Source organism: Dipodomys merriami, unplaced genomic scaffold, assembly GCF_024711535.1.
Source record: "Dipodomys merriami isolate MVZ:Mamm:240054 unplaced genomic scaffold, mDipMer1.0.p SCAF_3, whole genome shotgun sequence".
Taxonomy (NCBI): Eukaryota; Metazoa; Chordata; class Mammalia; order Rodentia; family Heteromyidae; genus Dipodomys; species Dipodomys merriami.
Window position 1 is genome coordinate 106,226,573 of NW_027204492.1, and position 143,874 is coordinate 106,370,446.

General features: G+C 41.4%; 3 protein-coding genes across 5 annotated transcripts; 1 reads left to right on the plus strand and 2 right to left on the minus strand.

Moving 5' to 3' along the window:
- Positions 1 to 14,671: 14,671 nt before the first annotated feature.
- CUNHXorf58 (chromosome unknown CXorf58 homolog) lies at positions 14,672 to 39,586 on the minus strand. The gene is made up of 9 exons (XM_070039281.1): positions 39,354 to 39,586; positions 36,891 to 37,035; positions 34,482 to 34,572; positions 30,800 to 30,894; positions 29,169 to 29,280; positions 24,109 to 24,240; positions 19,711 to 19,940; positions 15,833 to 15,992; positions 14,672 to 15,057 (listed from the first exon to the last, which is right to left on the minus strand). Exons 2-9 carry the CDS (start codon positions 37,028 to 37,030, stop codon positions 14,878 to 14,880), a joined length of 1,140 nt encoding a protein of 379 aa, XP_069895382.1. The 5' UTR covers positions 37,031 to 37,035; positions 39,354 to 39,586; the 3' UTR covers positions 14,672 to 14,877.
- Positions 39,587 to 39,745: 159 nt separating this feature from the next.
- Apoo (apolipoprotein O) lies at positions 39,746 to 90,643 on the plus strand. 3 transcript variants are annotated; one of them, XM_070040707.1, is made up of 9 exons: positions 39,749 to 39,974; positions 61,292 to 61,408; positions 63,506 to 63,625; positions 66,520 to 66,574; positions 70,179 to 70,274; positions 75,215 to 75,306; positions 76,536 to 76,616; positions 87,040 to 87,103; positions 90,384 to 90,643. In XM_070040707.1, exons 1-8 carry the CDS (start codon positions 39,966 to 39,968, stop codon positions 87,073 to 87,075), a joined length of 606 nt encoding a protein of 201 aa, XP_069896808.1. In that variant the 5' UTR covers positions 39,749 to 39,965; the 3' UTR covers positions 87,076 to 87,103; positions 90,384 to 90,643. The 3 variants fall into 3 exon arrangements, with proteins under 3 accessions (XP_069896810.1, XP_069896808.1, XP_069896809.1); XM_070040708.1 differs by lacking the exon at positions 39,749 to 39,974 and adding an exon at positions 47,793 to 47,816; XM_070040709.1 differs by lacking the exon at positions 87,040 to 87,103 and having other exon boundaries at positions 39,746 to 39,974.
- A 38,770-nt stretch (positions 90,644 to 129,413) lies between these two features.
- On the minus strand, positions 129,414 to 132,555 carry Sat1 (spermidine/spermine N1-acetyltransferase 1). Its single transcript, XM_070040710.1, has 6 exons — positions 132,305 to 132,555; positions 131,990 to 132,041; positions 131,808 to 131,891; positions 130,213 to 130,314; positions 130,072 to 130,112; positions 129,414 to 129,947 (listed from the first exon to the last, which is right to left on the minus strand). The coding sequence occupies exons 1-6, from the start codon at positions 132,368 to 132,370 to the stop codon at positions 129,777 to 129,779; spliced, it is 516 nt and encodes a 171-aa protein (XP_069896811.1). The 5' UTR covers positions 132,371 to 132,555; the 3' UTR covers positions 129,414 to 129,776.
- Between the last annotated feature and the right edge of the window lie 11,319 nt (positions 132,556 to 143,874).

Genomic DNA, 143,874 nt, shown 5'->3' on the forward strand with positions numbered 1-143,874 from the left:
CTCAATATTACATTGAATAAGAGTTGTTATTGGATAATTTTGGGGCCAAGCATCAATCTTGCACTATTAAGTCTGATGTTAGCTATAGGGCTACAGACATGCACACACACGCATGCGCATACACATACACATAGGTTTTTTTTTTTTTCTCCTAATCAGGTTGAGGACATTCTATATTTCTAATTTTCTGAAAGTGTTTATCATTCATGGATATTCAATTCTGTCAAAGTATTTTTCTCTGTCAATTATATTATCATGTGATTATTCTGTTGATATGGCTGAAGCATTATATTGAGTTTTGAATATCAAACTATTATATCCTTGAATACCACCAATTCATCATGGTATATATCATTATTTTGATATATATTGATGACTTTGATTTGCTAAGAACTTTTAAATAGCTTTGCATCTAAGTTCATGCATAATCTGTTCTCTGCTTTTTTTTTCTTTCTGCTTTTGATATTAGAGGTTATATTGTCCTCATAAAATGACTTGGGAAATGTTACTTATGCTTCATTTTATGGAACAGTTTCTGTAGGATTGATGTTAAAACTAATACAAGTTATGTGTGTATGTACAGTTGTGGGGCTTGAACTCTGGGCCTGGGTGCTGTCCCTAAGATTTTGTGCTCAAGGCTAGTGCTCTACCACTCCATTTCTGGCTTTTTGTAGTTAACTGGAGGTAAGTGTCTCACAGACTTTCCTGCCTGGGCTGGCTTTGAGCCACGATCCTCAGATGTCAGCCTCCTGAGTAGCTAGGATTACAAATGTGAGTCTCTAAAGCCTGTCTAAACTAATATAATTTTAAAGCTGAAAGATAAATTGTTGCCCCTCTGTACAGTATGTTCTCAAATAAAATAAAATACAATTAAAAAAAAAAATAAAGCTGAAAGATACCCTTGAAATGATTGAGGACTGACTGGAATCTTGATTTGACTATGGAGACCTCAGTTTTTCCTCTCCAGGTAGCCCAAACCAATTGTCTATTTCTATATTTTATAGAAATAGGAAAGGAAAAGGAATTAAATAGCTCTTCTTGACAGAGTATAAAAAAGACAATACATCCAGAAGTACCTCAAAAACCAGTTCCTAACAAAGGTGACATTTGCTCTCTTCATTGCACTAGAAAACTAGGACATGACAATAAATTCAAGTAATAAAAGATGAAACCAAAACAGTAAGGGCTGGTGAGTCTTATTAGCTTGGTTTCCCCAGGAGCTCAACCTAAGGCAAGGATTTCAGCCCAACTAGATTATAGAGAGAGCATGAAAAGAAAACAAAGCAAAATACTTCAGCAGGAGAATGGGGAGATTACAGGGGAAATAAAACAAGGAAGGCAAGGCAGCCAATTAAAACATGGCTTATGAAATGAGTTCCCATTGTGGCTGCCTGACACAATTAATTGTGCTAGGGAAATTCTGGGAACTAGTGTAACACACACACACACACACACACACACACACACACACACACACACACACACACACACACACACCAGCTATTCACAAGGGTGGAAGACGTTGGGACACCTACAACTTGTCAACTTCTCTCAAGCATTGAGTGACATTGACTCCAGAGCTATTCTGTAATCTTTTTGGCCTGATTGCAACAGACAAGCTGGAAGAGAATGTCCTAAACAAAGAAGCCCAGAAGATTGCAAGTTGGAAATCAGGCAATTCAGGAAATCATAGCGTGCCTATAGCATCTGCTACAGCAGGGTAGGGAAATTACGTGTGTGTGTACTCACGTGCGTGCGCGCACGCGTGTGAGTGCACATGTGCCAGTGATGGGGATTGAATTCTGGGCCTGGTCATTTTCCTTTAGCTCCCTCTTCTCAAGAGTGGTGCTCTACCACTTGAACCACACTTCCACTTCTGACTTTTTGCTAGTAACAGGGGGTAAGAGTTTCTCAGGCCAGCCGTGGGTGGCTCATGCCTGTAATCTTAGCTACCAGGAGGATGAGATCTGAGAATCACGGTTCAAAGCCAGCCCAGGTAGGAAAATCCATGAGAGTCTTATTTCCAATTAGCCACTAGAAAACTGGAGGGACAGTGCCCAGGCCCTGAGTTCAAGCCCCATGACTGAAAAATAAAAGAGTCTCTCAGATTTGTCTGCCCAGGTTGGCCTCAAACCTCCATCCTTAGATATTAATCTCCTAAGTAGGAGAGAAATTGGTGCCAATTGGGAAACTGCTTTTTGAACACAGTGACAGAAACAATCTCCTAGAGATCTATAACCTTAGAAAAAAGTAGGAATATTATGATGTAATTTTTTTTGTCGGTCCTGGATCTTGGACTCTGGACCTGGGCGCTGTCCTTCAGCTCTTTAGCTCAAGGTGAGTGCTCTACCCCTTGAGCCACAGCACCACTTCTGGTTTTCTGGTGGTTTATTATAGATAAAGAGTCTCATGGACTTTCTTGTCTGGGCTGGCTTTGAACTGTGATCCTCAGATCTCAGCCTCCTGAGTAGCTAGGATTACAGGTGTGAGCCACCGGCACCCAGCTCTTATGATTTATTTCAAACTTAATTGAACTATAGAAATATATTCCACTGAAAAATGTTGTCAGAAATAATGTTGCCAGCTGGGTGCTGGTGGCTCATGCCTGTAATCCTAGCTAATCAGGAGGCTGATAGGGCCCAGGCACTGACTTCTAGCCCCAGGACTGGCAGAAAACAATGTACCTGCCAGACACAGCATCTGTAGTCCCAGCTATTCAGCAGGCAGAGAAAAGAGGAATATTAGAGCCTAGGAGTTCAAAGCCAGCCTGGCAACAAAGCAAGACCTTATGTATCAATCTATCTATCTATCTATCTATCTATCTATCATCTATCTATCTATCTATCTATCTATCTATCTATCTATCTATCTATCTATCTATCTATCTATCTATCTATCTATCTATCTCTGTATGTTTGCCTGCCTCCCTGCATGCCTACCTCACTGTCTATCTATATCTCTGTATATATGGATGAATATGTATATGAACATATATATATATATATACACATATATTCTTTTGATTCTGTGCTTTCAAAAGTAATTTGTGAAGGCAAAGAGAGACTGGCATGACATAGTCTTTACATTGAGCATTTTGATCACTTTAAATTAATGCAAATCTAAATATCATCATCCGATCCTATTCACTATAATACATTAAAAGAAATACATTGCTGGGTACTGATGGCTAATGCCTATAATCCTAGCTACTCAGGAGGCTGACATCTGAGGATTGTGGTTTGAAGCCAGCCCAGGCAGGAAAGTCCATGAGACCCTTATCTCAATTAACCACCAGAAAACCATAAGTGGCACCATGGCTCAAGCAGTAGAGCGCTCGCCTAGAGCTGACGAGCTCAGGCACAGTGCCCAGGCCCAGAGTTCAAGCCCCATGACCGCCAAAAAAAAATCCATGATGAAATGGTATGTTTTGTTATTTTTTTTCATTGTGATCCATAGATACCATATCTTGGTATTTTCACTTTCAGAAGCATCTCATATCTCTGCACATGTTGGAGAATATAATTTGACAGGTTAATTTGAATGCCAAAGATTGTCATAATTTAATATTACCAGGGAGAAATGAATATTCACTTTTCCAAAAATACAGAAGGAAATGATTTACTCTTGGAGAACTTAAGAAATGATACACATGAATATTTTAAACTTAATGTCATTTCTATGAATCATAGCTGAATATTGTAAATTTATAGACTAGTGTTGAAAATGTTTAGATTTGGGGAAATCTTTGATATTTTTCCCCTTCGATATTTTTCTTCCTGGACCATGAATCTGAGCTTTTCACCTTACTTCTGAGCAAAGGTTCAATAGGAGTAGGTAAACTAAGTTTGTGTACTACTAAAGCATCATTAATTTTATAAAGTTACTACATGTATTTTTATCAGTGCAATATTCAAAAAAGCCAGGAAAATGTTAAATTAAGTCCTACTTAAAATAATTTTGCTAAGTGTTGTTCATGAAAACAAGCCCTTGATATTTGATTTTAAGTAAATCAGTGTTTCTTCGAGTTGTCAATATTATTCTACAAATAATTAGCATTCTTTAGGGAAACTTTATTGCTGGTTCACCATAGAGAAAAGCTGTAGAATCTTATTATTCAGTGTCCTTTTTAAACATAAGGTTCTGATTATTTTGAAATCTGTAATGCCTTGAAATTTCTTCCTCTCCTCTTTTAAAATCTTTGACGACTGAGTTCCTGAAAATTATTCCTATGAAATTTGTACTCATTTTCAGTGGTAATTGCCTAATAGTCTTAACAACCAGTCTTGAAAAATAGACAGGAAAATAGCTTCTATACAAGTGGTTTTAGAGTGAATAGCTTTTTATGGAGCTGGGCGCCAGTGGCTCACGCCTGTAATCCTAGCTACACAGGAGCTTGGGATCTGAGGATCATGGTTCAAAGCTAGCCTGGGTAGGAAAGTCATGAAGCACTTATCTCTAATTAAAAACCAAAAAGCCAGAAGTGGAGCTGTGGTTCAACTGGTAGAGTGCTAGCCTTGAGCACAAAAGTTCAGGGACAGTGCTTAAGATCTAAGTTAAAGTCCAAGGACTGGTTCAAAGAAAAAAAAGAAGGAAAATATGGCCTTACTGCCTCTATCTATCCTGTTATTAGGAGTCTTATAGTTTTTTTGAGTTATCTCCTGAGTTGGAGACTCAGTGGTTTGAAGGTCCATATGTTAAACACTTGTTTCCTAGCCTGTGACACTACTGGGAGGCGGTAGAACCTCAAAGCAGTGGGGCCAGTGGAAGGAAGTTAGGTTATTAGTGTATGGCATTGAAGGGGCTATTGGAATTTTGACCCCGGTCTCCTTCTCTCTCTCTCTCTCTCTCTCTCTCTCTCTCTCTCTCTCTCTCTCTCTCTCTCTCTCTCTCTCTCTCTCTCTCTCTTTTGCTTCTTACCATGAACTGAACATTATTATTTTTTGGGGGGGGGTCTGGTCATGGGGCCTGAACTCTGGGCCTGGGTGCTGTCCCTCAGCTCTTCAGCTCAAGGCTAGCACTCTACCACTTGAGCCACAGCACCACTTCCGGCTTTTTTCTTTTTGCTTATGAGGAATCAAACCCAGGGCCTCATACATGCAAGGCAAGCGCTCTACCACTGAGCCACCTTCCTAGCCCCTGAACATTATTTTTTTGTCACTGAAGGCTCCAACAGATGGGGTCAAGTGACCTTTGAAACTGTGAGCTAAAATAAATTCTTCTTCCTTATAAGTTGATTACTTTACGTATTTTGTGATAAGGACAAAAATATGACTAACAGAGATCAGGCTCATGTTATAGCTTGAACTGTAGTATTTTGTTCTTCAAGAAGATTCTATCATGATGTCCAAGATGATGAAAGTTTCTTAAACTACTTCATATTCCATCCTTTTCATGTATGTAATAAATAGTCAATATAAATATGCTGAGTTAGCGTTTTAGTTGTTGCTTTTACAATTACTGATAACTAATGAATTTCTAGACCCAACTACCAACTTAGAGAAAATAAAGAACAGAGGAAGATGTTAGCTCACCCAAAACTGTGATGAATTTTGAGTCATTAACCTATGTGTTTAATATAGTTTACATAAAAGTTTTTCAGCTTAGTTTTTTTAAACAATGGCTTTACAAAATTGCTGAAAATTTAACAATGAGTTTGAGCAAGCTAGGTATGAACTGTTCAGCATATGTGTAATAATTCTGCTTTCTTGTGTTTTCAATTTTAGTTGTTTTTGTGTGTGTGTGTGTGTGTGTGTAAGTCCTGGGGCTTGAACTCATGGCCTGGGCACTGTCCCTGATCCTCTTTTACTCAAAGCTAGTCTCTACTACTTGAGGCACAGCTCCACTTCCAGGTTTTTTTTTTGGTAGTTTATTGTAGTTAAAAGTCTCACAGAGGGGCTGGGAAGGTGGCTCAGTGGTAGAGCGCTTGCCTTGCATGCATGAGGACCTGGGTTCAATTCCTCAGCACCATATAAGCAAAAAGAAAAAATCTGGAAGTGGCACTGTGGCTCAAGTGGTAGAGCGCTAGCCTTGAGCTGAAGAGCTGAGGGACAGTGCCCAGGCCCAGAGTTCAGGCCCCACGACCAGACACCCCTGCCCCCCCCCCCCAAAGTCTCACAGACTTTCCTGCCTGACATGGCTTCAAATTGTGATTTTCAGATCTTGGCCTCCTGAGTAGCTAGGATTGCTCCTGGCTAAGTTTTAGTTCTATAAAAATCAAATACACACATGCACAGATTTTTAAAAGTCCAATACTTTTATAATGATGATGGTTGTAAAAGTTACTACATCGTGCCTGATCCTTAGGGGTAATCATTTGAAATGTTTTAATTAATTCTTGTGGTATTCACCTCCAATATGTCTAAATTTAAACTTGAGTTTTAAGTTTTGACATCGCTGGAAATGTGCCTCTCCCATCATGTGTTGAAATTCTAACCCCCAATATGATGTTAAGTGAAAAAAAAAAGCTGGAAATGGCGCTGTGGCTCAAGTGGTAGAGCGCTAGCCTTGAGCACAGAGAGGCTCAGGGACAGCACCCAGACACAGAGCTCAAGCCCCAGGACTGGCAAAAGAAATGTGCTAAAATGGATTCTTGAGAGCTTATATTGTCCTCTTCTAGTATGTAACTACATGGCAAAAGGCTAGCCAACGTCGAGTCAGGAAGCAGGCTTTCCTCACCAGACACGGAATGTGCGTGGTGTCTTGATCTTGAACTTGGAATTTCCACAACTGTATGTAATCAACTTCAGTTTGTTTATAAGACACCTACTCTCTGATATTTTGGTGTGGTGACCCAAATCAACCAAGATAGGCATCATCTATGGCTTCTCATTATGAGAGAAAAGAATTAAACTTTTTCATTCCAAACTCAATTCCACAATGACACTCACACACATTTCCCATCTCCAGTCTTCCCGTGTGGCTATATGCTAATTTTGCCTCTATCCGTACATGGGAATGTTCTTTAATGCTCATATATATAATATGTTAGGATTACTTTTCCTTTCCTTTAAGATTGCTTGGGATTTCCTTAGATTAATAAGTATCCTAGCTAGGCATTTTGTGGTTCATACCTGCAATCCTAGCTACTCAAGGAGGCTGAGATCTGAGGATTTCAGTTTGAAGCCAACCCAGTCAGGAAAGTCTGTGAGACTCATCTCAAATTAACCACCAAAAGGCCAGAAGTGGAGCTGTAGCTCAAGAGGTAGAGCACTAGCCTTGAGCACAAAAGCTCAGGGAACAGCACCCAGGCCTTAAGTTCAAGCCCCAAGATGGGCACCCCCTCAAAAATTAAAGTGTCCTATTTTTCATGTTTGGTTTCTAAAGTACAAATCCTCTGACTTTTGGTTAAGGAGCTCTCCTTTCCTATTCAGACACATCAGGGTTTTTTTTGTTGTTGGTCATGGCGCTTGAACTTTGGGCCTGGGTGCTGTCCCTCAGCTCTTCAGCTCAAGGTGAGCACTCTACCACTTGAGCCACAGCACCACTTCCAGCTTTTTTTGCTTATGTGGTGCTGAGGAATCGAACCCAGGGCCTCATGCATGCAAGGCAAGCGCTCTACCACTGAGCCACCTTCCCAGCCTACACATTAAGATTTTTATTTCATCTTCCTAAGAAGTCTATTGTGAAGCCCCCTTTCTTGCCCCAGTCCAGATTTGTTTCTCCAGCCCTGCTCTGTAGTTGCTTGAAATTTCTTTCCCTTTTCTTGTGTTCAGATTCCATTTTTTGGCTCCTGTGTTCATCTTGATTTGTTCATATTCCCATGTTAGTGAAACAATACTCTCCAGTGTTTCCTGAGAAACGCTATGGGGGGTACAATTTCTCTAATTTGGCATGATTGAAAAATGTCCTAGTCTACCTATTTGGCTTATTTGGGGATTCTAGGTAGGGAATTTATATTCCTCTGAATTTTTTTTTTTTGGTCAGTTGTGGGGCTTGAACTCAGGGCTGGGTGCTGTCCCTAAGCCTCTTTGTGCTCAAGGCTAGTGCTCTACCACTTGAGCCACAGTGCCACTTCTGGTTTTTGAATAGTTAATTGGAGACAAGAGTCTCACAGAGACTTTCTGCCCGGGCTACCTCTGAACCACGATCTTTAGATCTCAGCTTCCTGAGTAGCTAGGATTACAGGCGTGAGCTGCCAACACTGGGCTTATTCCTCAGAATTTAGAAAGCATTGCTTTATTATCTTTTAGCTTCTTATGTTGCAGTTGAGAAGACTGATCTTGGTCCTTCAGGGAAAAGTGGTTTCTCTTCTCTGAAAATTTATGGGACTATTATTCATTTCTTTGTCCCTAGTACTCTAAAATATTGCAGTGAAATCTTGTAGTTTTGATTTTCTTCTGGGAGACAGTCTAAAATTCAAATTCATCTCTTTGTATTGAAGCTTTAAAACCCAAATTTCTCTAATTATGTATATACATATATACCCATATATATATTCATTCTATTATTTTGTAAATGTATTTCGTGTGGGGGGGGGTTGAACTCAGGGCCTTGGCACTGTCCTTTAGATTTTTCGCTAAAGGCTAGTGCTCTACCATTTAAGTCACAGCTCTATTTTTAATGGCTTTTTGGTGTTAATTAGAGATAAGAATCTCACAGACTTTCCTGCTCAGTCTGACTTTGAACAATCCTCAGATCTCAGCCTCCTGCTGAGAACTCTTATTAGTTGCATTTTTTGAGGCCTTTACACTTGGTCTATTTTCTTCTGTTTTTTTTTTTTTCCCTCTGCTTGTACCTGTGTCTTTCATGCTCACAACTTTCCTCAGATGTTCAGCGATGGCTTTCTTTTTTTTTCCTCTTTTTTTTTTTTTTGTCAGTCATGGGGCTTGAACTCAGGGTCTGGATGCTGTCCCTGAGCTTTTTCCACTCAAGGCTAGTGCTCTACCACTCTGAACCACTTTCTTTTCCAGGCTGGCTTTGAATTGTGATCCTAAGATCTCAGCCTTCTGAATAGCTAGGATTATAGGTGTGAGCCACCAGCACCAGAATGAGGCCCCAGGGAAGTGGCGCTGTGGCTCAAGCAGTAGAGCACTCTCCTTGAGCTGAAGAGCTGAGGGACAGCGCCCAGGCCCAGAGTTCAGGCCCCACAACTGACCAAAAAAAAAAAAAGAATGAGGCCCCAGAAAACCTGATCAGAGGCTTCATGCAGAGTGAAGCTAATTGCCTGCAGGATGTTCTGTCTGAGCCATTGGTTGTTGAACTACCTTGCCCTATACTAATTTTTTGAGGGTTTTTTTTGTCTTTTTTTCTTTTGTCAGAAGGGCAGAAGGCAAGAGGGTTCAACATTGAGCATGTAAACTTTTGCTTAAGTCCCATTTGGTATTGTACCCTGGTGTATCCTTAGGTGTATCTTTTGTTTTCTAGTCCATAGAAGTATTATTTTGCCCTCTCCATGCAGGGATGTCTAGCCTTATCCTTAAATGAAGGAAGGGCAGTTGATTGACTACAAGCAAGGTGCATTCGTTTCCCAGGGCTGCTGTAATTAAATATCCCAAACTAGAGGAGTGAAAACCACAGAAATGTGTATCAGCTCCACAGCTTGAGAGGCTAGAAATTCAAGGTCAAAGTCTGCAAGCTCATGCTCCCTCTGGTGGCTTGCTGGTAGTCTTTGACATCCTTCGTTTATTTAAAAGCCACTTCCATCAGAATCACATGGAATCCTTTACATGGCTGTCTTCTTCTAAGGACAACAGTCAGACTGGATTGGAGTTCATTACTCAAATAGGACTTCATTTGAACTAACTACAGTTGTAATTAGGACCTCAAGCATATTCTTTGGAGAGGAAGATACAGTTCATCTCCCTAATGATGAGGAAAGGATTTGCTATTCTAATTTTTCCTTCTCCTTTGTTGCTGGGGATGGAAGCCAAGGCCTTGTACTTGCTAGGCAAGTGCTGTGCCACTGGGCTGCAGTCTGTGTCCTCTGTTTCCCTTTCCCCTTAGTTTTTTCTTAAATAGTAACCTTTGTTTTTGGTGGTACTGGGGTTTGAATTCAAGGCCCCAGGCTTTCTAAGTAGCTGCTGTCCTGCTGAGCCCTGCCTTCAGCTCTTCTTTAACAGATTTCCTCCCTGCACCTTTTGTCTTACCTTCTTTCTAAATTCTTCAAATTAAATCTCACCTCACAATAAAATCTTTAAGGAGAAGAATCTTTCTAATCTCTCTGGAAGTGAAAAGTGGAGAGAGATGGAGGGAGGGGGAGAGGCAAGGGGAGAAGCCGAGTTGCTGATAAAGCCCGTACTGTATTACAGCTCTCTACCTCTGAAGTGGATGAATGATCATCAATTTAGTCCTCAGCGCTCACAGAGAGAATGGCTGAAAGCAATGTGCAATGCATACAGACAGCTATATAGAAAATGGTGGAGACATAAAATTGAACAGAATGAAGTGACAATGGATACTCTGGCTCATGAGAAAATAACAGACTGATCATTCTGAAAGGTTATCTTACTTCAAGACTCACAGAACCAGAAAGCAATAAGCAAAAATACAGTGGATTTTATTTTTTTTAGAGGGGAGTACCAATCCTAGGGTTTGAATTCAGGGCCTGGGCACTGTCCCTTGAGCTTTTATGCTCAAGGTTAGCACTCTACCACTTGAGCCATAGCTCCACTTTTGGATTTGTTTATCTTTTTTCTTTTTTTCCTGCTGGTTCTGGGACTTGAACTTAGAGCCAGGTACTATCCCTGAGTATTTGTGATCAAGGCTAGCACCCTATTACGTGTGCCATAGCTCCACTTCCAGCGTTTTGGTGGTTAATTGGTGCTAACAGTAAGATGGTGGACTTTCTTGCCCAAACTGGCTTACTGCAATCCTCTGATCTCAGCCTTCTGAGTAGCTAGGATTACAGGCATGAACCACCAGCACCCAGCTTATGTCTTTAAATTGTTATACCTATCTTAGTTAACAAAGCAAAAAAAAGTCTTTTAAAAGGCATAGTTTGTGGGGCTGGGAATGTGGCTTAGTGGTAGAGTGCTTGCCTAGCATGAAACCTGGGTTTGATTCCTTAGTACCACTACACAGAAAGAAATCTGGAAGTGGTGCTGTGGTTCAAGTGGTAGAGTGCTGGCCTTGAGCACAGAGAAGCTCGGGGATGGTTCCCAGGCCCTGAGTTCAAGCCCCAGGACTAGGAAAAAAAGGCACAGTTGGGCTTATAAGGAAAATCCTCAGACGTGAAAAAGAAGCTATAAATTAGCAAGGGTGGTATGCAGTGGATGCCCTGAACACATTTGCTAACACTCGCAACCTCAAGTTGGGGGTATTAATGGCCTCATATATGTGGAAGACAAGATATTGGGCTTAGGGAAAGTAGGGGGTTGGAATTGAGACATCTGAATAAGGTCAGACTTGCAAAGGCCAGTAAGGTAAAGAAATGGAAATCAAGAGCTCAAATGTAGCTCAGTGGTAGATGCTTTCCTAGCATGCATAGGGCCCTGGGTTCAGTCACCAATAACACACACAGACACAGACACATACACAGACACACAGACACACACATACACACTCACAAAGAAAGCTATCAGTAAATGAAAACTGTTGTCATAGTGTGGTGATGGGACTTATGTGTAATTCTGCTTTTAATGGGATTTCCTGTGAGGTGGTTATGCTGTTTAATGTGTGTTACAATGAGACAAAATGATAACTCAAGGGGAGGCATAGAAAGGGGGGGTAGACAAAGGGTGAACAAATGAAGCAATGGTACTCACTGGATACTAAGTTGAAAATGAACTATACAAGTGTGGTAGAGGTGGAAGAGAAAATTTGGGAGAGAGTGAGGGAAGGGGTGACATTGTACAAAAAGAAACACACTCTTAATCTGACTTATGTAAGCGTAACCCCTCTGTCCATCACCTTTATTATAACAATATGCCTCCATCAGAAAGAATGACATTGCCCCATTTGTTAGGAAATGGAAAGACTTGGAAAAAATTCTATTAAGTGAAGTAAGCCAGGCCCAAAGAAACATAGGTCCCATGGTTTCCCTTATTTGCAATAAGTAGTATATGTCTGAGACAAGCAGAAACGGTCAGATAAGTTGATGTTAGTTGAAATGAACCCCAAGAGAAGGACTCAGATGGTTTTTCTTTCTTGCTATTGTTTCTAACATATTTATAAGATATTTCTTGTTGCTTTGTATGTCCCTCCCCCACGGTATAACCCCTATTTTCACTGTATTTGATGTTGCTATAATTTGGGGAGGGAAAGGGAAAAAAACAAATTGTTTAAATAGGGATATAGGTGGACCCATTGCAACAATGAGATGTACAAGACGTTATGTTGAAAAACAAACTTTACAACTTTGGTGCGGGGAGGGGGGGCGCGGGATGAGAGACAGAGATGGGAAAGGATGGGAAGGGGAAACAAAGGAGGAGGCAACAATGTTTGGTAAGAAATGTACTCATTACCTTGCCCATGTAATTGTAACCCCTCTGTATGGTATTTTCCCAATTAAAAAATTAAAAAATGATAGCTAATGAGCTATGAGATATGGGTGCCCTGAAAAGTAGAATATGCCCATTTTCTTCAACTTTTTACTTATCTTGCTACCTGACATTTGCTTAGGTTTTTTTTTGTTGTTGTTGTTGTTGTTACATGTATAACGCACTACAGCTGACTGAGACTGACATTCAATTGATCAGATGAGGGACTATTTCGCAAATTAATGGAGGAGAATATGTGTGACTCCTGGGGCCACACAAGTGTTTTCCTATTCAACCATGGATCTAGGACACTTTGAAACAAGAGTTTTCTTCTTGATTGGATACCAAATGAGTCTATATTCATATTAAAGAGTACATGCCTATGTTAAATACTTCCTAGTGGGAATCATACACATTAGTTTCAATATTCTCCATCAGCTAATCAATGATTTTAGTAGAGGATAAAATTATTTTATAGGCAGCTGTGCCTGAGTTATATCAGAGTCAACCTCTGTGTCTACAATGTTAAGCAACTTTTTAAAATTATATTTTTAAAAGTTTGATAACTGGCCCAGCACTGGTAGCTCACGCCCGTTATCCTAGTTACTCAGGAGGTTGAGATATGAGGATCTCAGTTCAAAGCCAGCCCAGGCAGAAAAGTCCCTGTGAGACTCCCATCTCCAATTAACCACTCCAAACCCCCCCCCCAAAACAAACAAAAAACAACAACAAAACAAAACTGGGAAGTGGTGCTGTGGCTCAAGTGGTAGAGTGCTAGCCTTGAGCACAAAGCGGCTCAGGGACAGTGCCCAGGCCCAGAGTTCAAGCCACATAACTGACCAAAAAAAAGTTCAATAACTGTACTCTGTTTACTTGCCACAGTCTCTGGTAAGATTTGCTATACATTCAGTAGCCTGCATCACAGAAGAAACCAATAATTTGCACTGTACCCAAAATGTGAATTCACCAATTCAAAAGGAAATTGGTAGATATGACTGAAAGCCATGTATATGTTCAAAAAATATCCAAAATACAATATTAGAGCAGCTGCAGAGCTCTGGCTCCAGGTGCTTCTCATGTTCACTAATAATAAGTATGCTGCATCATGCCTGTTGTAGAAACAAACCCGAGGTCATTTTTAGTATAATTTAGAATAGGTCATTCACAAGCTGGGGCTATTCCAAGAAATGCCTTTCATGATGTGAATTCAGATATTTTTGCTAAGTATAGTCTGTTCAGATATTTGTTAAAATAAGAAAAAACTCATCATCTTCTTTTTTTTGGGGGGGGGTCCGGTCGTGGGGCCTGAACTCTGGGTCTGGGCGCTGTCCCTCAGCTCTTCAGCTCAAAGCTAGCGCTCTACCACTTGAGGCACAGCACCACTTCCGGCTTTTTTCTTTTTGCTTATGTGGTGCTGAGGAATGGAACCCAGGGCGTCAGGCATGCAAGGCAAGCGCTCTACCACTGAGCCACCTTCCCAGCCCCCCCCTTTTTTTTTGCCAGGACTGGGGCTTGAACTCTGGGCCTGGGCACTGTCCCTAAGCTTTTTTTTGCTCAAGGCAAGTGCTCTACCACTTGAGCCACAAATGCCACTTCCAGCCTTTTAGAGTAGTTTATTGGAGATAAGAATCTCATGGAGTTTCCTGCCCTGGCTGGCTTCGAACTGTGATCCTCAGATCTCTGCCTCCTAGTAGCTAGGATTACATGCATGAGCCACTGGCTCATGGTATCTAGTTTGTAGATACCTAATAGAAGTCACTGATCACAATAAAGTCTTGTCAGTAAACAAAAAAGTGACACCTAACTGCACATTGATGGCTTATATCTATAATTCTAGTTACTCAGTAGACTAAAATCTGGAAGACTGAGGTTTGAGACCAGCCTAGCAGGAAAAGTTGCTAGACTCCATCTCCAAAATAACCAGCAAAAAGCAGGGCATGGCACAATTGGTAGAGCAGCAGCTTAGCAAGCTTGAGATCCTGAGTTCAAATCCTAGTACTGCCCCCCAAATATTTGCACCTCTGGTAATACAAAAGAGCTTACAAATATGTCATGCATTTGGTTAAAAGGATATTTTTATCTGTCCTTTATACACAAGTAAGCATTTTGATAAACATTTTTGATTTTCTGTCAATTAGCTATATGCCATCATAATTGTTAGATTAAATTAGGTAGCCAAAGAAGAGAACACCATGCGGTAATGAGGTAGGATAGAGAACTTTATTCTGAACTGCTGCCCAGCTGTGCATGGTTGGAGACGCATGGCCAAAGAGGCGCAGAGCTGCTTAGCTCAGGGTTATCAAGGTAAGGGGTGGAGGAGAGGGTGTGGCTAGATGAGGGAAGGTGTGGCCACATTGGCAGGGAAGGGGGGTAACTGCCTCCAGGTGTGCCAGTTACCTAGGTAGTGCAGGTATTGAGCGCAGACTTAGGAGCAGGGAGGTGCCATGGCCCCGGGCGGACCTTACAATAATGAACTCCGATGAACACTCAAGTCTTGATACCACTTAAATAACTTATTTTCTTCTTGTTCTGATTCGTCTGAAGTGGATCTTTCAACTTTCACAATATCAAAAGATGGCGTGGAGAAGACTGTCGTTCCTATTACTATTGGTTTTTCACTTGGTTTGACTGTTTTTTGCTCCTAGGCAGAATGATAAATAAAAGCAGAAAGTGCTTTATATTTGGCTTATATTACTATATATATGTATGTATATATTTTAGCTAAGTATGGCCTGTTCAGATATTGGTTAAAATGTGAAAATTGAATAAAATTAATTAACTCATCTTTTTTTTTTTTTTTTTGCCAGTCCTGGGCTTGAACTCTGGGCAGGGGCACTGTCCCTGAGCTTCTTTTCCTCAAGGCTAGCGTTCTACCACTTGAGTCACAGCTTACTTCTGGCTATTTTGTAGTTAATTGGAGATAAGGGTCTCACTGATTTTCCTAACTGGGCTGGCTTCAAACCTTGATCCTCAGATCTTAGCCTCCTTCGTAGGTAGGATTAGAGTTGTGAGCCATTGGTACCTGACTTTTATGGTTATTTTTCAGATAGGGCCTTGTGTTTTTACCTAGCACTGGCCTTGGACCATGATCCTCCTACTTTGTGCCTCCTGTATATAGACAGGATTACAGGTATAAGTCACCATACCTGGCTTGTTTGTTAACAGTTTGTTCTGGCTGGCCTCAAACTGAAATTCTCACAAGTAGGTAGGTGAGAAATTATAGTCACGTGCTAACACACCTGGTCCTTTAAGAATTTTTTAACAATATGTGTTACAGTACTATCAAAGGTATACAGTATACCAAAGGTGTTTCAGCCTTGAACTTGTGCATTTGAAAAACCCTACTTATGAAAATAGAATTAGAGGCATTTAAACATATTGTCCAAAACAATGGCTTCAATGAAAGTGAAACTTACAGTCTTTGCATACATCTTTGCTTCCTTATCCTTTACATAACCTTTTTTCATTTTGTCAACTCTCATTTGAGCCAGTTTAGGATTACGAGTGGTTAGTTTCACATCAGCTGTCTGCTGATACGGACGATATAAACTACAGACTCTTGACAAGGATGAGCAGCTAGAAGACAGGGAGAAAGTACACACAACAAAGTGGACATGAAAGCAAGTTCCAAAGTGGATTAAATCAAATGCTCTCTAGCAAATATATCATACACCTCAATACATTGAACACCATTGCTTGTGAGCTTTTCGGTTAAAGTTCTCATTCCTGCTTGAGTTGGCATTGTTCTTTATCTGGCACTTGAGGAATATAGATGATAATGAAAGAGCTAAATCCTGGAATCAACTGAAAATAAGCTTTTCAGGAAAATACTGTGTGATGGCCATTATAATCTTATTTTTTAATATCATACACTAAGAACAAAAACCTTTTATGCAAGGTACCGGTGGCTCCTGCTTGTAACTCTAGCTACTCAAGAGGCTGAAATCTAAGGACTATGGTTCAAAGCCAACCTAGGTAGGAAAGTCTTTAGGACTCTTATCTCCAGTTAATCACCAAAAAGCTGGAAGACGAGCTGTGACTCAAGTGGTAGAGCACTAACTTTGAGTCAATAAGCATAATTTTGTTAATTGTTATTAGAAAGGTGGGGGCTGGGAAGGTGACTCAGTGGTAGAGCGCTTGCCTTGCATGCATGAGGCCCTGGTTTCGATTCCTCAGTACCACATAAGCAGAAAAAAAAAAAAAAAGAAAGGTGATATACAGAGGGGTTACAATGTTATAAGTCAGGTAAGGAGTACCTTTCTTCTTGGACTATGTCACCCCTTCTCTCGCTCTCTCCCAGTTTTCTTCTCCCATCCCTGCCCACAATTCATATAGTTCATTTTTAACATAATGTCTAGGGAGTAGCACTGCTGCATTGGTTCACCCCATGTCCCTCCATTTCTCTGCCCCCTTTTCCCCCAAAGACAGGTAACGAACTAACAAGACAAAAAAATCCCTTGTTTCCATTTCCTGGAGTTCATTTTGATAAATAATATTTTATATGATCAGAGGCACGCCTTTGTATTCTTCCCCTAAGAGTTTCCTCCTTTGGTCTCTCTGTGTGTGACTGTCTAGCTTATTTGGTTCTTACATGACTCATTCTGGGACAATCAGTAACATGAATCCAAATAGCTGAAAACCCAGGGCTATAAATGGTGGCAAAGAGAGTTATATCATTTATTTGACCTTGGTGGTAAAAGGGTTAAGTTCTATATTAAATGATTATATGTTTGAGTTAGAAAAAAATCTGTTTTACAATTACAGACTGAGCCCTAAACCAGGCCATCTGTCTGGCAAACGTATATCTTGCATCATAAAATAACTGAGTTAAATTATGTTATTGGGTCAGTACTTCTTATCTCTGTTCTTCAAGAACTCTAGCATATTTGCTTGACAGCGGGTCATCAGTATCTTCTTCATGGTCTAAAGGAGTATTTTTCATTTTAAATATGCATATGAGAATAATTACCAAGTACTTTTCTCTTTTATCATTGCTTGTTCTTAAGAAAGCCAGCTTCATTTGTAAATAAAATGGGCTATGAGAGTCGTACTAATGGAAAGGAACAGGAATGGAATTGGCAGTCACAGTCTGCCTGGGTTATTCCAGATCGAAACGTATCTATTTTGCTGCAACCTACACCTTCAAAACGTGCATCGGTTCACATGCTATAAAGAAGGGAATTGTCCCTTTAATTTATATGCAATTTATCCTAGGCCAGGGGAGCCAGAACAGCAAGAATGTAATTAGACTTCAGCAGAAAAGCAAAAAGCCCTTGGCTCTGTGCTGCATAGGCACAGATATAAATATAACATAAGTTATATTTATGAAAATAAATATTAACATCCGCACCCAGGGCTCTCTTACTAACCACACCCCATCCACCCTTACCACCTCCCCCACCCCGGTACCGGATGGCTCTTGCTTTTTGCAGGTTGCACTGCTTCTCACATCCACTTTAAAGTAGTTGAATAATAGGGAGGTAGGGAGAGGAAGGAAAGAGAGATCAATAGAGAGGGTCAATCTGACTAGGGTATAATATACATGTGTGTGATATGCCACAGTGAAATGCCTTTGTACAGTTAATATTCACTCAAAATTGAATAGCAGCAATATAACACAGGATCCATGAGAGGGTTGGGTACCACTGGGGGTGGGGAGGGGAAGGAAAGCCAATGTGGCTAAAGTGCTTTATACTCATGCACGAAATGGCACAATGACATGTGTTGAAATTGCTTTAAGAAGTGGGAAGGGAATTAAAAGGAGAGTGATAGAGGGGTAAGTTTGATCAGGGTGGGCATGTATGAAATAGCACAATGAAACTCCTTTGTACAGTTAACATATGTCATAAGGAACGCAAATGTGTTTTCTTTCTTGCTATTGTGGCTAACATATTTATAAGATGATTTCTGTGTTGCTTTGTATGTCCCTCCCCCACGGTATAACCCCTGCTTTCACTGTATATGATGTTGGTATAATTTGTGGAGGGGAAGGGAAAAAACAAATCGTTTAAATAGGGATACAGGTGGACCCATTGCAACAATGAGATGTACAAGTCGTTATGTCGAAAATGAACTTTACAACTTTGGTGTGTGGGGGGATGGAGGATTGGGTGGGGGGGTGGGGGGGGAGGATGGGAAGGGATGGGAAGGGGAAACAAAGGAGGAGGCTACAATGCTTGATAAGAAATGTGCTCATTACCTTGCCCAGGTAATTGTAACCCCTCTGTACGGTATTTTCACAATAAAAAAATTAACATATGCCAATCAAAGTGTAAACAAAAATGAGCCAATAACTGATTGAACTCATAACATTTATAAATCACAAATTTATAAAATCTATAAATTACAAATATGCAAAATTTGACAATGTGATTTCTTTCTCTTCCCTCTACAACTCCTTCCTTTTGTCCCTTCCTTTCTTTCTTTTGTGCCAGTACTGATTTCTTTCTCCTCTCTCCCTCCTTACCTCCCTGCCTTCTTTCATCCCTTCCTCTCTTTTATGCCCATACTCAGGACTTGGGCACTGTCCCTGAGCCTTTTAGCTCGAGGCAAGCCCTCTACCACTTGAGCCACAGCTCTACTTATAAATCTTTGCTGGTTAATTGGAAATAAGAGTCAGCCCAGGCTAACTTTGAACTGGGGTTCTTAGATCTCAGCCCTTCTGAATGGCTAAGGTTTCAGGCATAAGTTATGAAAATGTTGTGATTTCTAGATAGAAAACAACCCAAGGCTCTATGTCTGTGTGCACTCTGTCTACTATCTGTTCTACCTAAAGATTTTCCCTCAATCACTGAACAGTTTTTATATTTGCTGTCAGCCTCCAGCCATCCTGAATTGCTCATTTGGTAGCACAAGTTATCTCCCCGGGTACTGACTGACCTTTTTTTTAAGGGCTCTGTTTGTGAGATTGCATACTTTTTCTTTTTTTTTTTTTTTGGTCAGTTGTGGGGCTGAATTCTGGGCCTGGGTGCTGTCCCTGAGCTCTTCGGCTCAAGGCTAGCGCTCTACCACTTAAGCCACAGTGCCACTTCCAGTTTTCTGGTGATTAGTTGGAGATAAGAGTCTCACAGACTTTCCTGCCCAGGCTGGCTTTGAACCTCCATCCTCAGATCTCAGCCTTCTGAGTAGTTAGGATTACAGGCGTGAGCCACCAGCGCCCAGCTGAGATTGCATACATTTTAAGCAATCTGCCTCAGCTGTCTTTTCCCACATATGCCTTATTGCTATCACTAGTGAGTGCTTCGGAAGAATGTGAACATTTTGAGAATGTAACACCAAGGACAGTTTCTTTTACCTCATACCAGAAACCACCTGCATCTGCTGCTGACGCATCTCTTCTGACTGTGGTTTCTGTAACAGATACTTCATTTTTTTCTGTAAACGCTCCGAGATGGCACCAGTCTCCACATAATTAAGTATGTCATACATTATCATTGCCTTGGGAATGTTTTGAAGGGTTAATCTTCGCCAGTAGTTATTCCTGCCACCAGATGAGGCAGGGATTTCATCAAGAAGACTATTATACTGCATAGGAAAAAAAAACAATTTGGGGATTATTAGTTTGTGTACTTTATAATGGTTTCATACACATTTCCCAAGGTTCCATTTAAAGATATTCCTTTGTCTTTTCTCTGAACTCTATGGACAGTTCTATACTTCCTACCAACTAAATATCTCAGTTATGTCTATAACTTAGATCTCTGACAGGAATGCTCGATTCAGGGCACCTAGTTTATGCGTGTAGGAATATGTTCATTCAATGTATAAACATATTATAGCCCATAAACTGGGCACTGATGGTCCACGCCTGTAATTCTAGTTACTAGCAAAAAAAAAAAAAAGTACTTCACATGAAAGAAACTCTAATGCATTTTGCAACACTTAGGGATATGACAATTCATCAAGGAATAGAGGGGAAAATGCTTGTTCCCCACTATAACTTACAGAAGAAAAACAAGAACGCAAGCATTCTTCAAGTTTCTTTCCATATCTATAAGCGGATTTTTTTCCCACAGCCTTTTGTGTCTGGTTATGGGTTAAACTCAGGGCCTCCCTCATGCTGGGCAAGGCCTCTACCACTAAGCCTCAGTCCCAGTTCATCCCCTCCCCCGCACCAGCTTCACTGACATTCACATAACATTCAATTTCCCCAACATGGACGGCTTCTTAGTATATTTAGTGTGCTAAGTGTGTTGAGATGTCTTTCATTTGCTTATGTACTAATAACGCAGTAGAAGGTTTAATGTTTATTTTTAATTTAGTATAAATATATATTTTGAGGCAGGGTCTCACTATATAGCCAAGGCTGACTTGAAATTCCCTCCAAGTCCTGGTCTGGCCTTGAGCTCACAATCCTCTGACTTTGGCCTCTTGAGTGCTGGGGTTACAGGTATGTACTGCCAAATCCAGTTATCTTTATTTTGTTTTATTTTTTTGGGTCCGGTTGTGGGACCTGAACTCTGGGTCTGGGTGCTGTCCCTCAGCTCTTCAGATCAAGGCTAGCGCTCTACCACTTGAGCCACAGAGCCACTTCCGGCTTTTTTCTTTTTGCTTATGTGGTGCTGAGGAATTGAACCCAGGGCCTCATGCATACAAGGCAAGCACTCTACCACTGAGCCACCTTCCCAGCCCCCAAATCCAGTTACCTTTAATGAGTTGACAAAAATGTTTACAAGTCATGACACAATTACAATTTTCCCCCGCTGATTATGTGTGCTTTGATTGATTTCAGTTTGCATGGTCACTGTTATAGTCCCACAGTGCTGTACAAAGTGAGAATGCCAGCCGGGTACTGGTGGCATTCTCATACCTATAATCCTAGCTACTCAGGAGGCTGAGCTCTGAGGATCGAAGTTTAAAGCTAGCCTGGCCAGGAAAATCCATGAGACTCTTATCTCCAATTAACCACCAAAAAGCTGGAAGTGGAGCTGTGGCTCAAGTAGTAAAGCACTAGTCTTGAGCAAAAGAGCACAGGGGCAGTGCCTAAGCCCTGAGTTCAAGCCCCAGACCAGCACCAAACCAAACCAAACCAAAACTGAGAATGCTTGTGTAGTTTATTTCTCAGCAGTGCCATAGTAAAATGAGTCAACATCTCAGACCATCAACAACCTGCTTTACCATTTGTTCACTGTGGGATCATGGGCAAGATTTTGGACATTGTTAAGCTTCATTTTTTTCTCATTTGTATAAAGGTTCACATGATTTACAACCTCAAAGATTAATGGAGATAAACTGTGTGTTAAGAGTTAAAAGCAATTTCATCCATGGGCTCCAAAAATACCCATAATCATCTTATCTCTCTTTTCCAATATGTCTATTTGGAGACATCCATTCTTGACATATTCACAATCTGCAAGTATGTGACCCTTGTCCTTAGCAAATTGGCCTCCTTAGCACTATTTGTTTTCAGGTCTAATTTCCTAATCCCATAGGTTAAGTCTCTCTAAAAAAGAAAGAAAAGAAAAAGAAAACACACTTGAGTCTCTAAAGCACTGCATTAATTTTGTGGGTGTATAATGAAACAACTGAGTTAAAGCTAAGGACACATATGCCATCATGATAGGCCAGAATTTGGGGATCCCTTGTTTCTTTAGAACTTTCCAAATGAGAGTAATGACATCACCTGCCTCTTATGAGAATAAAAGATGTTAGTGTTACAGAAACATTTGTGATTACTACTACTGCTACCACCACCACCACCACCACCACCACCACCACCACCACACCGCTACTATTCCGTTTAAGTGTCCTGATTCAGCACTGTTATCCATCCAGTAATGCAAACCAACAACCTAGGAGCTACAAAAGTCATCTTCCTTTAGTTTCGTTCTTAGTCTGTCACTCAGGCTCATTGCTTTTACTTTATTTATCTTTTGTATCTTCAGACTCACAGCCATAGATCATGCAACCACCAATTCTCCTAAATTCCCAAGAGCCTCCAAACAGGGGGAAGACTTGTTGATTTCATCCATTCTCTATACTGAAGTGAAAGGGACTTCTTTATTCTTTAGATTTAACCTTCCAACCTTCCTTTCCTTCCTTCTTTTCTTCCTTTCTCTTCCTTTCTTTTCTTTCTTTTCTCTCTTTCTTTCTTTCTTTCTTTCTTTCTTTCTCTCTCTCTCTTTTCTTTCTCTTTTTCTCTTTCATTCTCTCTCTCCTTCTATTTCAATGCTGCTACTGGGTCTTGAACCAAGGATCTTGAGCTCCTACCTGTTTTTTCTCTCTCATAACTGGTACTTTACCACTTCAGCCACACCTTCAGGCCAGAATTTTTTGGCTGGGTAACTGGAGGTGGAGTCAAGGGAACAATTCTGTCTAGGCTGGCTTTGAACTACAATTCTCAGATCTCAGCCTCCTGTGTGGCTAGGATTCTAAGAGGGAGCCATCAGTGCCCAGCTTGATTATCTTATTTCTTCAAACACTTCACTACTCTTTGGCTCTCGTATATCTCTTCTAGTAAATGTTTCTCATTGAATGCAGAAAGAAGAAAATGTATCCTTGATTACAGCCCCAAAGCCCTTGGTGATCGCCTGTCAGCCCTGTGGCAATCCGGTGTACTCTCAAGCCACAATGACTTGCTGTCAGGCCCTGCTGCCATCTGCTCACCCTCAGACTGATGTGCATAATCAATCATGCCCGGCAACCATTTCCCACTTTTCCCTTGCTCCTAGAGTCTTGACTCTTTTTTTTTTTTCGGCAGGTATGGAATAACAATACACTCAGGGAAGGAGAGCTCCAGCACATAAATCATGAATGCACTAAATCAATCATGGAAGAGATGCCATTTCTCTTTATCAGTGATTGGTGTGGAGGCGCCTATGATTCAGTTCTAAATAATGTGACCTGAATAGAAATCTGTTGGAGGCTTCTGGGAACTTTTATCTTTCTTGAGCTAGACAGCAACATGCAGCTGGGCACCACTGGCTCACGCCAGTAGAATCCTAGCTACTCAGGAGACTGAGAACCTGAAGACGGTGGCTCAAAGCCAGCAGCCAATCAGGGCAGGAACGTTCATGAGATCCTCTTTCTTCCAATTAACCACCAAAAGCTAGAGGTGGAGTTATGGCTCAAATGATGGTGTCAGCCTTGAGTGAAAAAAGCTAAGGGAGAGTGCCCAGGCCCTGAGTTCAAGCCATAATACCTGCACAAAAACAGACCAGAAAAAAAGATGAAAAACAAAACGAACAAAAAATAAAGAGCAAGATGCTAGAAGTTCCTGTCTTCTTGTCTTTCATTGGAGTTGAAGATGTGCTGGTCATCTTGTAGTCATGTGAGAAAAACCAATAAACCTACATAGAAGCTGACTCAGAACACTGTTATCTTGAGCTAGCGAATTAGCTAGCCCAGAAACCACCTATTCAGGTAATTCTTTCCTGTTTGTTCAAGCCTACTGCAGTTGGACATATTCTGTTACACCAGAAAGCTTTGAAACAATAAGAAAACTTCCTTACTATGTCAAATCCTTATTATTTTTTTTTACTTTTATTTTTTATTTTTCCTAGGCTCTGTCACTGAGCTTCTTTACTCAAGGTTAGCACTCTACCACTTTGAGGACTGGCAAAAGAGAGACAGACAGAGACAGAAAGAAAGAGAGAGACAGAGAAAGAAATGTGTGATTTTTTTCTTGGAGGGAGGATCAAGTCAGGAAGATTTTTGTCCTTTGTTTCTAAGTATGCAACTTGAAATTACTTACTTGCACATAATCTTTCTGGGTGACAATATCCTTTTGATCAGTTACTTTAAACTTCTGGTAATAACGTTCATCTTCCATAATCTGCTGATAAAATTTCTTTTTCCCCATCATATTGTAAGCACTAGACATTCCCTATAAGGACAATAGGAACACATATTTTACAATGGTGGTATATTTCACTCTTTTGGAAGTATTGGGGTTTGAACTCAGGGCCTCATGTTTTCAAGGTAGGCATTCTATTACTTGAACCATGCTCTCAGCCCTATATTATTTTTTTTCAGGCACTGTCTTATCTTTTTTGCCCAGGCTGGTCTTGGACTGCAAGTCTTCTAGTTAAACTATCTGTGCAGCTTGTATGACAGAAGTGAATCACCACATCTGACTTTTTTGTGGAGCCTTGCTACTTTTTTCCCTAGCTGGCCTTAAACTATAATCCTCCTGATTCCTACCTCCCCAAGTAGCTGAGATTACAAATATAAGCCAGTGCACCCAGTCAAAGATAGTAGTATAATACTTTTTCTGATCAGATGTAAAGCACACACTGGATATATCCTTTTTACAAATATACTACTTTTCCCTTTCTCCTGACAGCATGATAGTAGAAAGGCTACATTTATAAAGAAGAGATTATATAGGAAAAAACTGGTGGCATTGGGGTTTGAACTCAAGGCCTTGCACTTGCTAAACAGGCAGTTTGAGCCATTCGTCCAGCCTTTTGTCCTTAAGTTAAATCTATCTATCTTGTATGTATGTATGTATGTATGTATGTATGTATCAATCAATCAATCTATCTATCTATCTATCTATCTATCTATCTATCTATCTATCTATCTATCTATCTATCTATCTATTTTTATTGTGCCAATTCTGGGGATTGAATTCAAGGCCTGGACACTATCCCTGAGCTTTTGTGCTCAAGACTAGCACTCTATCACTTGAACCACAGCTCTACTTCTGGCTTTTTGGTAGTTAATTAGAGATAAGAGTTTCATGGATTTTTCTTTTTCTTTCTTTTTTTTTGGGTCCAGTCGTGGGGCCTGAACTCTGGGCCTGGGCTCTGTCCCTCAGCTCTTCAGCTCAAGGCTAGCATTCTACCACTTGAGCCACAGCTCCACTTCTGGCTTTTTAGTGGTTAGAGTGTGTTGCAGGCTTTCCTGCCCTAACTGGCTTTGAACCATGATCCTCAGATCTCAGCCTCCTCAGAAGCTAGGATTACAGGTGTGCGCCACCAGCGTCCTGGCACAGGTGTTTTAAACCTACTTACCATTTGTTTCTATAGCTTTAGTTGCACAATTTTAAAATGCAGCTAGAGAATTAGAGTCCACAATCCTCAACAGATCAGTTTTGCTTTTAAAATCAATTTCTCTCCCTTTAAAATGTTCTTTCCCTTTAAAAGATGAAACAAAACCCTATAACCTCATTTGTACTGTCGATGCAAGGAAAACTGATCTGGTGAGTATGCAGGTTGCCCTAGGAGCTGCAGTAATACATAATACTAGGCCTGACTCTTTTCTGTGTTAGTACATTGTTCTCAAATGGAAACATGTACGTTTCAAGTTGCTTAGGCCTCCCTCCTCTTCAGACTTCATTCTCAACCAAAGAGAAGCAGATAAAAGATTTTTTTCTTTTCTTCTCAAATGTCAACAGTTTCTATTCAAGGAAAGCATCTGGGAGATCAGAGACCAAAGAATGACAGAAAATAAGGAGGCTCAAATGCTGTCTCGATCTATTAGCACCCAGTCTTAGTTTCCCTATCCTTGTGCTGAGAACTGAACATAGAGTGGGAGAGATTAAGTATTCCCCACATTTATAAGCACATGCTGACTCTTCTAACACATTTATGTTATCTGTTTGTGCTTCTGTCCACAAAGAGTCTGCTTATGTAGAAGGAGGCTGAAATTCAAGAAGAAAACACAAATATCTTTTGGTTCCAATTTCTCTTTCCCCTTGCATCTCAGAATGTGTTATTTGTGAAAGTATGGTGATTCTGATAGGGAGGAAGTAAAAGAGTGCTTCAAAGATCAAAACCCAGAATTTATGTTCCTTTTACTTAGCACACATCACAATAGTTAGCCTGCACATATTTTCTACTCCAATTTTCACTTTTGTTATCTGGAATCTTCCTGATTATTTATTTTTTTGTGGGGTGTGGGAGAGAGTGGTAAGTGCTGGAGTTTGAACCCAGGACATCTCATTTGCTAAACTTGCTTGGCTTGTATTCTACCACTTGAGTTTCATCCCTAGTGTGACTTTATGTTTTGTTTTGTTCTGGTCCTGGGGCTTAAACTCAAGGCCTGGACACTGTTCCTGAGCTTCATTTTGCTCAAGGCTACTGCTTTACTACTTCAGCTATAGCTCTACTTCTGTTTTTTTTTTCTTTTTATTACTTTGGTGGATATAAGAGTCTCACGGGCTTTTCTGCCAGGGTTGGCTTTGAACTGCAATCCTCAGATCTCAGGCTCTTGGATAGCTAGGATTACAGGTGTGAGCCATTGACACTTTAGTTTGACTTTTTGATAGTTAATTGGAGATGGTGTCTCCTATTCTCAGACTTTTCTGCCTGAGGTGGCTTTAGACCATGATCCTCTAGGTCTCAGCTTCCTGAATAGCTATGATTGTAGACATGACCACCAGCAGCTCTTCCTGATTTCAGTTTTTCTTTCTAAATTCCAAAGCTGAGAGAACATGTATGGAAAATAAAAAGAAGATATGCCAGTGCAATAATCCTAATGTGCTAAATTGAAGGGATAGAAACAGTTTACTGAAAATATGAGAGGGAACCTTCCTATACGTAGATCATTTTTGCCTTCCAATTCATTCATTTCTTTATATAATAAACATCATAAGGAAATATAATATTGGCAAATCTCTCCATTATGCTTTCTTACAATTGATTTCCTATGGGTTGCAATTAACCAGCCCTATAGTGACACTGAAGGTAAAACACAGTTCGTTGTACCCTGGACAGATAAGAAGACGTACTTTAAGACTTTCTTTAGGTGTAACTACATTTTATTTAGCTGAGATTACTTAGAAAAGATCATTATAGTGTGTTACTCCTACTGTCTTCCTCAGCAAACCAACACCCCATACCAAGACCCAGTTTTCTTGTTTGTATATCACCTTAACTGTGATGGTCCATTCCAGTCCCTTGGCTCAAGAAAACCATGCCCATTTTGAGAGGGTACTGGAAAAAAGTTTTCTGTCAATGCCAAGATGTCCTTGGTCAAAAATCTGCTGTGTATCCTGAGATTCAGGAAAATAGAAACCAATGAGCAAGAAAAGCTTGGCCTTGGGAGAATAGAATGGGTGAAATCTAAGTGCAAATTCCAGGATACTAGTCAACATGAGTAGGATTCAAGAAGTGGGTTCTGTTCTTAAGGGGATTATTGGCCTAGGCCTAAAGCAAGGAAGACTCTGTTTGGAAAAAAAGCAAGGCAAAAGGGGCCTGATGGTGTGGTTCAAGTGTACAGTGCCTGCTTAGCAAGTATAAGAGCTTGAGTTCAAACTCCAGTACCACAAAAATAAAAGAGAACAAAGAAAGTTTAAAAAATCTATGTGTGGAGATATATTTATGTTTGTCGGTCGTGGGGCTTGAACTCTGGGCTTGGGCGCTGTCCCTGCGCTCTTCAGCTCAAGGCGAGCACTCTACTGCTTGAGCCACAGTGCCACTTCCAGTTTTCTAGTGGTTTATTAGAGATAAGAGTCTCATGGACTTTCCTGCCCGGGCTGGCTTTGAACCGCAATCCTCAGATCTCAGCCTCTTGAGTAGCTAGGATTACAGGCGTGAGCCACTGGCGCCCAGTTTATGTGTGGATATTTTTATGGGAAAAATGAGGATATAGAACGAACTATTACTAATGATTAATCCAAAAGAGTGATAAATCATGACCTATTTTCTTTGTAAATCTCCGGGCTAGTTCCATCATTTTCCAACAGTTCTTTCAGAATTTAAAGAAAAAAAAGCCTGTTTCCTGGTCAGGGAACAAAAAAACCCCAACAAAATAAAAAATTTAATGAAGTTATAATACAATATTCTAATGAGTTCAAATGTCCACACAGTGATTTCCTGCCTCTAAGATTCTCAATTTCTCAAGCCTGGACACAGGAGAGGTTGGGCTGGAATTACCCAGGAGAATTTTAGTTCCTGGAAATGCTCCATTATACAACCTCAGGAAAGAAACAACTGATATTTTATAGGGTCAACTGTTAGTTTATTCCATAAATGAATGTGGCATGAATTTATCCTTCAAATGTAAGCTAAATTTATACTATCCCATCAATCCACATAATGAAGAAATATTAATGTTTTTGAAGCAGTACATTGCATTATGAAAACATGCAGCTCATTTGATACATGTCCAAACCAGAGTTGATTGATTGAGAACATGGAGCAAAGTAGCCTCTTTCCTTTTCTAATACTCTTCAGGGTCGAAATACTGCTATGTTGAATGGGACCAGATACTGCCAGGCCGTACAATCTTCAGTACTGAACACAGGTCACAACTCATGATTTCACATTGGCCAAACATTTTGTGTAAAATATATCCAGAAGAGGACTTTTTATTTTTTTGCATTACAAGGATTCAACCTATGACCATAAACATGCTAGGCAAGTGCTCTACCACTGAGCTACAACTCCAGACATGGAAAAAACTAACCTTTGCTGTATGGTTTAGTAAATAGGAGAATTTCTACCTTTTAAACTCAATTACAGTTAGGTTAAAGATTAAAGGAATTAAACTTCTGCTAGAACTCCTTGCTACTAAAAGTATGGTTTGGCTGGGTGCCAGTGTCTCATGCCTATAATCCTAGCTACTCAGGAGGCTGAGATCTGAGGATTATGGTTAGAAGCCAGCCCCATGAGAAAAAAGTATCCCTGTGAGATTCTCATCTCCATTGAACCACTCAAAAACCAGAAGTGGCGCTGTGGCTCAAGTGGCAGAGAAGTAGTCTTGAGCTGAAGAGCTGAGGGACAGTGCCCAGGCCCAGAGTTCAAGCCCCACAACCAACAGAAAAAGAAGTTGAATTAATATAAAATGTACATCATGGAACATCACCTCATTCGACGCCATTAATACGTTTTTCCCGCTGAAATACTTGCATTTACAGCTATCAGTCTGAAGAAAAATTTTAAACACTATGTAGGGTGGAAAATTTTCACCATTAAATCTGAAATAAAGACAAAAAATTAGTTATATGCCATCAGTTTGGGGGTTTCATTATTTCTTCCCCTTGGACTTAAGGTAGTTCATACCATTTCTCAAATATAGAGCCAAGGCTATATGCCAAGAGCATGTAAAAATACAGTGATGAGCTGGTTTCTGGTGGCTCACACTTGTAATCCTACCTACTCAGGAAGCTAAGAGCTGAGGATCCTGGTTCAAAGCCAGCCTGAGCAGACAAATCTGAGACACTCTTATCCCCAATTAACCAGCCAAAAGTCAAAAGTGGAGCTGTAACTCAAGTGGCGTAGTATCAGCATTCAGCAAAAAGGCTAAGAGAGAGTGAGAATCCCTAAGTTCAAGTTCCAACACTAGCACAAAAATCATAAGTAAAAATGCAGAGTGAGTCCAGGCCTGTGGTGGCTCACACCTGTAATCCTAACTACTCAGTAGGATGAGATCTGATGATTACAATTGAAAGTCAGCCTTGGCAGGAAAGTTCATGAGATTCTCATCTACAACTAACCACCCAAAAGCCAGAAGCAGAGCTTGTGGCTCAAGTGGTAGAGTACTAGCCTTAAACAAAAAAAGCTCAGGGGCATTGCTCAAGACTGAGTTCAAGCCTGGGACCAGAAAAAAAAGAAACCCCACAGGATGAAAAGGTCTACACGTTGGTGTGCTTACAACTATCCTCATACCTATGTCAGACCAGAAACAGAGTGGGAGATGAGACTTACTCTCATGGCAACTTTAGTTCTTTGTTACTTTTGACGTGGTACTGGGTTTTAAACTCAGTACCTCATACTTACTAGGCAGGCACTCTACCACTTAAGCCATGTTGTCAGTCCCACCTTCCTTTATTGCTTTAGCTTTAGCTTTTTGGATAGAGTATTATACTTTCTTTTGCCAGTCCTGGGTCTGAGGCTAGTCCTCAGGGCCTGGGCATTGTCCCTGAGCTTCTTTTGCTCAAAGCTAGCACTCTACCACTTGAGCCAAACTGCCACTTCCAGTTTTTTCTGTGTATGTGGTGTTGAGGAATGGAACCCAGGGCTTCATGCATGCTAGGCAAGCATTGTAACCCTAAGCCACCTTCCCAGCCAAGTCTCCTACTACTTTTTGCCTGGGGCAGGCCTCACTCTGTGTGTGTGTGTGTGTGTGTGTGTGTGTGTGTGTGTGTGTGTGTGTGTGTGTGTATCTATATCCTCCCTATATCGCTCTCCTTTATAGCTGGTATGACCAGTTCATTGAGATTATGTTTTGCTAACTCCCCACCTCCTCTGGGCTCGGGGGGCTGTCATGAAACTGCCAACCTCCCAACCTCCCCTTCTCAAGTAGCTGCCCTTTCTCTCATGGCAACTTTTGGCCAGTGTCATGCCTTAGATTCTTCACATAACAGATGTAAATAAAGACAACACATTTACTTTCCAATTATATCCTGAGAAGTTGTGAGGACTTAAAAATAATTTCTAAGACTTCTTATTCACTATGTACTCCTTGGAATAAATAAATCAGCATAGATATATTACCTGAATCTGACTTTATACTTCATGCTAGGATCTTTGACAAGTTGGGCCTCTAAAGGACTCACTTTCTTCAGTATTTCATACGATGCAAAATATTCCTGAAATAGATGATAGAGCTATAAATAGAAAATACTGTCCTAGCCGGGCGCTGGTGGCTCACGCCTGTAATCCTAGCTACTCAGGAGGCTGAGATCTGAGGATCGCGGTTCAAAGCCAGCCCGGGCAGGAGAGACCGTGAGACTCCTATCTCCAATAAACCACCAGAAAACCGGAAGTGGTGCTGTAGCTCAAGTGGTAGAGCGCTAGCCTTGAGCTGAAGAGCTGAGGGACCGCGCCCAGGCCCAGGGTTCAAGCCCCACGACCAACAAAAAAAAAAAAAGAAAAGAAAATACTGTCCTGACCAATTTGCTGACATAACAGAGGATGAGTGTCTAAGTGTTCAGAATACTGTCCTGGGCTTGGAATTCTGAAGAGGTAGTTTCCTATCTTGGCTCTTCCATTTATCATCAGTGCAGGCTTGAATCAGTCAATTAAGTTTTTGGGTCCTCAAATTTGAATATCTGTCCACGGGCATTTTTATCTCCCTAGGACAACACTTTACAATCTACTGTAATTACCTACAAACTTGCCTGTGTCTCTACTATAGACTTTAAGCATCATGAAAGCAGGGACAGTTTCTTTCTTCTTTCACTATAGTTCTAATGTCTAGTACAGTGCTTGAAATATACTAAATGCACAACAATCACGTGAGGTTGACTGAATCACTGTAACATGAGGATGGCTACTGTAAGCTACTTGATTTTTCTTTCTGTTTATGTGGTGCTAAGCAATCAAACCCAGGGCTTCACTCATGTAAGGCAAGTACTCTACCACTGAGCCACATTCCCAGCCCTACAAGATTTTTTTTGGGTGCTAGTCCAGGGGCTTAAATTTGGGGCCTGGGTACTATCCCTGAGAGTTTGTGCTCAACTTTAGCACTCCACCACTTGAGCTATTAGCTCCACTTCTGGCTTTTTGGTGGTCAATTGGCGATAAGAGTCTCATGGACTTTCCTACCTGTGATGGCTTTGAACCATGATCCTCAAATCTCAGCCTCCTAAGTAACTAGGATTACAGGTGTGAGCCACTGGTGCCCAGCGAATTACTAGATTTTTAGCACTCTTTAACATTCATAATCTTATTTAATTCTAACAACAGTAATAGTATTAGAATACTATTACCCATTTTACAAAGGAGAAGGTTAAAGCAGGGTGTTTTTTGTAATTTACACATCAGAATGAAGGTAGTAAAAGGGAAACTTAGATATTAGACTCTTGAATGCCCACTCAATGATAGTCAACCTTATGCTCCTGATAATCACATAAGATGTGTAATAAAAGGCTCTTTATGACTGGGAATGTAGCTTAGTGGTAGAGTGCTTGCCTAGCATACATGAAGCCCTGGGTTTGATTCCTAAGAAAAAAGTCAGAAGTGGTGCTGTGGCTCTAATGGTAGAGTGCTAGCCTTGGGTACAAGAAGCTCAAGGACAATGCCCAGGCCCTGAGTTCAAGGGCCAGGATGGGTAAGAAAAAGACTTTTTATAAGAGCTACCAGTGCCCAATAAAAATTATTTTAATGTGGCTATCATATTAATGTGGTTACTGGAATTCTGAATTATTTGACTAGGGGAATATATAGTACTATATAAGGAAAGCTTCATATTACGCTGGGATTGCTAGAGTTGTTTTTGAGGGAAGGTGTCATATACATTAAAAAAAAACTGTGAACATGAAATCCAGAAAGCTCCTTTCTTTTTAAAAATATTTCTTTTTGTTAAGTATCTGTACAAAGGGATTTCAATTCTACAGGTTAGGTTGAATACAATGCATCTTGATTAATGTCACCTTTTTCATAATTCTCCCTACCTTTCCCTATCCCATACCTACCTTCAAGTTGTTTAGTTCAAGTTTTACGTAATGTACATTGAATATAATGTCACATTTGCTCACCCTTCTTCCTTAAATTCATGTGGACACCCTTAATCTTTGAAGAACATGTTCCAGCTTCCTGGTATTCATGTGGTTAAATGTTAGTTGTTCAAAGGAATTACGCTGTTGGACTCCTTCCCTAAGTATAAATCCTTTACATGATTTGTTATTCACTCAACTGGGATTATATTCTTTATACTGTTCTGACATCTTTTTCACTAACAACCTATCTTGGTTATCTTTCTATTGCAGAGTCACGTTAATTCTGTGAGGTTTAACACTGCCAAACTTCCTTGCCGTAACACTAAAGTTAAAATGAAATTGCATATATTATAGAATACATTCACAGAAATGGGATTGTTGGCAGAAAGCAAGAGCATTTTTATTTTATTTTTTGTGATTTTTATTTATTTTTGCCAGTCCTGGGGCTTGAACTCAGGACCTGGGCACTATCCCTGAGCTTCTTTTGCTCAGGGCTAGCACTCTACACTTCCGGCCTTTTCTATTTATGTGATACTGAGGAATCAAACCCAGGGCTTCCTGCATGCTAGGCAAGCACTCTACCACTAAGCCACATTCCCAGCCCACTTATTTTAATATACTGTCCTTTTTTCATATTAGCATCAATTAGTTGTACAAGGCAGTTTTGTTTTGACATACCCATATATGCATAAAAGTACTTTTAATTCAGAGGGTTTTTGTTTATGTTTCTAGTGCAGAGGACTGAACCAAGAGCCTCATACATACTTAGCATACAATGCTACCACTTAGTTACTCCCCCAGCCCCTAATTTTAGAGATTTTTATTGTTGGAAGATCACCGTCTCACATCTTCAAGTAAGTAATCAAATTAAAAAACTGAGAAACTAGTCAGTACTATGGCTTGTGCCTGTAATCCTAGCTACTCAGGAGGCTGAGATCTGAGGATCATCAAAGCCAGTCCATGTAGAAAAGTCCCTGTGAGAGTCTTATTTCCAGTTCATTCCAAAAATAACAAACAAAGAAACAACACTGGAAGTGGAACTGTGCCTCAACATGGTATAGCATTAGCCTTGAGCAAAAGAGCTCATGGACAGCAACCAGGCCCTGAGTTCAAGTCCTCTGACCAACAAAACAATACACACACACACACACACACACAAACGCAGACACAGATACACAGACACACAGACACACCACACACACACACACACACACGCGCGCGTGCGCGCACGCACGAAAAGTAAGAAACTGTCAGGTGACAGTGGTTCACGTCTGTTACCCAAACTATTCAGGAGGCTGAGATCTGAGCCAGCCCAGGCAGGAATGTTCATGACACTTACCTCCAATTAACCATCCAAAAACTGGAAGCAGAGCTATGGCTCAAGTGGTAGAGTGCTAGCTTTGAGCAAAAAAAGCTCAGAGAGAGCGCTCAGGCCCTGAGTTCACACCATAGAACCAGCACAATAAAAATTAATATATACATTTCAGAAAAAGAAGCAACAATCATTCATATTAAAAATAAATTAAAAAATATGCATTTAGACTTAACAAAAGAAGCAGTTCCAGAACCTTACACATCATTATGTCTAAATAGCAGAGACAAAGATGGCTTGCTACTCTATCTTTAATGAACAGACCCTTCAGCTTGATAAGCAATTAAATCTGCCAGAGATTAAAGATAATAAAAATATAATTAAAAATAAGTCTGCCAGAGAAAATAAAAAGAAAAATACATACCGCTGCACAGATTGTATGTTTTAGAAGTCGAAATAATGATTTGTCCAAATAAGTGAGCCAATTTCTCTGTATTATTTGAGCTGAAAGTTTTCTAATAATTATGAGAAGAAAAAGTTAGTTAATATTACATACTTATCATTTTTCTAAAATCTTGGAGAACTTTCAATTTCTGCATCCTTCTCTTGTACTTCCCCATCTCCCATGCTCAGACTGACTTAATGAGGAACATTTGGATATGCTAGTTGGAATAGATCATTTGCAGAATCCAGTCAGAATGAGAATACAAAATACTTAGGACTATTTCCCTTGTATTAAAATTTTCTGGCTAAAACTTTATCAAAAAGCATATATATATAATGAATGTATCATCAATAGGCAAAATCATTTACGCCTTAAGATGATTTCACTGCAGTTAGTACTTAACACTATCCGGCCTGCTGTTGGTGCCTCATGCCTGTATTCCTAGCTACTCAGGGGTTTGAATCCAGCCCAGGCAGGAAAGTCTGTGAGATTTTTATCTACAAAACTACAAAAAAAAAAGTCAGAAGTAGCGCTGTGGCTCAAGTGGTAGAGCACTAGCCTTGGGCAAAAGAAGCTCAGGGTCAGTGCCCAATCCCTGAATCCTAGCTGAGGACAGGCACAAAACAAATAACCACAACAACAAACATCCCCCCAAAGTCAGTGTCTGTCTAGTTCAAATGTAATGAAATACTAGGTGCAATAGCCAAAGTTATAAGAGGCCTAGTTTTCTATTGCAAACTGATAAGCATGATGTAGAAGGTAAAACTTCCTTCCTTGGCTGGGTGCCGGTGGCTCACACCTGTAATTCTAGCTACTCAGGGGGCTGAGATCTGAGGACTGCCGTTTGAAGCCAGCCATCTAGGAAAGTCCATAAGCCTCTTATTTCCAGTTAACCAAAGAAAAGCTAGAAGTAGAGCTATGGCTCAAGTGCTAGTCTTGAGCACAAAAGCTCAAGAGACAGTGCCCAGGCCCAGAGTTCAAGCCCCAGGACTGGAAAAAGAAACATAAGGCTCATCTCGGTCAGGTCATAGAATTATTCCACTTTGGCTGGGTGCCAGTCTCTAATCCTAATATTCAGGAGGCTGAGAGCCACAGGCTCAAAGTGGCTCAAAGTGCTATCCTTGAGCAAAAAAAGCCACTCAAGAGTGCAAAGCCCTGAGCTGAAGCCCCAGTACCAGCATGCAAGGAATAGATAATAATAAAACTGTTCCACACATGGTAGCAGGATCAAATATGTGTGTTAGAGTGCTTTGTAAATTATAAAATAGTAAAATTCGAATAGTTATTCAACTTGAAGGGTTTTTTTTTTGGTGACATTGTGAATTGAACTAGGCTTTTGTGCTTTTAAGTAGGCAATCTGCCACTTGACCACATGCCTCCAGCCCCATTTTATCTCGTGTGTGTGTGTATGTGTGTGTGTGTGTGTGTGTGTGTGTGTGTGTGTGTGTGTGTGTGTGTGTGTGTGTGTGTGTGTTGGCATTATGACTTGAATGCTGAGCTCTTGCATGACTTGCTTGCTCTACCATGTGAGCTGAGCTGGCTTTTGTTTTTCTTTTTGGTTAGTTGGATATCGAGTCTCACTGACCTTCTGACCACATTAACTTCAAACTGCATGTACTCCTCCAAATCTCAGCTTCCTGAGTAGCTAGGATTACAGACATGAGCTACTGATATCCAGCTTTGTCTTCTTGGTTACTTTGAGGTGGGGGGAATTGCTTTCTGCCCAGGCTGGTCTAGGCTGTGATCCTCCTAATTGTGCTTTCCTGTGTTGTGTGCAGCTACACCCAACCACTGGTTGAAATGTGTGTGTGTGTGTGTGCAAGCACGTGCGTGTGTCCTAAGGCTTGAACTCAGGGCCTGGGTGCTGTCCTTGAGTTTTCTTTTGTGCAAAGCTAGTGTTCTACTACTTGAACTATAAGTCTACTTCCAACCTTTTTGGTAGTTACTTGTAGATAAAAGTCCCAAAACAAAGGAGGAGACTACAATACTTGATAAGAAATGTACTCATTATCTTGCCCATGTAATTGTAACCCCTCTGTACAGTATTTTCATAAAAAAAAGTCCCAAAGACTTTCCTGTTAAGGCTGGCTTTGAACTGCAATCCTCTGATCTGTCTCCTGAGTAGCTAGGATTACAGGTGTGAGCCACCAGTGCCTAGTTAAATCTCACTAACTTTTATGCCTGGGCTGGCATCAAATAGAGATCCTATTTTGTCTCTCAAGTAGCTAACAGGCTTAAACCATCACACTCAGCTGAAGGTCATTTTAAAGCACAAAGATCTTTCTAAACTTACCCAACAACTCATTTTTGAAATTATCTGGGTAGATTTGGGTAAGTTTGGAAATTGTCCAGTTGTAGAAATGACAAAAGGCTAAAATGGGTACTTACTCTTGTTTTGCCTTTGACTTTTCTAGTTTTGCTGTTTGTTGTTCCTGGCTTTCAGCTTCTGACTTCTGAACAGGAGTACGTGATTCTCTTGAGATTTTCACTTTCGGAGCAGGAGTATGTGATGCTCTTGAACTTTTCATTTTCCCTATAATACAGCGATTTGAAAATATTTAAAGTAATCCATTAAGGTCAGAATCTATATTCTTGCATCATTTGCACTAGACTCAAACAAATGCTATATGATTACACTGCTAATTTTAGAACCTTTTCAAAAGAAAGGCAGTATACGTCTACAGTTTTCATTTTTGTGCACTAAAAATATTCTGTGGTATGTGGGAAAAATCTGTGAGCCTTCCTAAGTTGCCCTCTCTCCCATCACATCCTCTTTTTACCCCTCCTCCATCCTACAGCTAGAATTAACTTTCAAGCAATAATTCAATCTTATTGCTCTCCTCTTATTACTTCAACCAACTTGCTGGAGACAGGAGGCAGCTGGCTAACTGTGAAATCCATAGGGCCTACTGGAGGATTTTTATATTCTTTTTTTTTTTGGGGGGGGGTCCGGTCGTGGGGCCTGAACTCTGGGCCTGGGCGCTGTCTCTCAGCTCTTCAGCTCAAGGCTAGCGCTCTACCACTTGAACCACAGCCCCACTTCCGGCTTTTTTCTTTTTGGTTATGTGGTGCTGAGGAATCGAACCCAGGGCCTTGAGCATGCAAGGCAAGCGCTCTACCACTGAGCCACCTTCCCAGCCCCGGATTTTTATATTCTTATTTGTAAACTTTTCATCCTAGTTTTGTCAAATAGCTCTGAGACTTGGGGCAAATCAATGAACCCCTTGGTGGTTCAATTCCCTTCTTGGAAAAGTAAGAGGCTGTGTGCTAAATTATGTGATTCTACCTCTAATTTTTTAAAGTTATGCTTTAAAGTATTCCTCTAATTTGGATACCGCCTCCCAAATTCTTAGTCATGATATCAAAATATTTCCAAAACAAAATTCTAGTAATATGTCTCCTTTATGCATTTAATAAGAACGCTAATACATCCTGTATTTTTGAAGTAGTCATGACCACAAATGGTATTTTGAACTACCTCTTATGACTAACACCGCATGAAAAACACCTCTGCTTTCAATTGGTGACAAAGTCACAGGTACTGCTAATGTTACTGTGGTTTGTTGCCTACACTATAAACAAAAGAAATGCTAATATTCAGTTAGAGGTTAGTGAAAATGAAATTGTCATTTTCCTCCCATCTGAGTTTACCCCTGTAAGTATAAAGTACTCCTGCTCAAATTTAGCACTGAGCTTCCCACATTTATATATCTGATGTGAGGCCTTCTAAGACTGCTGTTTCTCCTTGGGAATGGGGATGGAGATAGGGATAGGGATGGGGAAGGGGATGGCTTGGAAAATACAATTCTCCTAGGAACTAGAAAAACAGTCCTTAATTGACACCTGGGATTTGGCTTGGCACTTAGCTAGGTCTTAGTGTTTCCACTTCCTACTACCGCTCATACTTCTAACGTCACAGCAAAGTTCTGCTTCCTTGAATTCACTCCCATATACTATGACAAATATAATACTCTTGCTAAAATGCCCTAGTTTCCTTGAAATGTGCATGTTTTTTCCCAGTAAGAAACTCAACCTTTTCTTTTCACACACACACACAAAAAAAAAACCACAGGAAGAAGAAAAAAAAAAGAAACTCAACCTCTTCAGGGACAAATGTGTTCCTACTGGACGTTTTTTTGTTTGTTTGTTTGTTTGTTTGTTTTTGCCAGTCCTGGGGCTTGAACTTACGGCTTGGGCACTGTCCCTAAACTTCTTTTGCTCAGGGCTAGCACTCTACCACTTGAGCCCCAGCACCACTTCCAGCTTTTTCTGTGTACATTGTACTGAGGAATCAAACCCAGGGCTTCATGCATGCTAGGCAAGCACTCTATCACTAAACTGCATTCCAAGCCCCCTACTGGTCTGGTCTGGGTACCTGTCTAGATTGGGCTTCCATTTTCTATAAGATTATTATAGAAATAGACTGGAATATGAAATACACTGTTCTTATGAGACAACCCACGAATATTTTAGGCTACAGCACAGATTGCAAAGGGTTTGAATCCCGGCTTCTGACTTCATATAAGTAATTTTTTGTGTGTGTGTGCCTGTCTTGGGGCTTGAACTCAAGGCATGAGCACTGTCCCTGAGCTTTTTGCTCAAGGCTAGTGCTCTATCTCTTGAGCCACAGCTCCACTACTGTAACTTTTGGTTAATAAGTGTCTCTCGGAATTTTATTCCTGGGCTGGCTTTGTACCGTGATCCTTCGATCTCAGCCTCCTGAGTAGCTAGGATTTCAGGCGTGAACTAGCAGCTCGCAGTCATATTAGTGATTTTTATTCTAGTTAATATCTATTAATTGCCATTCTTATACCATATTAACCAATACGTGATTCCTAGTGAAGGACTTACAAGTGAAGAAAAAAATCTTGTCAAGAGCCTTTCGCGGCTAAAGGACGTGGCAAATTGAAATTCAAGAAATACTCAGTCTGCAGCCAAAATGAAACGACCTTTTGTGAGGTCAATCCTAACGCGCAAAGCGTGGATTCTAAGTGGCCTTCCAAAGCCTTCCGGGGTCACCCAAGCGCCCTTGCCGGGTCGATTTAGGCGCCCCGGAGTCCCAGCCCACGCCACTGGGCGTCCAATAGGACTGGCATCGAAGGCCAAGCCCCAGAGTCGCTGCGCTCCTCCCTCCCCTTGTCTCTGCGCGCCGCCCTCGAGAACGGACGCTTTGTGTTGCCTAGCAACAGCCAGCGAGCGAGGAGGCGAAGCTTCCTGGAGGGCGGGTCTTCCGAACGCCTAGCCACCTGGACGCGACAAATTGCTGCTGCGCCACGCTGCTTTCAGCCTACTTGGTTTGAAGAAATTCTTCATTGAATTCAACTGGCAGTACTGCCGTCACAAACACCTCAGCCCGCTTGCGGTCGAGGGAATTACGGCCCTACCGGGCCTCCGTAGTCGCTTTTCTATAGTAGGCGGGGCCGAGGCCGGGGTGACCCTGCCGGAGCCGCCGCTGCCAGCGACATGTTCAAGGTGAGAACGTGGAACGGGGTTACTGCTGTCATCGCCCCCTCCCGGCTGTCTGAAGTCCGTCCTACGCCCTCGTGGGGCTTCTCTGGGGACCAGGTCCGGCTCGCCGCAAGGCTGTTCCCGCCTCCGGGTCGGCGGCGTCCTGGCCCCGTGCTTCAGTCATGAGTCGGTTTGGGGCGAGAGGCTGCCCGGTGGAGGCGTGACCGCCCAGGGTGGATGGGATGGGTGTTTTGGGGGGCCGTGCTTTTGTGAATAAAACTCTTGGAAAAGTTCAAGTACTTCCCTCCACAGAACCCCCCCCCCCCCGCCCCTGGCTTGCCCTTAGGGATCATGGGTAGGGTTAGGTCAGCTTTCGTTGCTTGGCAGGGTCTGGTTTCTAACCTGGAATGGGGGGGGGGAGGGTCATCTTTGGAGGAGCTGCTGCAGGCTTTGAGGGGCGCTGGTCTGGAAATGGCTGGAGTCTTACTTTGCCAGTGAACTTTACTAATATGAACAAGTCGACTCCCTTAGGGCTTGAACTCAGGGCCTGGGTGCTGTCCCTGAGCTTTTTTTTTTTTTTTTCCATTCCAGGCTAGCACTCTACAACTTTGAGTCACAGCTCCACTTCCTCGTTTAGGTTTTTGTCTTTTTTTTTTTTTTTTTTAATTCGTCTCCTTTGAAAGAGATCAACTTTTACAGTGAGGATTATTTGAGTCTTTCAAAAAACCATGGTATCCCAGTGCTAATAAAGTCCCCAAATTGTACCTTTCTCATTTAAAATTCCCTCGAGCTTCAATATGGTTTGGGGCGCATTAGGAAATGCTACAGAATCGGATTGTGGCTGTCCATTTCTGGTATTGCCACTTTTTAGTCCTGTGGTCTTGTCTAAGTCATTTGCCCTCTGCCTGTTTTACTATTGGTGAAATTAGGGTAATAGCCTCCATGCCACAGTGTTTTTACAAGTAAGTTAGTGTATGTAAAGCCATCAGAAAAGGCCCTGGTATGCTGTCAGTTTTTACTTTAAGTCAGCTAACTCTTTAGTCATCAATACAGATACCATAAGCAACTTGCCATTCGTTTGATATTTGTGTTAAACACCAATTCATGCTAACAGTGCAGCTCGGTTTTAGGGTTACCCTGGGGAAGGCATATATTGTGGCCTGTTTCAGTTACATGGATACCAATAATGTAGTTTTATGGTAAAAAAGGAGATCCTCGATCCTTCAAAGGCTCTATTTAGAGCCCAGGAGGTTTCTAGGGGATTAAAAACTATTTTAGCCAATTACCAGCTGAAATTCAGCATTTCCTTCATTTAACAATGTGGGCAATGGTTTTGAGTTATCTACCAATAACTAAAATGAACCACTGAAAACCTTCAAACAGTTATGTCTCGTACAGTCTGTTAGTTGGCTGGGCAGTTATACTTGGAGTTATATTAGTGTTACCCCAGTGGCTCAATTAAACTGGCTGCTTGGCTGAACAGTGCTCTTACTCCTTCTAGGGAGCATTGTGTTCCACCATGTGTCTAGTTTGGTTTCACATGGTTACTGGATTCTAGGAAGGCAGAACTCCATGCCCATTTATCTGCATCCTATTTGTTGATGATAAGCCACATCCAGAGTTGCTATGGTAGGGGACTATAAAAGGGCATAAATACAAGGAAGAGTGGTTGATTGGGGGCCATTGATTGAACATGATGCTACAGCAAGAAACCCCAGTCATATTAGCAGTACTTGCCACTGATAAAAATCACAGCACCAATTCAAAGCAGACATTTTCCCATCACATTACATTTGTTGCAGATCTCAAAATACCGTTTATGCTCATCGCTGCTTCGAAATTATAGAGGTTCTTAGGGTTTACTGTTTTTGCTAATACTAGAGCTTGAACTCAGGGCCTGCACTTGCTTGGATTTTTTAGTTCAAGGCTGGCACTCTACCACATGAGCCACATCTCTGCTTCTAGCTTTTTGCTGGTTATTGGGAGATAGGAGTCTCTTGGACTTGTCTTCCCTGACTGGCTTCAAACTACAATCCTCAGATCTTAGCCTCTTGAGTCGCTAGGATTATAGGTGATGTATGCCTTCAGTGCCTGGCAGATTTTTAAAAATTTGATAGACTAATAAAGAAGCATATATCCGGTATCAGAAGCTTGGGTTTAAAAAATCATACATAATTTAATACAATTGTTTTATGCAATTAGAAGTATTCTGATTGACCAAAAAGGCAAGAAATCCCTGAGGACTTTAGAGGAGGCTTCACAGAAGGAACATTTCAATTTAATTTTGAAAGATAGGTATGAATAAGTCAGTTGAGTAAGCCTAGGGGTGTATACATCAACAGCGGTCCTTCATTTCAGGAAGTGTTTGTATCTTAGTTTGATCCATTAAGGGAAACCTAAAGTCATGCCTGCTGAATATGTATTTTGAATAGGAAAAGATCACAACAAACCTTAGAGGACACTAAAGTGTAAGGAGTAAGTGAAGGATGGGGGGAGACCAGGAATGGGGGAACTCTTGAGAGGTAGATGCTTAGAAAAGTTTTTTAAAAAGAAAAATTTAGCCGGGCACCGGCGGCTCATGCCTGCAAGTAATCCTAGCTACTCAGGAGGCTGAGATCTGAGGATCTCAATTTGAAGCCAGCCCAGACAGAAAAGTCCCTGTGAGACTCTTATTTCCAATTAACCATTCAAAAACTGGAATTGGCACTGTGGCTCAAGTGGTAGAACACTAGCCTTGAGCACAAAAAGGCTCAGGGACAGTGCCCAGGCCCTAAGTTCAAGCCCCACAACCAACCAAAAAAAGAAATAATTTTTTTTAAAGCTCCTGTAATGAGATCAGTATTAGAACACATTGCAAGTGGACTTGGGTTTAGTCCTCAGCACTGTGATTGGAGGAGAGAAAGGAGGGGAAGAAAACTAAAGGAGGAAAAGTTATAAGAAGAAAACTAAAGGAGAAAAAGTTATAAGATCGATCATGTTAGGATGCTTTCAGCAGAGGAAACTTAGTTGTTTAAATAGTAAGGAAAATTATCTCACAAAGTCCAGAAGAAGGATAGACCCTGGGCTTATTGATTCAGTGATCAACAGTGCCATCAGGGACTGGTCTCTTGGTTTTCCACAGTAATATTGGTTTTCCTTATGGTTACGAGATGTCTGTTAGTAACATGCACTTTTTTCATTCACTAGAGCAAGAGGAGAGAGGAAAAAATTCCAATGCTTGGACTATGTTCTTCCTTCAGGTCTGATTGGACCACGTTGGCTTAGGTGTCTGCCCCTGATCCAATAGCAAGTGACTGGAGAAAGCTGTTCTCTGATTGGCTTAGCCAAACACCAGTACTTTACCTTAATCACTTGAAATTCATGAACACCATGTGGTTCTTTTAGGAAGGAAGAGGTGTAGTCTACAGAGTAGATCTGAAACTAATTGTCCTTGTCTGTGAGATAAATTAGATGAGTGTGGGCAAGTGTTCATTGATTTGTGCACTTCAGAAAGCACTCATAACTCATATAGGTTTACTGTTTGGAATGAAAGATAAGCATAGATTGAGGAGTAACATAAGTAAATGGACCCACAGTTTACTGGCAAGGAAAGGAAAGAGAAGATGGCAATGAGAAGGAAATGGTAGATGAAGATTCTAGAGTTGTTTTGTGTTCATTGGAATATACAGTATTTGGCTATGTTGACATCTAAGGAGGAATGTAGTTTTGTTGTTGTTTTTTGTTTGTTGTTGTTGTTGTTGTGGGGCTTGCATTCAGAGCCTGGGTGCTGTCCCTGAGCCTCTTTGTGCTCAAGGCTAGCACTCTACTACTTGAGCCACAGCGCCACTTCCGGTTTTTGAGTAGTTTATTGGAGGTAAGAGTCTTATAGGTACTTTTCTGCCTGGGCTGGTTTCAAACTGAGATCCTCAGATCTCAACCTCCTAAGTAGCTAGGATTACAGGGGTGAGCCACTGGTGCTGGGCTAGAGAAAGGAACTTCCTAAGGTGAGAGAAACTCCTTTTTGTGAGATGGAAAGAAGTATGGGAATGGTTAGAGTTAGTGGTTCTCAGTTGAATGGAATCACCCCCTTTAAAGTATATTTTGGAAACTCCTCTGCTGGTTTTTTGTCTTTAATTTAGTTGTGTTGAGCATCTATTACATGAGCCATGTATTATACTGAAGAATAATTCTTTTTTTTTCTGGTCCTGGGGCTTGAGCTCTGGGCCAGGTCGCTATCCTACAGCTCCACTTCTGGCTTTTGTGGTTAATTGGAAATAAGAATCTCACAGAATCTCTTTCCTGCCCAGGCTGGCTTAGAACTGTGATCCTTGTAACTCAGCCTCCTGAATAGCTTGGAGTGCAGGTATGAGCCAGTGCACAGCTGAAATAGAGTTCTTATAAATCTTTCCTTTTATCACCATCAAATCAGTCTGCTGGTATCTTTTTTCAGGACTTAAGTGTGTATTTATTAGTGAATTAATGATACATTTTATTTCAAAATAGCAAAAGTAGCATTAGATGTTTGTTATATAATGGTGATCTTCAGCCTGTCAAATATTAATGTTTATATGACTCTTGTTAAAATCCAAATAACAACTGAGCAGGTCTGGAAATGGTGCCTCAGATTTTTTCTTTTTCAGTGAGTTTCCATATGGTAAGATGCTGCCTGTTCCCTATCACAATTTGACTAGTCAAGACTTGAGTCAAAGGAGTAATGAATGTTTGTTGTGGTTGTTTTTAATTTTTTTTTTTTGATTGGTCGTCGGGCCTGAACTCTGGGCCTGGGCGCTGTCCCTCAGCTCTTTGGCTGAAGGCTAGCACTCTACTACTTGAGCCACAGTGCACTTCCGGCTTTTTCTGCTTATGTGGTGCTGAGGAATTGAACCCCAGGGCCTGATGCATGCAAGGCAAGTGCTCTACCACTGAGCCATCTTCCTAGCCCTATTTTAATTTTTTATATAGGTTATATACAGAGGGGTTACAGTTACATAAGTCAGGTAAAGAATAGATTTCTTGGGGCTGGGAAGGTGGCTCAGTGGTAGAGTGCTTGCCTTGCATGCTTGAGGCCCTGGTTTTGATTCCTCAGCACCACATAAGCAGAACAAGCCAAAAATGGCACTGTGGCTCAAGTGGTAGAGCGCTAGCCTTGAGCTGAAAAGCTGAGGGACAGTGCCCAGGCCCAGAGTTCAGGCCCCACGACTGGCAAAAAAAAAAAAAAGATTTATTTTTGGACAGTGTCACCCCCTTCTCTCGTTCTCTTCCAGTTTTTCCCTCCAAGTACATGTTGTATACTTTATTTTCAACATAGTGTCTAGTGAGTATCACTGCTGTATTTGTTTACCCTTTGCCACTCCATTTCTATGCCCTCCTCTTACCCTCCTAGAAGTTCTTGTGTTTTTGATGTGGATGATTTTATGATTGTGGTAAGATTCAGGACAGAAAAAAAGAAGAAGAAAAAGGCCTGAGAGCACTGCTACCACACGTCTCTTCTGAGTGGAGACAGAGTAAATGCTAGAATTGATCTAGCTTTGGAATTAACAGCTTGGTGCAACTAGGCCCAGAGGGCAAAGGAATCGATAGTGTAAATGTTGGTGGAAAAGTACAATGTATGTAGCTAATTATATGCATATCTAATTAGAATATTTTAATTATAAGTTTTGATTCAGCTATTCATCCTGAGGCCAGTAGGGGGCATTTGTGGATTAAAAAAACGTTTGAAAAGTTTCCCAGTATTTGCTTTCTGTTGTAGGAGGCAACTTCTGTGCTGCTACTAGAAGTTTGAATATTGAATACATATACCCAGTCCTACTCCACCCCAGATGCAAGTGATTAGATTTTATTCATTTTACTTATTACTCTTCAACTGTGTGCCAGGCATTATGCTGGGCCTTACTGAGTACAAATGAAATGTCTAGGTTTTTATTTAGAAGGTACTTCACCAATCTGCCTATGCATCAGAATTCTTATTTTATTTTGTTTTATTTTATTTTATTTTATTTTGGGTCCGGTCGTGGGGCCTGAACTCTAGGCCTGGGCGCTGTCCCTCAGCTCTTCAGCTCAAGGCTAGCGCTCTACCACTTGAGCCACAGCGCCACTTCCGGCTTTTTTCTTTTTTCTTATATGGTGCTGAGGAATTGAACCCAGGGCCTCATGCATGCAAGGCAAGTGCTCTACCACTGAGCCACCTTCCCAGCTCCTGCATCAGAATTCTTTAAGGCCACAAATAGTCCACAAGGCCTTGTGCACATCTTTGATTACCCTTTCTTAGATGAGGTCTAGGAACCTAAAGGTTTTTTTCTTTTCTTTTTAACCTAGGAGATTGTGAAACTTGTTTCAGAAGTTCACATGAGGTTATTGGCACAGATGTAATAAAAGCATTTCAGTGCAGTGAATCTCAACCTTGGCTTCATGTTAGAGTTACCTGGGAAGCTTTAGAATATCTCCATGTCCTGCCAGGATCCCAGATAAATAACATAAGAATCTCTAAGAGTGGAATTTAGGCATGAAGTTTTTGGAGCAGTCATCCAAGCTTGAGAAATACCGATTTATAGGGAAGTGTACCAGCAGGGGGCATCAGAAGTCCTTAAAGAGAACATCATTGCACTGACTTTGAAGCTAGGAGCCAAGGTTAAAAGGATCTTTCAAGCAGAGAAGAAAAACTCAAGCAAAGACACAGAAGAGGATTTAGTACAAGGTCCAGACCTTGTTAATGAAAGAAAAATACTAATAAAATTTTCTTTATCTGCTGCCACAAGAGTCATACTAACTTCAAATTGTTGTGTAGATTAAATTCATTCAGATCTCAAATTTAGAACAGTGTTTGGCACAAAGTAAGTGTTCAGGACATGTTAGCTGTTTTTAGTTGCCACCTTATAGGAGGCTGATAAAGTTGTGTTATGGTAGTGACTTAAAAACTTGTGCTGGGGGCCGGGCGCTGGTGGCTCACGCCTGTAATCCTAGCTACTCAGGAGGCTGAGATCTGAGGATCGCGGTTCAAAGCCAGCCCGGGCAGGAAAGACCATGAGACTCCTATCTCCAATAAATCACTAGAAAACCGGAAGTGGCGCTATAGCTCAAGTGGTAGAGCGCTAGCCTTGAGCTGAAGAGCTGAGGGACAGCGCCCAGGCCCAGAGTTCAAGCCCCCACGACCGACAAAAAAAAAAAAAAAAAAATTGTGCTGGGTGCTGGCGGCTCATGCCTGTAATCCTAGCAATTCAGGAGACTCAGATCTGAGGATTGTGGTTTTGAACAACCAGCCCACGCAGTAAAGTCTGTGAGACTCAGCTCCAAAAAAACTACCAAGAAAAAGGCCAGAAGTGGAGCTATGGCTCAAGTGGTAGAGCGCTGGACTAAAGAAAGAAAAAAAAACCTGAGGGATACCACCCAGTCCCTGAGTTCAAGCCCCAGGACGCCACAAGACAAAACCCAAACATAATAGTTGATTGGAGGTGGTGGAGGAGGATTCAAGGTTTTTGTCTTAAAACAATTGGATGATTGTTAAGTCTATCCATCCAGATTAAAAAAAGAAGTGTAAAGAAACTGCGGTTGTAGAAGGTAATAATTTGCTTATTGGGGTCATCAACAGTTGGTATCAGTTGATAGATCCCAAAACTCCAGATGGTCATTGTGGGCTTGTGATTGGGGAATCAGCCCAAGTTCTGTTAACTGAGAGGCCTCTGGGTTGAGAAGATAGTTTAGTGAAAGCTTGTGTGAGTCATTTCCTTCCTAAAGGGCAACCATGTGACCTGTGCTCTAAGCTCACCACACCATGTTGCTGGAGTGAACGTCGTTAGGTGTAAGTCATTATTACCTCACAAATTCTTTGTGGCTTGATTGGATGCCTGTATTTCTTGTCTTCCTGAAACTCATTTTCTTACCATGTTATTGGTATGTTACTAGTACAAAATAAGGGGAGAATTACAATGTTAAGTGGAAAGAGAAGTTATTTTCCAATTTAAGAAAGAACATGCTAATGTCTGTAGTTGAATATTATTTTAAGGGCTACATATTTTTTTTTGTCAGTTGTGACGCTTGAACTCAGGGCCTGGGCTCTGTCCCTAAGCTTTTTTGCTCAAGTCTAGCGCTCTACCACTTTGAGCCAAAGCCACTTCTGGTTTTCTGGTAGTTAATTGGAGATAAGAGTCTCACAGACTTTTCCTGCCCAGGCTGGCTTTGAACCACAATCCGCAGATGTTAGTCTTGTGAGTAGCTGGTGTGAGAAACTGGTGCCTGGTTAGGACTACATACCTTGAAAGATGATTTCAGAGACTTTTATTTTCTTTACAATATCATCCTCTTGGGGGGAGGTCTTGGAAATATAGTGAATACGATTTTACTTGCATAAATCCCTTTTTATGGGCAGAATTGATTTTTTTCTATTGTACTCTATGAGGAAGTTGAATATAGATCATAAAGAAAAAAAAATCTAACCTTAAGTGCTGGCCACAGTCTGAAAGCACAGGTTCAGATTTTGGTTGTGTTTTTGCTGACTTCTGACTGAACAACTTTGATGAAGTTTCTTTTTTTTCTTTTCAAGTACTGGGATTGAACCCAGGACCATGAGTATAAGTAAGCACTTTACCACCCAGCCCTTTTATTTTTATTTTTAGAGATGGAGTCTCTCTAACTTTACCCTGCTTCTGCCTTCTTAATTGCTGGGATTATAAGAGTGAGCTAGCCTATCAAGCTTTTAATTTTTAGTGCTGGTACTGAGGCTTGATCTCTGGGCTTCACTATTATTTATGGCTGAAGTTCTGCCTTTTTGCTAGTTAACTATAGATAAGAATCTTGGAGCCAGGCACTGGTGGATCACTCCTGTAATCCTAGTTTCTCAGGAGACTGAGATCTAAAGAACGGGATTGAAGCCAGCCAGGGCAGAAAAGTCCATGAGACTTTTATCTTCAATAAACTATTCAGACAAAGCTAGAAATAGTGCTGTGGCTCAAGTGGTAGAGCACTAGCCTTGAGCAAAAGCAGCTCAGGGACAGCTCCCAGGACCGCAAAAAAAAAAAAAAAAAAAAAAAAAAAGTCTCGGATTTGTCTGCCTGAGCTGGCTCTGAACCTGGATCCTAAGATGTTGGCCTTTAAGTAGCTAGGATTATAGGAGTTAGCCATCAGTCTCCAGTTCATACTTGTAATAAGGTTTCATAAAGTCACCACTGTACTGTGAGTATACTAATTTGCCCCTCTATATCTCCCAGGGTTGTTGGGAGATTCAAATGGAATGGCATGTGTGTTAAGAATGGTGAACTACAAAGTATTTGTGATGTAAAGTATCTCCCCTTTCTCTTGCATCATATCCATCCATGAAGTGATTTATGGTTACAAGTTAGTGCTTTGGACATAGGATGGCAAAATGTGGCTTAAACATGGATAAATCCACACATTACTTGGAGGTAAATTCTGCTTGGGACACTATTATTCTTCCATCTACTCTAAAATTCAACTAGCCTTCCTATTGCAACTTACATTGGAGAAGAAGGAAGTTGATGAAAGATGCCTCAACAGAATTGGGGTGATCAGCAGATTTTAAGAAGAATTTTTTTTAAAAAAAGAAGAGACAAAATGAACAAAAGGAATGGGGAGAGTAGAAATAAAATGGAAAAGTAAATCATTTGCTGGATATTTACAAGAGACTTTGTTGATGTTTGTGGACTTGAGACAATCTGTATATATATATATAAATAAATATATATATATATATATATATGTATATGTTCTATTCCTATGTTCTTTCCAGGCTAAATTAGTACTTCTTAGAGGCTAAGAAATGAACTTTGATATTTGTGTGGTGTATTTAAATTTACTGCAAGTAGTTGTATTCACAATAGCCAATTTAAGAATCAAGCTAGGTGCCCATCAGGAAAATATGGGACAAATGTACAATGGAAGAGAATTCAGCCAGAAAGAAAAATTAAATTATCATTTGAAGGAAAATAGAGGGAAGTTGAAACCATCAGGTTAAGCCAAATAAGCTAGACTAAAAGATAAATGTTGAGTTTTTAAAAAAAATACATGCATGGAAATATGATAATGAAACCTAGTATATTGTATAATTGATATATGCTAATACAATTAACAACAATAAAAGTATTATAAGCATTTAGATGTATAAGACATCTCTAAAGCTGGGTGTTGGTGGCTTACCCCTATAATCCTAGGAATTCAGGAGCCTGAGATCTGAGGATTGTGGTTCGAAGCTAGCTTAAGCAGGAAAGTCCATGGGACTCTTATCTTCTATAAACTAAGAAAAAAAGCCAGAAATGGAAACTGTGGCTCAAGTGGTAGAGCATTAGACTTGAGCAAAAGAAAGAACATGGACAGCCTAGGACCTGAGTTCAAGACCTAGAACTGGAACCAAAAGTCAAAAAAAAAAAATAAAGCAAATCTCTATAGCAAAATACCTGTTTCAGAAAGTTAAGGTTGACTTCATAATATGACAGAAAATGCATGCATATTTGTATATACATGTGTGTGTGCGTTTGTGTGTGTATATTGCCAGTCCAGGGGGCCTGGACACTGCCCCTGTGTCTTTGCCCAAGGCTAGCACTCAACCACTTGAGTCACAGCTTCATTTCCAGCCTTTTAGTGGTTAATTGGGGAGATAAGAGTCTCATGGATTCTCCTGCCTGGGCTGACTTTGAAGCATGATCCTAAGTTCTCTGAGTAGCTAGAATTACAGATATGAGCCACACTGGCTTTTGGCTGAAAAAAGTATTTTTCAATAGGAATTGATGTTTGTCTCAGTTGATTTTCCTCAGTAGTACTTAAACGGAATTTTACAGTTAGTTAATACAATATGAAACTTTATGTAGTTTTTTTTTTTAATGGTACCTGTCCTGGGGCTTGAACTCAGGGCCTGTGTCCTTGAGCTTTTTTGCTCAGGGCTAGTGCTCTAAAACTTGAGCCATAGCTCCACTTTGGCATTCACCCCCCCAACCCCCCCCCCACCGGCCCCCCGTGGTTAATTGGAGATGAGAGTCTCATGGACTTTTCTGCCCAGGCTGGCTTTGACCTGCCATTATCAGATCTGTCTCCTGAGTAGGTAGGATTACAGGCATGAACCACCAGCAGGTGGCTTATTTTATAGGAGAAAAAGAATTTCCATTTTTAGGTCTAGTTTAGAAATTTTTTTTTATAGTTTTTACTTAGCTTCCTGCCAGATTGAGTTAGAAACTTCAGTAGAGCCAATTTCTTTTAGATTTGTGTTCATAGTACATTAAGTTTTTTGTTTTTGTTGGACCTGGGGCCTGAACTCTGGGCCTGGGCACTGTCTCTGAGCTCTTCAGCTCAAGGCTAGTGCTCTACCACTTGAGCCACAGCGCCACTCTGGCTTTTTTCTGCATATGTGGTGCTGAGGAATCGAACCCAGGGCCTGATGCATGCAAGGCAAGCACGCTACCACTGTGCCCCTTCCCAGCCCCTACATTAAGTTTTTGAGAAACAAGAGTTTAGATCAGGAGTCACAGAATTTTCAGTATGTTGAAAGTCTGTTACTTTAAATATTAGGCTATATTTTTATGATACAGTTTTAAGTATTGTGAATAGCCTAATTGTATTTTGATGGAATTTTACTTTAGAGGCGATGGAGGTACAGTCATTCCTTCAGACTCCTATCTGACTTTTGGGAGCAGCACACTGGCTCCCCCTCAAGGATTTCTTTGCTTGGTTCTGTGAGGATGAGGAGACTCCCTGGGAAAAGTTTCAGAGATTCTTTTTTTGGGGGGGTCTGGTCGTGGGGCCTGAACTCTGGGCCTGGCCGCTGTCCCTCAGCTCTTTAGCTTAAGGCTAGCACTCCACAACTTGAGCCACAGCGCCACTTCCGGCTTTTTTTCTTTTTGCTTATGTGGTGCTGAGGAATCGAACCCAGGGCCTCATGCATGCAAGGAAAGCGCTCTACCACTGAGCCACCTTCCCAGCCAGTTTCAGAGATTCTTTTTCAAATAGTTCTATTTATTCCTTCCAACAGTCTTTTAAAAATAGGATATGAAATTGATAAAGGTTCTTTTTTCCTCCTTTTCCCTCATTCCACAAACGTCAGTCTTTTGAAATAGCAGCTTGTTTACCTCTATGCTAGCTGATCTGAACCTCCTTTGGCTGGGCTGTGTCATGTGACTTATGACGTAGGTTAGATGGGTGTGGCAAAAGAGGCACAAAATGATTCAAGGACTGACTGGCAAGTCTCCTAACCTAAATTGCCTGTTGGTCGCTTATGTCACTTGAGAAATATTGACTTTTCGCCTGTTTGTAGAGTCACACTGTTTGGGAGCTCTGTTAAAGTTGCTGTGTATAATCCTAATATTTACTTTTCTTGTTTTACTTCCTTGTGTGTGTGTGTGTTTTGTGTGTGTCTACGACAGTCCTAGGGCTTGAACTCAGGGCCTGGGCACTGTCCCTGAGCTTTTTGCTACCATACTACCACTTGAGCCACAGCTCTACTTTAGGCTTTTTCAGGTGGTTACTTGGAGATAAAAGAAGTCTCATAGATTTTCCTGCCTGGGATGGCTCTGAACCTCATTCCTCAGATCTCAGCTTCCTGGGTAACTAGGATTATAGGTATGAACCACTGGCACCCGGTTTATTCCTTGTTTTTAGAGAGATTTCCACTATAAGTATACATTATCTTCAGCTGGATTGTCTTGTGCATAAAGGTTCTTTTGCCTAGAATTTGCAGCTTGCTTGCTTTCCTTCCTTCCTTCCTTCCTTCCTTCCTTCCTTCCTTCCTTCCTTCCTTCCTTCCTTCCTTCCTTCCTTCCTTCCTTCCTTCTTTCTTTCTCCCTCCCTCTCTCCCTCCCTCCCCCTCTCTCTCTTTCTTTCTTTCTCTCTTTCTCTCCTTCTTTCTTTCTTGTTGATCGTGGGCTTTGAATTCTGGGCCTGGGTGCTGTCTCAGCTCAAGGCTAGTGCTCTACCACTTAAGCCACAGCACCACTTCTGGTTTTCTGGTGGTTGATTGGAGATGAGAGTCTCACGGACTTTCCTACCTGGGCTGGCTTTGAACCTCTATCCTCAGGTCTCAGCCTCCTGAGTAGCTAGGATAACAGGTGAGAGCCACCATCGCCAGCTTTGCAGTTTTCTTTAAAGAACAAAAAGCATAGGAATAACCAAAATGAGTTTTAAGGCATTTTCCTCAGAGTTCAGAGTTCTCTGTGTAGGTTGTCTTTTTAAAATGAAACCTGGGTTGAAATAAATAATACATTGATAAGGTAGTTCTTATTAAATGATGTACCTTTTCTAGTTGCTTGAAAATACAAAGCTTGAAAATTTGCAAAGCAAGGCTTGAAGTAAATGTTCCCCTACATTTTTTTTTCTTTCTGTGTTCCTTTAACTCAGAAAGATTTAGTGGGTCTTAGGATTCCATTTGAAGAGACAGAATATATATATATAGTATAATACTATATACTATAATAAATGTTATTTATATTATGTTATAGTATATATAGTATATAAATAGAATTTGGGCACCCAGCAATCTATTTTTTTGAGAATGAGGAAGTTAACAAATTTGGGGCCTGGTAAATTATGAATCCTCTGTGTTCCAAGTCTGGGAAACCAGTTCAGTCACACTGGATGACTCAAAACCTGCCTAAATGAACAATTGTCTCATTCTTTGGCCCTAAGGTTTCTTTCCTGTTTATAACAGGAGTTTGTTATTTTTCCACATAAATTTTACAAAACTTGATAGAAAGTAAAAGCTTGAAGTGAGATATATTTTCTTTGCTTCATTGGCCACAATGTTCTCCAAAGATTAAATAGAACTTAGTTTTCTGAGAGGGAAAAAAGATGATTGTTATTCTTTAAAAAATAGCCTTTTTTTTCTTTGCTTATCTTTTTAGATCATAGTTTGTTACTGTATAAGGAAGAACTTGGAAATATCAAGTACTCTATAACAAAAGTACAGAACTGAATGTTTTCACAGAATAGTTCTATGTTTATTATATTGGGAAGACAGATTTTCCCCTTGTCTAAAGTATTAATTATTGTACAATACTGGATTTGTATGTATGGCATCTGAGACAGGAAAATTGCAAATTTGATTCCATCTTGTGGTTTCTGTTATTGTTGATAAATGAGCACTCCCAAATTTACACATGCAAATCAGTGCCATCGAAAGTCATTCAGATATTTAATTTTAAATTTTGCTTCAGAATTGAATTATTAGTATAAATTTGTGTTATAAAGGGATTTTATTGTGGCATTTCTTTATATGTGCACATTGTACATTTTGAGAATACTCATAGATTCGGTTATAAACTTGTCACTGATGAATCTGTCAGAATATCACTGATCAAAAATTTGTACTCTCTTTATTTGGAATAATCTTCATACTTTGTGGCAAATTCTTTTTTGTTGTAATGATGATGGAGTTTGAACTCAGGCTTGCTAGGCAAGTCTTCTGCTACTCGAGTCACATGCTCCACTGGCCCCTTTTTCGATTGTTTTTTGCCCAGACTGGTCTTGAATCACAGTCCTCCTATGTTTGCATTTCAGGTAGCTCTGATACCAGTGTTTGCCGTCCTGCTTAGCTTGTTTATAGAGATGGGGTCTCACTAACATTTTTCCTGGGCTGGTCTTGCATTATGGTCTTCCTAATCTGTACTATTTGACCTGAGATCTTTGTGGCAATTTTTAAAAAATATCTTCAGGAGCCAGCTATTTTTACTCTTTGCATATTAAAACACAAATCTTTATTGTAAAAGCTTAAGAAATTATGTATAATAATAATCACCTCTAATACCATCACTCATATACAACACTAATAACATGTTTTTGGTTTCTGAGCATACTTAAATATATCTTTCACGTGTATGACATTTAAAAACTCAGTGGAATTGCACCATAAATCTTCGTCTTCCCTTTTTAAAATAAATGATTTGTGTATGTGCTGGTGCTGGTGCTTGAACTTAGGGCCTGGCGCTCTCTTGAGTTGTTTTTTTTTTTATCATTTGTCTTTTTTTTTTTGTGAAAATACCATACAGAGGAGTTACAATTACATGGGCAAGATAATGAATACATTTCTTATCAAGCATTGTTGCCTCCTCCTTTGTTTCCCCTTCCTATCCCTTCCCATCCCCGCCCCCCCCATATCCCCCCTCCCGCTGCCAAAGTTGTAAAGTTAGTTTTTTCTACATAATGACTTATATATCTCATTGTTGCAATGGGTCTACCTGTATTTTGTGCTCAAAGCTAGTGCTCTACCACTTTGAGCTTTACTTCCAGCTTTTTGCTGGTTAATTGGAGATTAGTCTCATGGACTTTCCTGCCTGTCATCGATTCAAACTATGATCCTCAGATCAGCCTTCTGAGTAGCTAGGATTACAGGCATTAGCAACCAGTGCCCAGCTACAAATGCCACTTTCTTATATGCTTTCTCTTCCTTATGTTAAGTATACTGAGACTGATACTTTGATATGTTTAATATTTGATGTGAAGTCATTTAGAAATGGAAGCCATAATTATATCTTAAAAGTCAGAGGAGGGGCTAAGAAGGTGGCTTGGTGGTAGAGCGCTTGCCTTGCATGCATGAGGCCCTGGGTTAGATTCCTCAGCACCACATAAGCAGAAAAAAAAAGCTGGAAGTGGTGCTGTGGCTCAAGTGGTAGAGTGCTAGCCTTGAGCTGAAGAGCTGAGGGATAGCGCCCAGGCCTAGAGTTCAGGCCTCACGACCGGACCCCCCCTCAAAAAAAAGTCAGAGGAAATAACCAGGCAACTACTATGTTTTAGTGGAAAATATGGATGGCTATCACTGAAATAAGTGGGGGAAAAATCCATTACCTTTGTCATCTTTAGAGGATGTCTTGCTGTCTTTAGATTCCTTTGAAGCACTAGAGACAAATCATTAGAAGAAAATTGAAGGGAACCCCCCCCCCAAAAAAAAATCAAACAGTTTGATGTTGACTATATTGCAAACTAGAAGGCAGGGGCCACATTCGCTTAGTGTGCCTGACATGAAGTTAGGTATGCAACAAATATTTGTTTTTGAAATGAAATTCTAGTTGACCTCTTCTAATTGCTATGTCATATGTAATACTGCTTAGCTGGCCAGATTTGTTTTTGTAATCATCAGCCTTTGGCAAGCTTCAGTGAGAAAGAGAGAGCAAGTTAATTTTTTTTTTTTTTTTTTTTTTTTTTTGCCTGTACTGGGGCTTGGAACTATGGGCCTGGGCACTGTCCCTGAGCTTTTGCTCAAGGCTAGCACTCTGCTACTTGAGCCACTTTTGTCTTTCTCTGTGTTTAATTGGAGATAAGAATCTCACAGGCTTCCTGTCCAGGCTGGCTTTGAACTGAGATCCTCAGATCTCAGCTTCCTAAGTAGCTAGGATTACAGATGTGAGCCACCAGTCCCACTAAATTAATGCCTTTAATATATAGCAGCTTATATCTTTACATCACTTGTTAGTTGCCCCATCTAACCAAGTATAGCCCAGTTTCTCAGCTTCCATTCTCTCTGTGGGCTGTGTGAAAAAAAGTTGATAATGTCCCATGGTATGATGATGTCTTACTGGGGAGTTGAATCACACCACAAAGCAAAATTTAGCCACCATAGGCCAGAAAACTCAGTGACACTGCTCTTGAAGTTTGCAAAGGCTGAGGGTCTCCAGGTCACCTTTTTTTTTGAGCCAAATTTTAGTTTTCCCTGCCACATGAGCTTTCAGCTGTACTCAAACTGCAGACAAATCAACACATTAGGGTCATCTAGTAACTGAAGAGCATAGTCCCAGAAGGGCGGAATTTGAAAAAAAAAAAACACAAAAAAACAGCCCTTAGATTTGGTCTGTAATTTAGCAGTCATTGATGATGCAGCTCTTAACAGAGGAAGAATTGACTTTGAACTAGCAAACCAGACTCACATAATCCCACATACAGCATATATAATCAATTCTTGGAAAGGTGCATGTGCAATTACTTTTCTATGCCAAATTTGTCCTGAGTGGTAGAGTGAGCCCTAGCAACTAAGGATTCTCAAGGACTGTCACTTGAGACAGGGAGCACTCAGCCTAGAGATTCGAGTCTTCCACAAAGGTCCAGAAGAGGTTTCACTTTTCAGGACATATATTCAGAGGAGGCAGATCTGTGCTCATGTGTTTCAAGGCAGCCCCACAGGAGTACTGATGAAAGAAAAGCTGGTCAAAAGCAAGACTTTGTAATTATGCCCCATGTCTTAGGAGTTAGTGAAGCCCCTCCATCCTCCTTTCCCCTCTCCCCCTCCCATTACTTCCTCCCTCCTTTGATAAATGGGACTGAGCCCAGAGCTCCATGTATGCAAAGCAAATGCTCTACTACTTGATCCATCCACATACTCCACTCCTCCCATCTGCTCCCCTTTCCTCCCCCCTTTCCTTTCTTTCCTTTCTTTTCCATCTTTCTTCCTTTCTGGTCCTGGGGCTTGGGCTCAAGGCTAGTGCTCTACCACTTGAGCCACAGCTCTTTGTGGCTTTTTGGAGGTTAATTGGAGATAAGAGCCTCATGAAATTTTCTGTCTGGGCTGGCTTTGAACCAAGATCCTCAACTCTCAGCTTCCTGAGTAGATAGTATTATGGACATGAGACTCTAGCTTGTGTGTGTGTGTGTTGATACCAAGATTTGAATTTAGGGCCTTTTGTTTGCTAAGTGGGTACTCTAGCACTTGAGCCATTCTGCTAGCACCTGTGTGCTTTGTTTCTGACACAGGGTCTTGCTAAATTTGCCAGGTCTGGCCTTGAACAACTACTTCAGTAGTGGTTTGTCTTTCTTCAAGTTCCCAGCCTTTCAGTATTGTCCTTAGTTTTCTTTTTCTTTAGATTTTTCTTTGCCTTCCTTTTATGCTTTCCCACTTTCCAAGGGTGATTTCTGCCCATTTTAACAGCCTCTCCTGAAATTCTATTTTTTTGTGTCAAAATACTGTACAGAGTGGTTACAATTACATGGGCAAGATAATGAGTACATTTCTTATCAAGCATTGTAGCCTCCTCCTTTGTTCCCCTTCCCATCCCTTCCCATCCTCCCCCCGCCCCCCCACCCAATCCTCCCCGCACGCCCCCCCCCCCCCCCCCCCGCACCAATAACAACTTGTACATCTCATTGTTGCAATGGGTCCACCTGTATCCCTGTCTCCTGAAATTCTATTATTTAATGGGTTGGCTTAAGTAAAGACAGGGCACACCATGAACCCAAGCTGTGTGGACACTAGAGGTTTCAAATGCAAGGAGGGGATACCAGCTTGAGCAGATAAGAGAGGTATCAGAAACAAGGTTCTGGCAAGTGTCAGCTTGGCCTGGTGGAAAGTCCCCAGAAGGACAGAGAGCAGTGAGCTCACATGCCTCCACTGGGGATCAGGGATGGGACTCCGTGGGAACTGTCTGGGTCACTCAAGTTTCCGACGGGCTGGTTTCTTTTTTAAAAGAGCCAGAGTGGTTGGGGAAGAGCTGTGTGCTAAGTTGTGGATTTAAAACCCAGAGCCCTCTGAAGGTTGGAGCAGTTTTCTAGGAGGGATGTTGATCTCTTTAGTTATGGGTACAAAACACTTAGTGACCAGTGTCAGCTGTAGTTGGCTAAGTATTATTGCCTTGAGATTTAAGATGTTTCAGCATGGACATTTAATACTTAAGAGGCTATTACTTATTTTTAAACCAGTTAAAATGATAAAGCTACTGTGTGTGTGTGTGTGTGTGTGTGTGTGTATGTGTGTCTGTCTGTCTGTCTGTCTCTGTGCCTGCTTGTCTGTGCACATGTGTGTGGGGCTCATATGCACACTGGTTCCAGGACTTGAACTCAGGACTTGTACACTGTTGCTAAGCTGCTTTCCTCAAGGCTAGCACTCTACCACCTGAACCACAGCTCCATTCCCCACTTTTTGGTGGTTAATTAGATAGGAGTCTCATAAACTTCCTGCCTAGGCTGGCTTCAAACTGCCATCCTCAGATCTCAGCTTCCTGAGTAGCTAGGATAGGCATGAGTCACTGGCACCCAGCAATAAAGCCACTTCTTGAAATTTCAAGATTTCAAGCCGGTTGCTGCTGTGCTGTTTATGCCTATAATCCTAGCTACCAGGAGGCTGAGATCTCAGGATCCTGGTTCAAAGCCAGCCAAGTCAGGAAAGCCCATGAGACCCTTATCTCCAATTAACTACCAAAATAGCTAGAAATGGAGCTATGACTCAAGGGGTAGAGCCCTAGCCTTGAGCCCAAAAGCTCAGGGACAGTGTTCAGGCCTTAAGTTCAAGCCGCAGGACTGGCACAAAAAGAAATTATTTTCAGTTCAATTCGAATTTTCTTTTGTGTGTGCTTCGAGACATTTTTGTTATATTTTATCTAATATTGTATGTTTTATATTACAGAATAGCTTAGTCTTTTGCATTACAGAAATAGCAATTCTCAAAATACAATTTTCATAATACTTAATCATACCTGACTAGACACAACAAGATCAACCACTCTTCATTTGTCCCCTTTTCTATCCCATACCTATGTCTTATTGGAGCATCTCTTCTGTGCCAAGCTTTGCTATAGCAGTAGGGATGAGAGTAAGACACTTCATCCCCAAATGGACTCTGATCTGATAGGGAGAACTTGATAGATGCAAACAAAAGGTTGAATTCTCCCTACTCTTGGAAGTGGCACTGTGGCTCAAGCGGTAGAGCGCTGGCCTTGAGCTGAAGAGCGCAGGGATAGCGCCCAAGCCCAGAGTTCAAGCCCCACGACCAACCAAAAAAAAAAAAAAAAAAAGAAATGTCTCCCTACTCGTAAGTACTTCTACATAAAGATAGATCAAGGAGAGGATATTTTAGACAGGAGTCCGCATAAGTTTACCCAGGAAACTAGATAATAGCATGAGGAAAATATAGGGAGTTTATGGACAAGGGCAGAGTGAGAGAGATGAGGTTAGAGAAGGTGCTTATGGCTGCCCAGAACAGCTCTATGGTTCTAAAATCCTAGATAATGAATCCAAAAAAATTTCAACTGGGCACCCCATAGTTTATGCCTGTAATCCAAGCTACTCAGGAGGCTGAGATCTGAGGATGGCAGTTTGATGCCAGTTTGAGGCAGGAAAGGCTGTGAGACTCTTATCTCCAATCAAACACCAGAAAACCCCCAAAAACCTGGATGTGGAGCTGTGGCTGAAGTGGTAGAGTACTAGCCTTAGCAAAAAGGCGCAGGAACCTTTAGGCCCAAGGACAAACACACACACAAAATTCAAGCAAGTATAGAATATAATCAAGATTGTAGTTTAGAAAGATCATTCTTTTTCATGGTGTTTTGAATCTTTAGCAGACCAGAATACTGGTTAAGTTGCTGCTAAACAATTCAGGAAAGAAGTAAAAATCCAAGGAAAGATTACACAGGAAAGTATAAAGAGGAGAAAGTAGAACTGAAGTCATTTACTAGGCAGAACTAGCAGGCTTGGTGACCAATAGGATGAGGAAGGGCTGTAAAGATGACCTCAGTTTCTTTTTATTATTACTAATTAATTAATTGTAAGTGGTCAAATAAAAGTCGTACATACTTCTTGTATATAAACAGGACGTCTTAAAACATATATCCATTGTAGAATGCCTGAGTCAAGCTAATTAACTTGTACATTACCTCACATATTTACATTTCTTTGTGGTAACTAAAAGTGTTGAACTCATAGAAGCAGATAGTAGAGTGAGAAGCTGGGAGGTGGAGGAGAGAGTTGCAGAGATGTTGGTCCAAGTATATAAAAGTCATATTAGTTCTATATAAAACTTAAACAGGAGGAGTAAGGTTGAGAAGTCTGTTGTGTACTATAGTGACTCTAGTTGATAAAAATAGATACTATATCCTGGAAAATTGCCGACTACATGGCAGGTGACCTTGAAGTTTCTGATGAGATTTTCATTGTTCCTGAGACTGCAAGTAGAGAAAGAAGGCTGGTCGGAGGGCCAGATGATGAGTTGGTTTTGGACTTGTTCCAAAGATTAAATGGACAGATACTACATATAGATTGATAATCTAGTTGTCTAGGTATAATTTTTTTTTGGGGGGGGTCCGGTCGTGAGCCTGAACTCTGGGCCTGGGCACTGTCCCTCAGCTTTTCAGCTCAAGGTTAGCGCTCTACCACTTGAGCCACAGCACCACTTCGGGCTTTTTTTTTTCTGTTTATGTGGTGCTGAGGAATCGAACCCAAGGCCTCATGCATGCAAGGCAAGCGCTCTACCACTGAGCCACCTTCCCAGCCCCTGGCTTGAAATTTTAAGTCTGTGAGAACATACATTATGTTCTGACTTCCTCAGTACTTCAGGCATGCACTTATTTCTCATAAAATGCAATATACCTTTCAGGGCAGAAGTGAATGAAATTATGAATATGCTCCTGTTATTACTTCATAACTTGAGGAGAAGGCTTATGATGGCTTCTGCGTTTCAGGTAATTCAAAGGTCCATGGTGCCAGCCAGCCTAAGCCTGCTTACCTTCAAAGTCTATGCAGCAGCACCAACACCAAAAAAGGATTTGCTTCACAAAAATTCCATGAAGATCGATGAGGTAACACCTTTTGAATGTCTGATTTTAGTTACTGTAAGAGTTTTTACAGGTTATAAATCAGTAGGACAGAAGATTTTGGTGTTTTTATTGGTGAAGTTCTGGAGATTAAATCCAGCACCTTGCGGATTCTAGCCAAGCACCCTATTCTTGAGCCCTCCCTTTAACCCAGATATGGTATATTTAAAAGGAAGAAATGTGTTTTCTTACACTTTGTTTTCTATGTCTAGGTGTTGTGGCATAAGAGAGTGTGACTACAGAGTCCCACTTACTTGGGAAGCTCAAGTAGGAGGGCTGAAAGTTTGAGGACAATCGAGCCTGCATAGTGAAGCCCTGTCTCAAAATAAAATTTAAGAAGGGTAGGGGGTATAGCTCAGCACACTTGGCTAGTATGAGCAGTACTCTATTATTACAAAAAGGTTACCATTTCATAAGTCAGATGAATACGTACAATGTCACCCTGTTTTTAGCTTCCCCTCCACAGTATCCTCAGTCTAATCTTACTGTTGCCAAGAAAATTACTAAGCTCATCCAGGCACCAGTGGCTCACACCTGTAATCCTAGTTACTCAGGAGGCTGAGATCTGAGGATCACATTCGAAGTCAGCCCAGTCCTCAGAGACTCTTATCTCCAATTAACCATTCAAAACTCAGAAGTGGCGCTGTGGCTCAAAGTGGTAGAGCACTAGCCTTGAGTAAAAGAACTCATGAACAACACGCAGGCCCTGAGTTCAAGATAATTACTAAGCTGTACCCTTGTCAGCAGATGAACTTTAATAATACTTAACTGAGGGCATAATTAAGGAATATTTTATAGATTTTTTTTTTGGTGTTGGTCCCAGGGCTTGAACTCAAGGCCTGGGCACTGTCCCTGAGCTCTTTTTTGCTCAAGGCTAGCACTCCATCACTTGGGTCATAGCTCTACTTCCAGCTCTTTTTGTGGTTAATTGGAGATAGAGTCTCAGGGACTTTCCTGCCTGGGTTGGCTTCGAACCATCATCCTCAAATTTCAGCTTCTTGAGTAGCCAGGATTACAGGTGTGAACCACCAGTGCCCAGCGTTTTACAGATTTTTCTTTTTAGTATGGAACCTGCCATATCACATTAGCTGATAAGCAAGACTCACTTTTCTAAGTAGCCTGACTGATTCTGGACCAATTATCAAAGCAAGAAACGTTCACATTCTCCAAGAAACGTTCACATTCTCCAAGAAACTAGAAACATGAACCCTTTCTGCTTCTTGTCTTTGAATTTGGCTATGGACAAAGCTACCTTCAGTCTCCCCTTTGGAGTTACTTGAATGATGTTTACATAAAGCTAATTAGCTTATCTTTTGCCCTTTACTCTCTTCTCAAGCCTTGGGAACAATGGTTCAAATGACAGGGGTCAGAAGTCAGCCAGCAGTGGCTGTGAGAAGTTTCTACTCTGAGGGGGAACAAACTGTCTCTCCTACTTTCATGAGTCCACACTGTTCATTCTCACTGACTAACCAGTTATTCATTTACTTTCACATGTTTTTTAAAACCTCCATATACCCTTTAGAGTAGGAATAAGGAACCTATTTTTCTGCCAAGAGCCATTTGAATATTGATAATAACATTTGAGGCCATTACAAAATTACCAATATAGGCAAGAGGCTGTGAGCAGCAGATATTTCCTACCCTTGCATTAGAGTTATAGAATCATTTTTTCTGAATGAAGTCTGAGGTACAATGCCACATAACAGAATTAAAAAGAGTTAAGGGTGTAGTTCATGTGAGAGTGCTTGCCTTTTGTGCTTGAGGCCCTGCATTCAGTCCATAATACCACCAAAAAATACAACAAAAACAGATAGAAGGGAGCTGTTATGCTTCCTAGCAATGGATTTGGAGGGCATAGGACATTTTGGAGGCCTGCTCCCTTTTCCTTGTCCTTATCAAAGCAAGGTACAACGATCATCTGAAATCAAGTTATAGATTTCATATAACTCTTATGGTCACTGAAATTTATGGATTAACAGAAATATTATAGTATTTCTAATATTTGTATGTATACCTACAAATGTGATGGCTTATTATATGATCTCATTAATGGATATGATGTTTTGATTTTAATATCTGCAGCTTTCACTCTACTCAACTCCTGAGACTCACTTTAAGTATGTGGAGAAACCAAGAACCCAACTTGAAGAAAACATCTCAGAGCTTCGACAGCAGTTTGAACCATATACAAGTTGGTGTCAGGTATGGCTCTTTACAGTCAGTAGTGAAAGGCTGCACTGAGAAGAGTCTTAAGTTGACTACATGTTTTTGGAAAATAGCATAATAGAGCTGGGCATCCGTGGCTCATGCTTGTATTCCTAGCTCAAATCTCAATATCATGGTTTAAAGCCAGCCTGGGCAAGAAAGTCCATGAGATTCATTTCCCATTAACTGTAAAATCTGGAAGTGGATCTGTTGTTCCAAGTGGTAGAGTTCTAGCCTTGAGCACAAAAGCTTAGGGATAGCACTCAGACCCAGAGTTTAAGCCCCAGGTTTGGCACAAAAAATGGCATAATAGAAGGCTCAAATTAAGGGTTCCCAACTTGCCAGGCACTGGTAGCTCATGCTTGCAATCCTAAGATTACAAGAGGCTAAGATCTGAAGATCACAGTTCAGAGCCAGCCTGGGCAGGAAAGCCTGTGAGACTCTTCTCTCCAATTAACCATCAAAATGCTGGAAATAGAGCTGGGCAAAGTGGTGTATAGCCTTGACCAAAAAAGCTTAGGAACAGGGCCCAGGCACAGAATTTAAGCCCTAGGACTGTCACCCAAAAAGAACGACAGATAGAGACAGACACGCAGACAGATAGACAGACAAAGAAAGAAAAAGAAAGAAAGAGAAAGAAAGAAAGTTAAAGAAAAGAAAGAAAGAAAGAAAGAAAGAAAACCTACAAGTCAATGTCTAGAGTGACATCCTAATTCTTTTGCTAGCTTAATCCTTTCATTGTGCCAGTACTGGGATCATTCTTTTAAATGGCCTTAAATAATAAATGCTGAATTTGGGGGAGAACTGAATGTCACTTCGTTAAAATCCAATATTATTTTTTTCCACCCATTAGAGAAAGAAAACCTACATATCAATGTCTTTTGCTAGCTTAATCCTTTATTTGTGATGGTACTCAGGTTTGAACTCAGCCTTGCACTCTACTACTTGAACCACAGCTCCACTTCTGGCTTTTGTAGTTAATTGAAGAATCTCACAGACTTTCCTGCCCAGGCAGTCTTTGGACTGTAATCCTCAGATCTCAGCCTCCTGAGTAGCTAGGATTATATTATAGCCATGAACAACTGGTTTCTGCCTGGTTTTTGTCCTTTTGTGGGTGGAAAACAGTTTGTAAGTGGTAAGTAGTTCCCAAGTGACAGACATATTCAAGTGATACCCCTGTGTCTTATTCACCTTCACTACAGAGTTCACTTATTTTCACTATAGAGTTCTTGAAGGTGAGTACAGTCTGGTTGTCCTCCAAACTGAGTTATTTGCTCTTATGTCACATTATAGTTGGTTATTCCTGCTTCAAGTGAGTACGTTCCAATTGTAGGCCCCCAAATGGGTAGGGAACCTTTTCTCCTAAGGGCCATTTGAATATTTATAACAGAATTATCAGGCTATATAAAGCTATCAATATCGGGAGATGGGTTATAGGTAGCCAATGAGAGCCAGCCAGAAGTGTACATGTCTGTCCTGCAATGTAACAAAAGGTTTTACAGACCTTATATGGCCCTTGGGCTGGACGTTCTCCCCCTTCCTCCCCATGCAATGACAAATTAGGAAATAGAGTTAGTAACAAAGACCGATTTAATCTCCTAGGGACAGAATTCGCTCTGTAATTATCAAGAGGATTGATTTTTCTGTTTCCTTCCGGTTTTTTAATTTTTATTTTTTTGGTTAGTCATGAGGTTTGAACTCAGGGTCTAGGCTCTGCCGCTAAGCTTCTTTTTGCCCAAGACTAGCAGTCTATCACTTCTGGTTTTCTGGTGATTAATTGGAGATCAGAATCTTTCAGACTTTCTGCTCAGGCTGGCTCTGAAGTGCCATCTTCAGATCTCAGCCTCCTGAGTAATAGATGACAGGCATGAGCTACCAATGTTCCGCAGTTTCCTTCAGCTTTTTGTTTTTTTTGGGGGGGGGGATCCAGTCGTGGGGCCTGAACTCTGGGCCTGGGCGCTGTCCCTCAGCTCAAGGCTAGCGCTCTATCACTTGAGCCACAGCGCCACTTTCGGCTTTTTTTCTTTTTGCTTATGTGGTGCTGAGGAATCGAACCCAGGGCCTCAGGCATGCAAGGCAAGTGCTCTACCACTGAACCACCTTCCCAGCCCCTTCCTTCCGTTTTAAGAGTGAGAAGTCTGGCGGTGAGAAGGCTAATGAAGAGAGTGAATAGGATAAACCTTGTTGATGTTCTTTATATACGTATGGATGAAAATAGAACAACAAAAGCTGTTGAAATTATTTTAAGAAGGGAGAAAGTGATAGATTGAGATTGATGGAGTGCATTGTATACATGTGTGGAAATGTCACCATGAAATTCCTCTCAGAATGAGAAGTTTAAAAGTTGTCAGAACCACCATCTTGGGCATCTTTGCTCCCTATGGCAATAGTAAGCCATTCTTCCAAGTAGTTTGTAGTGAATAGGACATTGCAAAAGAAAAAAAAATCCAGAAAACAAGAAAATAGGTTTCTGTTCAAAAGCTGTTAATAACTGATGCTAGAACTTGATGGTAGAGTGCATGAATAGCCTGCCTGAGGCCCTGGGTTTATCTCCAGCACCAAGAAAATGTCAACACTTTAATAATATATTCAGTAAAGGCAAGTATTTGTATTTGTGCCAGTCCTGGGGCTTGAACTGTCAGGGCCTGGGCTACCACTCTACCACTTGAGCCACAGCTCTACTGCTGGCTTTTTTTGGTGGTTAAATAGAGATAAGGGTTGCACAAACTTTTCTGCTCAAGCTAGCTTCAAACCTCAATCCTCAGAGCTCAGCCTCCTGAGTAGCTAAGGTTAGAGGTGTGAGCTATGGCACTGGGCTAAGACAGGTATACTTATTCTGTTACTTTCTAATCAACCTAGCCTACTTATTCCATTTCTTTTTATCTTCTTAGGATAGATACTGTGAAACTAAGCCCAAGGTGCTGCGTATGATTCAATGGGGGTTAGGTAAGTTGACTTTTAGTTAGACATAATGAGTTACTTCATTAACATTGAACTGTTTAACTGATGTTCCACGAATGGGCTGTGGAAACTGTATGAAGAATTTTAGAGGAATGTGATTTTTTTTCTGGAAAGATCAATTATTCTCAGATTACAGAGGACTAATATCATCTAAATGGCTTCTGCATTATTAGGATTGTTGGGCTGGTAAGTACTGATACACTAGATTTTTTTTTAAAAAATGAGACCAGAAGTAGTGGCTCATATCTGTAATCCCACCTACTTGGAAGGTGGAGAATGAGAGGTTTATGGTGTAAGGCTAGTCCCCACAAGAAGTTAATGAGACTCCCATCTCAACAAACAAGTGGGGTATGGTAATGCATGAAGTCTAAGCTATGAGGGAATCATTGGTGGGAGGATGACAGTCTAAGACTGCCCTGGGGGAAAAAAGCACAAGATCCTACCTGAAAAATATCCCACAAAAACAACACCCACAAATATCCCACAAAACACAACAGTTTCCAAGTACAATGTACACACACTAAATCATTGGTATATTTTCATAATCACAGTAGTTCATTTGCACTACTGTTGTCACATGCTATAGAAGTTTAGAGGCAGAAAGGAACTGCCCTGGGATCCTGGGAAATATCTTAGTGCATAATGAGAAGTGTGCTTACATGTTTTTCCATTTGGTTTTCATTGCTCTTGATGGTTTCTTACTTATGGGCCACTTATTACATGCACTCATAAACTGAGTTTATAGTCTATGTTCTGAGCTCAGTCAGAACTAGTAAATTAATAGAGATAGCGATACTATTTCATTCCTCTTGCTAGGCATCTCAGCAAATCAAAACCTTCTTTGTACAAGGTTTTGTTTTGTGTGTGTGTGTGTGTGTGTGTGTGTGTGTGTGTGTGTGTGTGTGTGTGTGTGTGTGTGTGTGTGTGTGTGTGTGTGTGTGTGTGTGTGTGTGTGTGTGTGTGTGTGTGTGTGTGTGTGTGTGTGTGTGTGTGCGTGTCCGTGTGCGTGTGTGCGTGCGTGTGCGCCAGTACTGCAGCTTGACCTCAAGACCTTGTACTTTTACTTGGCTTTTTCACTCAAGACTGGTGCTCTACAACTTAAGCCATACCTCTGCTTCCATTTTGCGGGATTTGAACTGAGAGTCTCTCAGATCTCAGCCTCCTGAATAGCTAGGATTACAGGCATGAGCTGTCAGCACTGGTAAGATTTTAATCATTTCTAGATGGAACAAAACAATTGTGTGACTAAGGAGGTCTCTTCCTTGTCACTTGTCATTTTCCATTGATTCATCACAGTAGACATTGTTTATAATATTTTGTCTTTTTTTCCTTCTCTTGGATTCTTTTTTTTAAGATTTTTATTAGCATTTATTAGTTGTATAAAAGAGTTTCATTGTGTCAGGCACTAATGGCTCATACCTATGATCCTAGCTATTCAGGAGGCTGAAATCTGAGGATCGTGATTCAAAGCCAGCCTGGGCAGGAAAGTCCATGAGACTCTTATTTCCAACTAACCCCAAAAAGCTTGAAGTGGAGCTATAGCTCAAATGGTAGAGTGCTGCCCTGAACAAAAGATGCTGAGGACAGAGCCCAGGCTCTTGAGTTCAAGTCCTAGGATCACCCAAAAAAGTTTCAATGAGATATTTCCATTTATGTGTACAATGTGCCCCATCAAACTCACTGCCTTTGTCACTCTTCCTCATCCCGTCCTCTCCCCCTTCTTAAAACAAATTTTACTAGATTTCATTGCTCTATTTTCATGCACACAAACACTCTTAAAGAAACATTTTATTATGAGTGGTGGTGTATGCCAGTATAGCCACTCCATTTTCCAGCAGTCATAGCTAAGTTATGTTACTAGAAGCCAGGCTTTCGCTTCACGTACTTTCTTCCCCAGTCTTTGTGATTTACCCACTTTGGCCTAGCTTGCCAAAGCCAATCTGGGTATCCTCCTATCGGCTGCTCGCTGTGCATGTTCAGAGTTCAGTAACACTTAACTAGTAAGAATAAAAGGAAGTAGGAAATTGCTTCAAAAGACCTAGACAAGAAGAATGAAAATTCAAAGTAGGCTAAAGGGCAAACAATTGAAAAAAACAGATGGGAATAATGCAAGCAGAGCATGAAGTCTTATAATAGTATTTAAAATAATTGCCACAAAGTTGATTAGGACTGTGGTCAAAGCCAAGCACCTATTATTCTAACACTTGGGAGGCTGAGGCAGGAGAAGCACAGTTCTAGGCCAGCCATAGCAAGATCCTATCTCAAAAAGTTATTTAATTATTTTAGTGTTGACCTTGGGACTTGGACTTAAGTCCTGGGTGCTACCCTTTAGCTTTTTTGCTCAAGGCTAGCACTCTATCACTTGAGCCACAGTGCCACTTCTGGCTTTTTTTCTGACTAATTGGAGATAAGACTCTCATGGATTTTCCTCCCAGGATGGCTTTGAACAGCCATCCTCAGATCTCAGCCACCTGCACCTGGCTTCAAAAAAAAATGTTGAAAAGACAGCAGTCAATCATGGATATCGATGTACTCAATCATTCTCAAGATATAGAGGAAGGAGACTAGTTGAGTAAAAATTGGGAAGACAAGCTGTTAGGGAAGGATTTCTGAGGTGAGTCCTCAAAGAACAGTGTTAGCCACATCAGGGCTGTGAAGATGGGACACTGGGTATCAGTCTACACAGCCATCAAGGTGGGAGTTAGCACAGAATTTTCCAGAAGGAGGTGTAAGCAGATAGGCAGTGCTGAAGATGAGGTTGAGGAAGAGACATGACGGTTTTCTGTATCAGGACCTGGCTGATTTCATTTGTTAAGCCATCAGCTCTTAGAAGTGATTGTAATAGGTATCTGTTGGATAATTATCCACTATTACCACTGGGAGGAGATATGCGTAGGTCTATGCAATCTACCATTAAGGAGCTTATGTTCTCTGTGAGAGGCACAGAACATACACCTGAATAATTAAATGTGAGGTACCAAATATGAGTTGCTGAATATAATTAAATATGAGGTACTAAAGTCAACTGGGACTTTAGAGGAGGAGGAGGAGAGGCTGATGAGGAGATAAGGGCCCACACTGGCTCTTATTTGGTGAGATTGGTCCAGAGGAGAGAAGAGGAAAGGAGGCATCATGCAAATTATCCTAAGGTATGCTTAGGCACAGTAAGAGGCTCACATGTTGTATTTTCTTTTATTTATTACTTATGCTGTGATCAACAACAATGGCTACTTCCTACATGAACTTGTACACCATAAGGATACTGATTTCTCCAAGTTTAATGTATTTGGTTCCTGAAAGAATATGTTGAAGAATCTGAGCAGATCTAGGCATGATAGCACATGCCTGTAATCCTTACACTCAGGAGGTAGAGGCAAAAGTGTTGTGAGTTTGAGGCCAGCCTGGGCTGCATAATGAGCCCCTGTCTGAAACAACACCAACAATGACCAAAAAAGTCTGTTAGCAGAAAACAAAGAATGTATGGTTTGCATCCATTAGATACGGTATATACTAGCTATATGTAAGACTTTTTGTTTTGTTTTTTAATGAGCAATTTGTGGAATTATTTCCTGATCTGCTTCTGTTGTAGATAGCTATAATTTTCTCCAAAATGCACCTCCTGGATTTTTTCCAAGACTTGGTGTTATTGGTTTTGCCGGATTTGTTGGATTCCTCTTTACTAGAGGTAGGTGAAGTTTTGTCTTTATTAATTTTTTATTTTTTTAGCTGTTCATGTGGGAGGGAAGATAAACATTTAGTTCTTCTCTTTTTATTTTAAGATACTGAGTTGGTTCCTGAATATGGCCTTCGTAATATATAATTAATATGGTGGTTAGCAATCATTATTTGACTTTATATTTGACTTTAAGCATAAATTGCATACTCTTGGTAAAAAAAATTATTCTTAAAAATCCCATTTACTTGCTTCAATTCCTATTGCTCTTTAGTACAGTTTTTCGTGCCTAACCAAAAAGCTTTCTGAGTACTTCACCAACCAAGCTACCAATCACAATAAATTTTTTCTTAAATACAAGTTTATTATTATTAAGGTGTTGTACAGAGGGGTTACCATTCATAAGTCAGGTAATGACCAAGTCAGGCATATTTCTATTTGGACAATGTCCCCCTTCTTCGCTTTCCCTTACTTTCCCCCCTCCCACAATAAATTTATTATTATTGAGAGTTTATTAACTTGATGTGTCATGTTTATAGTCAGTGTTGATGTAACAAGTTTAAAATGCTTACAATTAAAAATTAATGAATTAGCAAGTTGAAAATAGTACTCTGGGAGCTTGAGGGTTGGGAAGAGTTCAGTGGCAGTGTACTTGCCTAGTGAGTGCTGGGTTCAATCCCAAGCACCAAAAATTATTACTACTTTCCATTGCTTGATTACAGAATAAAATTAGAAATAAAGGCTGGTAAAAGGCTTTTCTCTGATGAAATTAGTTTTTATGAACTGTTTAGTTTCACTGATTGTAAGATATATTGACAATTTAAATTTGATTGTAAAATATATTGATATATTGATAATATAAAACTTAGGTGTTGCAAAAGTGCCTAATAGAGCTATCCCAATACAGAGAATGCTGTAATCGAAACCCCATGAAAGAGAACCATATTTTGATACGTCTCAGTTTAGAACTCTTCCTCTTTAGGCATTATGTTTATTTTCAAGTCTGGAGGGCAGGTGTACTGGCGCTGCTCACAGTTTCCCTATAATATGAACATATGTTATAGTCTCCAGGCCGTCCTCCCATCTTGAAAGTAGTAACTAATAATAATAATAATAGGAATAGTGCTAGACGCTGGTGGGTCACGCCTGTAATCCTAGCTACTCAGGAGGCTGAGATCTGAGGATGGCAGTTTGAAGACAGCCGGGGCAGAAAAGTCCCAGTGAGGCTCTTATCTTCAAATAACCACTCAAAAGCCAGAAGTGGAGCTGTGGCTCAAAGTGGTAGAGTGCTAGCCTTGAGCAAAAAGAGCACAAGGACAATGCCAAGGCCCTGAGTTCAAGCCTCACAACTGACTAAATAATAGTCATAGTAATAATAATATTTCTAGATCAGTTTTAGTAGTCACCTTCCAGCCAACATTTTTTTCACAAACTTCTTCCTCTTTCTTGCAAAGCTATTCAGAAAAAGGGTTCCCATTTCATTTAGACAATGTTTGGGATTGATAGGCATCCCACGGCCAGGGTGCTAGTGTAGAAGGGCCTGAGGTGATTAGCAGCAGAGGAGGTCACCAAGCAAGGGGACCATGGTGATAAGTATGCCTTTGGATGGCCAGAGCAGTATACAGGTGCCTTCAGGGAAGTTGGTACCTTAAGCTGGCAGTTGCAGTATGAGCTCAGGGGTCCCTCCTGATAAGGTTCCTTGAGTGCATCTGCTAAGTTATGTGAGTAGCATGCCCATGACTTTGGCAGCAACCGGAGGCTCACAAAGAGATGGCTGTTATCACTGGTGACTTCCCTACACCTCTCACTGGCTTTGTGGGAGGAATGAGTATGAAGATTGGGGAGAGGAATATGCTCATACCTCCTTTCTGAGGTTCTGGGAAGGCCCTCCCGCCCAGCTCATTGAGAGGTCTGGCAAAAGTTTGTGGTCCAAGACTTACCACTTGTGGGGGGCTGGGAAGGTGGCTCAGTGGTAGAGCGCTTGCCTTGTATGCCTGAGGCCCTGGGTTCAATTCTTCAGCACCACATAAGCAAAAAGAAAAAGAAAAAAAAGCTGGCAGTGGTGCTGTGGCTCAAGGCTAGCACTACCACTTGAGCCACAGTTCCACTTCTAGCTTTTTCTGCTTATGTGGTGCTAAAGAATCGAACTCGGGCCTCTGCATGCAAGGCAAGCACTCTACCGCTGAGCCACCTTCCCAGCCCCAAATTGGGTTATTTTTAAATGACCTTAAATGTCTCCTATATTTCATAATTATTTTATTTTATTCATTTTGAATATTTAACTTTTTCATTTTCATGAGCTTTTCCTTGTTCTCTGAATGTCTCATGTTTTTCATAGAATTCTTTTTTTCTTTTAATGTAGTAGCTTCTTGAATGTATTTGATCATATTTAATAACAGGTTTAGTTTGGTTTTGAAGTTCTATTTCCTGTAGGGTAAGGTTTGTTTTTTTTTTTTAATTCTTGCTTGTTTCTGTCTTTCTCTTTTATGTTGTAGGCTTTCCTCCAAAGTCTTGGTTGTCTGGTCATGTTTCAGAATGAGGCAGTTGAAACACTAGTAAGAAGTCTTTTTGCATAGATGGGGCTTGCTAGCAGGGCAGGTTCTAACCTTAGATGAGGTTGCCTGGATCCAGGGCCACCAGTGAGAGGAACACTTTGCTAAACAGGCACCCACACAAGCTCAACTTCTGCTGAAGGCTGACACTCTACCACTGGAGCCACAGCTCTGGTTCTGGGTTTGTGTTGGTTAGTTGGAGATCGGACTCTCACAGATTTGTTTTTGAACTTGCTCTGAACCCTGATCCTTAGATCTCAGCCTCTTGAGTAGCTAGGATTATAGACATGAGCTACTGTGCCCAGCCCTATCCTGTTTTAAAAATTGGGCCTAGCTAGAAGCACTTTGGCACTGAGATGGCATGTGAAAAGGAATGGGTCAACTTGGCCCTGCATCGGACTTGGACTTGTCCTGTTGTCTTGATCCCTGGTTGCCATCACTACTCCTTGTAGTACCTGCCAGCTCTGTGTAGAGAAGCTCTGCTCCTTCTTTGGCTGCAACCCCTCCTTAGCATTTCCTGCTCTCTTATTCACATTCACTCCCTAATTCATGAAAATTTGTTAACACTTACTTGCTGGTCTTGGGGCATGAACTTAGGTCTGGGCACTGTCACTGAGCTTTTTTGCTCAAGAATATCACCCTACCACTTGAGCCACAGCTCTGCTTCTGGCTTTTTGGTGGACATAAGCATCTCATGGATTTTCCTGTCTAGGCTAGCTTTGAACCATGATCCTCATATCTTCATTTCCTTTGTAGTGAAGATTACATGTGTGAGCCACCAGTGCCTGACTAACACTTTTTTATGGTACTGGAGAATGAGCCCAGGGCTTTGTACTTGTTATATAATCATTCTACCTATGAGCTATACCCTCAGCTGATTAGCATTAACTCTCTGCCAATGCCACTCTGTTTCCTCTTCATTATGGGCTCATTGTTCTGTGTTTTATTCTTTACTATTTATTTTAACGGAATTTCAGAAAGGAGAGGAATAGGGACAAGGAAGGTAATTTACTTTAAAACCTCTAGGAATTAAAATACTGGCACTTGTAAGTTTTTCAAAAGTTTTTTATCTGCTTCCTTAGAAATGATTGTTCTTTGTTTTCCTTTAAAATTTTTTTGATGTATAGGGGTTTACAGTTAGATAAGTCAGGCAAAGAGTACATTTATTTTTGGACAGTGTCACCCCTTCCTTCACTCTCTTCCAGTTTTATTCACTCCCATCCTCAAATGATAGTTCTTTTTGGGGGGGAGGTCTGGTCGTGGGGCCTGAACTCTGGGCCTGGGCGCTGTCCCTCAGCTCTTCAGCTCAAGGCTAGCACTCTACCACTTGAGCCACAGCGCCACTTCCGGCTTTTTTCTTTTTGCTTATGTGGTGCTGAGGAATCGAACCCAGGGCCTCATGCATGCAAGGCAAGCGCTCTACCACTGAGCCACCTTCCCAGCCCCCAAATGATAGTTCTTAAGCCAGGTGTGGTGGCACATGCATGTAATCCCAGCATTTGAAGTACTTGGGAGGCTGAGGCAGGAGGATCATGATCTCAAGTGTAATTAGTGAGTTAAAAGCTAGCCTGGATGACATAAAAGAGACTGTTAAAATAATCAAAAAAGAAATGGTGGTTCTCTTGAGAACATTTGTTAAGTTAGAGATGTCAGTCATGAAAGGCCACATATTATATGATATGTTCACAGTAGGCAAATCAATAGAGATAGAATGCAGATGGTTTTTGTTGAAGGGTTGGAAGAGGGAATTGGGGAGTCACTATTAATGAGTGTTCCTCCCTCACTTATTCCTCCTTATCTGTCTATCTATTGCCAGTCTTGGGGCTTGAACTCAAGGCCTGGGCACTGTCTCTTAGCCTCTTTGTGCTCAGTGCTAGCACTCTACCACTTGAGCCACAGCACTATTTCCTGCTTTTGCTGAGTAATTCATTAGAGTCTTACAGACTTTCCTGCCCAGGCTGGCTTTGAACTGTGATCCTCAACCTCAGCTTCCTGTGTAGCTAGTATTATGGGCGTGAGCCACTGGCACCTAGCCCTCCTTATTTTTCTTCCTCTTCCTCTTCTCTCTCTTTCTTACTCAGGGCCTTATGAATGCTAAGCACATGCTGTTCCACTGAGCTACACCAGCCTATAGGTAGGGGTTTCTTTTGCGGATGATAAAATTGGTTTTGATGATGGTTCTACAACTCTGTGAATATACTAAAAGTCCTTGAATTCTATACTTTAAACAGGAAGATTATATGAAGGATATCTCAAAAAAATTTGGTGTACATACTGTTATTAAATATATCCTCTCAATTTAGGGCCAAAGAAATCTTACTCAATATTAAATGTTTAAAGGAGATTGTGATGTTGATTATAACAATCACCTAATGGTGTGTGCCACCTTTTATTTATTAGGCTCAAAAATAAAGAAGATAGTATATCCGCCTACTTTCATGGGATTGGCTGCCTCTATCTATTACCCACAACAAGCCATTGCATTTGCCCAGGTAAGTTACTACTCAGTCGGCTATAGTGTTCTTCATTCTTGTTTGTGTGGAACTTATGGGTTTGCTGCTTAATTTCGTTTTATTTTGTAGGGTTTTTTTGAGGGGGCCATTCTTGGGGCTTTAACTCAAGGCCTGGGCACAATCTCTGAGCTTTTATGCTCAAGGCCAGCTGCCACTTGTGCCACAACTCAAGCCTTAGCTTTCCTGCCAGGGTTGGCTTTGAACCAGTCTTCAGATCTCAGCCTCCTGAGTAGCTAGGATTATAGGACTGAGCCACCAGTTCTGGCTAGTTTTCCTTCTTATTCTGTCATTTTTGCTATCCTTTTTTTATATGTGTTTTGCTTTTTATTTGCTCTCTTCATTTTTTTCCCAGTCCTGGGGCTTGAACTCAGTGTCTGGGCACTGCCCCTGAGCTTCTCTGTGCTCAAGGCTAGCACTCTACCACTTGAGCCACAGCACCATTTTCGGCTTTTTCTGTTTATGTGGTGCTGAAGAATCGAGCCCAGGGCCTCATGCATGCAAGGCAAGCACTCTACCACTGAACCACATTCCCAGCCTCTTCAGTTTTCACTTTTTCTTTTTCTCTTTCTTGTATTTTTTTTTTGTCTGTTGTGGGGCTTGAACTTAGAGCCTGGGCACTAAGGTTTTTCACTCAAGGCTAGTGCTCTACCACTTGAGCCATAGTGTCACTTCCAGCCTTTTCTGAATAGTTTATTGAGATGATAGTCTCACAGACTTTCTTGCCTGGGCTGGTATTGAACCATGATCCTCAGATCTCAGTCTTCTGAGTAGCTAGGATTACAGGCATGAGCACCAGCACCTGGCTCTTGCTATCTTTTTACTTGCTTATGTTTCACTGATTTTTTTTTCTGTGCCAATCCTGGAGCTTGAACTCAGGGCCTAGGTGATATCCCTGAAGTTTTTTTTTTTTTATTTTGCTGGCACTCTAGCATTTGAGCCACAGTTCAATTTCCAGATTTTTGGTGGTTAATTAGAGATAAGAGTCTCCTGGACTTTCCTCTCTGGGCTGGCTTTGAACCACGATCCACAGATCCTAGCCTCCTGAGTAGGTAAGATTACAGATGTGATCCACTGTTGCCCAACTCATTGTTACACAGACATCCTATAGTAGTCATTTCCTTTAGAAATAGGAAAAAAGAAAGCTGAGTATTCTCTTCTTTACCAGTCACATATGGAATAGTAACGGGCGCTTTCTATTTTGTTTCTAGGTCACTGGGGAAAAGCTGTATGACTGGGGTTTACGAGGATACATAGTTGCAGAAGATTTGTGGAAGGAACACTTTCATAAGGTAAAAAAACAATCATTTTCACTATCTCCCATTTGGTTTAAATGTGTGGTTTTTCTAGATGTGTAAGGTGTTGGATAACCCTATTGCTTCAGTTGCCATTTTTGTCTGTTTTTATTTTTAGCTTTTTCTATTTGTTTTTGTTCTAAGTTTCTAACTTAGAATTTTCTAGTAGTGTTTATTATCAGCTGGGTCAAATAAGTGTTGACTGTCCAAGGCATTTCACCTCAGCCTTAGACCCTAATTTCTACTCTATTCTATTTATAGTTTGCTCAAAGTATAGCATATTATGTAAAAACTTTTATCAGGGGCTGGGAAGTTGGCTTAGTGGTAGAGTGCTTGCTTGCATGCATGAGGCCCTGGGTTCCATTCCTCAGCACCACATAAGTGGAAAAAGCTGGAAGTGGCGCTGTAGCTTAAGTGATAAAGCTCTTGCCTTGAGCTGAAGAACTGAGAGACAGTGACTAGGCCCAGAGGTCAGGCCCCATGACCGACCAATAAAAACAAAACAAAACAACAACAACAACAAAACTTTTAGCAAAAGTGGATTCAAAGGGGAATATACTCTGCTCCCTTAGGGGGTAGGGAGACATCATTGAGATACCCCTCTTCTTATTACCATAATCTTGGTTATTTCCTTGAGCAATAATGAATCTGTTTATTTCCCAGCTGAGGGCAGGAGCCATGGTGTGTTGAGAAGCAGCTACCTGCCACAGGCCATATTCTTTGTGCCATGAGCAACAGAGGGAGGAGCTTGTGTAATCACAAGGATGTGTCACCTTTCATCTTTTCTCCCAGCCACATGGCCGACTATGACCATGAGCGCTGGGATGTCCTCTTTCTCCTGAAAAAAGAATGTGTATGGAACAGAGATCCTATCCTCTACACAGGCAGAGGCAAAGGCAGCTAAGGGAAAAGTAGGGTTCTTATATTCATAGACCTTCTGCATTATAGACTGAGGGAAGTTCATTTTAACTCTGGTTGTTTTACTCAAAAATACTCTTTTCAGAAATATATAAATCAAGCTGATAGCTCATGCCTATAATCCTAGCAACTTTGGAAGGCTGAGAAAAAAGGATTGAGGTTCAAAGCTAGCCTAGGTAGATAAACCGGAGAGAGACATATCTCTAATTCACCAGCAAAAAGCCAGGAGTTGAGGCATGGCTCATGTGGTAGAGGACCAGACTTAAGTAAAAAAGCTAAGTAAGTGCTCAAGTCTCTTGAGTTCAAGCCCCAGTACCAGCACAAAAGAAAAAAAAAAGAAATATATAAATTAATGGGTTGAGCCGGGCACTGGTGGCTCATGCCTCTAATTGTAGCTACTCAGATGGTTGAGATCTGAGGATCATGGTTCAAAGTCAGCCGGGGCAGGAAAGTCTGTGTGACTCTTATCTCCAATTAAATCACAGAAAAAGCCAGAAGTGGAGCTATGGCTCAAGTGGTAGTGTATTAGTCCTGAGCAAAATGAACTCAAGGACAGCGCCCAAGCCTAGAGTTCAAGCCTTAGGACTGGCAAAAAATCTTTTAAAAAATGAAGCCAGTCACTGGTGGCTCACACTTGTAATCCTAGCTACTCAGGAGGCTGAGATCTGAGGATCACAGTTCAAAGCCAGCCCAGCCAGAAAAGTCTGTGAGACTCTTATCTCCAATAAACCACTCAGAAAACTGGAAGTGGCGCTGGGGCTCAAGTGGTAGAGTGCATGCCTTGAGCTGAAGAGCTGAGGGACAGCGCCCAGGCCCAGAGTTCAAGCTCCACGACCGACAATAAAGAGATATATAGTGCAGTGATAAAAGTGTGTGTTTAGCATATACAGGAGCTTGGATTGGATTCTGAGTACTCTCCAAAAACTAGCTCAAAATAATAGCTGTAATTTTGAGGAATTCAGAACTAACATTACAAAATAAAATATGATCCCTTTTCAATGTATATATAATCTTCCAGTGAAATCTGATTTTTGTACTGATGGTTTCCAAAGGAATTAGTCACTCTTGGGTCCTTTTAAACTCGCTCTTGAGTGGGAAGTTCTGGACCACTGTCACGTGTCCCCTGGCAATCCTTTTTAAAGAATAAACAGTTTTATTTTCACTTCTCTGACATTTTCTTTGGAAGCCTTCTTTCCTGTTTAAAAAATGCTTTTAACAAGTCCTCACAAAATTTTTATTTGGGAAAGGAAACAGAAATGTCAGGAAAATAGTATACAGCCTAGAAAGAAGCACAGAAAATGAACCTGAATCAGCCTCCTCCAGAGCACTGTCTCTGTGTAATCACAGACTTTGGCACAGCAAAGCCAGAGAGGGTTCCTGACAGAGCTGTGGTGTCTGCAGACAGGCATACACACTAAAGCCAAAGTGGGGCATTGACTTCTCGAAGTGTTCAGTCTGGGCCGGGTGCCAGTAGCTCACACCTTTAATCCTACCTATTCAGATTGAGATCTGAGGAACATGGTTCAAAACCAGCCAGGGCAGAAACGAGAGACCTTTATCTTCAATTAAATATCAAAAAGGGGCTGGGAAGGTGGCTCAGTGGTAGAGCGCTTGCCTTGCATGCATGAGGCCCTGGGTTCAATTTCTCAGCACCACATAAGCAAAAAGAAAAAAGCCGGAAGTGGCACTGTGGCTCAAGTGGTAGAGCGCTAGCCTTGAGCTGAAGAGCTGAGGGACAGCGCCCAGGCCCAGAGTTCAGGCCCCACAATCAGACCCCCCCAAAAATAATAATAAATAAATAAAATAAATATCATAAAGCTGGAAATGGAGTTGTGGCTTAAGTGGTAGAATACTAACCTTGAGCAAAATAGCTCAGGGATAAAACACTCAGGCCCTGAATTCAAGCCCTAGGAGTGACGCCCGTACAGACAGACAGACAGACACACACACACACACACACACACACACACACACACACATATCTGGTACAGGGCTGTGGTTGTAACACAAATTAGAAAGGCCAGTATTTGGTAGTGATTTGTTAACCCTTTTAAAACTACTGAGAGGGCTGGGAAGGTGGCTCAGTGGTAGAGCGCTTGCCTTGCATGCGTGAGGCCCTGGGTTCGATTCCTCAGCACCACATAAGCAAAAAAAAAGCCGGAAGTGGTGCTGTGGCTCAAGTGGTAGAGCGCTAGCCTTGAGCTGAAGAGCTGAGGGTCAGCGCCCAGGCCCAGAGTTCAGGCCCCATGACTGGACCCCCAAAAAAAAAAAAAAAAAAACTACTGAGATTTAAATGTGAGTCATTTGGGAATAGAATGGTTAAGATTTGTAATTAGTTGGTGATTGGTTTGCATTTCTTTCTGTGCTACACCTTTCCCCTGCTCAAAGTCAATAAGGACTTAAAATGTTCTCCCATTTGTTTACCCTGCCAGCTGTGTGTTCTCAATAGAAGGCAGTAAAATTGATTTGAGAACATTAAACATTTACTACCAGTTTTAAATGAAAAAGTAGCAGACGGCTCTTTTAACATTTGGTTGGTATGGATTTTAGAAATTATTTGATATTGAAGGGCCATTGGTTTTCTATCTCCTACCCCCCCACCTGACTCTAAAACAGGAATTTTGGGGGGCTCCTGATGCTGAGTATGTGGGAGTGGGGAAACGATGATGTTCTACATCTGTCATTTCACTCATTAGCTGTAGTATTCCAATAAGGAATATCTTATCCTCTACTTTTCCTCGTTTACTATTTAGTTACCCAGTCATAGCTATTATACAAAAAGCAGAATAAATGTTTTATCTTTTTGTGCATTTATTTCAATATTTTTGTCAATTGGAATTTTTCTTTTTAAAATCTTTTTATTATCTTGAAGTAGTTGGACAGAGGTATTGCCATTCAACCAAACAGTTTATGACTACAATGACCAGTGCCACCCCTTCAGCGTTCTCCTCCATTCCTCCCCTAACCACCCCTTCCCTCCCCTATCCACCCCTTCCCTCCCCTATCCACCCCTTCCCTCACTGTTCTTAATTTTGCAGGATATGCATTGATTTTTTTTTTACTGCATTCTCCCTCTTTCTTCTCTTCATTGGTAAATATCAGTATGAATTAAAATATTTGCTGTATTTGAATATTTTATCATGCTTGTCCTTATTTGCAGTTCAGAGTGTTCCATTTTGTTAGTAGAAGCTGACTCTGGACGTTTATTCGCTTTTTTTCTTTTTTCTTGTTTTGGTCTGAGACTGGGACTCCAACTTGGTACGTGATGCCTTTGCTCATTGGCTAGCACTTTACTAACCGAGCCAAGCATCCAACCTCAACATTTATTGGTTTCTTATTGAAATGTCTGTTTTAAGTCTTTGACCATTTTTGTATATAGATCACTATCTTGTTCTTACTGATTATAAGTAGTTTTTTTCCCTATAAATTAATATTTTGACTCCAAGTTTTTAATTGTCTTCTTAATTTAGGGCTTGTGTTTTCAATTTTTCCCTTTATTTTGGAGGGGAGGGTAGTTTGAAACAAGATCTTACTATGTAGCCCAGGCTTGCTTTGAACTCAAGATCCTTCTGCTTCTGCTTTGTGCTGGGATTGTAAGTGTGGACCACTGTGCTCAGCTCAGGTTTCTTCTTTTGATAAACAAAAGTTTTCATGTAGTTGGCTTAATGAATTTCACTGTTTTACTCCACGAGCTTAATAAAAGTATGAAATGTTTATTGTTTATTTATTGCTCATCTGAAACCCTTTCAGAATAGTTGCAATGTAAGATCTGAATATCAGAGATGGAGGCTATAATGGAGGTTTGGCTCAAGTGGTAGAGCACTAGCCTTGAACAAAAAAGCCACGCCATAGTTCAAGGTCCTGAGTTCAAGCCTTAATACTGATATAAAAAATAATCATAACAGGGCTGGGAAGGTGGCTCAGTGGTAGAGCGCTTGCCTTGCATGCCTGAGGCCCTGGGTTTGATTCCTCAGCACCACATAAGCAAAAAGAAAAAAGCCGGCAGTGGTGCTGTGGCTCAAGTGGTAGAGCACTAGCCTTGAGCTGAAGAGCTGAGGGACAGCGCCCAGGCTCAGAGTTCAGGCCCCACGATCGGACCCAAAAAAAATAAAAATAAAAAATAAAAAAAATAAAAATAAAAATAATAATCATAACAGATGGAGGCTAGTTATGTATGTTGGTCCTTATGGTCACAAATGGCTCCTTTGGATTTGTCTTATAATTATTAGCTAAACATAACATTGTATCTGAACAAAGGTCATATTTTAGTTTTTCACTAAATTAAAAAAAATGAGTTACTATCAAAGAATTATAGAATGACTGTTAAAGACCAACAATAATTAATTATTTCAAAGGCAGGGAAATACATACAAGAGACTATGAACCTGTTCCCCCACAGGAAAACCGAGCAGAACTTTTAAGGCTGAGGTTTTAATAGTTTTAGTTCAGGCCCTGCTGACTCAGCAGGAAAATAAATGCAAGGGAAGCAGCAGCCACCACCCTGAGTAAACACATTCTGCTTTCTCTTCCTCCATTCCAAATTCCTCAGCTCTCTAAACACGTCTGTCTATGTCTTCCACTGAGAGTAACTCATGCCATCTTAAAATATTTGTCTTTGAGACAAGCCTGACATAAAAGGACAAAGACTGAATGATTTTACTTACATGAGGTGTCTAAAATAGTCAAGCTCATAGAAGCAGAATAGAATGGCGATTGGCTGGAGTTTGGAAGCCTGAGGAGTTGCTAATTGATTAGCCTAACATTTCAGTTGAATGAGATGGATACAGCATTGTGCCTTTTGATGACAATGCAGTGTCATACTCTGCAAAATCTGTTATAGGTTAGGATTGTAGCTCAGTAGTACAACACTTGGCTTAACAACAAGTCCTTGCTTCCTGAATCTCCCATACAGCTAAGAGCTGTGTATCTATTAAGAGGGTAGATCTTGTATTTAGTGTTCTTAATGCTATAAAATTAAAAGGCAAATATGGCCAATGTGGTAGATTTTCTGTAAAGCTAAAGTTATTCTGAATTTGTGCCTTTCCAACTTCCTAAAATTCTAAGAGATAGCACAGTTGTTGGTGGGTCATGCCTGTAATCCTTGCTACTCAAGAGGCTGAGATTGCAGTCTGGACACACAAGTGTTGAGACTCTTATCTCCAAGTAATCAACAAAAAGCTAGAAGTAGAACTGTGGCTCAAATAATGTAATATCAGCCTTGAGCAAAAAAGCTAAGGGAAAGCACCTTGGCCCCAAGTTCAAGCCCCAGTACTGTCACAAAACACAATGAAATTCTAAGAAACAAAATTATCACTTTTCTATTTTTTAAAAAACATCATCACTTATCAAGAGTAAACAGCTAGAAATCCTGAAATGTGGGGGTGGGGGGTGGGAAATATCTCCTCTCAGGAAAAGTGTATACTTTTGGTACCTAGAAAGATTGGCTTGCAGGATGGAGTTGTACAAAGTACCCTTGCCTCAGCCTAGCCTTAAAACCTTGGGAAGTTATTCTGATGGCCTGGGAAGTGAGGACAGGACTTCCTAGTGCTGTTTTGCAGATTTGATGAGTTCACCCATGTGTAGAACACATAAAATGAACAGACTCTAGCACATACCAACCATTGACAACCACCCAGATGACTAAGCACCTGAGAAGATACAGTCTGTGGAATGACTAATCCTAGCATTTGGGAGTCTGAGGCAGGAGGATTGTGAATTTTGAGGCCAGCCCGAGCTATATAGCAACACCCTTTCTTAAAGAAATTGCTGTGATTGCCTATTGCTACTCAAACAAGTGACAAAACATTTTCAGGCTGAAAATAATACAAATTAATTATCTTAGTTCTACAAGTCAGAAGTCCAATACTAAATTAAGGTGTCAGCAGAGTTGCATTCCATTTTGGAGGCCCCAAAGCACAATTTCCTGCTTATTTAAATTGTTGACAGAATTCAGTTTCTTGTTGTTATAAACCCTGCTCTGTTTTGCTGGCTAGTGAGTAAAGCTGTCCTAGCTTCTAGAGAGAACTTGACTCCAAGCCTTCTTTTTGCATCTTCAAAGCCAGCAACAATAGGTCAAAACTTTTTGAAGTCCCCTCTCTCAGTCCCTTTTCTTCTGTCTCCTTACTTTCCGTTAACTTTTTGTGTGTGTGCTGGTCCTGGGGCTTGAACTCAGGACCAGATCCTATTCCTGAGCTTTTCTCCTGAAGGCCAGCACTCTACTACTTGAGCCACTGCTCCACTTCTGGCTTTTTGATGGTTAAGTGGAGATAAGAATCTTGTGGACAGGCTGGGAAGGTGGCTCAGTGGTTGAGCGCTTGCCTTGCATGCCTGAGGCCCTGAGTTCGATTCCTCAGCACCACATAAGCAAAAAGAAAAAGAAGCCGGAAATGGCGCTGTGGCTCAAGTGGTAGAGCACTAGCCTTGAGCTGAAGAGCTGAGGGACAGCGCCCAGGCCCAGAGTTCAGGCCCCACGACCGCACCCAAAAAAAAAAAAAAGAAAAGAAAAAAGAATCTTGTGGACTTTTCTGCGTGGGCTTGGCTTTGAACCGCAATCCTCAGATCTCAGCCTCTCAGATATCTAGGATTACAGCCTTGAGCCGCTGGCAACCAGTTTCTGTTAACTCTTAAAATTCAACTGGGCCTGCCCAGATAATCCAAAATAATAACCCTACTGAAAAGGTGACTGTTTATTAAGCTTAATTCTACTACAACCTTAATTTCTCTTTGCCATGTATGTTAGCATAGTCATAAGCCCTGGAATTGGAGTACTGTTTTGCCTAAGGTATTTCAATGAAGGAATCTTGTTAGGATCTTTAACAGGTCATTTATCCTTTTCCTTTTTCTTAAAAAAATTAAACGTCATACAGTAGTAGAGTAGGTCAGGTTTCTTGAGCTTGGTGTTGAGTGTTGTGTTCTTTGCTCTGGCAAAGTCCATTATCATTCCCCTTTTAGATGTGAACAAGTCGCACTTCGGAAAAGTGATGAAAATAATTCTGCTGGTGGGTGAGGACTCAAACAGTTCAGCCATAGCTTAAAGGTTTGGCTAGCAATCATGCTCACATGGCAGTGAATAGTAATTAGCAACCAGTGCTTTGATTTTTGTTTAAAGCTTTCAGTTTTTCTAACATTGTTACTCATGTTCATGGACATGGTTAAAAAGAAATTTTAAAAACCAAGACCATATATATTAAAATTGGATTGTAAGGAAGACCATTGAATTATAAAGTACTATTAAAATAAAGTGATGTCTTTGAAAAGAAAAAACCCTAGATTTTTGGCTTGTGCTAAATCACGAACTGCCTTTTGAAGTGAGAATGTTGTTTTCTCTAAGATTACAGCGGCCTCTGCCAAGAGAGCTCGAATTTGTAATAGGGTGGGTGGATAAGCCCAATATTTTTTTAGTGAGATATTTGTCATGTTTTGTTATACTAAAGAGAAAGAGCTTGGCAGGTTTGAGTAACAGCAAAAAGGCCCCTAGGGCTGCGCTGTGGTACTTGTGTGTGTACTCATGCGTGTGCATATGTGAATTCACCTGTGTACACACCTGGAGGCAGGGATGGTGAATGGAGGAGTGACCTGAAGAGGAGGGCCACTGGTGCTGAGTTCTGCAGAGCTGTGTTCAGAGCATCAAGTAGGCCTGTGTATTTGAATGTTGCTCCACCCAACATAGTGCATATGGCCTTGTTTCCCATAACTCTATCAGCAAGTAGATGTGGTGACCATTTAATTTGTTATCCAAATGGAGATACTTTTGAGAATGAAAAGGTCAGTGTTAATTAATCTGGAATAACAGCCACAAAGCAGTACTTACAGACCAGTTCCTAACCACTCTGATAAGCAGTAAAATTACCTAGAAACCATACTCTGAAACTAACAGGGTCAGCCATATATGTCTTTCAGAACGTTCCCCCACCTCTTTTTTTTTTTTTGTCTGTTGTGGGGCTTGAACTCCAAGCCTGGGCGCTGTCCCTGAGCTCTTCAGCTCAAGGTGAGCGCTCTACCGCTTGAGCCACAGCGCCACTTCTGGTTTTCTGGTGATTTATTGGAGATAAGAGTCTCACAGACTTTTCTGCCTGGGGTGGCTTTGAACCACGATCCTCAGAGCTCAGCCTCCTGAGAAGCTAGGATTACAGGCGTGAACCATTGGCACCGGTTCCCCTTTTCCCCTTTTGAGTCATATCTATCACTGAGAAAGGGCCACCAAGTAACCTCTACAGAACAGAAGCCCAGCCCCATTGCCTGCCCATTGGTAGCCTCATTTTTTTCAGACTCCAGCTTTGGCTTTTTGATGTCAAGCAAGTCTTATTAATGTGATTTCAGGTTGAAAGTCTTAAAAACATATAGGCCTTAAACATTTTGCACATGTGCTTTTCCCAGTGGAAACTTTGCCACACCACACGACTCCTGATGGACGACATGACCTAGTTACATGTTCCCAGATGGCTCCAGGCAGAGTGGGTGTGGTCCAATTTTCACCACTTTCAGAGTAAGCCTGTGTGTTTTGGGTGCGTTGGCCCCTGTGGTGGATATAGTTCAAGAAGCCTGCCCTTTTCACCAGTGGCATAAAGTACTAGTACATCTAACACTTTCAGGAACTAAGAAATCTTTTCATTGTTGACTTGATTTTTTAAAAAACAGAATCTGGGCTGGGAAGGTAGCTCAGTGGTAGAGCGCTTGCCTTGCATGCCTGAGGCCCTGGGTTCGATTCCTCAGCACCACATAAGCAAAAAGAAAAAAGCCGGAAGTGGCGCTGTGGCTCAAGTGGTAGAGCGCTCGCCTTGAGCTGAAGAGCTGAGGGACAGCGCCCAGGCTCAGAGTTCAGGCCCCACGACCGGACCCCCCCCCCCAAAAAAAAAAAAAACCCAACAGAATCTACATGAGAATTAGCAGGACTTTATTTCTTGCTCTCTTTGCACACATTGCTGTCTACAGCAGGGCTTTTAGGAGAGCTCAGCAAGGCCTCTACAGGGAGTTGTAGTAACTCCTTCATTTTACTGAGGAATGGATTGTTTTGTATTATGACTATTTTTTGTGACGGTCCTGGGGCTTGAACTCAGGGCTGGATACTGCCCTGAGCTTTTGTGCTTAAGAATAGCTTTTGTGCTCGGCAACTTGAGCCATTGCTCCATTTTCAGGTTTTTTGGTGGTTAATTGGAGAGAAGAGTCTCATGGACTTTCCTACCTGGACTGGCTTTGAACCTTGATCCTCATATCTCAGCCTCCTGAGTAACTAGGATTACACATGCATAAGATGTCAGCACCTTGCTGTATTATAACAATATTAAACAGTGACTGTAAGCCTAGCTGAGAATTTGGGATCTCATTGTTTTCCTGGATCTTTCATTGACTCCCTAATAAGCCCTTTCCTACAATGCCTTGACTTCCTCTCCACCCCAGAAAATAATCATATTTAATATTTATATCTAGCCAAATACTGAAGACACTGTGGCATTTCACATTTCTTTTCAAACTTCATCTAAAGATCTCATTTCCATTTTTCTAGCCAGGAAATGTGAAGAATTCACCTGGAAATAAGTAGAAAACTCCATATTCTGCCCATTTATCAGGTAAAGAACAAGAAAAACTCTGGTTATTTTCAGCATTTTTAGCGCCAGGTGAAATGACTTGTCTTTAATTAATTTAATTTAATTAATTATAGCAGTTTCACCTTGATGTTGAAACATATTTTATCCCATCTTTAATTTCTGGACTTAAATGCTATAGCTTATTTAATTGTGTTTATTCCTAAGTAGTTCCTGGGTTTTCTAGACAAGCTTGAACCAGACAGAAATCAGAAAATCAGTGAGGTTGCTTTTTATTTCATACAACTCACTGTTACTTATTCATTTATATATTTACTTATCAATCAAGCACTTTTAAGTACAAAAAATCTAGTTATACTAATAGTTTGTGTATGTATGCAAAACTGTGGAGGGGCACCATTGCCTCATGCCTAGAATCCTATTTGGGAGACAGAAGTTGGGAGGATCACGGTTTGAGGCCAACCTGAACAGGAGTTTATGACCTCTTTTCAACTGAGAGCTGGGTTTGGTGGCATGTGCAATAGAACCATGAAATAGGCACTGGCCTATCTCAAAAATGATCAGCACAAAAAAGGGCTGGAGGTATGGCTTATTGGTAAAATATTTGCCCCGCTAGCTTGAGGCCCTGAGTTCAAACCCCAGCATAACAAAAGAATTTATATAATAGCTTTTATATTTCCTGATGGTTAGAAGATTATATTGAGTTTTAAATAACCTAGATATTCAACTCTAGAAAGGTTATTTAATTGTGGCATATTCGTGAAGAGGAATATAGTTCTATTTCAGTAATAACTTAATTGCATGGGAGCATGGATACAATTATTATTAAATAGAGAAAAGGGGTAATTATTTGACCAAGAGATATAACAGAAAAAACTTCTATTCACTCTTGCAAATTACTCTTCCACTTTAGCCATGCTCCCAGTCCCAGAAAATTAAGGTAGTAGGATGATTCTTACTTTTTTTTTTGCTTTTTCATAACTTTATATATTTTAAATTATTTTGCAGTGAGTATGAATTTTCTTTTACATTTGATCTTAGTCAAAAAGGGTGAAAAGCCTTTTAAATTTTCTCTTATAATCAAATAAAAACATTATACCTGGAGTGGGACACTGATGGCTCACACCTGTAATCATAAGTACTCAGGAGGCTGAGATCTGAGGATCATGGGTTGGAAGCCAGCCTAGGCAGGAAAGTTATCTATAATTAACCACCAAAAAGCCATAAATGGAGCTATGGGTCAAATGGTAGAGCACAAACTTTGAGCACAAAAGCTCAGGGACAGACAGCATCCAGCCCAAGTTCAAGTCCCATGCCCAGCACGCGCGCACGCGCGTGCACACACACACACACACACACACACACACACACACACACACACAGAAAATATTATGCTGGAGATTACCCCAGGACCTTGCACACACTAGGCAAACTTTGCCAATGAGCTGTACCCTCCACTCATATAATCAGAAATTTTATCAGAACACATTGTTATGTTTATTGTAAATCATGGCTACTATTTTAAATTCATGAAAACCTGACTTTTAGCGTTTTTCTTTCTCAGTCTGTCTCCACATTTTTAGAGAGTTAGAAAGTGACATAACAATTTGAGAGACTGTCTCTCAAGCAGAATCCCCTGTAATTGTGTATGTTCCCCTTTTTATACATCCACTAATAGAAAACACTCTGCAGGACAGCTAGCCATCTTTGTACGGCTGTGATTTTTAGGAAATGGTTTCTTACGTACGAAGCAAAAATATGTCCCCTTGTGACTCCCACACAGTGGTCCTGATCTTGTTTGAGGGGGTCACCGAAAATAGTTACAGTTCTTCTTTCACATTTATAATAACCCAACCATGGGTTCCAGCCTTGGCACCACAAAAAAAAGAAAAAAATTACACACACACACACACACACACACACACACACACACTCTCACTCTCTCTCTCTCTTTCACTCTCTCGCTCTCTCGCTCTCGCTCTCGCTCTCAGCTGTTGTTACACAAACGAGTTAATGACTTTATCCCAGGATCTTGTTAAAAGGCAGAGGTATCTCAGCCCGATGTGCATGGGATGTGCCAGTAGAAGGGAAACTAAAGGATGAGCAGCCAGAGAACCACACGTGTCCCCTGCAGACTTTACATTGAATATAGTTGTTTTTCTGTATAGGGACAATGAGACATAAAATAAAATGAAAGTACTCATTTCAGTTTTCAGAGATATTCTGAAGTAGAGTTCAACGTACTGTATCTACAATCTTAGTTACTTTTCTAACCTTTCTTTTTAGCTCTTCATTGTAGTTTTTAATTATAAAAGCAAAGCAATTTATAAAAGATAAATTAATCTTATCTTACTGGGCTCTTGGTGGCGCATGCCTGTAATCCTAGCTACTCAGGAAGCTGAGATCTGACAATTGGGTTTTTGTTTTTAGGTTTTTTTTTTTTTTTTGTTTTTTTTTTTTTTTTTTTTTTTGCTAGTCCTGAAGCTTGAGCTCAGGGACTGAACACTGTCCCTGAGCTTCATTTGCTCAAGGTTAGCACCCTACCATGTGAGTCACAGTGCCAGTTCCGGCTTTTTCTATTTATGTGGTACTGAGGAATGGAACCCAGGGCTTCATGCATGCTAGGCAAGCACTCTATCACTAGGCCACATTCCCAGTCCCTGACAATTGAGGTTTAAAGCTAGTCTTAGTAGACAACCTGTGAGACTCATCTCCAGTTAACCTATTAAAAACCAGGAAGTGGAGGTGTGGCACAAGTGATAGAACACTAGCCTTGAGTGAAAAAACTAAGCAAGAGGGCAAAGCTCTGAGTTCAAGCCTTAGTACTGACATAGAAAGGAGGAAAGGGAGGAAAGGAGAAAGGAAGGAAGAAAGGAAAGAAAGAAAGAAGCAAGCAAGCAATCTAGAGGTGACTCAGTTTACCTTTCATGTGTGTTTGATTTCTGTGTTTTTTGAATCCATGGAAACAGTTGTTTGGTCCTGGGGTGGGGGCGGTGGTGTGCTATGCCATTTAGACAATTGCTTTGTATTCGCTATTTAATTGTGCTTGGATACTCAGCCAGGTGAGAGTCTAATAGTACTGCTGGAGCACAAATCCTTGCTGAATGCTAATTTAGCCATCTAAGAAATTGGGAACATTACAGTTTTCTCTGGCTTATGATCCTCTAGTCACCTAACAGTAATGTTAATATCTTATATGGTTTTCTTTACTTAAACTTAAGACGTTATCAAAATACAAAAATTTACTTATATTTTTATTACTTCTGGTTCCATTTACTTCATGTTTTTCTTTTCTTTCTTTTAGTTATAGGTAAACATTGGAAACTCCAGACAGCAAATCAATATTTCTACAGAAAAGTGGCAGAGAAGTCAGTATTGAATGTAGTAAACTGGCTTTCTTCTTCAGGAAAATCTATACCAGGCCTCCTTTGTTATCTTGGTTGATGCCATACAAGTGGGCTAATCTGAATCTTTTCATTTAGAGACAATAATGTACAAGCCTTAGAACTCCTTGTTCTCAAGTTGCTATTTATGTACATAATTAAAACCTAAATTTAAAAATAATCGTCCTGTTCTCTTTATTGATATTTTCAGGGGACAGGTCCAGCGTCTCTGGTGCTCGTGTGGTGTGTGTATGTACGAGTGATTAGTGTATGTGGCATGTTTCTGTGTGAGTGCATGTGGGGGTGCACGGGGTGCACAGTGTACATGTGTTGTCAGACAACTGTTAAGTCCTCTTAGGGCAATAATCAGCTGTTGTAGTCTGCAGAGGCTGAGTTCCCAAACCCAGAAGACAGTAGAGGAGAAGGAGCTTTGGATGTTTTGCAAACCAGCAGAAGGAACAAGACTTGTAACTAATAGTTTTCCTGCACTAATTAGAAGCATACAAAAGAAAACAGTAATGGTGACCTTTGTGTGGCTGTCACCTCCCAGTTTTTAGGGATCTTCCGGTTCTTGAATGGCAGTGAGAGAGTCATAATGAAGTAGTGTCTATAGATGAATGGAGATGTAGCTGTGTGCGTTGGCTCTGTTGTGTGTGGTTTATATCCTCCTTTGTGGCTCTTGAATGCACAGTTCATGGAACTCTGTATTCCCAGGGTGAGTGGCACCAGCAGGAGCCTCTTTTAACTTGTCAGCCAGCCAAGAAGGATGGCCTAGACCCAGCATGTGAAAAGAAAACAGAATTTCCAAATGTCAGTCCTATTTAGAGACTATAAGCCCTTGTATTATGGTATCATCAGTTTAATCCCCAATCCGTGGCCCTTGAGAATTGATAGCAGCTAGGAAGATAACAATGCATGAATAGACATGTACATGTTAAGTACTTTTTTGTATGTGTGCTGCTCCTAAAGCTTGAGCCTAAGGACTGGGCACTGTGCCTGAGCTTTTGTGCTCAAGACAAGCTCTCTCCCACTTTACCCACAGCTGCACACCTGCCCCTTTTGGTGGTTAATTGGAGATGAGATAGTCTCATGGACTTTCAGGCTGACTTCTAACTGCAATCCTCAGATCTCAGCCTCCTAAATAGGATTACAAGCCTGAGCCACCAGTATGTAGCTCTCATGTTAAATATTTTAATAGAGCCCAAGTAGCAGAAACAAGTCTCGGATTGTTACCAGATCTACGAGCTGCAGCAAAATTTTTCCCTAAGTAAAGTTCCTTTTGTGTTACTACAGATTCTTCAAATATTTCAAGCTGTTTCTAAATTATGAGTACACTTAATTATTTTAGGTTTTCTCCATTTGACTGGGCTTCCTGAAGTGTCACCTAGGGAGTGAAATCCCATGCGATTCTTCATTGAGATTGCTTCATTTGCAGAAGATTACAAAGACATGACCCATACTTCAGCATAATTTGAAGATTATTAGTCAATAGGTACTTAAGTGCCTCCTACCTGTAAGGTATTATTTTCCATTGCTAACACTTCTGTCAATGTTGAAATGTTGATTGAAAATACTTTTCCATGGGCTGGTAGGGAGTGGAGTTGTATCATGGAGTCCCCAAGTAGTGTCTGATCTGGAACTTCATAACTGGAATTGCTGAGTTGTCTTTGAACTGTTTTTTTTATTTACAGACTATTGCTCAAAGGTTATCTATGCTTGTCTTTTGTGATTGCTTGTGTTCAGTGCTTCCTTTTTTACTATTTAATACATTTTGCATACTGTACTTGGATCCTAAACTAGAGAGAATATGAAATAGGGCTGGGTGCTGGTGGCTCATGCCTGTAATACTACCTACTCAGGAGGTTGAGATCTGAGGATTGCAGTTTGAAGCCAGCCATAGTTGAAAATCTGTGAAACTTCTCCAATTAACCACCAGAAAACTGGAAATGGTGCTGTGGCTCAAAGTGGTAGAGTGCTAGCCTTGAGCAAAATTGCTCAAGGACAGAGCCCTGGCCCTGAGTTCAAGTTCTGTGACCAAATAAAAAAATAGGCATATTTGTGGTATAGCTCAGTGTGTGAGATCTTTTGTACTAGTCTCTTGAGTGCAGGTCCTTTAACTTAACAGCTTTTTCACTCAACTTGAACCGTTTCTTTTGGCTTCTTGCTGGTTAATTGGAGAAAAGGGGTTTGATTTGTCTGTCTGGTCTGGCTCAACTGTGACACACAGTTCTCAGATCTCAGCTTCCTGAGAATCAGGAAGAATAGGCATGAGCCATCACTGCTCCACTAAAATTACATGTTTTAATATCTTGAATTTCTCCAAATCTATACTTTTCAAAGTGCTATTTTGTATCTTTCCTCCTTTATTCCTAAACTCAGTAAGTTTTCCCAGTCCTGGGGCTTGAACTCATGGCCTAGGCACTGTCCCTGAGATTCTTTTTGCTCAAGGCTAGCGCACTACCACTTGAGTCTCAGCGCCACTTCTGGCTTTTTCTGTGTATGTGGTACTGAGGAATAGAACCCAGGGCTTCGTGCATGCTAGGCAAGCACTCTACTACTAAGCCACATTCCTAGCCCGAGAACTCAGTAAGTTCTCTTTTTCTTTTTCTGTCTCAATGTGTACTAGTATTTATTACTTATTTATTTATGCTGGTCCTGGAGCTTGAACTCAGGGGCTGGGCGCTGTCACTGAGCTTTTGTGCTCAAGGTTAGCATGACCACTTGAGCTACAACTTCACCTCTCTTTTTAGTGGTTAATTGGGAGATAAGGGTTTTACAGACTTTCCAACCAGCTAGCTTTCAACAGCAATCCTCAGATCTCATCCTTCTGAATAGTTAAGATTACAGGCTGGAGCCACTGGCACCTAGCTCTATTTACTTTTATATGTTGTTTTTATGTGTGTGATACAGTTTTTGTCCTGACACAGTAACAACTCATATAATGCAAAGCATTTGCCCTAACAAATCAATGGCGTTACATTTGCAAATATTCTAAAGAAAATCTGTATGTGTTTACACATGCACATGGAAAAATGTGACCTGCTCTAGGTTAAACGGGAAGTGAATGACCATTAAAATTTGGTCATGTGAGTAGTATTGATTTTTGCAAGTGTGAAAATTGAATTCAGAATTCTTGACTTCAGAGAAAAGCTGAATGGGCATTATATTGCCTTGTTTAATTAGTGTACTTCACATTCATTATTTGGGAAAGTCTTAATATTTAAAGAACAGTCTTCTAGCTGAGCGCTGGTGGCTCATGCCTGTAATCCTAGCTACTCAGGAGGTTGAGATCTGAGGATTGTGGTTCGAATCCAGCCTAGGCAGGAAAGATCATGAGACTCAATAAAATACTGAGAAAAAGCCAGAAATGGCTTTATGGTAGAGTGCTAGCCTTGAGCACAAAGAGGCTCAGGGGGAAGAGGTGGGCTGGGAATATGGCTTAGTGGTAGAGTGCTTGCCTAGCATGCATGAAGCCCTGGGCTCGATTCCTCAGCACCACATAAACAGAAAAAGCCAGAAGTGGTACTGTAGCTCAAGTGGTAGAGCACTAGCCTTGAGGCTCAAGGACAGTGCCCAGGCCCTGAGTTGAAGCTCTAGGACTGGCCAAAAAAAAAGGGGCTCAGAGGCAGCGCCCAGGCCAGAGTTCAAGCCCCAGGACCTGAAAAAATAAAAGTTAAAAAGAATGGTCGTCTCTTTGAGCAGTAGGATTTATGCTTCTTGTATAAACAAAATGATTTATTGAAAATATGAAAGTTTGTTCTTTTTAGTTCAGTTCACACAGTCTAATGCAGAAAGAATTTGCAGAAAACCAGCAATATATCCGTGGAACTAAACTCAGATCTCAGCCTCCTGAGTAGCTAGGATTACAGGCGAGAGCCACTGGTGCCCAGCATTGAACTATTTTTCAAGGCTTACTTTTCATTAAAGATAAATTTATTTGAAATAATGGCTTTGATTTTCACCCTGTAAACCTGCCTGATACTTTGTTGTTGTTTGGGCTGTTAAAGTTTCAAGTCAGAAATTAGCCAATATATAGTAATAAAGCTACAGTACAAATTAGGTCAAACTTTAGACTTGATCAAAGTTCAGGCTTATTTATGTCTGTAAAATGACCAAGGAAATTTCTGGGTAGAAGAATTTGTTCTTATAAGCATTTTGTTCACTTGGTGGTACTGAAAACTTCCCTTGTATTTTGTATTTAAGGGGCCTTTATCTTTTCAGTCAACTCTAGGGCTCTGTTGCTGCATTCTGGAAAGAAAAAATAGCAAGAGGAATGACTCTTCTTCCTGCTCACTCCAGCCTGTGCAATAACCTGACTCAAGATCTGTATAGACCATGTGAAAACTCCTGGGAGAAATGCCAGGGAGCCTCCCCCATTCAGTGCTGCCTTTGATGGTAGTGTAGAAAAGGTAAAGATAGAGAAAATGCAAGATTCACAGACTGTTCCCCACACCCCCAAGGGAAGTCATAGTGAGTCTTTCAAATGCTAGGATGTTGCAATGCTGGGAAGTTTTTAGAAGTGGGCCTAAATTTGTGTACGATCAGCAGAATGATCTTAAATGCTTTCTTCACTACAGGGAAACATCAGCTTTTAAATATCAGCCATCTAAATTATCTTCTATATCTCTTCTAATTTATGAGAAAATGGCCTCCAGGTAATGGTGGTATCTGAATACACACATTATTTTCTCCTGAAACCCCAGGAGACCAGAAGAAAGAGGTTTTTAAAGATAGCGTTAGCCCACAAGGGTAAAGAGTTGGTGAGAGTTTGATCAGTGTGTATTGGGTTAGGGTTAGATAGAATTTTTATTGTGTTATTGCAAAGTAGGGTTTAATGACTGGGTTGCTAGAATTTGCTCTATGTTTCAAAAAGCTAGAAGAAATTAATTTCAAATAAAGATAAATATTTAAAAATGATGAGTGATTGATTTAAGCATTAAATATCAGACCATCCCATTGTACCCCATACATATGTATAGCTTTTATGTTTTTACATACCACTTAAAAACTAGCCAGGTGTGATGGTTCACACCTGTAATCCCAGCACTTAGGAGTCTGAGACAAGAGGATCATGACTTTAGATTTAGACTGGCCTACACAGTGAGACACTGTCATAAAAGTGGGGCTGGGAGCTGGGCGCTGATGGCTCACACCTGTAATCCTAACTATTAAGGAGGCTGAGATAGCGAGGATTATGGTTCAAAAAAAAGCTAGGCAGGAAAGTCTATGGGACTCTTATCTCCAATTAACTATCAAAAAAGCTGGACGTGGAGCTATGGCTGTAGTGGTAGAGTATTAGCTTTGAGCAAAAAGAAGTTCAGGTACAGTGCTCAGGCCCTGAGTTCAAGCCCTAGGACTAGCACACAAAAAAAGTGGGGCTGGGAATGTAGCTTATTCCCAATGGGAAATGTGTGCTTACTGCACTCAAGGCCCTGGGTTCTATCCTCTAGCACCCCTCAGAAATTTTAGTTTCAAGCCAGGTGCTGGTGGCTCACATCTGTAATCCTAACTATTCACTAGGCTGAGATCTGAGGATCACTGTTCAAAGCCAGCCCTGGCAGGAAAGTACATGAGACTCTTACTTCCAGTTAACGACCAGAAAACCAGAAGTGGAGCTATGGCTCAAAAGTAGTAGAGAACTAGGCTTGAGCAAAAGAGCTCAGAGACAGTGCCCAGATCCTAAGTTCAAGCCCCACAACTGAAAAGAAATTAATTTCAAAACTGACAAAACATTAGCACAGGAAAACAGGTATGGGCGGGGAGGGAAGGCAGCAATGGATCTTGTGCTGCTGAGGAATTAGAGGAATTGTTTGATTCTTAAAATTTTGCCCATGTAACATTGATACAAATAAAAATAATACAAATACAGTGCTTACAAACTCTATAAAAATAAAGAGGTTAATATTAAAATCTTATGTTTACTTGGTAAATTTAGCTGCTGCATCCATTGAAGCCCTTCCTGAAATGAAAGCGTGCGGTCCTTCTCTCCCTATTTGGGGCTGTTGACTTTTGGTGTTTGGGATCAAGTGTAGGCCTCACACATGCTAGACAACTTACTCTACCACAGATCAACACACCCAGCCCTCCCTTCCTATTTATTTTTTTTATTGTGAAAATACCGTACAGAGGGGTTACAATTACATGGGCAAGATAACAAGTACATTTCTTATCAAGCATTGTTGCCTCCTCCTTTGTTTTCCCTTCCCATCCCTTTCCATACCCCCCTATTATGTTTTTATTATTATAAAGATGAGGTGATGTACAGAGGGGTTACAGTTATGTAAGTCAGGTAAAGAGTACATTTCTTTTTGAACCATATCACCCCTTCTCTCTCTTCTAGTTCTCCCTGCAATCCCCACCTACAAGTTGTATAGTTGATTTTAACATAGTTGTATAGTTCATTTTACCATAGTGTCTAGTGAGTACCACTACTGGTTTTGTTCTCTCTATGTTCCTCTTTTTTTTTTTTTTGGTCAGTTGTGTGGCTTGAACTCTGGGTCTGGGCACTGTCCCTGAGCTCTTCAGCTCAAGGCTAGCCTTCTACCACTTGAGCCACCGTGCCACTCCCGGTTTTCTGGTGGTTAATTGGAGGTAAGAGTCTCATGAACTTTCCTGCCCAGGCTGGCTGTGAACCACGATCCTCAGATCTTAGCTTCCTGAGTAGCTAGGATTACAGGTGTAAGCCACTGGTGCCTGGCTGATCCATTTTTGTACCCCTCTTTGCCCTCCCAAAGAGAGAAATGGACAAACAAAAACAATAACAAAGGAAAAAAACCCTTGTTTCCTTTATATTTTTTGAGTTTTAGAGGGTTATGGCCTGTCTTTGTATCTGTGACATTTTGTTAGTCAAACGATACATTTTTCTGACTCTTTTGTGAAGCATGCAGTCCTTCATTACAGCATTGCTCACGAGAGAGACTAAATGGGTTGGGGAGCATATTTTCTGAGATTGGAAATTATGTCATTTTGTGAAGAAGAAGCAGAGCCTAGCAGTGTATTATTAGCCTTTCCTGAAGCTCTGCTGAACTGGAAGTGGCTATGGTGTGCCAGCCTTTTTCACCTCATACAATTGCTCTTGCCTGTGTGGGGGAACGTGTTTCCTTTCTATACATCCTATGGACCTTATCAAGCCCTTCCTCACCTTGTTCTACTGACTCTTTGTGGTTCTGCTGACCTAATGATGCTTGTTAACTTATAACAAGACTTATTTGGGAACATCATTGTTTTCTCCTTTGGACACTTGTTCTTACTCAAAGCAGAATGAGAGATCTAGAAAAAAAAAAAAGTTGCATCTTTTTAAACCTTTTCTCTGTTTTTGGAACTAGGAATTGAATTCAGTGCCTGGCGCGCTTGCTAGGCAAGCTCTGTACCATCTAGCGCCACACTCCATCCTCAAAATCTTCTATTTGGCAGTACTGGGATCTGAACTGAAGGACTCATGCTTGCTAGCAAGCAGGTACGCTATGACTTGAGCCACACCCCCAGCACTTTTTGCTTTTTTTTTAAGATAGCATTTTCCATTTTTGCCCAGGTTGTTGTGAATTGCAATCCTTTGTGTCTCCTGCAACTACAGGTGCAAATCTCTACATTTGGCTTATTGCTTGAGATAGTCTTGCTAACATTTTGCCCACGGTGGCCTCAAATCATATCCTTCATACCTCTGCCGCCTCAGTAGCTGAAATTACAGATGAGTACTACCATACCCAGCTAAAACCTTTTAAACTTGCTTGTACTCTTACTGAGCACATCATCACTCATAACTTTCTGAAGAACCGACTTTCTGGACTCCTGAATCCCTTTCTAGGTTTGTAATGTCCTTATGGATGTTTTCCCCTTGTTAGTTCACACCTGATCTCCTCTCATAGACTTTAACTTGAGGGCAGGTTCTGTTCCATCAGTACTAACCTGATATGTGCTTAGATTTATTAAGTGCCCATTGAATGCATGATCTGTGGAATCTGATATAGAGGGCAGGGAGAAGAAATACCATTTACAATTCAAATTTGAAGACAAAGTACATGCAACAAAAATCACAAGAAGCATCAGAATACACAGATATCCATGATAGCGATTTCATGCAAAAGGAACATCCTAGTATATTTGTCAAGAACATAAGTGAAATGTATTGAGGCATCAGTTTCACATTTTTTGTGTACACAAGCCTGGTAAACCAGGCTTTGGATGAATATATACACAAACAAGCCTGGTAAAACATTGGCTTTGAATGGATCCATTTTTGCTGCGTTAGGACTGTCTCATGCTCTGTATGTTCACTGTTTCCTGGAGGACTTTTTCTAACAGGTCCAGCAAGGGTTAGCCCAAGGTTGGGATTTTGGAGCACCTTCTAGCTCTTTCATTAATATTCATTCATGTTATTGTATGTAGAAGACAATGTCTAAGCCAGGCACTGGTAGCTTATACCTGTAATTCTAGCTACTCAGGAGGCTGAGATCTGAGGATCATGGTTCAAAGCCACCCTGGTCAGGAAAGTCCATGAGATACTTACTCTCTAATAAAACATACAAAAAGCCCAGGAGTGGAGCTGTGGTTTCATGTGGTACCGTAAGCACAAAAGCTTAGGGATAGCACCTAGTTCCTGAGTTCAAGGCCCGGAACCAGAAAAAAAAAAAAGCTGACATCGAGCTGTGGCTCAAGTTGTAGAGAATTAGCCTTGAGCAAAAGAAGCTCAGAGATAACACCCAGGCCCTGAGTTCAAGCCCCAGGACCGGCACACACACAAAAAGAAAACAATATTGTTGCTGGGCACCGGTGGCTCATGCCTGTAACGCTAGCTACTTAGGAGGCTGAGATCTGAGGATTGGGGTTCAAAGCCAGCCTGGGCAGGAAAGTCCATGAGACTCTTATCTGCAATTAATCACCAGAAAACCAGAAGTGGTGCTGTGGCTCAAGTGGTAGAGCTTTAGCCTCGAACTGAAGAGCTAAGAGACAGCACTCAGGCCCGGAGTTCAAGCCCCAGGACCAACAAAAATAAACACAAAAACAACAACAAAAAACCACAATATTTAACAGGAATTCAAACATCTAAGAGTAGTGTTGTTGGAAATTCCATATGTCCTGCCTTAATAGAAATATTTAAAATTAATGTTTGCATAATAACATGCCACTGTCCATTACATCTAAATCTCTGTCTCTTTTTGTGGAGAGTGGAGAAAGAGTTTATGTAGTTTGAGCTGACCCAAACCTGGTTATATATAGGCCAGGTTTGCTTAGAATTCATAATCATTAGGACTCAGCCTCTTGAGTGCTAGGATTACAGGTATGCACCTCCATGCTTAGTTTAGACATCTCTTTTTTTTTTTTTTTTTTTTGGCTAGTCCTGGGGCTTGAACTCAGAGCCTGGGCACTGCCCCTGTGCTTCTTTTGCTCAATGCTAGTGCTCTACCATCTGAGCCACAGCACCTCCTCTGGCCTGTTCTATTTATGTGGTACAGAAGAATTGAACCCAGGGCTTCATGCATGCTAGGTAAGCAATCTACCACTGAGCCATATTCCTAGCCCCATATTTAATCATCTCTTGAGGCTTAACCATACCACTAAATGGTATTTACTTGAGTAATATGCTTGTTTATTTTTGTGCTGTAACTGGGGCTTGAACTCAAGCCCTCAGGCTCTTCCTTGGCTTTTTCCCTACCACTTAAGCTACACCTCTACTTCTGGCTTTTTACTGGTTAATTAGAGATAAGAGTCACTCAGACTTGTCCACCCAAGCAGGCATTGAACCTCAAGCCTCACATCTCAGGCTCCTGGGTAGCTAGGATTACAGGCATGAGCCACTGGTACCTAGCTAATATACTTAATTTTAAAATTCATAGATAGGAAAACTCAATTTAATGAAATGATTACAAAATCAGAATATGGACAAAACTAAATTTGGGTACTTTCTTAAGTAAACCTAATTATTTTTTCAGTCATGGGGCCTGAACTCTGGGCCTGGGTGCTGTTCCACAGCTCTTCAGCTCAAGGGTAGCACACTACCACTTGGGCCACAACACCACTTCTGACTTTTTCTGCTTATGTGGTGCTAAGGAATCGAACCCAGGGCCTCATGCATGCAAGGCAAGCACTTTTCCACTGAGCCACCTTCCCAGCCCCCTAAAATTTAACTTTGTATGGGTGCTATGGCATCTAGACAGAAGAGAGTTTGCAACAGGCCAGACCTTGCTCTCTTTAGAGAAGCCTCCTTATAGGACCGAGTACCCCATGTACATGAGGCTGGCCACCAAACTATATCACATCACATAAATTGTTTGAACAAACACCTGGCTTCCTTGTGGGAATCTGGACTTTTGGCAGTTGCCAGGCAAAGAATGTGTGTGTGTGTGTGTGTGTGTGTGTGTGTGTGTGTGTGTGTGTGTGTGTGTGTGTGTGTGTGTGTGTGTGTGTGTGTGTGTGTGTGCGCGCGCGCGTGTGTGTGCGTGCTCATGCGCACACAGTGAAGTAAAATAAAATGCTTGGTGAGGAGTATCTGCTAGGCTTGCTTTATTGTCTATAAGCAGTGCTTCAAGCTCCAAGCTGTGTTGAAGAGAAAGCAGAGGTTTGGGTGTCTTTGCCCTCTTCTCTTCCTCTCACGTACCCTTTGAGTCCCTTGAGTCTATTTGGCTTATCTTAGGGATCCTCCCTTTGAAATAGCCTATTCTAATGGTGTTTGTTTTGGTTCATTTATGTTGTGCCATCTCTCCTCGGCTTTACAGAACAAATATAAATAAAAGCACTATTATATTTACATTAAATATTTCCAGGTCACAAGACATTACAAAAACAGTTTTTATTCATCTTCCTTGAGAAAGTAGTTTTTGAAAGCCACAGAAAACTCTTAAGCACCCTTGTTTAGACCAAATTAGTGATTGTTTTTTTTCTCTCTCTCTCTCTGATTCTAACAGTAGAGTCTTTCTTGCCTCCCTCGCTCTATGGAGGCAAGCTGTTTTGGGCTGGTTCATAAGTAAATAGGTCATAATCTGCAGTCCATTCAAAAGTGACGTCTTTATGAAAGCATTTATTTGTCCTACAGAGAAAGCACTGGCTCATTTCAAATATTGTTCTCTGCTGAGATCAGAATGCTAAAGAGCACACATTACACATTTTGTTTTAAATACAATAGTATAACTGTTCCTTTTTTCTTGATGGTGGTACAGATATTTCCCTGGGAAAGCACTACCAAATAAGTAGGACTTTTAGAAATTTGTGTGGAATTATACACAACAATGTCATAGCTAAAAAAACAAAACAAAAAAACAAAGCTTCCAGAAGACAAGAGGAGTAAGTCTTGGTGGAGTCCTAAATCAAGACCATGGGGTAAGATGTGGTAAGGTGGTGTTTTCTTAGATACCTCAGAAGCACAGTTTGACAAAGTAGATAAATTATACTACTGCAAAGATCATAAAGAATAACTATTTAGAAAAACTAATCCTTGGGCTGGGAAGGTGGCTCAATGGTAGAGTGCTTGCCTTGCATGCATGAGGCCCTGCATTCAATTCTTCAGTACCACATAAACAGAAAAAGCCAGAAGTGGCGCTGGTGCTCATGTGGTAGAGTGCTAGCCTTGAGTGAAGAGCTGAGGGACAGCATCTAGGCCCAGAGTTCAGGGCCCACAACTGACAAAAAGAAAAAGAAAAAAAAACTAACCCATGGAATATGTGAAAAATTACAAGCCATATATCATATCTGGCTTATATAGAATATATGAAGAATCTTTAGTCTTCATCAGTAAAAAAGGAAAAAAAAAGACAGGAAAGGAATTGAACACTTTTTTCCAAAAAAGAGATATAAAAATTACCAAAAACACATGAAAAGGTGTTTACTATCATTAGTTATCAGGGAACTGCACATGAAAACCACAATGATAAGTCACAGCATGACGAGGGCTGAACCAAAGAACTGTTGACAAAGACTGGTAGCAAATCATCTACAGTAACAGTACCTCAAACCATTAAACATAGGCATGGTAGTGCATGCCTGTACTCTCTGTTACTCAAAAGGCATAGGTAGAAGGATCATAGTCCAAGGTTAGCCCAGGCAAACCCTATGTTGAATTTTAAAATGAAACAAAACTAAATGCAAAAGGACTTGGTGTGGGCTGGGCAAGGTGGCTGACACCTGTAACCCTAACTACTCAGGAGGCTGAGATCTGAGGTTTACAGTTCAGAGCCAGCCAAGGCAGGAAAGAACGTGAAACTGTTATCTCCAATTACAAAAAAAGCCAGAAGTGGCACTATGGCTCAAGTGGTAGAGCACTCGCCTTAGGCAAAAAGTAGCTCAGATCCAGAGTTCAAGCCCCAGTATCATAAAAAATAACAAAAATAAGCCGGGCGCTGGTGGCTCACGCCTGTAATCCTAGCTACTCAGGAGGCTGAGATCTGAGGATCGCGGTTCAAAGCCAGCCCGGGCAAGAAAGACCATGAGACTCCTATCTCCAATAAACCACCAGAAAACCGGAAGTGGCACTGTAGCTCAAGTGGTAGAGCGCTCGCCTTGAGCTGAAGAGCTGAGGGACAGCGCCCAGGCCCAGAGTTCAAGCCCCACGACCAACAAAAAAAAAAAATAACAAAAATAAGAGCATGGAGGTTTGGCCCAGTTGATAGAGCACTTGCCTAGGAAGCATGAGGCTCTGACATCAATACTCAAATCAGCAGAATAAAAAATTTAAGCATAGAGTTCCGTGACCCAGAAATTCTAGTCCTAGGTGTATATAAAAAGAAACGAAAACATAATTTTTACAGAAGAACTTGTATACAAATGACCATAGCAGCATTATAATAGCCATAGTCGGGGGGCTGGGAAGTGGCTCAGTGGAAAAGTGCTTGCCTTGCATGCATGAGGCCCTGGGTTCGATTCCTCAGTACCACATAAGTAGAAAAAGCCGGAAGTGGAGCTGTGGCTCAAGTGGTAGAGTGCTAGCCTTGAGCTGAAGAACTGAGGGACAGCGTCCAGGCCCAGAGTTCGAGCCCCACACCCGGCAAAATTAATTAATTAATTAATTAAAAAAATATATATCCATAGTTGAGGCGGGGGGGGGGGACTCAAATGTCTACCAGTTGATGAATGCATGAATAAAATGTATCTGTATACTGGAAGATTATCCAGCCATATAAAGAACAAAGTATAAAAGAAAAAACCAAGAACTGATACATGCTACATTGAAAACATGTCACAAAATAGCACACCTTGTGTGATTCTGCTTCCTTGAGGTTTTCAGAATAGACAAATCCATAGTGCAGGAAGCAGACTAGTATTAGGACTAGCTTAGGACTCCCTCTTCCCTCCCTCTTCCCTTTCTTTCCCCTCCCTCCATCTTTCCCTTTCTCCAAGTACTAGGGCTCTCTCTCTCAAAGCTGGTGCTCTACCATTTGAGCCATGCTTCTGGCTCTTTGTTATTTAATTCGAGAGAAGCATATGGATTTGTCTGCCTAGGCTGGCTCTGAACCGTAATTCTTAGATCTCAGCCGCTTGCATGGCTAGGATTATAGGCATGAGTCACTTGCTTGTTGTGATTCTTTTTTGAAAATTGTTATTTTATTTTATTATTGTTATTATAAAGGTGATGTCCAGAGGGGTTACAGTGATATTAGTCAGGTGATGAGTACATTCCTTTTTGGAGAATGTCACCCCTTCCCCATCCCTCCCTTCTCTATGCACAAGTTGTATAGTTCATTTTTGTTTGTTTTCCTGATGATTGTCATTCTGACTGGAGTGCAATAGTGTAGTTGTTTCTTGCATTTCCTTTATGGCTAAGGGTGTTTAACACTTCTTTATCCATTAGCCATTTGTGTTTCTTCTGCAAACTATTTGCAGTTCATTGTTCACTTATTAAATGGATTATTTGCTCTTTTGCTATTTAATTCTTTGAGGTCTTTGTATGTTCTAGATATTAGTCCTTTACCCATTGAATATTTTACTTTCCTTGTTGCATCATCGCTACATATTTTATTTGCCTATGTTTTATTTATACTGTCTCTCTCTACCTCACTAACATACTAACAAGCAGTACTTCTCAAAGTCTGCTTCTCAGCCATTTGTTTATAGTCCTTATGAAGGTCTCAGCTTCTTGCATAGTGCTTGGGACCTAGTGGAATACAGTATGGTTTTTTTTTTCATTTAAATATGATAAAGATTTAACTTCTTATAGCTGCTCAGCCTCCACAGCATGCTAGTTTCTCAGCTTCCTGTTTCCCTCTCAGTCCTGGGCCTCTGGGCCCTTCCTGCCTCCTGAACTCCTAACCTGGCATGGTCAATCATGTGATCATCTGATAATGACCACAAGGGTAGGAATGTAACCTCTGGCTAGATTCTTTGAGAGAAGCTGACCTGCTCAGCTATGAGACTAAGCCTGGAGCACAGGAAACAAAAAGCTAAGGAAGAAGGCCAGGCACTGGTGACTCATGCCAGTAATCCTTGCTACTCAGGAGGCTGGGATCTGACAATTGACCATCGACAATCGCAGCCTAGCCTGGAAAGACTTCAAGACTTTAATCTCTAGTGAACTACTAACAAAGCCAGAAGTGACTGAAGTGGTAGAGTGCTAGCCTTGAACATAGATGCTCAGGGTCAGTGCCCACGCCCTGAGTTTAAGTCCCAGAACCAGCACACAAATCAAAAAAGAGAGCTGGGTGCCAGTGGCTCATACCTGTAATCCTAGCTACTCAGGAGGGTGACATCTGAGGATCGCTGTTCAAAGCCAGCCCGGGCAGGAAAGTCCATGAGACTGTTATCTCCAATAAACCACTAGAAAACTGGAAATGGTGCTGTGGCTCAAGTGGTAGAGTGCTAGCCTTGAGCTGAAGAGCTCAAGGACATGCACCCAGGCCCAGAGTTCAAGCCTCACAACCGACCAAAAAAAGCTAAAATTTGAAGAGCAAAGTGTGGGAGTCCATGTAGGCAGGTTCAGTGAGCAATCTAGTTCGTTCAGACAGTCTCATAGCAGCCATAGCACCACAGACACTATAAAGCTCCAAGCAGGTTTTGATGTGGTAGAGATACACAGATATGAAATTTATTTCCATACATATTTGATAAATACTTCCTGAATGCCAGTAAGTGACTGTCATAGCACTGTAAATGAAAAAGATGAGTAGAATATGGCTTTAAATCTGAAACCCTCACAGACTAGTGAATATATGCTATTTTTATTTCTCAGAGCACCCTTCTTCTGAGTTTGACCCTGGTCCTGCGGTGGGTTTCAGGGGTATTGTTAATCCTGGATGTATTTCTGAGCAAAGCTAGATCCATCTTGGGACTTCCTGTTGGTTTGGGGCAAAATCATTTCCTTAGATGTTCCAAGTGGTTTCTACCACTGGCAACCAAGGTCCTGTTTAGTAGGACATTCCTACAAGGTATACATGAGGCGATCTGTGTCCTCTTTGTCTTCCATTGCCATATATTCCCATTTGCTTTGTGTTTTACTGGTACCAGGATTTGATCTCAGGGCTTTGTACTTGCTTGGCTTGCTTGCTTGACTCACGGCACTCTACCTACTTGAACTACATTTCCAGCTTGGTTATTTAGGAAATGAAGTATCTCGGATTTTTCTGTTGAAGTGGCTTTGAACCTTGTTCCTCCAGATCTCAGCCTCCTGAGCAGTTAGGATTATAAACCTGAACTGTAATCTGCAAGATTACTTTTGCAGGTCTTTCATGCTTCCCAAATTCAGTGGTAGTACTAGGGTTAGCACTTCAGGCCTCGTGCTGGCTAGGTAAGCACTCTACCACTTGAGCCATAGCCTCAGCCCTTGCTGCTTTAGGTTATTAGAGTCTCATGCTTTTGTCCTGGCTGGTCTTGGACCTTGATCTTCCTACCTCTCCCTCTTAGGTAACTAAGATTACATTTCTGAAGTACCACACCAAGACCCTTCACTTATCAGTACTGCTTCTCCTGCAAGGCAAATATATGCCACTTAGCCAGATTGGCCCACTGATGTCCTTAAAGCAGCTGTGAAGGGAAACCTCCATCTTATCCTGTGGGGAAAAGAGGTTATGACATTTTAAGCCACACTGAGAATCCAGAAAACATGGAATGCAGTGTGAGTGATTATTGTTTCAAACTGTAGGAAGCTATTTCTCTGAAAGGGGAAAAGTGCACTAAGAATAGAACAAGAGAAACACCAACCCAGTGCTTTCAACTGAGAACTGAATTTCATTAGAGTCATAGTTACTGTCAATTGTCTCATTGGTGGTTCTGTTTGGACTGAGATCTGATTTTCTCTTCAATTTTCACAGTTGGCATTCTTACTTCCCCTGGTGTAACTTTTTGGGGAAAAAATAAATATGAATCAGATTTTGTTTTTAGCTCCCAACAAAAAGACTTTACAAAGTACAATAGAGCAGACTCTGATCAAAACATTGATATCCCAGTGGAATATGTTACAGGAATGTGGTAATTCCTCTGCCTTGCTTTGTTTCAAATTTGTGATTGGACAGCTGGTCATGCACCTGTCATCCTTCCAATTCCTTTAGCTCTTTTTAGACTTCCTCTTTTCTGTTGTTGGGTTTTTTTAATGCTATTGACAAACATGAAGCCTATTGCTGGATGTTTTCCAGACAACTTTGTGACTACTAATCTTCTGCTTTGTTTGGATCTTTAGCAACCTTCCCAAGATTCAGAGAATGGTCAGACAGCCTTCCAAAGTTGTCTTCCCTTAAGCTGGGTGCCAGTAGCTCATGCCTGTAATCCTAGCTATTTCAGGAGGCTGAGATCTGAGCATCTTGGTTTGAAGCCAGACCAGGCAGGAAAGTCCATGAGACTCTCACCTCCATTTAATCACCAAAAAACCAGATGTGGAGCTATGGCTTAAGTGATAGTATACCAGCCCTGAGTGAAAAAGCCAAGGACAGCACCCAGACCTTGAGTTGATACCCTAGGACCAGCATACATACACAAAATCCAACTCATCTCTAATGTCCAGGTAGCACATTGGACCAGTGACAAAAAATATTTAGGGAGTGGGCCCTGGGCATCAGTATTTGGGTAAACATCCCCCAAACTGAGACTAGTATGCCTCTGGGGAAAAGCAAATTGCTCCTCTTTCCACACCCCCTGCAAGTGTCATGATTTTAAAATGTACTATGTTTTTGTTGAAGAACAGCACATGAGCTCTCATTTCAAAGTTGAAGTGCCACAGAATCCATGAAATTTATGGTTGAACAAGGACTTAAGGGCAAATATCCCTAAAGGACCATTCGCCATACAAAAAGGAACAAACAGAAGGCTGGGGCATAGCTTGAATGATAGAGAACCTCCTGTCTGTAGTACTGGAAAAAAAACACAAATAGAATATAATATAAATCAATGTATTCTCAAACTAATTTACAAGTATAGAACTTACTACTTTTTTGTGGGTCTTGCAACTTGAACTCGGGGCCTGGGCACTGTCCCTGAGCTCTTTTGCTCAAGGCTGGTGTTCTACCACTTTGCACAGCACCACTTCCTATTTGCTGAGTTGTTTATTGGAGATAAGAGTCGTCTCCAGACTTTCCTGCCTGGACTCGCTTTGAACCATGATCCTAGGATCTCAGCCTCCTGAGTAGCTAGGATTATAGGCATGAGCTACCAGCACCCAGCAGAACTTCATACTTTTTTAAAGAGCACTAGACCCGCTTTTTCTTGGGGTGTTGACTTGGACGTTCCCATGCAATTTTGAATCTAGTGGTTCTACTGCATATGGAATGCTGTGACTCACTGGGATGTTTACTCTTTGGATTCTTTAACAGTCTACCTCCTGGTCTCCTACCTTTGATGTTAACTGGCTAAAGCTGTGGTTCGTTTCCTGTTATGTGTTAACTTTGGAATTAAATGCACATATGAAGTCAAAGCAACTGAATGGCCCAGGTCAGCTGTCCTGTTTAGGATCACATCTGTGGTTTTGGAAGGCCGAAGTCCAACAAACGGGCTGTCTTCTCTCCTTCCTCCCCCTAGATGGAGGCTTCTCCTTTGTGGGCAGGCTTACTAAGAGAAACGTCCTGTTGTCTGTGCCAGGAGTTCACTTTTTCTATGCTGAATCACATATTTTGCTGCTTGGGAAAGGTATATGACCAAACTAAAGTTGAGACTTTGTCTCAGTAGCATGTAAGTCCTTGTATTGAACATCCTTTACTCCTAACATTCTGGATATAATAATAAGGTACATGCTGGGTGAGGTGGCTCAATTCTGTAACCCTAGCTACATGACAGGGGGGATGAAGAAGATAAGAGTTCAAGGCTAGCCTAGGTAAAAAGTTAATGCACCCCACCTCAACCAATAAAAGCTGAGTATGATGGTGTACATCTGTTATTCCAGCTACATGGGAAACATAAATAGGAGCATTAATGTCCAGGCTGGCCCAGGCATAAATGTGTGAGACCCTATTTAAAAAATAAAAGCTGAGGGATATGGCAAAACTAATCTCATTCCTACCTAGCAAGTTTGAGGCCCTGATTTCAAATAAAAAATATATAGTAATGATATGGTATAGGTTTGCTTGTTGATTTGTAGAAGGAGTAGAGAGAGGGCATTATGGGCAAGTCATACAGAATTTGGAGTCAGAGATGCTTGCTTTCACTTCATTCAGTTCAAAATACTAAGATCATAAACTTTAACTTCATAAATTGGTTATGCAAACTAAAGGAGATCATATAAATTATACACAGTAAATGTTGTTCCTCAAGCAGTCACCTATCTGATCATATATTAGAAAAAATCATAGTTTTATTATATTTTCTGTCATAGAAAAGTATTGTCATTACTGATCTACTACTTGCCAGACTTGTTGATTAGAAGGTAGCTAAAACCATAACATGATCTGTTAGCAAGCCATTTTGGAGCTAGACAGGGAAAAAACTAAACCCAAATAATCTAATAAGTAATATGAGGCAGTTAATAAGCAGAGCGATATTCTTTTTTTAACTGTTATTACTAAGTAGTTACACAAAGGGGTTACAATTTTGTCAGTCAGGTTATGAGTAAAATGTTTCTTATTCTAAGCTGAGAATGATTCCCTATATCCTAGAGTAGAGCCTTGGGCTGCAAGTTCAAGGACTGGGGAAGAGTAGGAATTCCTGGAGGGAGAAACACCACAGACCTCTATGCAGTTAACACAGTAGGTTGCTCTGCTTCACACGGGTCTAGTCTGTTAGGAGAGTCAAACATCTCCCCATTCTGAGGATGCCCAGCTTGGTTTACAAATTATTGAAGTTCACATGAAATAGGTCGACAGAAGAACACACAAATTTAACTTCTATTTGATATGGATACTCTCACAAAGACCCAAGGAAGTGCCCAAATCAGTGTATTTTTTTGCATTAGGTGGAACAAATAAGAGACCATTGTGGAAAAATTATGGGTTAACAAAAGGAAAAGAATTATTTTGAGAATGCCTGTTTGTTGAGGACGAACAGAACACCAGAACTCCCATGGAAGGATGTTTGTTTTCTCCTGGGACAGAGAGGGTATCTTTCCAACAGGAGATTTGCTCTCCTGTTTTCAGGGAAGAAGGAAAGGAAGTTTAGAATGCCTGCCCTTCTTTCATCTGCTCTCTTTCAAAAGGTGCATTTGTCTGAAATAATCCTTATGTCAGTGGCATGTTGTGCCACTTCAGCTGCATTTTGTGACAGGTGCGCCCTTGAGCCAAGTAAGACGGGAGCCAATGGCCACAGAATACAGATTTCAGCTTATGATTCAAGGAGAAATAGCAAGAGCTATGAACTCCTGCATTGTCCTCATTCACCAGTTCTGAGCCAACTCCTGGGGATCACACAGATGGCAGAGCATCATGACTGTCCATCTTATCAGGACACCATGCAGGATGTATGGGAGTTTGGCAAATGAACAAAAGAAAGGAAAATGGAGCTTCAGATGGGCAAAGGCTCTAGCAAACTAATATTTGACATTTTATATACTTTTCAAACAGGAATCTAAAAATATGATCTGCTTGATAAAAAAATATAGTAAAAAGTCTGAGCTACTTAGGATGCTTTGATCTGAGGATCAGGTTTGAAGCCATCCTGGGCAGGAAAAGTCTGGGAGACGCCTCTCCAATTAACTACCCAAAACCCACAAGTGGAGCTATGGCTCAAGCAGTAGAGTGCCAGCCTTGAGCAAAAACTGCTAAGGGACACTGTCTAGGCCCTGAGTTCAGCCCCAGAACCAGCACAAAAAATTTTTTTAAAGTGTTCATTCTGTTCTTCATCTCTCTTCCCAGCTGCTTAGCATATCTTCTCTAATTTCTCACAACCCCTTTCAGTTTCCCCCACTCCTGCTCCTTCCTTTTGCAATTCATGTGATTCTATTTTTGTTCTTGTTATTTGTTTCGCCAGTCCTAGGGCTTGAACTCAGGACTTGGGCACTGTCCTTGAGCTTCTTTTACTCAAAGCTAGCACTCTACTACTTGAGCCACAGAGCCACTTCTGGCCTTTTCTGTTTATGTGGTACTGAGGAATCGAACCCAGGGCTTCATGCATGCAAGGCAAGCACTCTACCATTAAGCCACATTCCCAGTCCATGTGATTCTTTTTTCTTTTTTTTTTTTTGGTTGGTGTGGGGCCTGAACTCTGGGCTTGGGCACTGTCCCTCAGCTCTTCAGCTCAAGGCTAGCACTCTACCACTTGAGCCACAGCACCACTTTTGGTTTTCTGGTGATTAATTGGAGATAAGAGTCTCACAGACTTTCCTGCCCAGGCTGGCTTTGAACCGTGATCCTCAGATCTCAGCCTCCTGAGTAGCTAGGATCATAAGCATGAGCCAGGGGCGCCTGGCGTGATTCTATTTTAAGGGACTTTTTTCTTTCTCATCGCCCTTATCCTTTATACTTATCACCATGTCTTGTTTTGGAGTTTTCTAAGACCAAGCATTAATAACAGCAACTCCTGAAGGTTGCTAGGATGTTATGTGCTGTGTATACTGAGAAAGTCATGCTGTGGCCCTGCTAGCTAACCTGGCCTTCAAGTACAGGTGGCTGCAATGATGATCTGATTCAGGTTTTTTTTAAAGGAAGAAGTTAGGCATGGATCTAATAGCACCCTCCAGGATAACTTCAAAGAGAAGATTTCTATCTAAATATTTTTATCAAAGTAGAATTTGGGGGCTGGAGGTGTCTCTTACACCCAGCATTCTCAAGGCCTTCGATTCCATTCCCAGCACGGCAAATGTGTTCCTTTTTCAGTCAGAACAAAACAGTTCCTTTCCAGACCATTAAATCCTGAAAACATGCTTGATAGAAAAATTTCCCAATCTAGATGCGTGTTTTCTCTTGTTTCTTTTCAGTAGTCAAATAGCTAAGGCAAACATTTACTGTGTGAATTCTAACAGTACTATTCCCCTAACAGGAAATGAAACTGACAATGTTTCACAAAGCAGAGGCAGGACCTAAACTGATGAAGAAATCCTGCTGATTCATGAGAAGAAATTTGTCTGAAATGTTACCAACTGGACATTTGTGTGCAAGTACTTTTAAAACTAAATTGACTTAAAAATCAGCTTCTGTTAGAGGCAAAGCCATGTAATGGTGTGATCCATAATTTCAAATGTATTTTAAGAATTTTTTGCTTTACCAATCCTTCCAAAAACATGTTAGGAAACTTGGCTGGGCTCAGTGCAAAATGATTGACATGTGCAGTGACCTGGATACATGCCTTCACTAGAAAAGCAGACAATTTCTGTGTGATGTAAGCATGAAGTGAACATAACATGTGCAGAGAAACCCACTATAATGAGATTACCAAGAAAGTAGTGACCTCAGGGTGGTGACTCAAAAAATAACAAAAAAGGGAAGTTATTTTATTATTTTATTTTTTTAGGGTTTTTTTGGCCAGTCTTAGGGCTTGAACACAGGACCTGGGCACCATCCCTGAGCTCCTTTTGCTCAAGGCTAGCACTCTACCACTTGAGCCTCAGTGCCACTTCCAGCATTTTCTGTTTATGTGGTACTGAGGAATTGAACCCAAGTCTTCACACATGCTAGGCAGGCAATGTACCACAAAGCCACATTCACAGCCCAAGGGAGGTTATTTAAAAATACACACACACACACAATTTCTGCTCAAGCACAGGTTGCTCATGCCTGTAATCCTAGCTACTCAGGAAGCTGAGATCTGAAGATGGCAGTTCAAGGCCAGCCCAGGCAGGAAAGTCCATGAAAATCTTATTTCCAATTAACCACCAACAAGTCAGAAGTGGAGCTGTAGCTTAAATAGTAGAGTACTAGCCTTGAGCACAAAAGCTCAAGGACAGTACCCAGGGCCTGAGTTTAAGTCTCAGGACCAGCACACACACACACACACACACACACACACACACACACACACACACACACACACACACACACACACACACACACACACACACACACACACACACACACACACACACACACACACACACACACACACACACACACACTAGAATTTCTGAACTATGTGCTGATTCAAAAACATGCGAGTCACAATGTTTTGACATTTTGATATATGGCACTAGTTGTTGGAAGTGGAAAGAGAAGTCTGAAAAAATTGTAGCAAGTTTTGATTTGGGGAGTATATATATTTTAAAGACAGAGGTGTATTACATAGCATTCATGCTACATGAAGCCAGCACTTTGGTACATCTTCAGGGTACAGACATGATGATTACATGTAAAGAAGGAATGGGGCAAGGGATAAAAAGTAGCATAAGGAGTGCCAGGCACAGTTTGGTCTGGGTACTATTGTCTTAGCGTTCTTTGAAGGGTTCAAGTTGTTATCACTAGTCAAGATAAAGGATTCATCATTGCTGGGAGTATATATTTTGTGAACCGTTCTTTTGTCTAAGACCTGGACTCAAACTCGGTGTCAGATCCTTTCACTCATTGGCTGGCACTCTACCACCTGAGCCGTTCCTCTAACCCCTGTTTCTTCTTTAGGCTACTTAGGAAGTCAAATACTTCACTCTGTGTCAGAGATTTGGAGAATTTTTCAACAAGTATAATTTTGTTGTTATTAAGGTGTTGTACTGAGGGGTGTCCTTACCATAAGCCAGATAATGAGGACATTTCTTTTTGGACAGTCACCCCTTCCTTTGCTTTCTCCCTCCTGTCCCTGCCACAAGTTGTATAGTTCATTTTCCACATAGAGTATAGTGAACAGCATGATTGCATTTGTGGAGGATTTTTAAAAATAACTACTTTGTTGTTGATTATTATTTTTTTGGCCAGTCCTGGGGCTTGAGCTCAGGACCTGGGCACTGTCCCTAAGCTTCTTTTGCTCAAAGCTAGCGCTCTGTTACTTGAGCCATAGCACCATTTCCAGGTTTTTCTGTTAATGTGGTACTGAGGAATCGAACCCGGGCCTTCATGCATGCTAGGTAAGCACTCTACCTACCACTAAACCATATCCCCAGCCCCTGAATGCCTTTTATATCAGTCTTCCAAGTTATTTTTAAAATACATTTTTGTGCCAGTAATGAGGATTGAATTCAGGGTCTTGAGTGCTGTCCCTGAGCTTTTTTTGTTCAAGGCTTGCACTCTACTACTTGAGCCACAGCACCACTTCCAGATTTTTGGTGGTTAATTGTAGATAAGAGTCTCATAGATTTTCCGACCAAGGCTGACTTTGAAGCATGATCCTCAGATCTCAGCCTCTTGATTCTGAGTAGCTAGAATTGTAGGTGTGAGCCATTGGCACCTGACTCCCAATTACAGTTTAAAGTTCACCTTGTAATTCTCCATTACTTTTACCCACTTTATACCTATGGCTTTCTCTTGTAGAGAAACTGGAATGCAAAGTACTAGATGATTTTTCTCAGAATAACAAAAAATAAAAAGGCCAAGTTGTGCTGGGTGTTGGTGTGTGGCTCAAGTGTAGAACACTTGGCTAGTAAGCACAAGGCCTTAGGTTCAATCCCCAGTGCTAAAAGAAGGGGCCAAACTATAAATGGAGAGGCTGAGGGTTTTTTTTTTTTTTGACTTCTGCCTTCCCTCTTTCCCCATATAGAAAATGGACACATTGGGGCTAGTAGAGATCCTGTGTAGCCCTGAAAGCAAGGAAACAGAGGGGAGGGAAGGAAAAACTTGCTTAGAGGTGGCAGAAGTTATATTAATCTGAGAGATAAGGGGTATGGTGGCATATGCGTCATCTCAGTACTGAGGAGGCTGAGACAGGAAGATCATGATTTTAAGTCCAGTTTGGGCTTCAAAACAAGACCCTGTCTTTAAAAACAACAACAAAAATAAACCCAGCAGAGAACTGAGGAAGAGTAGGAGTTAATTAAGTGCAAGCAATGGAGATCTTCAAAGAGAAATGATATGGTGCCAGGAAATTATATTTAATAAAGAATGATTGGAGGACTGAATATCTGATGTGTCTTGTCTTTGAGTCATCAAAGGCTGGCTCCGTGGATGAGATTGTATTCCCATCTACAGCGGGGAGAATTAAGGGCACAAGTGGGTAAATGGAAACAACACTAAGCTCCCTGAGCATTTTTAACAAATAGAGCTTTTAACTTTTTGGGTTTTGTGTGCTTTTTTGGTATTGGAGCTCCAACTCAGGGCTTAACACTTGCTAGACAAGTACTTTACCACTGAACTACATCTAGCCCAACACGTAAGAGTTTGTAAACTATGCTTTGAGCTGCCATGTTGATATCATTTCCCCATCACTGAATGTGTCCAAGCAGATGCTGGACTGACACCCATCCAGGAGCACTAGAAATAGCAGTCATGCACTAATTTGAATATTTGTACTAATTTGAATATTTTTGCTTACATAGGCGCTAAAAGAATGTGAACAATTCTCCTATTTTGTCTATTTCAAGTTCCGTTTGGGGCTAGAAGTGTATAGCTCCATGGTAGTATGTCTGAAGCCTAACCCCATCCCTATAGCTGTCAACAACAACAAACCAGTCAGCGCAGTCGATCTAATTTGCTGTGTGTCTGTGAGCCAGTGCTGTGGCTTGAACTCAGAGCCTTGCACTTTTGCTCTTAGCTTCTTTTTTTTATTTTGCTCAAGGCTGGCAGTCTACCACTTAAGTCATACCTCTGTCTCTGGCACTTTGCTGGTTAACTAGAGATAAGTGCGTCACAGATTTTTTTTGGGGGGAGGGCAGAGTTGATTTTGAACTTCAGTCCTCAGATCTCAGCCACCTGAGCAGCTGAGATTACAAGTGTGAGCCACCAGCACTTGGCTTCAAACTAATTTTTTAAAAGTTATAGGGCTCTGGGTATAGCTCAAGCTATACCTCTAAGTCCCTTTTTTGCTCTGGTTATTTTCAAGGTAGGTCTTGGTTTATGCCAGGGCTAGCCTGGGCTGCAGTCCTCCAACTCGTGCTTCTCTGGAAGACATCATTGTGTCCAGTTGGTAAATAAGATGGAGTCTTTTGAACTTTTATGACCCTGCTGGCCTCAGATTTCTATCTCCCATCTCTGCCTCTGATATAGTTAGAATACAGGCTTGAACCGCTACACAGCTCTTTAGTGTGAACTCATGATGTCTTGCTTGCTCAGCTTGCTTATTTGGATGGAGTTTTACCACTTGACCCATGCCTCTAGTCCAGGTTTTTGCTGGTTCTGTTGCAGCTGGAGTCTCACAGACTTTTCTCCCCAGGCTGACTTTGAACAGCAATCCTCCAGATCCCAGCCTCCTGAATAGCTAGAATTACAGGTGTGAGTCACCAATGCCTGTGAAACAGATCTTAAGGAAAGAATTTCAGAATAAAAGCAGCAAACCCCAAATGGGAAAAGATTCAATGAAAGAGGTGTGGGCAATACATATGAGAAGAAGAGCTGGATGAGTGGTCTGGGATGACGTCTCTTGAGATTGTGCCATTTAAGATGAGGGCTGCTGAGAACTGATGGTTTAGGTGAAGAGGAATGGAAATGTTCATTCAGACTTAGTTTGAGGTACTGAGGATTAAACCCAGGACCTCCTGCTTGCAACCACTTAAGCTATGCCCTGACCACAGACTTTATTTCTCAATTCACATAAAAATTAAATTTCTTTCCAGGCCTTGGTGGCTCGCGCCTGTAATCCTAGCTACTCAGGAAACTGAGATCTGAGGATCATGGCTCAAAGCCAGCCCAGGCAGGAAAATCTGTTAGGCGCTTGAGATAACCACCAGAAAATCAGAAGTGGAGCTGTGGCTCAAAGTGGTAGAGTGCTAGCCTTGAGCAAAAGAGCTCAGGGATGGCGCCCAGACCCTGAGTTCCAGCCCCACAACTGACAAAAAATAAATCTATCTTCTTGTGCCTAGATAAAGCAGTGTATCATTTGGGTAACATAAGTTGCATATCCTTTCCTTTTTTAAACAAAGGGTTTCTTTCTTTTTTCTTTCCAGATCTTGAGAAAGAGGATTGTCTGAAATTTGGGTCAGGATTAAATGTTTATGCCTGATACAATTTGCTTTCTTGTTTCAGAGGTAATCAGCAGTCCTGATAGAATGCTTGAGTAAGCTCTTTTTGCAATGTTTGGTTACCTCCCAGCTGATTGACTGCTGACACACTCTAGCCAACAGTTTGCTTATTGTAATCCTTCTGTTTCCAAGAGACTGTAATCTTTGTGGCGTTTGAAATACAACTTGAGCCTGTGTGGTGGTGAGTGAGTGCCTGTAGTCCCAGCCACTCTGGAAGTTGAAATGGAAAGACTGCTTGATCCCAGGGCTTCAGGCCAGACAGGGCCACGTAATGAACCCCAGTCTCAAAAACAAAAACAAACCCCTGGTCTTGTGCTCCTGTGCAATCTGAGAGAGTGGTAACGGTCAGGGGACTCTCCGCTGGGAGCTGTACATTCTTGAATGTTGGGTTTTGTGCCTGGAGGTTACATGCGTTGGGCCATCAGGATGATTGAGAGCGCTACTTGTCTTGAGTCAAGCGAAGCAGACTTAGAAGGTGGTCATAAGGAACGTGGTGTGACTACCTCACTTCAGGAGCATTTTAAAGCAGATTCTTTCCAGAAAGAGTATATATGGAAGTATAGATTTAGAACCTGAGTCCTTTATAACTCAACCCCTTACCAAAGTTCTTTTTCAGCTGGGCGCTGATGGCTTACACCTATAATCCTAGCTACTCAGGAGGCTGATATCTAAGGATCTCAGTTCAAAGCCAGCCCTGGCAAGAAAGTCTGTGAGACTCTTATCTCCAACTAAATCACAGAAAAAGCCAGAAGTGGTGCTGTGGCTCAAGTGGTTTTTGCCTTGAGCAAAAGGAGCTTGGGGATAGCGCCTAGGCCCAGAGTTAAAGCCTCAGGGCTGACAACAACAACAAATAACTTCTTTTTTAAAAAATGTAATTATTTAATTTTTAAATTTTTTATTGTTATCATAAAGGTGATGTACAGTGGGTTTACAGTTACATAAGTCAGGTAAAGAGTACATTTCTTTTTGGACAATGTCACCCCTTCCCTCTAAAAACATTCTTATATGCCTTTAAGAGGCAACTGTTGGGCTGGGAAGGTGGCTTAGTGGTAGAGCGCTTGCCTTGCATGCCTGAGGCCCTGGGTTCAATTCCTCAGCACCACATAAGCAAAAAGAAAAAAGCCAGAAGTGGCGCTATGGCTCAAGTGGTAGAGCGCTAGCCTTGACCTGAAGAGCTGAGGGACAGCGCCCAGGCCCAGAGTTCAGGCCCCACGACCGGACCCCACACACACAAAAAAAGAGCCAACTGTTTCCCAATTTAACAGCCCTAAGGTAGATGGCCACTACATTGCTGAGTGCAGAGGCATATATAAATGACTCTAGAGTGACTTATCAGAGATCATGTCAGGTGGTTTCTCTGAGGTCTATAGGATCCTTTCCCTCTGCCTCTGGGAGTGGGTGCAGCATCCTACATCTTTTTGTTTCCCCTATTGGAACTCAGAAAACACTACCCCAGAGTAATACACTTGGGTGTGCTGAGTACATAAGAACTGCAGGACACTGGGAAACTGAAAGGACTTCAGAAGCAACATCTCTTTCTTCTCATGTCGCTCCTCTCCTTTCTTCTCCAAGGTAAACCATAGAAACTCTAGTCCCACTGGGCACTGGTGGCTCACACCTGTAATCCTAGCTACTTAGGAGGCTGACATCTGAGGATCCTAGTTCAAAGCCAGCCAGGGCAGAAAAGTCTATGTGACTTTTATCTCCAATAAACTACAAAAAGCCAGAAGTGGAGCTGTGGCTCAGGTTGTAGATTGCTAGCCTTGAGCAAAAAGAAGCTGAGAGAGAGAGTACCCATGCCCTGAGTTCAACCCCTGAGATGGACAAAAAAAGAGCCTCTAAGGCCAGATGCCAATTGCCTGTAGTCCTAGCTACTCAGGAAGCTGATAGCCGAGGATCCTGGTTTGATGCCAGCATGTCAGAGAAGTCTGTGAGACTTATCTCCAGTTAACCAAAAACCTTTATAAGTGGGATTGTGGCTTAAGTAGTAAGACTGTTGGCCTGAGCCAACAAACTTAAGACATAGAGATCATCCTTGCATTCAAGCTCCAGCCACACACACACACACACACACACACACATTATACTCTCTGAAAGGGAGGTCTTTGATGGAGTAGATGAGAAATACACTATTCTGAATTTGTCCTCAAGGGGTTGAAGCATGTGAAAGCTAAAGGGTTTTGTTTAAAAAAAAACCTCAAACAATTATTGTTTGAACCAAAATGTTGTATATATTTCATTAGAAGAAAGGCATAGTCTTTTTTTTTTTTTGACAGTTGTGGGACTTGAACTCAGAGCCTGGGCACTGTCCCTGAGCTTCTTTTTGCTCAAGGCTAGCACTCTACCAACTTGAGCCACAGCACCACTTCCAGCTTTTTCTGTGTATATGGTACTGAGGAATCGAACCCAGGACTTCATGTATATTATGAAAACACTCTACTAAGCCAAATCCCCAGCCCTCATCTTATTTTTTTTAAGCATACTTTTGGTTTTATCTTTTCATCACTTGCAAATGTCAACTTTAAAACATCACTTCTTCTTTTGGTCCAAATCTTAGAAAGATACATATCTTTCTTACTTGTCATTGGCCAGAAATACCTAGGTTTTAAAAAGAGTCACAGCTTTATTTCCACTGTGTTGTAGTTAGAAAACAATAATCATAAAATATATGAAATTCAAACCGAAGCTAATCCACCAGGAAAAATACTAACACTATAACCTGGGTTGCAAAACTTGTTTAGCAAGTTTCAGCTGGAGGTTAATTAAAACCTGCTTGCAAACCTCTTAAAACACTGCCTGGAATGTGAACCACACACCACCACCACCTAGATTGTTCCCTCAGGAGCTTTCTCCTCCTTTCTCCCCTGGATTTCTGGTGGGAACATTTCCCCAGAATTCCATTTGGTTTGGCCAGAGACCACAGTGCCTTTGACTGTGGCACAACTCTTTCCATCCCATCCTTAGGGAGGAAGAGCAAGAGGAAGACAGTGTGAGCAGTCTCTAATCCACTTAGCCCCTGTGGATGCTGGGGTGTGAGGGAAGAATTTCCCCAGGGTTTGGATTGAACCCAGGGGCCTTGTACCTACTCTACACTTTTTTTTTTTTTTTGTCATTCATGGGGCTTGAACTCTGGGCCTGGGCGCTGTCCCTCAGCTCTTCAGCTCAAGGCGAGCGCTCTACCCCTTGAGCCACAGCGCCTCTTCCAGTTTTCTGGTGGTTTATTGGAGATAAGAGTCTCACAGACTTTCCTGCCCTGGCTGGCTTTGAACCTCGATCCTCAGATCTCAGCCTCTTGAGTAGCTAGGATTACAGGCGTGAGCCACCAGCACCTGACCCTCCTCTACTCTTTTTTATTTTTTTTTTTGGGGGGGGTCCGGTCGTGAGGCCTGAACTCTGGGCCTGGCCTCAGCTCTTCAGCTCAAGGCTAGCGCTCTACCACTTGAGCCACAGCGCCACTTCTGGCTTTTTGCTTTTTGCTTATGTGGTGCTGAGGAATCGAACCCAGGGCCTCTGGCTTGCAAGGCAAGCACTCTACCACTGAGCCACCTTCCCAGCCCCCTCCTCTACTCTTGAAGCTATACCCTCAGCATCTAAATCTCCATGTTAGCAGATACAGAATTATGTGACAATGTTCCACACAGGACAGGAGAGCAAGAGGAAAGATCCAAAGCAGCACAGGAAAAGGGAGAAATGTGGCCTGCCATTTGACTTGCCTGGTAGGGCATATTGACCTGGTGGAACATTCTGGAACCTTAGCTGTACTATTCTCTCAAAAGTTCCTCAGGTTACCGCTATTACTGCTTTTGCCCAGGCTTGTTCAGAGTAGTTGTCAGCTAACACCCCGTTGGTGGATAAGCATCTGCGGGATGTGCAGGAAACAAGGGCCAGTATAATTATAACATAATGCCATCACAACATTGCTCAAGACTGCGTCTGTACTGCCTGCCAGAGTACATAATGACCACCTCGCTGACAGGCATTTGGATGGTGATTAGTGTTGGATCTTGTCTGAGAATCAGGCTCCAAGCCAGAGAATCTAACAAATGATTTTTTGGGGGATTTTAACTCCTTGGAGGTGTGTGTGGAAATTTTAGAGGAAGTGATTTTAGTTTCTGGTAAGCTAACTCAGCTCTGATTCGACAAAGGGAAAATGAAGTTGGCTGGGCGCTGGTGGCTCATGCCTGTAATCCTAGCTCCTCAGGAGGCTGAGATCTGGTAATTGTTGCTCAAAGTCAGTCCCGGCAGGAAAGTCTGAGACTCTTATCTTTACTTAACTACCAGAAAACCAGAAGTGAAGCTGTGGCCCAAAGCGGTAGAGCACTAGCCTTGAGTGAAAAAGCTTAGGTTTAGCACCTGGGCCTGAGTTTAAGCCCCATGACTCCCCCCCCTAAAAAGTAGGATTGTTCTGAACCACTTTGCCTTGCCTTGAAGCCGGTCTTTGATGGAAAAGTAGACTTTGTATAACAGAAGTGGGCTGAAAAGTGTTGGGGAGCAGTCTTGATAGAAAACTTGCATTGAAACATAGACATGTTTTTCATATTTCAAATAAATTCTCTTAGCTGTAAATCACCAGTAGTATTTAATGGCAAAAGGCCACCATGTAGGGCTAAACTAGACACAGAATATGGTTCATTGTTCTTCTTGTACCGGGCCTTGAATTCAGGGCCTCATGTTCTGACAACCGGTTTGCTCACAGCTGATGCTCTACCATTTGTGACATGCCTCCAGTCTGGCTTTTTTGGCCAGTTTTAGGGCTTCAACTCAGGGCCTGGGTACTGTCTTTGGCCCTTTTATTCCCTCAAGGCTAGTGCTCTACCATTTGAGCCACAGTTCTACTTCAGGCTTTTGTATTGAAGAGAAGTCTCACAGATTTTCCTGTGTATCCTCATATCTCAGCCTCCTAAGTAGCTAGGATTACAAGTGTGAGCCACTGGTCCTCAGCTTCCAGCCTGGCTTTTTGGTGTTTATTTTTGGAGATAAGAGTCTTCTAGACTATTCTGCCAGGACTGGCTTGAACTGTGATCCTCCTGATTTCTACCTTCTGAGTTGCTAGGATTACACGCATGAGGCACTGGCACCCTGCTAATTCACTTATCTAACGAGTGTGAATTAAGTGCTCACTGTGTATCATGCGTGGAGGGAGGCCCTAAGGATACAAAGATTAGGAGACATGGTTGCTGCTTCCCAGAATGCTTATAATCTGGGGAGGTAAATATTTATATTGACACATATGCCAAAAGTATAAGTAACTAAATCAGTCTGAGGTCAGATGGTAGAGATCAACCCCTTAGACTACTGGCAGTAGTCAGTTGATAAAGCACAGAACTGTTTGGTAGCCTAGACCTGCATCCCTGCAGTGGATTCAAGTTGCTTAACCTTTCTAAGCCTCCATTTACTTATCTTTACAATGGACCTGATTCAGTGCAACTGAAGCTGACTCTATGGGTTTAGAAAAGCATTGTGTTAAAGACAATCTAATAATGCTTGTTAGAACCATTGGTATAGGAAAGACTTGGCTGTGCAAGATCTTCTGCCTGGGCTGGCTTTGAAAGGTGATTCTCAGATCTCAGCCTCCTTAGTTGCTAGGATTATAGGCCTGAGCCACTGATGCCCACCCATTTATATATATATATATATGGGATTTCCCTGTGTAGTCCAGGCTGGCCTCAAATCTGGATCTTCCTTCCTCAACTGAGATTAGAGTCCTAACCATTTTGAAACCTTTTCTTTCTTTGTTTTAGTTACTGAGTCCCTGGATAAAAAAGAAAGTTGGGAAGCAAGCCCCTAAAAGGGCTGTCAGAACCTTCCCTCAGGGAAGCCAGAAGTGACAGCCATACCTCTCAGCCTCGGGTTAAAAGGACCTCCCTGCAGAGCCCTTGTCCTTATCAAAACAGAGAACTGTGAACACTACCTGCCCTCACTAAACGTTGATTCCCCTGGGAACTCTGGAGCTCTAACTTAGCCAGCCATTGATGTCAAGTCTGCAGAAGGAAATAGACCCTGTTGAGCCTGGGACAGGTTCACAGCAGGAAGCGAACAAAAGCTCCTGGAGGAGGCGTGTCCAAAGGCCTCTGGGAGCCAACTTCCCAGAGCTCTTCCTGGACCTTTAGGGAAAAATCTCAGCTGCAGTGAGGAAAAAAAAAAAAACCACAAAAACTAATGGCAATACATTAAGACACAGGAAATGTTTAAAATGCCTTAGTTAATAAGGATCCTTGAAAGAAGAGGGGAGAGTCAGGGGAGGGGGGCAAATTGGAAGATGCTGGAGAATCAATCCAGTTCATCCTTTGGAAAACTAGTAAATGAAAGGGGAAAAAAATAGCACTTGTCCTCCCTTTTCTGGGTGAATTATACCTCAGGGTAAGAAAATAGGAGATGAGAAGATATTCTGTTTTTTAGAAGTATCCTGTTCATAAATGAAGACAGAAGAGTAGACTATCATCACTGTCTTGCAACCTGTAAAAAAGCAATGGCTGTGTATTCTATTAGTTAATGGCTCTTTGCAGTACAGGAGGAGATGTGAGCCATTCTCTACCTCTGTTTTTGTATGCCAGTACTGAGGCTAGAGTTCAGGGCCTGGGCTCTTTTGCTCATCACTGTACCATTTGAGCCACAGTTCTGCTTCTTCTTGCTTTTTGGTGGTTACTTGAAGATAAGAGTCTTTTGAGCTTATGTTTCTGGGTTAGTTTTGAACCTGAGATCCTCAGATCTCAGTCTGCTGAGTAGCTAGGATTATGGGTGTGAGCCACCAGCACCAGACCATTATCCACCTCTTCTCTTTGCCATTCTTTCTTTTTTTCATTGTTATCATTTAGGTGATGTACAGAGAGATTACAGTTACGTAAGTCAGGTCAAGAGTACATTTCTTTTTGGACAATGCCAGCCCTTCCCTCTTTCTCTTCTAGGTCCCCCCCCCCCATCCCTACCCACGAGGTGTATAGTTCATTTTCAATATGGTGTCTAGTGAGTACCCCTGCTGCATTTGTTCACCATTTGTCTTTCTATTTCTGTGCCCCCGTGCTCTCCTCAAAATAGATAAATGAACAAATAAAACAGAAAGAAAAGGAAAACAGCAACAAAGAAAAAAAACCCTCTCGTTTCCATTTTCTGGAGTTCATTTTGACCAATATTATGTTATATGATCGGATGCACATAGGCATTGAACCTTTGTGTTCCTCTCCTAAGAATGTCCTCCTTTGGTCTCACTGTGTGTGAGTATCTTGAGTCCTGTGTAACTTATCATGTCCAGTTATATTTTAGATCTAGCTTCTGCATATGAGAGAAACAGCCATTTGCCATTTGTCTTTCTGACCTTGGCTTTCCTATCTTAACATGGTTTGTTTTAGGTCCGTCCATTTCTTTGTAAATGACATAATACTATTCTTCCTAAAGGCTGTGTAAAATTCCATTGTGTCTATACAGCATTTCATTATCCACCTCTTAATGAAACAAATATCATCTAGCAAATGTGCTTGACAAAAATACTCAAATCTGAATCTGATCATATCCAACTTCTGACAACGTTTAACACATCTTTTTGCAATGCTAGAAATCAGGCGCAGGGCCATGTGAGTTCCACTCATGCATTCTACCTCTGAGCCACATCCTCGGCCCCTGGCACTTTATTTTAACCTAAGAGAAACATTGTTGCATAATATTATATCAGTGTTTTTCACACTTGAGTAACCTGGACCTCTTTAAGGCAAATAGAATTCTCTCACAGACCCTCAGTGGTGACTGGAGTGATTTTTCCCCTCTATTACTACAAACATACAACTTCAATGTGAATATTTTATGTTCCTCCATCTTATACAACTGTGAGACCAATCTCCATTTACAAATCAAATGCAAACCGAACTACCAAGCTAATAAAATTCAGACGAACAGCACCAATTTCATGGGAAGGAAGACATTTTGCTGAACCAACATTGTTTATAAAGGCTCGAGGTCTGATCGCTGGGGTGAAAGGTCTGTGCTTTCAGCACTGTATTAGAATGGGTTGACACAATTCTTCCAACCACTTTTCTCAAAAAACTAGAGAAAGTTCTTCATGCTATGTGGTGGGACTCACTTGGTCTTTGCAGGAACTCACCATTAACTGACTGGTGCCAGGATGAGCAGTTGGAGTCTCAGGGGAAGGCTTTTTCTTTGCTGCCAGCACTGAGGCCTGAACTCCAGAGCTTTGTGCTCTTGCTTAACTTTTTATCCATTGAAAGTGGGAGTTCTACCACTTTGATCTGCATCTCTACTTCTGGCTTTTTGCTTGTTGACTGTAGATCAGTCGCTCACATATCTGTCCTGGCTGGCTTTGAACCTGTGATCCTCAGGTCTCAGCCTCCTGAGTAGCTAGGATTATAGACATGAGTCACCAGCACCTGAGCAAGGTATTATTATTATTATTATTATTATTGTTGTTGTTGTTGTTGTTGTTATTGTATTTTGTTGGTTGTGGGGCTTGTACTCTGGGCCTGGGCATTGTATCTGAGCTCTTCAGCTCAAGGCTAGCACTCTACCACTTGAGCCACAGCCCACTTCCCGTCTTCTGTTTTGTTTTTTTTTGTTTTTTTGGGTCTGGTCGTGGGGCCTGAACTCTGGGCCTGGGCGCTGTCCCTCAGCTCTTCAGCTCAAGGCTAGTGCTCTACCACTTGAGCCACAGCGCCACTTCCGGCTTTTTTTCTTTTTTGCTTATGTGGTGCTGAGGAATCGAACCCAGGGCCTCTGGCATGCAAGGCAAGTGCTCTACCACTGAGCCACTTTCCCAGCCCTGTTTTTTTTTTTTGTTTGTTTGTTTGTTTTTGCCAATCCTGGAGCTTGAACTCAGGCCTGGGCACTGTCCCTGAGCTTTTCTGTGCTCAAGGCTAGCACTCTACCACTTGAGCCACAGCTCCACTTCTAACTTTTCCTGTTTATGTGGTACTGAGAAATTGAACCCAGGCCTTTATGCATGCTAGGCAAACACTCTACCTCTAAGCCACATTCCCAGATGGTGGCATTATTATTATTATTATTATTATTATTATTATTATTATTATTATTATTATTGCAGATAAGAGTCTCACGGACTTTCCTGCCTGGGCTGGCTTTGAACTGTGATCTTCAGATCTCAGCCTCCTGAATATCCAGGATTACAGACAGGAGCCATCGGTGCCCTGGTTATTATTTTTTAAAAGCTTTCTAATGTGCAGCCTGCATTGAAAACAACTGATTTTTGATAATCTAGAAAATATGTATATAGATTGCTCTTTAGATGATAATCCAAAAGAAGCACCAAATTCAATCATTCTGTTAGGACCTCCTCTTTTAGAATATGTCAGGAACATTCCCTTCCCCCTAACCAGAGGTTTAAGAAGTTGGATTGGAGCTTGGTTTCCAAGCATAATTGGGTAGCATTGTGCAATTTAGATTCCCGGAGGTTTAGTTTCTCAGAATACAAAGAAACTACTAAGCTGGGTGTGATGATACATGCCTGGAAGCTTTCAGCTTCTTGGGAATCTGAGGCAGGAGGCTTGCTTGAACCCAGATGTTCGAGGCCAGCCTGGGCAACAGAGCAAGACTCTATCTTGGAAAACAAAAGGTAACTTATAATAGTACCTACTTCATAAGGTGGTTGTGAGAAATAATAATGTATATAAAGTATTAAGCTTAAGCCAGATGTGGTGCAAGTGTGTGCACACACATATGTATGCATATGATTTTTTTTTTTAGATCATGTCTCCTACAATGTTGTACAGGCTGGCCTTGAATGTCTGGACAAAAATGATCCTCCTGAAGAGCTGGGATTACAGGCATGTGTCACTCTGCCCAGTAAGATTTGCTTTATAGCTCAGTTGTATTTATTTATTTATTTATGTATTTATTGTCGGTCATAGAGTCTGAACTCTGGGCCTGGGCACTGTCCCTCAGCTCTTCAGCTCAAGGCTAGCTCTCTACCACTTGGGCCACAGCATGACTTTACAGCTTTCTCTGCTTATGTAGTGCTGAGGAATCGAACCCAGGGCCCCCATGCATGCTAGGCAAGCACTCTACCACTGAGCCACCTTCCCAGCCCCTATAGCTCAGTTTTTAAAAAGGTGTCTTTGTAACTGAGTTAAACATTCGGTGGACAGTGGACTGATGTTGTGAGGTTTCCATTTCTAAATTTGCCGTTAAGTGCGTACAAAAACTTCATAAAAGCCTTTGTCTTGACAACACTGGGTCTTTAAGCCTAAGCACTAAGAAGAAAGAGGAAACAAAGACATATTTGTAAATCACTTGGTAATTTATCTTATTCATATATTTAACCACAGTCAGCATGTAGTTGTTTTCCTCTAAGAGGCTCAGTTTCCAAAATACAATTTTCAAAATATTTTACTTCCTCACAAGGCTCTTTGTGTTCAGTTACCCTTTGGTTTTTGCCAGGGCTTTTTGTGTTACTTGCCATTCTACCAGGGCTCTGGTTGAGAACTGATTCCGTCAGCCTGTTTTCAAGGCTGGCTCTGAGTCACCAGTAAATCTCAAAGCACTCCTGTATTTAACACAATATGTGTTCATACTTTTCTGTGCGACTGCCTTCTAGACTAAGATACTGATAGACGGGAACACAGGGCAAAAATCTCCTTCCATTAGAGAGCCCAGTATTTATTTCCTGGAAAATACAGATACAAAGGATTGCTTTTCAGGTATCTTATGACTGCTTTTGGAAAACAGTCTTGGACATGATTCTGCAGTGGTTCTTAGCAACTATCATTTTCATTATCATGGAAATTAGTGGGTTTAAAAATGTAGGCCAATGTAATGAGTACTAGGAGTTCACATATCTAAGGAGAAAACTAGCTTTTCTCTGCCTCTTAGGTTGTTTCCAGTCCTTGAGAAAGCATTTGTTTACTTCTCCTTGGTAGTTTGAAAGGCTCCTATTGTTTCTCTATTGTAGAAGTCGATTAAGTTATTGTAGTACCACAAACTCACTCTCCAAATAGGATGTCAATTGATTTGATTTGTGCCTGGCTCAAACTTTTTGTTTGCCAGTTTTTATTTATAAAATTGAGGCAGTTGTGCAGTTTTTATTCCTGTCCCATTAGCAAAGTGACCCACTTGCTTTACCTTCAGAAAGTATCTCCTGTGGGATAAGATTGAGGAGTACGTATTTTTCCCCCAGATTCCTTTTTGTGTTAGTACTAGGGCTTGAACTCAGGGCCTACGTGCTGTCCCTGAGCTTTCTTGCTTATGCATGAGCCACTGGTTCCTGGATTTTATTTTCCAAGGTTTTTAATGCTTCACAATCCCACCATTTGATTCACTTGTATAACAACGGGCTTATTTATTTTTGGCCTGTTGCTGTGTGTGTGTGTGTGTGTGTGTGTGTGTGTGTGTGTGTGTGTGTGTGTGCATGCTGGATATTGAACTCAAGGTGTGTGTGTGTGTGTGTGTGTGTGTGTGTGTGTGTGTGTGTGTGCTGGATATTGAACTCAAGGTCTCACCAAAGCTAGGCAGGTGTGTGTGTGTGTGTGTGTGTGTGTGTGTGTGTGTGTGTGTGTGTGTGTGTGTGTGTGTGTGTGTGTGTGTGTGTGTGGCAGGTACTCTAGCACTAAGCTACATTCCTTTTTTTTTTTTTTAATTTTATTTATTTTTTTATTGTGAGAATACCGTACAAAGGAGTTACAATTACATGGGCAAGATAACGAGTGCATTTCTTATCAAGCATTGTTGCCTCCTCTTTGTTTCCCCTTCCCATCCCTTCCCATACTCCTTTCCTCCCCTCATCCGATCCTCCCCCCACCTCCCACCAAAGTTGTTAAGTTCGTTTTTCCACATAACGTCTTGTACATCTCATTGTTGCAATGGGTCCACCTGTATCCCTAGTTAAACGATTTGATTTTTTCCCTTCCCCTCCACAAATTATACCAATATCAAATACAGTGAAAGCATGGGTTATACTGTGGGGGAGGGACATACAAAGCAACATAGAAATCATCTTATAAATATGATAGAAACAATTACTAAGCTACATTCCTAAACCTAAAATCTCTTTTCATGTGCTAGCGTCAACTCAGGACCTTGGGGCTGTCCCTGAACTTTATTTTTTGCTCAAGACTAGGGCTCTACTACTTTAGCCACAGCTTCACTTCCAACTTTTTGGTGGTTAATTGGAGATAAGAGTCTCACAGGCTGAGTGCCAGTGACTCCTACTTATAAGACTAGTTACTCAGGAGGCTGAGATCTAAGGATTGCAGTTCAAAGCCAACCCCAGCAGGAATATCTGTGAGAGTCTTATCTCCAATTAACTACCAAAAAGTTGGAAATGGAGCTTTGGTTCAAGTGGTAGAGCATTAGCCTTGAGCAGCAAACCTCAGAGATAGGGCCCAGGCCCTGAGTTCAAGCCCCAGGACTGGCATAAAAAAAAAAGATTTTTCCTTCCCAGGCTGCCTTCGAAACAGTCCTCAGATCTCAGCCTCCTGAGTAGCTAGGATTACAGGTGTAAGCCCTAGGCACTTGACCCAGACCTAAAGACCTTTTTAACCAATTGTAGTAATCCAGTGATGTTTGATGAACATTTTTATTAGTGACCAAGAAAAACGTATAAGAAAGGATTAGTAAAAATGCTCACACCAAACAATTAAATCAAAGAGTAGTTTATTAAAAAAGAATCAAAACAGAAACTCTAAGTACCAGTGTGTACATTGTACACATTTAAATGACTCACAAGAATGAAGTTTTTTCATATATATTATGATCACACCACCTTGTTTTTTGTTTTTTCTTATCAAAAGCTGTTCAAGGAGAATCCTGACTCCAAACTGCATCTATGATTGCCATTTTAAACAGACCGCATTTCAAACATGCAACAACGCCACTGGTAATAAAGCTTTGGAATGGGTGCTCATTCTATTATTTCACTACAAGTAGGATAGAAAGCAAGGTAAGTTGAGAATTTATTTTAAAATAGAATGGAGGTTGTCAAATTCTACACTAGCACTCCTCACTCCTCTGCTGCCATTTTTAGCAAGTACTCCTTGTCAATCTTGAAGAGTCTCCACCCTTCTTCACTGGACAGATCAGAAGCCCCTCTTCTCTTATAGAAGTTGATAGATGGTTCATTCCATTCTGCCACCAAGAAGTGCATACTGCTGCAGCGACACTTCATGGCAACCTATTGAGAGAAAGCATAGGCTCACGTGATGTTTCATCTCCTTTCCAATACCTGATTTGGATTCAAAGCATCCCATGAGCCCATTACCATTACAAATTCAGAAACCAAAATATCTAGGACATACCTGGCTTAGATTCTTCAAAATTTCTGATCCGATACCAAAGCCTAAAAGAAAATGGAGTATAATTTTTAAAAGTCCCTGTAAAGATTTATGGCCCTGATGTTTCTTTAGACTCCCCCTTCCCATTCCCAAACACAACTGTACCTCTATAATCACTCATCACAAAGAAGTCTTCAAGATAGAGTAACTTGCCAATCCATGGGTCATAGGTAAAATAGTACATGGCAAAACCAACGATGCTGTGTCCTGTAATAAGAGTATGTCATGAGCTATAGAGCAGAAAACCAATCCATTAAAGCTGTAGCGGCAGAATCAGAAGCCTAGCCTAGATTTTAAAGGAATATACATGCATGTATAGATAAACAAGTAGCCACCAAGCAGGACTGCCACCTGACTTAGGCAAGTGCAGTCTAGGCCACCGTTGCTCTATCTCTCTGTTCTCAAACATGTATTTGCAAAAAGCATACATTACAGCTAGCCAAAGCCAGGCTAGATCCATAATCTGGCTATGCTGCAGTCTGCAGAAATCTCACTCAGGAAGTGAGAATGTTTTCATTGCCAGAGAAAAACTACTGTGATCTCAAGCTAAACACACACAGTATTCACATCCTAATGATATACTGCTATGCCAAGTTGGGAAAAAATGGTTTACACGGCAGTTCAGAATAGGAACTATTTCTAATTTACCAATTCTTGCTTCCTTAAAATTCAGAACATCAGGCCAAAAGTACAATGTTTCATTTCAGAACTTGCCTTCCAACTTAGAAAATTTCAATTTGTTTTCCCCAGTTTTAAAGCCAGAAGCAGCAGCAGTAGTCCTAACCCCAAACAGGTATTACGTAACGCCTCTGAAAACTACCTCATCCCTTAATTGGTTGCTCATTTCTTCTAGCTTGGGGAACAGATGGTAGGAAAAAAAAAAAAGCCCTTAAGAAAGCACCCACCCAAACAACTTCCTCTTTTAGCTGGCTACTGATCAGTCAACAGGAGCCAGCAAAAAAAAAAAAAAAAAAAAGGAAAAAAGAAAGAAAAAGAAAAGAAAAAAGAACGAAAAAGAAAAGAAAAACAAAAAGAAATGGCATCCGACTCCCTCATAAGGGGTGCCTATCTATTTTCCAAATAGAGGCAAAAGTTTCAAATTAAACTTTCTAGCCATTTTCTAGTTCTTTGCAAACAGACAGGAAGCAAGTATTATAGTTTCTGATCTACTGTGTTGTAAGTGTGTGGTAACAGGGCCTTACCTCATTTATCATGATCATCTACTTTATGTGTAAAGGATCTTTTAGTTACCTCCCCGCCCATCCATGTACACGGAAGGGCCATGTACATGGCGAAGCTAGAGACTGTAACCTGAAGATTGGGACAAATTAAAGAAAAAAATGTGATTTAACGCAATTACAAAAAAAAAAAAGGTTAGGTTAGGGTCAAACAAGAACCATTTTATGAAATTGAATTACAACAAACAACATTATACCTAACTCTTCCGGGTTTCCACAGCACTCTGATATTTAAACAGCTCTTTTCACCCGCCCTATTATAAACTGCAGCACATCTTTCTCTCTCTCTCTCTCTCTCTCTTTCTCTCTCTCTTTCTTTTTTGGCCTCAGTAAATTTGAAGACTGGCTATTATTTCTGGCCAACTTCATAGTAAGTAACTTCGGCCCGTGTAGTTAGAAGGTCTACTCAGCAGACCCTAAGATTTTTACAACACTTGGGCTCTCTGGCTTCGGGGGGGTTACCTTCCGGAGTCCAGTGCTCCTTGGGCACTTCTGCAACCAGGCAGTGGTAGAAGGGGTGCTCTCCGAAACCATCTTCTAAAAGATCTGCAAGAAAGGGGGGCAGCCGAGACGGTGTTGGTCTGTGAAAGTGATAGGTACCCCACACCCGTCGTCTCCCCTCACCCCGCCACGGTTAACGTTACCTTTTTCAGTTAATATGACTTGGTCTTCCATGTATTCATATTTAGCCAGTTCCTGGAGGCGGTGCACAAAGAAAGAGAAGTAGGGAAAAGAATCAGGAGACTCGGACCTCAAAGGATTACAAGGAAAGAATGGGCCAGACAGAGTTGGGGTGGTGCCACATTCCGGTCCCACCAGGCTTCGGGTTGGGGGTGCGGGGTGGCGAACAGAACGGGGGGGGGAATCTGCTGATCTCGCGCACCAGCTCAGACCCCCCCCCAGCCATGGTCTGAGCCACATCTCCACCCTCGCCCTGGGATGAGTCCCGGTGGTCCAACCTTGATCAGCCGCAGGATGTCACCGCAGTCAGCTGCGGTGGCTGGGCGAATCACGAATTTAGCCATTTTCGTCTTTTGCTTTTCTTCCCTTTGCGGACTAGGCCCCTGTACTTGAACAGCAGGAGGAGGTGGTTCCTCATTCGTCTCCCGGGAGCGTCCTCTTCTCAGTCAGGCTGGCACCATGACCCGGCGAACCTCGGTAAGTGACGAAAGTCCTTCAGCAGAGTCGCAACCCGTAGCAGTGTGCTGAACCTTGGGCCGGGCGCTGCTTTTCAATGTGAAGAAGCCCCGCCCTGGGCCGTGAGACAAAGGCGTCGTGTCCAATGAAGGCGCGACTTGCAGCGCCCCGCCCTCCTTTCCGGGCACCTCCTTCTCTTCCGGACTCCCGTGTGAAAGCCTTGCGGGTGGGGGTGGCGGCCAAGAGCGTGTAGTGTCCTCTGTAGCGGCGCCCTCTAGTGGCGCCTCGCGGAGCCTTCTCGGAAACCTGATCGGAGTGTCCCACATGTCCTTCAGTAACCTTTGTGTAAGGAGAGGGGAATTCCCTTTGTGACTCCGACTAGCGAGTGACCTTACTGCTTTGTACTCTGGGGAGTGAGGAAAACAAATTTAAGAGACCTGGTCTTTGGTGATGGGAGGAGGATTCGGGCAGCCCTTCTCACAGTGCAGTCCAGTGGACTCCAAGGGTCCCAGTGCCCTTTGCCTTTTTTGCTATTGGAATTTTCCACAGGCAACTTGATGTGTGATGATGTCATCACTCTGATGACTAAAGGAATGTGTGCTTGTATGTTCTTGTGTTTTCTAAAGTTTCCTAAGCTCTTTGGACCCCTCAGTAATTTCTTTTCTTTATAGTTATAACATTTAAAGTTAAATGCTTTGCTTTTTCCTTCTTAAATCTCTGATCTCTTTTGTGGAAACACTTTCCTTCTAGCTAAGGTACATTCTTCTTATTTCCCTTTACTGAAGATCTGTTTATGTATAAAGCTCCCAGACTTGATTATCTGTGACTCTAATTCATCTGAAAATTCTTGTTCTTTTTTGTGCAAATACTGAGGCTTGAACTTAGGACCTAGTCACTATCTCTCCATTTCCCCCCCCCCCCCAACACCAGAACTCTACCACTTGAGCCACTGCTTCACTTCCACTTCTGGTGTGGTATGTGGTGTGTGTGTGTGTGTGTGTGTGTGTGTGTGTGTGTGTGTGTGTGTGTTTAATTGGAGTCTCAAGGACTTTTTCTGCCTGAGCTGTATTTGTATCTTGATCCTCAGATCTCAGCCTCCTGAGTAGCTAGGATTACAGGTATGAGCCACCAGTGCCTAGCTAACTTTTTATTTTGAAATGATTACATACATATTTACAGGATGTGCAGTGACATCATTGCTCTGATGACTCAAAGAATATGTGAGTGTACGTTATGTTTTCTAGACTTTTCAAAGAGAAGCTATTTGGATTTGATAAATGTGAAGGGTACTAAGATCAACATGTTTGGAAACAGTTGGATTAGAGTATATCTATTTCTAGTTGTACCTGCTGGGACAAGTATTCAAGCCTCTGAGTAATGACTGTTGTTTTTTCTTTTCCTTTTCCTTCCCTTCCTTCTCCTTCCTTTCTCTTCCCTTGCCTCCTGTGTTTTTAAATTTATTTTTAAAATGCTGGTACTAGGTCTTGAACTCCGGGCGTCATACTCACTTGCCTTTTTCTCTCAAGGCTGGCACTCTACCACTTTGACCCACAGCTCCATTTCCAACCTTTTACTAGTTAATTATAGATGAGAATCTCATGAACTTCTCTGTGCAGGATGGCTTCGACCTTTGATCCTCAGATCTCAGCCTCCTGAGTGTCTAGGATTGCATGTGTGAGCCACCAGTGCCCAACTCTATCCCTCCTTTTTTCCTGTGGTATTAGGAATTGAACTCAGGGCCTCACACTTGAAAGGCAGGCGAGGATTCTACCACTTGAGCCACAAACATTGCCTATTTGGATATTAGTTTGTTTTTCAGACAAGGTTTCATGTTAACTTTGTCCAGCCTAACTTGGGTCCAGGATCCTCTTACCTCTCTGTCTCTTGAGTCTCTGGGATTACACGCATTTGCTACTATGATCAGCTGACTTTTCTTTTATAACTCATTTCCCAGATAGACCCTGCTAAGGCTCCTTTTGTAATGGCCCTGCCTGGATTCCCTAGTGAGTCACAGGATGTTTTTCCATGGTGAGAGAAAATGCAAAAGGGGCCTGCAGCATCTTTAGTGTGCAGATGAGGGGTTGTACTGTTACCAAATGACCACTCCTAATATTCAACAAGTGACTAGGCTTCTTTAAGCAATATCCTGTATGCAGGAGGGCGGTCTCTTATTACTCCTCCCACTCTTCTGGGAGTCAATGTATAGTGACTCACTGTGGGAATTTATGCAAGGTCTTTTTCAAAGAACTTTAAAAATAGCATTGATTCCAATCTATCTAAGTTGCTGCTAGTAGTGCCCTTTTTTGACACCTCACTAAATACTAGAGCCCTAAGGAAAGCTAAGCACCAGTGATAAGCTAAGCTAAGCACCTCCTTGAAGCAAAAGCAAGCAAAAAGTTTCCTATTTGGATTGCCTTTTGTGTATGCGTGTGTTTGTGTGCCAGTGCCAGTACTACAGCTTGAACTCAGCCTGGACACTGTCCCTTAACTTTTTCTGTTCAAAGCTGGTGTATTACCACTTGAACCACAGCTCCACTTAAGGCTTTTTGATAGTTAATTGGCGATAAGAGTCTTCTGCCTGGGCTAGCTTTGGGCCTCAATCCTCAGATCACAGCCTCCTGAGTAGCCAGGATTACAGACAAGAGGCAACCCTGCCTGGCTTGATGCCCCCCTTTTTATAAAAAACAGCAATCCATCCTTCCATTTGGTCAACTTTTATTTGGTTATTGAATCAGCATGAAGTATTTATTGAGTCTTGCATTTGAGGCTTACCGAGTTTTGCAAGTAGCCCTGCAAGTGTGCAATTTACTTTTAGACATGTGTTTGTATTTTATTTTATTTTTATTGTGAAAATACTGTACAGAGGGGTTACAATTACATGGGCAAGATAATGAGTACATTTCTTATCAAGCATTGTAGCTTCCTCCTTTGTTTCCCCTTCCCATCCCTTTCCATCCTCCCTCCGTTCCCCCCAATCCTCCCTGCTACCCCCCCCCAAAGTTGTAAAGTTCATTTTTCAACATAATGACTTGTACATCTCATTGTTGCAATGGGTCCACCTGTATCCCTATTTAAACGATTTGTTTTCCCCTTCCCCTCCACAAATTGTACCAACATCAAATACAGTGAAAGCAGGGGTTATACTGTGGGGGAGGGACATACAAAGCAACAAAGAAATCATCTTATAAATGTGTTAGAAACAATCACATGAAAGAAAAAAAAACATTTGAATACATATCTTAGGGTTCATTTCCCTAACATCATCTTATCTGACCTTTTCTGCTTGACTCAGACATATACTAGATATTGCAAATAAGGGAAACCATGGGACCTATGTTTTTTTGGGGTGTTTGTATTTTTTTAACATTAATGTTAGTCTTTGTGACAAAGAGATGTCCTGTAACTGAAGAGGGCAGAAAAGAAGGGAGAGTAGGAGGGAGGAAAAATGACCAAACCAGGTTGACTTGGGTGTTTGCCGTTCATCGCCTCATTACAATTATCTTGAAGTAGGTTATGTGTGCTCCATCGTTACAGTTGAGAAACCTGGGACCCACAGGGGTTGCAGAATTGCCAAGGCCAGGAAGTGATAGAACTCGGAATGTTTATGACTTATGATGGTTTTATTGGCCCAAGGGCAATTGTTCTCCACCATGAATTTTCGTTTCAAGGTGCCAAAAAAGGCAAGGCCTAGAAGTTCTTTATGGTATCTTACTGGGTCCACGTGGCCAGAAGTCAGTTATTTAAACACAGATTATTTTATCCCCTTGTATTAGTTATCTATAGCCACCTCACACATTACCCCAAACTGAATGGCTTAAAATAGCATGCACTTTTTTTTTTTTTTTTTTTGGTCCAGTCGTGGGGCCTGAACTCTGGGCCTGGGTGCTGTTCCTCAGCTCTTCAGCTCAAGGCTAGCGCTCTACCACTTGAGCCACAGTGCCAATTCCGGCTTTTTACTTTTTTGATTATGTGGTGCTGAGGAATCGAACCCAGGGCCTCAGGCATGCATGGCAAGCGCTCTACCACTGAGCCACCTTCCCAGCCCATATCATGCATTTATTACAGCAGTCTTTGGGGATCAAAAGTCCAGTTATGTCAGAGTTGGGTCCCCTATTTAAGGTGGGCAATTCACATTGGGAACCGTCTGCTTCCAAGTTCACTTGTTGACCTTGACCGAATTGCTTTTTTCCCTTCTTTCTTGTGGGGTACTGGAGCTTAGACTCAGAACCTGCATAAGAAAGGTTTTTTGTTGTTGTTGTTTTTTGCTGGTCCTAGGGCTTAACCTCAGGCCTGGGTGCTGTCCTTGAGCCTCTTTATGCACAAGGCTAGCGCTCTACCACTTGAACCACAGCACCACATTCAGCTTTTTCTGTGTAGTTTATTGGAGATTAGAATCTCATGGATTTTCCTGCTTCGGCTGGTTTCAAGCCATCATCCTCAGATCTCAGCCTCTTGACTAGCTAAGATTACAGGTGTGAGCCACTGGCACCCGGCTTGGACTCAAGGTCTTGTGTTACCACTTGACTTTCTTGCTCCTGGCTGCCTCTCAAGCAGTTGAGCCATGGCTCCAAGTTGGCTTTGTGCTAGGTAATCAGAGATGTAGTCCAACTGATGTTTTTGCCTGAGATGGCTTCAAACCTTGATCCTCCAGATCTCAGCCTCCTGGGTAGGTAGGATTAGAGGCATAAGCCATCAGTACCTCCCTACCCCTTTTAAATTAAGGTTAAGTATTTATTGGGTGTTTTATCTTAGACATGTCGTGGAATTCTGTGCCAGAACCCAATGTATAATACTGAAAGGATGTGATTTTTTTTCTTTTTCTTTTTTTTTTTTGGTCGGTCGTGGGGCTTGAACTCTGGGCCTGGGCACTGCCCCTCAGCTCTTCAGCTCAAGGCGAGCGCTCTACCACTTGAGCTACAGCGCCACTTCTGGTTTTCTGGTGCTTTATTGGAGATAGGAGTCTCACGGTCTCTCCTGCCCGGGCTGGCTTTGAACTGCGATCCTCAGATCTCAGCCTCCTGAGTAGCTAGGATTACAGGCGTGAGCCACCAGCTCCCGGCTCTGATTTTTTTTTCTTACCTTAGCATCTCACTTTATTTGTATCATATTTCTATTATTAGTTATACATAGGGAACTCATTTTGATATGTACATATATATGTATAAAGTACCTTAATCAAGCTTAACTTCTCTATCACTCTCCCTCCCCTCACTTTCATAAACCAATCTCAACAAACTTCACGTTTCATTTGCAAAAAACTACACATAATATTTTGACCAGATTCATCCTTCTTTACCCCTTCCATTTGCCTCCCTGCCTTTCCCTACCGACTCCCCCAACCAGCATCATTTTGTGCTCCTGTCCTCCCGATTTTAAGTGTATGTTAATTGTTCACAAGATGTTCAACATTAAATGTGTTCTCACATGCTAGACCAAAAGGATAAATATATTTGTAAACACATACAACTGATCATATGTACATAGGTGGAACATGTTTGCAATTGTGGGACTTTCTGAAGGGATTGGGAGGGAAGAGGATGATAAAAGGTGAGAAATACTGAAATACATTGCACCTGTGAATGAAGATGGCAAAGCAAAAGTCACTGAACTCTGCAGAATTGTGTGTGTGTGTGTGTGTGTGTGTGTGTGTGTGTGTGTGTGTGTGTGTGTGTGTGTGTGTGTGTGTGTGTGTGTGTGTGTGTGTGTGTGTGTGTGGTCCTGGGGCAGTGTTCTTGAGCTTTGAGCCACAGCTGTACTTCTAGCTTTTTGGTGATTAATTGGAAATAAGGGTCTCACTCACTTTCCTGCCTGGGCTGGTCTTGAACTATCACCCTCAGGTCTCAGCCTCCTCCTGAGTAGATAGAATTATAGGCATGAGCCACTGGTGTCTGGCTGGCTTCTGGCCTTTTGGTGGTTAATTGGAGATAATAGTCTCATGGAATTTTCTGCTCATGCTGGCTTTGAACCTCAACTCTCAGCCTCCTGAGTAGCTAGGATTACAGGCATGAGCCATGAGCAGAATTTATTTCTTGAAGCCTTGGCTTCTTGCTGGTTGTTAGCTAGAGGCTACCTTCATCTCCTAAGGGTCTCTGAAGTTTCTAGATGCTGCCTGTATTTTCTTGTCATTGGCCCCTCTGGCCATTTATAAGCCATAGTTTCATTATGGTAGAAAACACATGGCATAGAATTTAGGATCTTAACCATTTATTTTGTTTAAGACAGGGTCTTGCTAAGTAGCCCAGGCTGGCATTGATTCTCCTGCCTCAGCCTCCTCCAGTGCTGTGATTATAGCTGTATACCACCAGACACAACCTTACCTCAACTATTTTTAAAATGTATAAGATAGTAATGTTTATATGTACATTATGTAGCAGTGCTGGAAGTTTTTCATCTTGCAAAACTGCATTTTGTACCTAGGCACAATAACTCCCTTATTTTCCTCTCCTTCAGGCCCTGTACCCTCATCTATCTATCTTTCTTTCTCTTTCTTTCTTTCTTTCTTTCTTTCTTTCTTTCTTTCTTTCTTTCTTTCTTTCTTTCTTTCTTTCTTTCTTTCTTTCTTTCTTTCTTTCTTTCTTTCTTTCTTTCTTTCTTTCTGTCTGTCTGTCTGTCTGTCTGTCTGTCTGTCCTGGGGCTTGAACTCTGGGCCTAGGCACTGTCCCTGTGCTCTTCAGCTCAAGGCGAGTGCTCTACCACTTGAGCCACAGCACCACTTCTGGTTTGCTAGTGATTTATTGGAGATAAGAGTCTCACGGAGTTTCTTGCCTGGGCTGGTTTTGAACCGTGATCCACAGATCTCAGCCTCCTGAGTAGCTAGGATTACAGGCATGAGCCACTGGCGCCCGGCTAGCCACATCTTTCTGTTGCTGAGTTTGAACTTTTAATACCTCCTGTGAGTTGAATTGTGTTTTTGTTTTTGTTTATATTTTTGAGAGTGACTTATTTCACTTAGTATAATGTCCGCAAAGTTCATCCATATTGTAATAGAGGGAAAGATACCCTTCCTTTAAGGTTGAAATTCCATAGTGTATGTATGCTATGACTTCTTTATCTGTTCATCTTTTGATGGACATTTAGGTTGTTTCAGTCTCTTGGCTAATGTGCATAATGCTGCTCATGGGTGTGAAAACATCTCTTCAAGATCCTGTTTTCAGTTCTTTTTGATATTTTCCAAGAGGTGGGATTGGTTATCAGCTTTTAGTTCAGTTTTTAATTGTGTGTGTGTGTGTGTGTGTGTGTGTGTGTGTGTGTGTGTGTGTGTGTGTGAATTCTGCATGCTGGTTTCCACAATGGCTCTACCATTTCACTTCCATCATCAACTGGTTACAATTGGGCCACACTTTGACTAGCCCTTGCCATTTTATTTTACTTTTTGATAGTGACTATACACATTGATGGTGCACAAGCATTTTCTTCTATTCTATTTTCACTAATTGTTTCCTTTGATAAGCAGAAATTTTTTTTGGGGGGGGGGTCTGGTCGTGGGGCCTGAACTCTAGGCCTGAGTGCTGTCCCTCAGCTCTTCAGCTCAAGGCTAATGCTCTACCACTTGGAGCCACAGCGCCACTTCCGGCTTTTTTCTTTATGTGGTGCTGAGGAATTGAACCCAGGGCCTCATGCATGCAAGGCAAGTGCTCTACCACTGAGCCACCTTCCCAGCCCCCGATAAGCAGAAAATTTTAAGTTTGATAGGCCTTGCTTTTTTGTTAGCCTTTTTTCTGCCATGATAGTCCTACATAATGTATCATAATCATGAGGTTGCTGCCTGTCATATACTATTGGTTATTAGGAATTCACAGGTTCCACTCACATCCAGGAGGGAGGATAAAAAGTCATGAGCATTGGAAGGCAGGATCATAGAAGCCACTTTAGAATCCATCTACCAATTTCTTTTCTTTTATTGTGGTACTAGAGTTTGAACTCAGGGCCTCATACTTGTTTGACAGGCACTCTATCATTTGAGCTACTCTTCAGCCTGTTTTGTCTGTGCGTATGTGTGTGTGCATGCGTGTGCATACACGTTTGCATGCATATGTATCAGTACTAGAGCTTGAACTAGGGGCCTTGTGCTCTCACTTGGTTTTTGTGATCAAGAATGGTGGTCTACTGCTTGAGCCATATTTCTGGCTTTTTGCTGGTTAATTGGAGACAAGAATCTTATGGACTTTTCTCCTGGGCTCAGATCTGCCCTCAGATCTCAGCTTCCTGAGTAGCTAGGGTTACAGGTATGAGCCATTAGTGCCTGATTCTAGTTTTGGTTTTGAGACAGGGTCCTCCTCTTTTATTTTGGTCAGTTGTGGGGCTTGAATGCTGGGCCTGGGCACTGTCCCTGAGCTGTTCGTCTCAAGGCAAGTGCTTTACCACTTGAGCCACAGAGTCACTTCCAGTTTTCTGGTGGTTAACTGGAGATAAGAGTCTCACAGACTTTCCTGCCTCCTGGGTAGCCTCCTGGGTAGCTAGGATTATAGGTGTGAGCCACCAGCGCCCGGCTTAGAGTTTTCTTATTATGTAGCCAAGGCTGGCCTCCATCTCCTGAGTGTTGGAATTATTGGTGTGTGCCACCATACTTAACATCTGCCACCTTTTAAAAATGCAGTTAAAAACATATTCCTTATCCAGCATTTAACAAATACTTATCAAGGATTGTATTTGGAGAATACTGAATAAACATGTCATATGCTGGGGTTTGAATAAGATTTGTCCCCTAGAACAGGGGTTCTAATCATACATCAATGCTATCAAGAAACTGGATTAATAGAGTGTAGAGTACCTGTTGTCTAGGAACATAAAGTTTGGTATTATAAGCCCCAAAGGTTCTAGTTATGGTTTGTTGGGATCCAGTCTCCCAGAGAAAAAGGACAGGTACAATCAGAACTGAAGCTAGATACACAGTGTTTAACCTATTCAGTGTGACCTACTTTTCATGCAGTGTATTGCAGGAAGACTTGTCACCCATTGGTCAGTTCAGGGATCAAGGCTCTAACTCCCATAAATACTTAGGAGATCTGAAAAGTGCAACCAACCACCTCAGGCTTCCTGAACTTTGAATCTGGGAATGGATGTTACTCAATAGGAAGATCATAGAAAATAATTACCCATTAGTGCTCCAAGTATAAGACACCCCCACTTTTCCCTATGGCCTCTGGGTACATGCAAATAGATGGTAAAGTTCAGAATTCAGCTTGCAAATCTTTGTGCCATGTGCAAAGTAGTAATTATGGGTTAACAGAGAATCCAAGAAAACAGAGAATACTTCAAAGATAGAAATGCAAGAGAGTAAACGCCATTCAAAGCAGTCCTGTTTGGCCTAAAGAACCAGGAATGATCCTATTTTCTACCCTGCTGTGAGTGAACTTTGGCATGGTGCTGAAGACCTCAGGCTATTGCCTGAGAACTCATCCTCTTGGTAGAATGATGGAGGGAGAAGAGTACAGGAAGATGAAAGGGACACCCAAGACCCTGATATCGAGAGCATTGCAATATGTCATAAGGCTACTTTCAAAGATGAATCATTGGTGGATGCAATGGCAGAGGGTGAAAGCAGATGTGCAACTAGCATTTCCTCTCTGTCTCTCTGTCTCTCTGTCTCTCTGTCTCTCTGTCTCTCTCTCTCTCTCATAATCTGTCTGCTTTCTGATGATATTGGGGCTTGAACTAAGGGATTTGTTCTCTGGCCTAGCTTTTTCATTCAAGGCTGACACTCTACCACTTGAGGGGTGTGTGTGTATGTGTGCACGCGCACACATATTAGTGCTTGAACTCAGGACCTTGTGCTCTCCTATGGCTTTTCCCCTCAAGACTGGTGCTCTATTACTTGAATCATACCTCTATATCTGGCTTTTTACTGGTTAATTGTAACAAAGAGTTTTATGGATTTGTTGCCCAGGCTGGCTTTGAATCTTGATCCTCAGATCTCAGCCTGCTCCTAAGTAGCTAAGACTATAGACTTGAGCCACTGGCACCTGGCTTATTTTATCTTTTATTTAGTTATTTTTGTGGAGCTGGGGACCAAACCCAGCAGTGTGCCTGCTAGACATGTGCTCCACCACTAAGCCATCCACCCTGTGGTCCTAGCAAGCTGAATTATTAGAACCTATCATGAAAGGTGTGTCTTTAACTTTCATGTATTGTTTCTTATTCTGTATGTCCAATTTTCTCATCTAGATTCTATTAAATTATAAGACATAAGAGAAAACTCTCAACATGGTTATTTTTAGCTGTCTCAGACCAGAAAAGAACTTTAATTTTTTTTTTTTTGGAGACAGGCAATATTGAGATGTCAACTCAAGATCTTGTGCTTGCTAGGCACTTGAGGTATGTTTTTCTTTAGCCCTTATAAAATTTGTTTTGAGATAGACTCTTATGCTTTTGCCTGGTTTGAACTATGATCCTCATATCGCTACCTCCTGAATAACTGGGATTACAGGTATGTACCATCACAGCTGGTAGAACTTTGATTCTTTAGAGTTGCTCCACTTAGCTGTATAAGGTGATATTGAAGAAACTGAAAATAACTACATTTATCAGAACATTTCAAACTCAAAGACATTTTCTCCAGGCTTCTAAAAGCAAAATTATGAATGGCCACTAATGGAAAATTGCTTTATGTATTCATTCATTGTTCTCTAGTATTTCACAGTTTTATGTAGACTCATCTTCATTTTATTTTTAAATTCAAGTATTTTCCTATAGTGATGTATTAGTTTAACACATCAACAGTTAAATTAAAATCATCACGATATATAGTGCTTCAAAGACACAAACACAGACAGACACCGACACAGACATAGACACACACACACACACACACTCACACGCACACGCACATGCACACGAACACGCACACGCACACGCACACACAGTAATTTAAAAATCAAGGTTCTTTTTTTAAGCCAGGCACTGATGGCTCATGCCTGTAATCCTAGCCACTCTGGAGGCTGAAATCTGAGATTTGCATTTCACAAAGTCAGCCTGGGAGACAAATCCATAAGATTCTTATATCCAATCAAGCAGCAAAAACCTGGAAGTGGAGCTTTAGCTCAAGTAGTAAGACAGTAGCCTTGAGCAAAAAAAGCCAAGGGAGAGTGGGAGGCCATGAGTTCAAGCCCCGGATATTGTGTTTTATGTAAATAAATTTGGATTAAAAAAAGCAAGTCACTAATTTGAGATTAATTCTCATGGAAAATTACCAGTGTATAATTATAGCACATAAGTGCTAAACAGAGAAAGGTTATGAAAGTAAATGCATCTAATTGAATTTTGGTGATTTATAATAAACCTAAGGAAATGCAGATTGTATTTTTTTTGGGGGGGGGGTCTGGTCATGGGGCCTGAACTCTGGGCCTGGGCACTGTCCCTCAGCTCTTCAGCTCAAGGCTAGCGCTCTACCACT

What these genes read in the sequence shown, in the direction of transcription:
- Apoo (XM_070040707.1), top strand. An exon ending in ATTCCATGAAGATCGATGAG is followed by an intron (nt 61,409 to 63,505) that starts GTAACACCTTTT and finishes TAATATCTGCAG; the next exon opens with CTTTCACTCTACTCAACTCC. An exon ending in GGAAGGAACACTTTCATAAG is followed by an intron (nt 76,617 to 87,039) that starts GTAAAAAAACAA and finishes CCATTTTTCTAG; the next exon opens with CCAGGAAATGTGAAGAATTC.
- CUNHXorf58 (XM_070039281.1), bottom strand. Translation starts at nt 37,030, where the DNA reads ATGAAAAGTTCAAGAGCATCACATACTCCTGCTCCGAAAGTGAAAATC. An exon ending in TATTAATGGCGTCGAATGAG is followed by an intron (nt 24,241 to 29,168) that starts GTGATGTTCCAT and finishes TTGTCCTTATAG; the next exon opens with GGAATGTCTAGTGCTTACAA. An exon ending in CCCAGAAAGATTATGTGCAA is followed by an intron (nt 19,941 to 24,108) that starts GTAAGTAATTTC and finishes TTTCCTATGCAG; the next exon opens with TATAATAGTCTTCTTGATGA.
- Sat1 (XM_070040710.1), bottom strand. Translation starts at nt 132,370, where the DNA reads ATGGCTAAATTCGTGATTCGCCCAGCCACCGCAGCTGACTGCGGTGAC. An exon ending in ACATCCTGCGGCTGATCAAG is followed by an intron (nt 132,042 to 132,304) that starts GTTGGACCACCG and finishes CACCGCCTCCAG; the next exon opens with GAACTGGCTAAATATGAATA. An exon ending in TGTGATGAGTGATTATAGAG is followed by an intron (nt 130,113 to 130,212) that starts GTACAGTTGTGT and finishes ATTTTCTTTTAG; the next exon opens with GCTTTGGTATCGGATCAGAA.